The sequence below is a fragment of the Salarias fasciatus genome, chromosome 9 (assembly GCF_902148845.1).
Source record: "Salarias fasciatus chromosome 9, fSalaFa1.1, whole genome shotgun sequence".
Classification (NCBI taxonomy): Eukaryota; Metazoa; Chordata; class Actinopteri; order Blenniiformes; family Blenniidae; genus Salarias; species Salarias fasciatus.
Window position 1 is genome coordinate 5,747,689 of NC_043753.1, and position 141,476 is coordinate 5,889,164.

The window sequence follows — 141,476 nt, forward strand, 5'->3', positions numbered from 1 at the left end:
TTTCAGGAAGACGGAGTCATATCATCCAGTTAAACTCTTTACTCAACTTGTAGCAGTGGCACATACAGGCATCACGTAGCATTGTAGAAAAACAACCACTCTTCTTCAGCACTTCTTCTACCAGTCTATCTTACATTCTCTTCTAGCGCCACTCACTGGCCATATCTGGTAGTGTCACACTATTACTGTTACTGCATGAGTCTGTAAACACAACACTAGTCTTTTGTTGTCCCACATGAGAACTCACATAGGTGAGAGGCCGTTCTCTTGTGAATCATGTGGCAGAAGTTACGGTGAACGGCGTACTTTGGTGGCCCACATGAAAATTCACACAGGTGAGAAGCCGTATGCTTGTGAAACATGTGGGAAAAGTTTCATTAAATGGAGTTTTTTGTTAGCCCACATACGAATTCACACAGGTGAGAAGCCATTTTCTTGTGAAACGTGGGAGAAGTTTCACTGAACGGTCTCATTTATTGCGCCATATGAGAACTCACACTGGTGAGAGGCTGTATTCTTGTGAAACGTGGGAAAAGTTTCACTAAACGGTGTCATTTATTGGGCCATATGAGAAGTCACACAGGTGAAAAACCGTATGCTTGTGGAAAATGTGGGAAAAAATGTACTCTTCATGGATGTGTGCTGAGGCACATGAAAACTCACAAATAGATGAACATGGACCTTGTTTCCACTGCTCGGCTCGTGGCGGTAGGGACTGAATTGTCATGCTATTCCGCTGAAGTTGAGGATGGTACCTTGTTGGAGCTATTTATTAATCTTTGTATATTTTCTGAAAATTTCTTAATTCGTTATTGTTTTTATTATTGCATATAGTGTTTCTGTTGCTTAGCTGTTTATTTTGGGGTAAATGTCACATTTTCTGTTGGGCTTATTTTTGTAGATTTACTTACTGCCACGGGCACCTGGACTTTATTTAGGGAGGTTGCAGGCACAGGACCAGCATGCACATGACTTGTTTTTTTTTTGTTTTTTTTTTCCTAACATCGGCACTATTTGGTAGGTCAGGACGTTCTTCAGCAAAGGATCAAAATCACAGCTGTGAGCGTCCCTCAGCTTGGCTGCACAGGCCAGCACTTTATACACAAAACTACATTCAGAGACAACTGAACTGCATTGTCAAATACATTGCACACAGCAACATATCTTGGAAAATTGACCATTGTTTCTCTTGTAGTCTGTGTACTCTCTCTTTATACATGAAATGTATGTCGATATAAGAAATTTATGTCTATCCGATTTCTGTCTTTCTCTCCCCTCACCCCAACCTGAATAGCAGAAAGCTTCTGCAAGTTTCTTCCTTTTAAAATTGAGTTTTTCCTTTTCGCAGTCACTTATGCTTACTCAGGTGGATCTGTTGGGCTTTCTCTGTAAAAGTGTGTAGAAATTACTATATTGTAATTGGCACTTTATAAATCCCAGCTGCTGTGGGCAAATGCAGGGTACACCCTGGACAGTTCGCCAGTTGTCGCAGGGCTGACATATATAGACAAACAACCATTCACTCACACATTCATACCTAGGGGCAATTTAGGGTGATCAATTAACCTACCGTGCATGTTTTTGGACCGTGGGAGGAAGCCGAAGTACCCGGAGGGAACCCACGCACACACGGGGAGAACATGCAAACTCCACACAGAAAGGCCCCGAGTCCCGGCCGGTATTGGAACCCAGGACCTTCTTGCTGTGAGGCAAGAGCGCTAACCACCGCGCCACCGTGCGGCCCAGGCACTTTATAAATAAAGCTGAATTAAACATTCTGTCCATGATTAAATTAATCTTTAACAGATTTTTTTTTTAATAAACAAATTGATTTTTTTTCTTTCATGTGTTTCCTTGACTGTGTTGATGGATAAAAACCCTGTATATTCTTCTGGGATGCATTTAATTCTTCTGAAAAGACCCTATCTTAAGTAAATTCTTGCTGGTAATCTGTAGATGCACGTTTACAGTCCAGATGTCTTCTCTAGTGGCGGACTGGCCCCAATGAGGAAAATATAAATGAGTAAGATTGTATTATAAAGTCGGAGTATAACGACCAGGAGATGGCGGTAGTGCAACCATTGGGATGCAAGCTGCCTTTAAACACCACAGAAGAAGAAGACAAGCTGAGCAGCTCTCTGCTGTGTTGTTGTGTCTCTCAGAGGAAACATTTCGTCTCCTGCAGCAACAATGACTTCAGTTCAGGCTTTCAGAGAGTTTATCAACGAGCGACTAACTGCTGCTGCTGGAGAAATATTCACCGTGTTTGAACAAACTATCGTCCAGTTCGAGGAGGAGATTAATCGACAACGCAGACTTTTGGAAACCAGCTTGAAACCTCAAACCAGCTTCAAGAGAGCAGGTATGAAAAAGTGAATGAACTCGTGGATGTGGCTGGTGGAGGATCGATATATTTCCTCTGAAGCTGCAGACAGAAACGAGGCTGCAGTTCTTGTTCAATGTGAAACAACAGGAGTGATTTTAAAGCAGAAAGCTTCAGCTTTAACCAGCATCTGAATCACGAGCCTGAAGTTAGCTACCACAGTGGAGTTCCGTGTGCGCAGGGGTTTGTGGGTAGGGTGAAAGGTCAAGGTACATAAACACTGGGGCAAGATGGCGTCGTGTGATGAGTTCTCTCTTTTTTTTTTTTTTTTTTTTTTTATTAGCAAAAAACAGTATACAGAGTATACAAATTAAACATAACAGTACAGTGAATGCCAGGGGGTGTGTACAGTAAAAATTGTATTATGCAATGTCAAATATGTGAAGTTTTGCACAAATATTAATAGTAGTTAATAGAGTTTTTTAGGGTTGAGACATAAAATAATGTGTCACTGTGAAAATGTTTGAAATTGGGTTTAGTGTTTGAGAATTTACATTTATGAATATAGAATTTAGCTAATAATATTAATAGATTAATAGATTAATCATAAATACAGCGTCTTTATCTTTATGCTCTCTAAACAAGCAGAATACCAGAATACCACAATTTCCCATTTCAAGATGAAGTCCTTCAAAAATATTTCTGTGTATGAAGTTACAGAAGTCCTTCCAGAATGTCTTTGAGTGTGTACATGTCCAAAATAGGTGTTGAACAGTCTCTGGATGAATACAGCAAAAAGCACAGTTCACATCGATATCCCTCTTGTATTTAGTCATGAAGTAATTTACAGGATAATATTTGTGAATAATTTTAAAAGATACTTCTTTCACCTAGTTTGTTAAAAGAAACTTGTTTGGGATGGACCAGACCTTTTTCCATAAAATATTATCAACAAATTGATTCCAGTATGAAACAACATGAGGGATAGATACAAGTTCTTTCTGGAACAACACTCTAATGTTTTTGTTGCAGTTTTTGTTTTGAGAAAAGCAAATTTTTCCAATTTGTGTTTCAATGACTTTGGGGAGGGAAACAGAAAGTGGCGTGGGCAAGATTGAACTTTTGAATAGCATAATAATGCCTGAAGGAATAGCATCAAAAAGAACAGCATACTCTTTAGGTGTGACTGGAAATTGATAAATGTTTAAAAATTCTGTATAAGACATAAGCTGCCCTCTAGTGTTGAAAAGTTGACTTACCAACACAATCTGTTTCTCTGTGTGATGAGTTCTCCTTGTGTAAGAGAGAACGTTTGGTGACGTTTTTGAGAGACTTCACCTCTGGGATAAAAGCTGAACTTGTAGCTTTGACATACAGTCACCCTTTTTCAACATCGAACTCCAATCTGGTCTTTTAGGCATTTAAGGGAAAAGTTAACGGGAAATAGTTTTACATGTATTATCTATTTATCCGTTCTCTGGACTACATATTAGTGTAAAACCACTTTTAATATTCTAATTAAGGCGGAAATAGTGCCAGACAACCAATATTTAATACCTACACCCATTGTTGTGTATGTGAAATGAAAGAAGAGCTTATTTAACAATAATCTTTATGACTACAACACATCCCGATGTGGACCTGGTCCAAAGTGCTCCAGGTGTGGAAAACAAAGTTACATATGCTGAGTTTTTCTATTTTCACAAATCCAAACAAGGTTCCACAAATCAGAAATGGCGTTTTAATGAAAATATATCATCGGTAGAATATTCTAGTACATATTTGAGAAGTCTAAGTACAGTAGTTTTCAGTCTGGACCTGCATTATTAATGTCCATCCCTTATCAAGCAAGTTCGTTTTTAACTGTCATCTCGCCCTGATTTTCTCCATGATGAACACATTTTACCCTGCCTCTCCAGTGCTCTAGACTTGGAGGCCGTCTTCTTTCCATCAGCAGCAGGACTCTCAGGACACATTTAGAGGTCTTGTCAGTCATGTTGTCAGGAATTATACCCAAAATGTAAAGTGCTGGTTCCAGAGGGAACTTGATTCAAAATATCAGTTGAATCTCCTTTTGAATATTCTTCCAAAAATCTTGTTTTTTTTTGGGGCAGTTCCAGAATATATGGGTGTAGTCGCCCACTGCTCCACACTCCCTCCAGCAGAGATCAGTTATATTCCTGTATTTCAATGTAACAAGAGTATTGTAAAAGTAATACATCTTCACTTTCCAATTGAATTCCCTCCATGTTGGGCTATTAATTAGTTTATGTCCCTCTTTAAATGTTTCCTCTCATTCTTCTGTTTTTTATATTTGCTTCCAGTTCCCATTTTTCTTTAATATCCCAGTTGTTATCCTCAGATTCATGTTTTAGACCTTCAGAAATTTTTGATAAAACCCCTTTTGTTGACTTGTCCACTGAGAATGACCAGAACACTTCCTCTAATTTAAATGGTGTCTTTTTATTTCAGAAGAACAAAAAATGTCATTTTCAGCATCATTTTGCAAGGACCACTCTGAAGCAGATGTGCATCTCATATGAGGTGTCATATTATGGAATTCATTACAGACGGAGTTGAAGATGTGTGTAAATATTGTTCAGTTTCAAAAAATGTATAAGAATAGAATATTTAGAGAGTATAAACTTTCTGAATGAAGGCTATTTTATAGAAAAGTGAAGATGATTTGTTGTGTTATGGAGGGTTGATTGTGAAGTAATTGACCGACAGACTACCTCTCTGTGTGTTTATGGTTAAGAAAGGGGCAGGTATAAAGAGATTTTCTTCTTCCTGAGCCTTTTCAAACATGGTAGTGTGTGAAGATGTACTCAAATTTAATTTTGCTTTGTTTTGATCTGAGGCTGTGCACAGTCATGCGCAAAAGAAAGGAACTGGAACTATTTCCAAGTCTGTTGTTTGGGGTAAAACCAATGTAGCTGCCATGATGGAGCCATTCTGCCTGTTGAGGTACAGATCACCTACTCTAAGCTTGTAACCCCATAATACTTGTCTTTGCTTCATGTGTAGCCATCACAAGGTCTGGTTTGAAAATCTTTAAAAGTAATTGCGTCGGCTGCGTGACTCAAGGTCAGTCGTTTCCACCGTTAGCTTGTTGTCGCTGTGCTCCATCGCTGCTTATTCAGCCTCCAGTTTCTCCATTTTACCACAAAGCTGGTTTGCATTTCTTTCAAGTTGAGGTCAGACGGTGAACGTGAACTGTGACAGTGGCTTGGCCATCGTCCAACTTGGCGTCTAGTGATGTTATTGCAGTTTTGAAATCGTAAACGCCGCCATGTTGTCACCAGAGCGGGTGGATCGGTCTTTGTGTCGCTGTCATTTCAAGATTTTGGGTGGAAAGAGCTGATATAAAGATCAACTATGGGCTCAACTTAACAACAACAGAAAAATAGGCATCAAAATAAAGTTCAACACTAAACGTAGCAGAAAACTGAGGGAAGCATGTCTCCTCCATCTGCGACCTTGAGGTCTCCTCCCATTTTTCTTTTTAAGCTGAAACTGTTCAAATAATGTCTTTTATTATGTTTTTTTGTCCCTGCAGAGCTCCCACAGCACCATGACTGTAGAGAGGAGCAGATCTTTCAGCAGGAAACAAACTGCTGTCAAGAGCAGGAAGAACCAGAACTTCCACAGATCGAAGAGGAAGAAGAAGAAGAACCAGAACTTCTACAGTTTAAAGAGCAGCAGGAGGAACCAGAACCTCCACAGATTGAGGAGCTCGAGGAACCCGGTACCAGCCAGAAGGGAGAGCAGCTGATTCTGGAGTTTGAAAATGGTTCCTTTCTGATTCCTCCTGTTGAGGATCAGAGTGACCTGAGTGACCCAGGAGAAGTACCGGACACTGAGCAGTTCCTCTCTCAGGACTCTGAAGTCCACCATGTGAAAGAACAGATTGACTCAGAATCAGAATCAACTAGGAATGCAGAGCAGAACAACGTCAGCACGTTTCATAACAGTGTGGGAAAGTTTCCTGTGTCAGAGAAGCAGGCTGAATGTGAAAAGCTTCTTTGTGAGGAAACACGTGGTGAAGCTGTCCGTAAAAAACTTAAATTAAGTCAGAAGGTTGGAACGGTCACAGAAAAGAAGATAATTTGTGAAACATGTGGGAAAAGTTACGATTTTCAGAGTAAATTTTTGCGCCACATGAGAACTCACACAGGTGAGAAGCCGTATTCTTGTGAGACATGTGGCAAAAGTTACAGTTATCAGAGTAGATTGTTGTGTCACATGAGAACTCACACAGGTGAAAAGCCGTATTCTTGTGAAACTTGCGGGAAAACCTTCGGTCACCGAAGTCATTTGTTTGACCACATAAGAATTCACACAGGTGAGAAGCCATATTCCTGTGAAACTTGTGGCAAAAGCTTCAGTAAACGGAGTAACATGTTGGGTCACATGAGAACTCACACAGGTGAGAAGCTGTGCTCTTGTGAAAAATGTGGCCAAAGTTTCAGTAAACGGAAATACTTGTTACGCCACATGACAACTCACTCCGGTGAGGACCGATATTCTTGTCAACCATGTGGGAGAAGATTTCCTTATTTATGCGCCTCCTGAAAACTCACAAATGGATTGAGCCATTGAAGACTGTGTGTAATCTCATTCAGGACGTCCCTCTTTAGTCCAAAATTACAAAATATTAATTTGAAAGGAAACATTACCTACTTAAATACTGTTGATAGTCTTGTATCCTGTTGCCCTGTTTACATGCTCCAAAACTGTTCCTTATAATCAGATTGAAGACTGCTGACTACAAACTCAAAGTTTAGAACCTGCCAAGTCTCAGACCTGTTGCTCATGTCACAGATACTGTATAATCTGTTTAAACTGGGGCCCGTGTATATGAGGTGTTCAGTTGCACAGTAGGATGTTTATTCACAAAAGCCTTTTTGCATTATGTTCATCTACTTCCCCCTGTTGGGATTTGGGATTCGTGGTCACACAGAAGAACTTTTGCATTTGTCATGATTTAAAACTTTGTGTGGGTCTCCAGGAAAGGCTGCAGGTTCACTGCAGGAGGCCAGCCGCCCTCCCCCTGCGAACAGACTCCCAGAACACAAACAAAGAACCACCACAGCTAGCACCAAGCGGCTAACTAATGATTGCCTTGCTTCACCCAACACCCGGTTTGCGAATTAGCCTTTAATACCAAACTGTAAAGCTGAATCCTCCACCATCAGACCAAAACGTCGCCCATGTAGTTGAACATCTTCCACACGACTTCAGACGAATTACAACACAGATCACATAGACTCGTCTTGACTTGGCTTTCACAGAGTTGCACTAAGAGAGAAAACGGGCCGCTCTCTCACCCCTCCGTTGTCTCACAGACCGCATGTGAGACCATGCTTCTTTGAGTCTTCGACTGCCTGCCATTTTGATCTGTTTTTTCATCCCTCCGTCTTGTCTCACGTACTCCCATCTCTCCCTCTCTCTCTCTCTCTCTCTCGCTCGCTCGCACATATGCATACAGATCCTTTTCATTTGATTTTTTATAATTTGATTGAAAAAAAAAAATGCCCATGTAAACAGGACCTGTGCTTCAGGGATTTTTTTTTTTTGTTTCTGGTCTGTCCTAAAAAATGTGATCTTTCATGAAATGTAAATGAAATGTTATGAATACAATAGGTTTTCGTTCTTCAGTGTTTCTTTTGCAGTTCACATGACTGAGTTGTATTTTATCTTTTCACTCTTTTTGTGCTCCATAAGCAAGACAAGTTTTGGCACAAATCGTACACAGGGCATTTCAAAGTGCTTCACAAATTACAATAAAATCATAGAAACCAAACAAGGCATCAATAAACAAAAGAGCATTTAACAGACAAAAGGCGATTAAAGCGGGAGAATAGATACTTGATCATTTTGAAATGGAGACAATAAAAATGCATTTGAAATAGTGTATTTTGAGCTTTTCTGATATTGATATTTGTCGTTCCTAAACCCCAACAAATATTACCTCTTCTTACCAGACTTGCTTTATGTGTCCACCATAGAAATACACACATTTCTACATGAGCAGAGGAAGAGCTTCACTGCATCACTTAAAAAAATAACTCCTGTGTGAGAATGAAAATGAGTTTAGAAATGATAAAATTCAGTTGACACAGACATAAGGTTTCAGATGTCTTTACGTTTTATTTATGCTGTGGGTTGACGTACAGTATGTCTATGTTCAGAAACGATAGGTAGGGGGCGCTGTGGGTGAGCACATGTGGATGCTGGAAGGAGAAGAAGAGGAAACCGGAAGTGAAGGAGAAGGGGATCCCTGCTGCGGCTGGGGGAACTTTAGGTTAAGAAGTTAACCCCGGTTCTCTGAAACATGAGTGAGGTATCTCACTATGGGACACGCCCCCAGCGCTGTTCCCCAGAAGCAATATTACACTACGCCAGTCCTGACTGGCAGACTGACGTGACGTCGGCTCCGCAGGGAGGGGCCTCCCCCTGCTATAAGAGCCCCGCGTCGACGTCATCTCCTCAGTCATTGTAAGCACACCTCTTCCTCGCTCCAGGCAAGGAGGGTGGTCTGGTGAGATACCTCACTCATGTTTCAGAGAACCGGGGTTAACTTCTTAACCTAAAGTTCTCTTTCAACATTCGTTTCGGTATCTCACTATGGGATATAGAGACTCCCGTATTGCCAGACAAGCTTACCTCGAAGACCAGGCGCATATGTCCAGACGGTCAGGCAGACACAGTGGGTACAGAACCCACGCCTAACACAGCATGAGACACTGATGGCGCAGTAACATCCAGGTTATAGAATCTGGTGAAAGTGTGAGGCGACGCCCAACTGGCAGCCGCACAGATCTCTTCCACAGAAACCCCCCGGAAAAGCGCCCAAGACGCGGCCACACCACGCGTGGAATGCGCGCGCAGCCCCGCAGGGGGTTGCAACCCCCTGCTGTTATAAGCTACGCTAATAGCGTCCACGATCCAGTGAGATAAACGCTGCTTAGTGAGCGGATCTCCCAGATGTGATGCGGCCCATGACACAAACAGCTGCTCGGACTTCCTGAGTCCGGCTGTCCTGTCAACATACGCCCTCAGCGCGCGCACAGGGCAGAGCGCGTTAAGCGTCTCGTGCTCCTGCGTCGCGAAAGGAGGGGGATAAAACGCCGCCAACTCGATAGGGCGATACGAAGTTGCCTGGTTAAAAACCTTAGGCACAAATGCGGGGTTAGGTTTCAATAAAACCTTATTTCCCCCCATGAAAAACTGCATGCAGGCCGGGTTCACCGATAACGCATGGATATCACTCACGCGTTTCGCAGATGCCAGCGCGAGTAATAAAGCCGTTTTCAGGGAGAGCATCCGCAGGTCCACCTGCTGAAGTGGCTCAAAAGGCGGGCGTGACACAGCTTCGAGCACCAAGGATAAATCCCAGGGCGCAGTCAAGCTCCTGGATACCGGGCGAAGCCGCCGCGCTCCCTTCATGAACTGACAGATAAGAGGATGCTGGCCAGCCGTCTTATCCCCAAAACCGACGTGACAAGCCGATATAGCGGCTAAATACACTTTGACGGTGGAGAAGGCCAGACCGTTATCCAGCAGCTCCTGCAGAAACGTCAGGATAGCAGGGACGGGGCTCTGAAAAGCCACCAGACCTGCCCTTACGCACCATTTTTCAAAAGCCTGCCATTTTCCCTCATACGCACGATGTGTGGACGAGGCTCTGGCGCTCTGAATAGTTACGATGACGTTATGCGGGAGCCCACCTGTCAGCAGGTTAAACCTTTCACGGGCCAAGCCCACAGCGCCATGCGCTCCGGGTGAGGATGAAAGATTTCTCCGCGTGCCTGCGTCAAAAGGTCCCTGCGGAGGGGCAGGGGCCAAGGTTGACCGCACAACATCTGAAATATCTCCGACAGCCAGTGTTTCCCTGGCCAGCGCGGAGCTATCAGAATCAGAGCCAGCCCCCTTTGCCGCACCCTGGCGAGCGTAGGAGTGATCAGCTCTAACGGGGGAAACGCGTACAGCAAGACGCGCGGCCACTCGTGTGCCAAAGCGTCCAGACCCAGGGGAGCACTCTGGTCCAACAGGGAGAAATACAGGGGACACTGGGCGTTCTCCCCCGAGGCGAAGAGGTCCACCTCTGCCTGTCCATATTTCTGCCATATCTGGGACACTATTTCGCTGTGGAGTTTCCACTCCCTGTAGCGAGGATTCCCTCTGGAGAGCAGATCCGCCCCCCGGTTCAGGATGCCGGGGACGTGCGTCGCTCTCAGCGATAACAGGTGGGAGCTGCTCCACACGATCAGTCTGTGTGTCAGACTGTGAAGGTGATGCGAGCGCAGTCCCCCTTGTCTGTTGATATATGCCACCACCGTGGTATTGTCCGTTCTGACCAGCACATGCTGCCCTCTCAGGAAAGGCAGAAAGTGTTTCAGTGCCAGAGAGACAGCCAGGAGCTCCAAGCAGTTTATGTGCATCCCGCGCACCTGCGAGCCCCATGTGCCATTCACTATCCTGCCCTCGTGCGTGGCTCCCCAGCCCGACAGAGAGGCATCTGTAGTGATCACTTTCCTCACCAGGACCGTCCCCATGGTAACGCCTACAGTGAGAAAGCCTTTGCGTTTCCATGGGCGCAGCGCCAGAGCGCACGCGGAGGAAACAAGAACGTGACGGCGACCGTGGAGCGCCGGGTTCAGCCTCAGTGACGTCACCCATCTCTGACACGGTCTCATGTACAAGTGGCCAAGTGGAAGAACTACCAGTGCTGATGCCATCAGTCCTAGTAGTCTGAGACACGTCCTGAACCTCAGAAGTGCGCCTCTGCGGAATTGTGCCAGACAAGCCTGAAAGGCTTTCACTCTCTCCGCCGACAGGTGAGCCGTGAACGCAACTGAGTCCAGTGACAGGCCAATGAACGGGATTTTCTGAGTGGGTGTCAAAACACTCTTTTCCCGGTTTATTGTGAAACCCAAGCCAGTGAGATGTGACGTGAGCAGCCTCACGTGCTCCTGGGCCTGGTGTGACGACTGCGCCATGAGAAGCCAGTCGTCGATGTAAGTTGCCACACGCACGCCCCTGTGCCGCAGGGGGGCGATGGCCGCCTCGGTGCATTTGACAAACACCCGCGGGCTTAAGGAAAGCCCGAATGGGAGCACCTGGTATTCGTATGTTACGCCTTGAAAGGCGAACCTGAGATACTTTCTGTGAGGGGGGTAAATAGGGATGTGAAAGTAAGCGTCCTTCAGGTCTATGGATGCAAACCAGTCGCCTGGACGCACGAGGCGGATTAGGACTGCATGCGTCAGCATCCTGAACTTGTACTTTCTCATGTACTTGTTCAGAGAGCGCAGATCCAGAATCGGCCGTAACCCCCCGTCCTTCTTTGGGACCAGAAAATATCTCGAATAGAAACCGTACTGGCTCTGATCCAGCGGCACTATTCCAATAGCTCCTTTGATCAGCAGAGAAGTGATTTCTTCCTGCAGAACACGAGCTTTTTCTCCCCGAGCCAGCGACTGCAATATCCCGTTGAACCGGGGAGGAGCGGACGCGAATTGGAGCCTGTAACCTCTGGTTACGGTCTTTATTACCCAATCTGCTGCTCCACATGCCCGCCACTGCTGGGCTCGGACCGCTAGCGGGCCGAGCGGGGATTCTGTGTGAGCGCCATGCTGGACAGAGGCGGACAGCGGTACAGCAGCTCTGCTTTCCACAGCAGGTGTGCTGGCCTGCTTCCTCATAGATGGAGCAATGGCTCCCTCTAGAGGCCCCCTGTGCGATTGCACAGGTGTGTCCTGTGCCACACATATGATTTTTCATTATTTTGAATGTTTTTGGCTGCGCCCTTGGCCTCAGGCCTGGATGCGCGCTCTGAAACATCTTTAATGAAAAGTTTATTGAAGAACATGAGCACTGGTGTGTGCTTGTGCACTGGTGTGTGCTTGTGGGACTCCGCTGTGGCTCCTCTGAGCTCTCTGCAGGTCCGAGTGTTCTTCTCTTCACTGGGCCGTGAACTGTGAGTGCCTCCATGGCCTCTGCACGCCTCTTCCGTGGGCTGGAACATGCCTCGAACATGTGAGCCAGAACATGACTCGGGAGGGACGACGTTGGCGTCTGGCGGAGCCCGTCTTCCCCCCTCGATGGCTGCGCTCTAGGTGGCGCAGCGCTTCTTTTTGGCCCCCAGAGTGGCAGGAGGGCCAGCTTGGTCCCCTGACGTCACACTGGTGGCAGAAGGCTTTTTCAGCCAAGCACCTTTCAGCTCAGGAGGCTTGTTGGAAACACGGCCTGTCGGCTGAGACTGACGTTTTGGGGTCCGGTAGGCCGACCTGGCCACGGCCTGCGCAAAAGTCTGTCTGGGTGCAGTAGGAGGAGGGGGAGGCATCTTTCTGGAGAGACACAGTTGGAGTGCTTCTCCCTCCTTCTTCTTCTCCTCGCATCGTCTCTGCATGGTGGCCACGGCTGGGCCAAACAGGCCCTTTGGGTCCACCTGCACGTCGAGGAGGTTCGCCTTCTCTTTTTGGGAGAGGCTGGACAGGTTCAGCCACCTGGCTCTCTCCTGGGCAACCATGAGAGCCATGGCTCGTCCCGAAGCCTGAACAGCGCTCCTGTGAAGACGGAGGCAGAGGTCGGTGACCACGCACAGCTCGTCCCACAGGTCTGGCGCAGGTGAGGACGTCATCTCGTCCTGCAATTCAGCCTGGTAGGCTAGAAGCAGGGAAGAAGCATTCAGTGCTCTCACCTTTGTCGCCACCATTTTGTAGCCCTTCTCAGTCAGGGAAGACTGAAAAGATTCGGCCTTGGAAGGCAGGGAGGGTCCCGCTGCCGTCATGGTGGATTTCAGGCTGGGGTGGAGGTGAGATGCCACGAGAGGTTCAACAGGGGGAAGGTGGGAAAAACCTTTCTCCTCCATGTTGTCCCAGTCTAACGCCGACCCTCCCTGGACGGGGTTTTTGGCGGTAAGTGGATTGCTCCACGACCGGGTCGCCTCCTCCAGGCACTCAGGGAAGACTGGCAGCAGTTGTCTGGCCGCGGCTTTGGCTTTCGGGAGCCTTTTTCCCTCATAACGAGACGTGGTGGTCTCGGCGGGGGTTTCAGGCCACGCGATGCCAAGCTTTGCAGCTGCTCTGCGGCAGACGGCGTGCAAATCCATGCAGGCGGCCGGGTTTGGGGACCCGCTGCGCGTGCTGTCTTCCGCCATCGGCTTTGCAGCCGGAGAGGGGTTAAACGGCCCGTCGTCCTCCTCATCTCCATCGGAGCCGAGGCTGACGGGCTCGTCCCCGGACTCGAAGTCCGCCGCCCCGAAGTCGCACTGCTCGGCCATTAGGCTGATAGCGTCGTCATCGGGGTCGGTGAGCGGGGCCACAGCGTCGAGCTGTTCGCCCCAGCTCGTTCCTGCGGGAATGGTGTCCTCGCGGGAACTCAGCGACACCTGTGTCGGGGGGATGGTTACCCCTAACATAGGGTCCACCTCCGACAGGCTAGCCTGGCGAGCTAGCCTGCGTCGGCGAGTCTTCAGCGAAAGACGTGCACAATGCTCACAAGAAGCCGGGAGTGCGAGCGCTTCCTGGGCATGTTGCAGCCCGAGGAAAGCGCTGCAAGCAGCGTGGGTATCTGCGCCCGAAATCTTCTTTCCGCATGTGCAGGTCTTGGTCGGAGGTTTTGTCCCGTCCATGGTGAGGAAGCGGTAAAAAACTCCGACAAGTTAGCTCCGTAGCTAGCGAGTTTTGCAACAAGCTATAGCAGCCGCTGTTTGGGGACAGACCGTCTGCTAATCCCAGATTGCTAATGTGGAGAACAGGTAGCGTTCGGCGACCGAGGTGTGAGCTCGCTCTGCGAACGGTAAAGCTAGCCTGTCTAGCCACAAAACGCATCTGAGAGGTGCTTCTGGGAGCGAGAAGAGGTGAAAGACTGAGGAGATGACGTCGACGCGGGGCTCTTATAGCAGGGGGAGGCCCCTCCCTGCGGAGCCGACGTCACGTCAGTCTGCCAGTCAGGACTGGCGTAGTGTAATATTGCTTCTGGGGAACAGCGCTGGGGGCGTGTCCCATAGTGAGATACCGAAACGAATGTTGAAAGAGAACCGAGAGAGGAGAAAGTAATGGACTTGCTTTGTTGAGCTTAGAGCTCGATCAAAGTTATGAATGGATCCAGAACGTGTCCGGAATGATTCATTTATTCACCCACGACGCTTTCACAAGATCAGAGAGATTGAAGTTGTTGCTCCACACTCTTTGTGTTGCTGAGGACTCTGGATGAGCTGCAGCTGTCTGACACATTTTTTTACTGAGACCTGGGAACACACCGCTACAATAATCCAGCCTGCTGAAAATGAAGGCATGAACAAGCTTTTCTGAATTCTGTCTGGTAAGAAATCCTTTACTTCTTGTGACATTTTTCAGATGGCCATAAGCTGATTTTGTTATTGCCTTAATGTGGTTGTTAAATTTCAGGTCTGAGTTCATAATTGCACTCAGATTTTTGGCTTGTTTTGATGACCAGAGTGACATGGAGTCCAGAAAGGAAAAAAAACAACTTTTTGTTTCCATTCAACACATGCCTGCTGACATACAATGTATGAAACCTTTTCTGGATGTTAATATGTGTGGAGCATGTCTTTAAATTGATGACATCCAGCAATACATGTCATCAATTCCTCAACACAAGAGGTGTATTTGATACAATCCACTAAAACATACAAGCAAGATGTTTTGGCGTTCACCCTGAGCAACATCATCATCAGTTGTAATACTGTAACAGGAGATAAATCAATACACACCAGGATGCCACTGAACATGAATTCACATAAAACATTACATTTCATCCATTCCTCAAATCCAAGTTATTCCGACAGTAAATTTGTCAAAATCAGTATTAAAATCCCCGCTGATGAAAATTGTTGTGAAGTGTTAAATGGGCTGTAAACAGAAACATAAAATTTGAACAAATATCCAGGAATGATTTTTTTTTTTAAATCAACCCAACATTATTTAATAGTTTGACACTGACGTTTATCAGTTGGTGATGATTCCTAAAATTAGTCTCAGCATCTTTCTGGAAAGCCAACAACTGAAAGGAAAAGACCTGCAGTTCCCCCTGTGTCCAGTAGGAGTCAGTATGAAGCTGAATAATGTTTGTGAGCCTCCAAAACATGGAGAGAAGAAGCAGCAGCTCTCTGTTGTGTTGTTGTGTCTCTCAGAGGAAACATTTCATCTCCTGCAGCAACAATGACTTCAGTTCAGGCTTTGAGAGAGTTTATCAATGAGCGACTGACTGCTGCTGCTGGAGAAATATTCACCGTGTTTGAACAAACTATTGTCCAGTTCGAGGAGGAGATTGATCGACAACGCAGACTTTTGGAAATCAGCTTGAAACCGCAAATCAACTTCAACAGAGCAGGTATGAAAAAGTGTGAATGAACACTTGAATGTGACTGGTGGAGAATTGATACACTTCTTCTGAAGCTGCAGACAGAAACGAGGCTGCAGTTCACTCTCTCATGCAGTATCTGTCTTGGCTCACACCCATGGTGGTGCTCTCCCCTCCCCTGCGCCCTCCAGCGGTTCAGCAGGTCCAAGCTAATGATGCATGGGGCATGGATGTCAGCTAACCAGCCAGAACTCGTATCTCATCTCTCGGTCGCCCACACGGACTGTCAGCAGCTTCTTTCCATCCATGCCGACTTCCTCACCGGAGACCGTCATCAGCTTGACGTCGGTGGCAGCCCAGGCTTTAGCGGGGCGGCCTGTCATGCCGGGGAGGAGACCAGGGTGCACTAGCTAGATGATAGACCCAGTGTCTACCAGTGTATGGCTGTGTTGGTCGTCAGTGTAGCAGGGCAGGTACAGCCCCTTGGTATGGCCGCATCGTCCCACCAGCGTGCACTGCCCTTGGTGGGGAAGGGTTGTCTGGACACTTGCGAAACGGATGGCGCGGTCCCCCACCCTTCTTCCTCTTCAAGCCCGCACTCAGCCATTCTGATGTGCGGCCCTGGAGCAGGAGTCCCTGAGAGGCCGGCCGGCCGGGACGTGAGTGCGCGTTCTGCCCACTTGGCTTCTTGCAGTGCCTCACTGAGTGTTCGCGGTGAAGTGAGGCAGACATGAGCCTCTCCGGTGTGAGGCCTCTCAGGAAGGCGTGGAGAGCGAGCTCTGCTTGAACAGCTGTGTCTAAGTGGGGGTAGCCTTGCGGGCGTGTAGCTGCACATCAGCGGCGAACGTTCCCAGTCTCTCCCCGTCTCGGCGGCAGCGACTAATCAGCTGCTCTCGGTTCTCGTCGGCAGATGGTCTCTTGCCAAATCTCCTTTCTAACGCGGTAGTTGGAGCCTGCAGATCCTGCCGCTCAGCCGGGTTGAGATCCAGCAGCACCCGGGCTGCCTCTCCTTCCAGCGCGAGGGCAAGGCTCGTCGCAGTCTGCTCAGGGCTCCAGCCGTTTCGCCGTGCTGCGAGCTCCGCCCGAGCTAGGTACGGGACAAGCTCTCGCTTTCCGTCAGACTTGGGCAGCTTGGCGGGCGTTCTTCGCTCAACGGCGGGTGACTTCCAGCTCTCGGTCGCCAGCGGTTGGAGGTCAGCTGCAGCCGTAGCCCCAGGCTCAGCGGTGGCGTTCCCCACGTCAGCGGGCGTGGCATCTGTTTCTTTACCGTCCGTAGTCCACCGGACCGCCAGGGGGCGGCGGGTCCTTGGTCTGGTGGAGCTGTCAGGGCAAACAGAAGTGTACTCTCCACTGGCCGGCTCTTTCCCTCTTGGGAGCAGGCCCAAGAGGCGGCTCAGGCCCTTCTCGACAGCTCACAGAAGTTCCTCCAGGTCTTCGTTCCTTTGTAGCCACAGGTGTGCCATCCCACTTCTGACACCAGTGTGGCGTCGAGCGGCGACTGGTGGCAAGAGACGAGGCGAACAACTTCTCATGCTTCAACTGAGTTTGTGCACGTTATGAGTTGATCATCCTTTTTTCTTCATAAACAGTGAAACACACCTGCGAAACAAAACAGTGGTTTCCTTTGATAAAACAAGAAAAACACAGAGAAAAAAAGTTCGTCCAAAAAACAATTTTCAACGACTAAAGGTGCTCAGTCAGCAACAATGTAATCACTGAATGTTACTTTTGAAGTTTGATCGTTTTCTGTTTCACAGCTTGAGTCGGAGATTTTTTTTTTTTATAAGCTGAAACTGCATAAGTGATGAAACTAATCTTTATTGCGTACTTTTTTGTCCTTGTAGAGCTCCCACAGCACTGTCTAGAGCATGAAGAACCAGAACCTCTGCAGATCAAAGAGGAAGAACAAAGAGAACTTCTACAGTTTAAAGAGGAGCAGGAGGAACCAGAACCTCTGCAGATCAAAGAGGAAGAAGAAGAAAGAGAACTTCTACAGTTTATAGAGGAGGAGGAAGAACCAGAGCCTTCACAGATTGGGGAACATGAGGAACTCGGTACCAGCCAGACGGGAGAGCAGCTGATTGTGGTGTCTGAAGTCCACCATGTGATAAAACAGACTGACTCAGAGTCAGAATCAACTAGAAATGCAGAGCAGGAAAACATCAGCATGTTTCATAGTGACAGTGTGGAAAAGTTTCCTGTGTCAGAGAAGCAGGCTGAATGTGAAGCGCTTCTTTGTGAGGAAACATGTGATGAACCTGTCTGTAAACAACCTAAATTATATCAGAAAGATGGAACGGGCACTGATAAGAGGAAGATCATTTGTGAGATTTGTGGCAAACGTTTCGTTCAACATTGTGATTTGAAGAGACACATGAGAATTCACACAGGTGAGAAGCCATTTTCATGTGAAGCATGTCCAAAACGGTTCACTCAACGGAGTCACTGGTTGCGCCATTCGAAAGTTCACACAGGTGAGCATCTGATTTCTTGTGAAACATGTGGAAAATATTTCAGTAGAATTAGTCATTTCATGCACCATATGAGAATTCACACAGGTGAGAAGCCACATTCTTGTGAAACATGTGGGAAAGGTTTCAGTCGCCGCAGTAATTTAATGCGCCACATTAGGATTCACACGGGTGAGCCACTGTATCGTTGTGAAGTATGTGGGAAAGGTTTCAGTGAACGGCGTCCGTTTTCTGTCCACATGAATATTCACACAGGTAAGAAGGTGTATTCTTGTGAAACATGTGCGAAAAGTTTCAGTGACGAGAGTAATTTGTTGGCCCACCTGAGCGTTAACTCGTGTGAGAAGCCATTTTCTTGTCTAACATGTGGTAGACGTTTCAAAAAACGGGGTCATTTGGCCGACCACACCAAAACCCACACAGGTGAGAAGCCATTTTCCTGTGAATCATGTGGGAAAAGTTTTGCTAAACGGAGTCATTTGTCACGCCATATGAAACTTCACACAGGTGAGAAACCGTCTTCTTGTGACTCAACTGGGATTCAGGTAACTAGTTCTAAAAACTAAATGGATCTTTTGATGTCAAGTGACTGGAAACAGGTAGAAGTGGAGTGAATTCCCCTCCTTTCCATTCCATCTTGGAAAAAATAAAGCTTTCACCGACCCTGCCCATCTGAGTGTCCCTTCCGGTTTCGTTTTCCTCCTCCTCTCTCTGGCATCTTGAACTCCAAGGGGGATGCGTCCCCCAGAGCTGGCGAGTAGCACTGCTGGCAAAGAGGAGGCCTGACCCACAGGCCATGGACCAGAGGCCAGGCACAACGTCACAGTGCCAGGACTGACCTGGCCATAAGAGGAGCACACAGCCTCAATAATGATGAACTTTCTTCTGTAAGACTTCGCCACAGGCCAAGCCACCAGTTTCCTTCAGCCTTGGAAACAACAAGTGGGATCTTCGCCAGTCCGGCTACAGCACATGGCAAACTGGAGCAGAACCGAGAGAAGCTTCACCAGAGAGTCAGCCTCCGGCATCTCACTGCATGCACGGGCCCAGGATCCACTCCTGGAGCCCACATAAAGGACACTGCACGGCTGAACCGGAGCCATCATCAGAACCACTGCAAGGACGGTTCTCCAATCCTTCAACTTCTTTTTTTTTTTTTTTCTCCTGTGACAAAGCACACAGTGTCATGGAAGACAGCCACGAGGATGGCTCATGGATTACTTTATTTGGCATTCGTGCATACAGATCCTTTTAATTTGATTGTTTAGGATCTGGTTGGGAAAAAAAAGCCCATGTAAACAGGACCTGTGCTTAAAAAAATAACTCCTGTGTGAGAATGGAGATGAGCATAGAAATGATAAAATTCAGTTGACACAAATATAAGGTTTCAGATGTCTTTAAAGGGTTATGCTATTTTTCAGTCACGTCAGGTCTCAGAAGCCCAAAAACATTGGCAAAATGGTTCAGAAGGGAGATTTGACAGATTCCGAAAAGTCAAAAGTAGTGAGATGTCTTGCAGAGGGATGCAGCACTCTTGAAATTGCGACGCTTTTGAGGCATGATCATCGAACAATCAATGTTCAAAAATAGTCAACAGGGTCACAAGAAGCGTGTTGAAAAAACAAGGTGCAAAATAACTGTCCATGAACTGAGAAAAATTCAAGCGAGAAGCTGCCAAGATGCCACTTGCCACCAGTTGTGCCATATTTCAGAGCTACAGCATCACTGGAGTGCCGAAAAGCACCAGGTGTGCAATACTCAGGGACATGGCCGAGGTAAGGAAGGCTGAAAGAAAGAAATAAATATAACACTGATTTTTCTAAGGTTTTCTGGGCTGATGAAATGAGAGTGAGTCTTGATGGGCCAGATGGATGGGCCCGTGGCTGAGAGCTCCACTCCGACTCATCAGACGCCAGCAAGGTGGAGGTGGGGGACCGGTCTGGGCTGGTATCATCACAGAGGAGCTTGTGGGACATTTTCGGGCTGAGGATGGAGCCAAGCTCAACTCCCAGTCCTACTGCCAGTTTCTGGAAGACTCCTTCTTCAAGCAGTGGTACAGGAAGAAGTCGGCATCGTTCAAGAAAAACATGATTTTCATGCAGGACAATGCTCCATCACACGCATCCAGGTACTCCACTGCGTGGCTGGCCAGAAAAGGTCAAAAAGAAGAAAAAAATAATGACATGGCCTCCTTGTTCACCTGATCTGAACCCCATAGAGAACCTATGGTCCCTCATCAGATGTGAGATCTACAGGGAGGGAAACAGTCCAGCTCTCTGACAGTGTCTGGGAGGCTGTGGTTGCTGCTGCGCCTGTGTTGATCATGAACAGATCAAGACACTGACAGAATCTATAGATGGCAGTCTTTTGAGTGTTCTTGCAAAGAAAGGTGGCTATATTGGTCACCGATTTGTTTTTGAATGCCAGAAATGTATATTTGTACATTTTGAGTTGTTATATTGGTTTCCCTGGTGAAAATAAATGAGTGAAATGGGTATATATTTGTTTTTTGCTGAGTTGCCTAATAATTATGCACAGTAATAGTCACCTGCACACACAGATATCCTCCAAAGATACTGAAACTAAAAAAGTCCCACTCCAACTTCCAAAAACATTCAGCTTTGCTATTTATTAGTCTTTTGTATTGCTTGAAAACATAGTTGTTGTTCAATAATAAAATTAATCCTCAAAAATACAACTTGCCTAATAATTCTGCACAGCCTGTACAGTTTAAAGAGTAGCAGGAAGAACCAGAACCTCCACAGATTGGGGAACATGAGGAACTCGGTACCAGCCAGAAGGGAGAGCAGCTTATTGTGAAGATTGAAAGTGATTCCTTCAAGGTTCCTTCTATTGAGGAGTACAGTTCCCTCTGTGAACCAGGAGAAGTACCGGACACTGAGCAGTTCCTCTCTCAGAACTCTGAAGTACGCCATGTGAAAGAACAGATTGACTCAGAATCAGCTAGAAATGCAGAGCAGGAAAAAATTAGCATGTTTCATAATGACGGTGTGGAAAAGTTTCCTGCGTCAGAGAAGCAGGCTGAATGTGAAAAGCTTCTCTGTGAAGAAACATGGTGAAACTGTAAAAAAATGAAATTATGTCAGAAAGATGGAACGGACACTGATAAGAGGAAGATAATTTGACGTGGACAAAATTGTTGGTACCCTTTGTTTAATGAAAGGAAAATTCACAGTGGTCAGAGAAATAACTTGAATCTGATAAAAGTGATAATAAAAAATAATTCTATGGAATTTAACTAATGAAAGTCAGACATTGCTTTTCAACCATGATTCAACAGAATTATTAAAAAAATAAATAAACTCAAGAAACAGGCCTGGACAAAAATGATGGTACTCTTATAAAAAGACTGAAAATGATGTGACCAAAGGGACATGTCAAGCCAAGGTGTGTCCTCTAATTAGCATCACAGGTGTCTACAATCTTGAAATCAGTCAGTGGCTCATATAGAGGGCAACAGGTCTCAACATGGACCAGAGGAAGCAAAGGAAAGAGTTGTCTCAGGAGATTAGAAAGAAAATTATAGACAAGGATTTTAAAGGTCAAGGCTATAGGACCATCTCCAAGCAGTTTGATGTTCCTGTGACGACAGTTGCACATATTCAGAAATTTAAGATTCAACCTTCCTGGATGTGGCCACAGGAGGAAAATTGATGACAAATCAAAGAGACGGATAATACGAATGGTAACAAAAGAGTCCAGAAAAACTAATAAAGAGATTAAAAGTGAACTTCAAGCTCAAGGAACATCAGTGTCAGATGGGACAGATGGTGGACAGATGAGACAAAATGGAAGTTTTTGCCAAGGTCCATCAGCTCTATGTTCACAGAGGGAAAAACGAAGCATATTGAGAACAGAACACTGTCCCTACTGAGAAACAACAGGTGCAGAAGTCTCACTGACAGTTATAGGAATCGTTTGATTGCAGTCATTGCCTCAAAAGGTTGTGCAACTAAATATTAAGTTAAGGGTATTACCACTTTTGTCAGATTCCAGTTGTTTCTCTGACCACTGTGAATTTTTCTTTCATTAAACGAAGGGTACCAACAATTTTGTCCACGTCTGTGGATGCCAGAAACAGAAATAATCCACTAACTCTAAAACCTGACTCACAGTTTTTCCAACCGATGACAGAGATCCTGGAATCCAATACCACCATCAGTAAGCCATGTAAAAAGGGGAAGTTGTCAGAAGATAACTTGACTTAAAGGTTAAAAAGCACACACATAGTTTTAATGGATGCAGACCTGCAGACTTTGCGAGTGTGAGATCTTGTTAAGAGAGTGAAGATAAGGAAATGAAGTGTGCTCTCGTGGTCTTTTGTTGAGATCTTGCTTTGGTGTGACTGTAAAGAGAACGGAGACGACTCCCCTGGAGAGGAGGACAGCCTGCTGAACCAAGTGGTAGCAAGAGGAGATCAAGCTGAAAGGATAATAAAGACTATGCATGAAGGTGGGAGAAGCTGGACTGGAGACCAAGACAGACTGAAGACCACACTGGTTTTAGGATGGACTGGAGGAGCACCCTCTCAGACTCAGATGAGAAAAAGACAACAGACTCGGGTGGAGAGGACAATGGAGGAGCGAGAGAGCAGACAGACTTAGGAGTTTGGTGAAATCATTTCATCTGTTCTTGTAGTTTCATGGCTGAATAAAAGTAACGTTGAACGTTGATCTGCTGTTGTCCAGCTCTCCCAACAGTAAGAATGATAGAAGCAAATTCAGGATAACGAAAAGAAGGCTCACAAAAGAGATGTCTTGTAATTTGCTTCACATTATTAGTTTTTAAAACAGCCTTGGCACCACGCAATGACCCTCCCCTCTGTTCTTTCTTTTTTTTTAATGTAGACTATAAATTGAGTTCAATTTATGTTGACATCCTGAGCAAATGTCATGAAAAATAATTGTGATTACAAAGAAACAAGTTCAGTATCCAAAACTACTTTACAAGTGGAGTTAAAAAAGATCAAGTAAATCCATATAACCTCGTGGGGCTGTCAGTTTTGACAGTGTGTGTCTTTGTTAACTTGTCTGAGCCTGTAAAATGGCGGCTCAACTAATAATAATAATAAATTTTATTCATAGCGCACTTTACACTTGATTATAAGTCTCAGAGTGCTACAGACAAAAGAATGAGATGAAATACAATACATCAGTCAACAACAAAAAAAAAAAAAGATGAAAGATCACTGCCGAGCAGTAGGCTTTTCTAAAAAGATGGGTTTTGAGGTCTTTCTTAAAGGCTTCCACCGTCTGTGGGGCCCTGAGGTGGTCTGCAGGTGGAAGAAGGTGAAGTCGGAGAAGAAGGTTGAATCATCATGGCATCAGACGCGTGGCATCGGGAGAAATGGAATGCAGGTTCTCTCAAATGAGAATAGTAGGCTACATGTCTGCTGATGGAACAACATGGAATTCCACGTTTATACATTTTAAACATTTAAGATGCCTTCACCAAAGCAGAAATCTGAATAAAACTCAGTTCTCAGCTCCTGCTGAAATACACTTTTTAGAGTGCAGTGGGGCTGTCAGTTTTTACAGTGTACTCTGTCAAACAGTGACTTACATTATACAAAAATGAGCATGGGAGCAAGCCAGACTGAAGAAACATGTCGGCAGGTGCTGGCCATGAAAGTGCAGGAAAAACAAAATGGCGGACAGCAGAACCAATTTTTGTCTGCAATGCACATTCTCCATGCTTACGCCATCAGAAACGTCCAACTAGGAAAACTGTTGTTCATCGGTTTTCATTAGTTAACACAACATAAACATAACTTCAGTTATCGCAACTGTGTCACGCCCTGTGCCCCTGTGGCCATACGGGGGCGCTCGGGGTCCGTTTTGTCCTCTGTGCTTGTCCTGCCCGGCCTGTTTCCTTCTCATGCTCTCCTGCCTCATTATCGCCCTAATGTGCCACACCTGTTCCTGCCCTATTTAAGCCTGCTTCCCTCACTTGTTCTTGTCGGTTCCTTGTGCCTGCGTGCTTCTGTTTCCCGTGCTCGTTTCTGTGATCCGCATGTTTCTGGAAATGAAGGAGTTTTTGTTCAACCTGTGCTGCCTGCACGTGGGTCCTTCCACCCTGCACTGTGACAAACTGTCTCAAGAATTTGTAGTCATACTGACTAGAATGTGGAATTTGTCATGACCAATGGGAATAATTATTTTTGACGGTGTAGAGAGGGGCATTTGTTTTAGATTCATTCTTTCCTGATGCAAAGCTTGAAAAGGCTGGGGGAAATTGAGTTTTAAGGGATGTGCCATCAGAATTTTGGAATGATTTCTATGAGCAAAGCACTATGGGAAATGGCTTCGAAGTGCGATTCGTCCATCATGATTTTGGTAAAAATAAGTGGACAAGTGTGAGCAGAATAATCACATTTGGCTTACAGAAAGAGAAGTATCTTGATGTGAAACTTGAACCTCTACTTCTGGAGCAGGCAGTTTTGGGCTCTTTGGGGAGCGATCATGTGGATCGCTTTTTCAAACGTGTCGGAGCCAGTGATCTCTGAATCTTGTTCCGATTTTGACAGTGTTGATCAAGAAGAATTGTTGGAAATCATGGATCTTCACAACTTCTGGAGGCTTCCAACTGCAGATAGTATTGAGTTAGCTCACCTAAAACTGATTCAAGAGCCTGCTTTTGTGACTGAACAGTGGAGCAGCACACTTATGCCTGCATGTGAGATCGGAGTTAAAAGGGACTATTGCTGTTTATGAAGAACTTCAGCCAACACCCCTAAGATCATGAAGATCAGTTAACATACCCCAGCTCCCAGAATGCTCAGGAGAAACAAATTGTCAAGTATGAATGCGCATACCTCCGAGAATCAGACACCCAGCACCGGGTCAGACTTGTTCACAGGAAACAGCATCACTGTCAGCGTCTCCAAGTGGAGGGATTTCAGAGGCGTCCTGCTGTGACAATAATCCAGACTTTCCACATGAAATGAACAAAGTTTTAGAAAGTAATGAGTGGGTGATGGACATAGTCTGACTTAGAATCGTTTCAACAAATACTGCCATTGACGGTCGGTGCCAAGGCTTTGTAGATTTTCCAATTATTTTTATTTATGAAGCAAAAAAGACGCTAAAGCCTTCCTGAGTGTCACAGCTTTAACATTTCATCCACTTTCTTTGTATTTTATAATTACAATTAACTTTTTTTTTTTTTTAAACCTAGTTCTGCATTCACAGGCAATGGCGCCGCTAGGATTAAATTTCATATAAGCTGCACAGATGCACCAACACCACACACACCACCAGATGTGTGGCCCATCAGTCCCTGAGCAGCAGTTCGCATGAACTCGTCGCTGGAACAAGAACAAGAAGATGAACACCACGGCTCCGCTCTAAGTACTGTAGTGTTTGTGGACTGTCACCCGATTCAGCACCCTGGACAGCTGCTATGAACTTGATGTAGGAATTTGATGCATTTGAAACCGTGACCTGGAGGTCATAGAGTGCTGTTTTTTCATTAGCTTACCTGATGGTTTAAAATCGAACACATAGCGGCAGTTCACACTGCAGACCAGCATTTGTTTTCATCAGAACTTTGCAATCGTGATCAGGATTTGTAGAAGACAGACAGATGCTGCTCACCTTAAAATGCTGTTCCTCCAAATAAACGTGTCTGTGCAGAGAGAAAAATATTGTGATCCTAAGTCTCCGCTCTCTACAGATGTTTAAAAGTTAAAAAAAAAATCAAAATAGATTTTTACTCAAGACAAAATGGAGATCCGTAAGGCTTTACGTTCGTTTCTTATCAGAATGAACCATAATCACCACACACAATAGGGGGTAGGCTACGTAGTGTAGAATAATATGGCGCCAAATTCAAAATCACTGAGCGATAGATGACGTAAATGACAAAGATTGGCCTTTATGTTAGGCTTCAATTAATTGGAGTAAAAATAAGTAGACTCAGCATGTTTGTCTTATTGCAAACCAACATCTTTAATATCCCCTCTCCAAAAACAATAAAAAACAAACCCTTTAAAATATCAATTTTTTTAACTCCACCAGAAAATAATTGTATGCACAGTGCAGAGGATTCCAGCTGGTGGCGCCACTGTTCACAGGGGTTATGTTCATTTATATTCACTAAACTGATTCCTTTGTCAGGCCGCACGGTGGCGCAGTGGTTAGCGCTCTTGCCTCACAGCAAGAAGGTCCTGGGTTCAAATACCGGCCGGGGCTCAGGGCCTTTCTGTGTGGAGTTTGCATGTTCTCCCTGTGTGTGCGTGGGTTCCCTCCGGGTACTCCGGCTTCCTCCCACGGTCCAAAAAACATGCATGGTAGGTTAATTGATCACCCTAAATTGCCCCTAGGTATGAATGTGTGAGTGAATGGTTGTTTGTCTATATATGTCAGCCCTGCGACAGACTGGCGAACTGTCCAGGGTGTACCCCGCCTTCGCCCACAGCAGCTGGGATCGGCTCCAGCCACCCGCGACCCCGAAAGGGAAAAAAGCGGCAGAAAAAAAATGAATGATTCCTTTGTTCCTTTGCAGCTTTGTTGCAACGACCACCTGAGGTGAGGTACTCCAGTGATTTCAAGACTTATGTCCATATCAAGCTTCTTTTCAATTTGCTAATTCCGGCATGCTTTTTTCTGAGCAAGACATTAAATGGCTTTACATAGAAGAGAGTGCATGTGCACAGCGAATGACCGGCTCATATAACAGGATCCACTGTCTTCTGATGTTTATATGAGGCGCCGAGAAGATTATCATCAGGGTAAACTAACTCTTACAATCTGATCGGAAAGATAATCTTTTCTGAGTGATTCAGATGTTCTTAGGTATTTATATGAAACTAGAATCTAATAGAAGGATTTTGGACCATATGAATGGGGCTACAGTATCATCTGTTCAAATCGGTAAGATTTTCTTTTAACTGTATATCATGTGAATTTGGACTCGAGCTGGAAGTCCTGAATGAGATCTCTGTCTTTCATGACTTCAGATATTTGTGAGTTTTTTGGTGGAACAGCAATGAAATACGATGAGAGAATCTTCTCCCACATGTTTCACAAGAATACGGCTTCTCACCTGTGTGAGTTCTCATGTGGACACACAATTGAGTCCGTTGACAGAAACTTTTCCCACATGTTTCACAAGAATACGGCTTCTCACCTGTGTGAGTTCTCATGTGGAGTAACATATGACTGCGATTTCTGAAACTCTTTCCACATGCTTTGCAGGAATACGGTTTCTCGCCTGTGTGAATTTTCATGTGGCGCGATACACTACCCTTTTGACTGAAAGCTCTGCCACATGTTTTGCAAGAATAAGGCTTCTCACCTGTGTGAGTTCTCTTGTGAAAAGAAAAGCTCGTGCGCTGAGCGAAACGTTTCCCACAAGTTTCACAAGAATATGGCTTCTCACCTGTGTGGATTCTCATGTGGACCAACAAAGCAGCAAGGCTACATGAAGTTTTCCCACACGTTTCACAAGAATACCGCTTCTCGCCTGTGTGAGTTCTCGTGTGTCTCCTCAGATTACTCAGATGACTGAAACTTTTGCCACATGTTTCACAAATGAACTTATCAGCGACCATTCCAACTTTCTCCCGCAGTTTACATTTCTTATGGGCAGGTTCACCACATGTTTCTTCACAAAGAAGCGTTTCACATTCAGCCTGCTTCTCTGACACAGGAAACTTTTCCACACTGTCACTATGAAATATGCTGATGTTGTTCTGCTCTGCATTTCTAGCTGATTCTGAGTCAATCTGTTTTATCACATGGCGGACTTCAGAGTCCTGAGAGAGGAACCGCTTAGTGTCCGGTACTTCTGGGTCACTCAGGTCACTTTGCTCCTCAACAGGAGGAATCAGAAAGGAACCATTTTCAAACTTCACAATCAGCTGCTCTCCCTTCTGGCTGGTACCGGGTTCCTTGAGCTCCTCAGTCTGTGGAGATTCTGGTTCCTCCTGCTGCTCTTTAAACTGTAGAAGTTCTGGATCTTCTACTTCTTCCTCTTTGATCTGTGGATGTTCTGGATCTTCCTGCTCCAGACGGTGGTTTGCTTCCTGTTTCAAGAGCTGCTCCTCTCTACAGTCATGGCGCTGTGGGAGCTCTGCAGGGGCAATTAAACACAAGTTTAAAAGATTAGTTACATTTCTTCTACAGTTTCAGATATTAAAAAAAGAAAAAAAAACTGGGACTTAAGTTTTGAAACTGAAAACTTTTAAATTGGAGTAAGTAAATTATTTATAAAGTGCTTTTCACAGATAAAACCATTAAAGTGCAGTACAAGGTAATAGACAAACCTTTTACATATCAAACTTTCTCTCATTAGATATTAGGGGTGTTTAAAAAAATCGATTCGGTGATATATCGCGATATGACGTCACGGGATTCTCGCATCGATTCAAAATACATCCATATCGATTTTTAATTATGTATTTACCCGGCAAAAATCCATTGCGGCGTCTTTTTGTGTGCTGCACTTTTACTCCTGGCCACTAGTTGGCAGCACACCACACCAAGAGCTTTGCAGAGCCTCCAGTCCGCCAGAGGAAGAACAGCATCTCGCGAGAGCTCTCCCGGGTGGTTTCTTTACACTACCGTCTCGCGGTAATTGGATCACACAAGAGTCTCCTGTGGCGGAGGAAGTGGGAGACGCTCCGACGAATATTTATAAAGCCGGAATCTGGACGCACTTTGGCTTTTACAACCAGAACGGAGGGACAGATAAGAGCCACGCCATTTGTAAAATGTGCTTTGCAAAAGTCAGATACCGCGGAAACACCACCAACCCACATGCATTTGAGCAGGATGTCCCCATGCAGGACACCCTGAGGGCTCTGGACAGCGGTGTGAGGGACAGGCTGCGTCCCCCCAGGTGTGAGAAGGAGCGTTGCCTCCTCAGCAGGTCCTTCCTCCCTGCTGCTATCAGATTCTACAGCCAGCACTGCTCCAACTAGTCCAAACACACACCACACACTGTTCTAAATGACACTCCTGTGTATTTGTCTTCTCATGTCTCTCACATTTTTCTATAATATTGTACATATGTCTGTCCTATATGTATATTTAAATAATATGTAACTCATATCTGTTATTAATATTATAGTTTACATATGTGTTCTGTCTGAAATGTATATTTAATTTATATTTGATTTATATCTGTTAGTGTGTATCTCTTATTTCTTTATATCTGTCTGAAACTTACATTTAAACTATATTTAAATTATGTCATTTAGTTTGTATCTGTTATTTAATTATATTTATCTTAAATTTATAGTTAATTTTTCTATGTATGGTTGGACCTTGTAAATTCTCATATTTTGCATTTCTTTTCTGTTTTTCTTTTCTCTGTGCTGCTTAACATTGCAATTTCCCCCTGTGAGACAAATAAAGGAATTTCAATTCAATTCAATTCAATGTTTTACACTTTGCACTTTATTTTCTCAAAACATGTTACATTATTGAAGGTGTATGTAGCCTTTATTTTTATTTACTGTTTAAATGAAAAAGTAGCCTGCAACTTGTTTGCTGTTAAATATAGTTGCCTGAGTGCTTCTGTTGCATTTGGGATGAATAAAATGTGTTTCATACAAGTTTTCTCATGAAGTACTACTAGTTTACAAATTTGTTGTTCCTAAAGTATCGCAATAATCGTCATGAACATTGGTATCGGGATATATCGAATCGTGACCCATGAATCGTGATACGAATCGTATTGCCAGATACTAGGCGATACACACCACTATTAGAGATTCAGTTGAAAGCTTCCCTAAATAAGAATCTTCAAGTACTTTTCAAAGGAGTCTGCAGACTGGGCCCCATGGAGTGATAGGGGTGAGTGGTTCCAGAGTCTGGGGGCAACAGCCTGAAAGGATCGGTCCCCCTGGGTTTTAAACCGTGTCTTTAGGTCCTTCGGGAGTTTCTGGTCTGAAGACCGAAGGGTTTTCTGTGAGGAGTAGAGGCACAACAAGCCTAATGTACTGGAGGGCCTCACCATGCAACGCTCAGAAAGTCATAACTAAGATTTTAAAGTCAATCCGAGATAAAATTAGGCTGGGTTGGACAGAGGAACCCAGAGCACTGAGACGGTTTTAAACTGGGGGATCTTATTGTCAGGGGTAATGAGCTCAGCTTCTGATTTGTTTATAGAAAAGTTTTTAGAATTTATCTGTCGGTAGCTTGAAGAAGCCAGTCGTTGATGCATGACACAGATTCCAGGAACACACATAAAACATGAAATTCTGAGTCATTGAAAGAACAATACGCCTGTATGTCATCAGCATAAAAGTAAAAACACACATTTTTAAAACTGTGAATCAACTGACCAAGAGGCATCAAGCATAACAAGAATAAAAGAGGGCTGAGAACAGAACTTAGGGCAACTCCACAAGACAAACCAGGCATCACATATTGGGTGCGTTTACATGCAGTCAATAACCCTTTCTTAACCAGAATATTTGCAATAACCTGGTTGCGCACAGCCATGTAAACACGTCCAAAAACCTGAATATGCTCATATTCTGGTTTTTAAAAACCTGAATATTACCCCTGGGTTACACCTTTTCTAACCTGAATTTCTGGTCATATAAACGCGCATCGGAATATCCCGGTTGAAAGGGACATGAAATACTGCTCTGCGCATGTTCTACCCGCAAGGAATCTCGGTCATTTGAGTCCAGGAACTACTTGTGACACAGTTTAGCTGCTACTAAGTAAATAAAATGTGCCAAAACTATCGTTCAGTTCTTCTCTTTTACTGAAAAAAACGGTGCATCGCATCATTAAACATATTACCAGTCTTGCTGGCTTACTCTTTTTCTAACAACATGCAGAGAGAGCCTGCAGCGCCCTTCTTCTTCTGTGGTGTCTGTGTAAAATAAGGTTGAACATGCAAACAGCACACCTGGTGGCATAAAGTGCAAATGCAGTCATGGCGTCGTCTGTGCTCCGCGGTTTGAATGGGGATATCCCTGATCATGTAAACAGGAGTAACTCTGTCTGTTTAAGCATGTAAACGGGTTATTCCAAATGATTCAGAAACCGGAATATTGACCTTAACCCGAATATTGACTGCATGTAAACGTAGTCATTGTTGATCGCCACATTGAAAGTTCTTCCTTGTAAATACGAGAAGAACCACTGGAGGACACACTCTGAAAACTAGTGTTGTGAAAGATAAACCGATGCGACCGGATATCCGGTTTGACAAGAGAGCGATGCGGCTGCATCGGTATCAGCCTCATCAATCTGCCATGAATCCTTGGATGAATCGATTGTGCAGACATAAGCTGGATATCGCGAGACTGGCAGTCGGTTAACAGTGTGTGTCTTTAAAACAACGCGAGAGCTGCCTCTGCCTCATTTAGTGGCTCCGCAGCCCCGTTAGGGGGAGCTAGTGAGCTGGACAGAGTGTCAGCCTCCAGCAGTGTGAGAAGAAGACTGAGCAGTGTGGCTGCTGTTTGTTTTTCTAGGGTTCATATCAAACAGCGCATCAAAAATATCTGCCTGTAAATACTCGAATATACTTAGTTGATGTTCAGGAAGGAGGTGAAACTGATACTTGTGAGTTTGGCCATTTGTTTTGAAGTTTCAATGCAGATGCTAATTCCGCTAGCATGTTAATGGCGTTTCCATTAATAGTTAGCACTGAGCTAGCGGCTTTGATTTTAAATACTGACTTCTTTTTTTCTAGACAGTGATGTATGTTATGATACATCTTGAGTATATGTTCACTTATATGTATATCTGGTTTGTTTTAGTTTTACAGCCTTCAGGAGTAAGTAATAAATGCTCAGAGCAGCTGAAATCTCCTGCTTTCTTTCTGAAGAACTGTTCTCTACAGGCCAAACTGAATCCAACATTCAGAGGGCTGAACTATTAATGTTCATGAAGCTGAATAGAACTTGAATTTGATGGTTATAAAGTTATTTACATCATTAATTCAGTTATTGAACCTTTGAGGTACTTAATTGTTGCTTACTTTGAGAAAGATAATATATTTTTTATTTAATACTGCAGTAATATTTTTTTTTTATCTGAAATCATTTGAAATGTTATCTCTGTTGTGAGTTTTTTAGTTTAGAATAATTGTACAATAAAAAGTTCTTTTATGAGTAACCTTATTGTCTTCAACATATTTTTATTTTCTCAAAATTATATTTGAAAAATAGGGGTTGTGTTATAATCACAGTCGTACTGTATTCGGGCCAATACTGTACTTACCAGTGCATTACAGCATCCGTAGGGATATATGTGATCTTTTACAAATTTGAAAATACTTTAAAAAAGTTTTTTTTCATATAATTCTTGACTTTAAAAAATAAGATGTCTGTATACATCAACAAGTGCTAGAGTTGTATGTAATTGAATCAAATCGAATCGTCTAGGGGTGTGCCATCTAAGGCACCTCACGATTCGATTCGATTACGATTCAGGGTGCTACGATTCGATTATTCAACGATTATCACGATATTAATGATAAAAACTATTATCATGATTTTTTGTGCATTTTTTTCCCCCTCAGTGCCCACTTCATACTTTGAAACAATGTACAGCTGTTTCTCGGTATACATAAATCTTTTTTTTTTTTTTTTTCCCCTTGTCCTGTTCGGCAGCTGGGGCGTGCAATATTGTATGATTGTAGCCTTTTACTATCCGAACAGATTTTAATGTTAGCTGTACATTGTTTCATACTTTGAAACAATGTACAGCTGTTTCTCGGTATACATAAATCAAAGTAATCAAACAAATTCAAAAAAAGTATTTTTTATTGATGTCAAGTGGTCCATCAGCAACCATGGCATAAACTTTGTGCCTGCAGCTGTGGCCTAAAGAGCCAATACAACAAAAGGCTGCCCCTGTTGACAAAAGATCAGCAGTTACCTCCCTTAAGTGCAAACAATAGCAGATATGTCATATATGCAGATATATGTTCAATTTGAATTTACTACTTGGCGTGCAGCATATCTAGACACCTACATCTAGATATCTATGTCTATATGTCTAGGCGGTAGTAGGACGTCAGCAGGAGCTACGTTAGCTGCAGTGTTGTTGTGTGCGTGTTTTTTCGACTGCCGATGCTAACGCATGTTTCTGATCCCTGCTCTTGGAATAAACATCGTCACGCTGCCAAACGCCTCTGGACTAGGGCTGCACAATATTGGAAAAAACTGACATTGCGATTTTTTGGGGGCTTGCGATATATTGCGATATATATTGCGATATTAAAAAAGCAGGAATTTTCACCAGATGACCTGAATAGCTCTATTTGGGGAGATGTACGTAGCGAAATACGTGGTGTTTCATACCGCTTGTCGAGCATGCGGATCATTTTTTTTCAGTCCCTCTTTAATGATCCAGGGTGTTCAATGGCACCACGTCTTATGCTAGGTAAAAAGTTATTGCATCCGTGATTTGTTGATGTTGTTTGGAGTTCCTACGCCGGCAAAGGCTTCTGTAATTGTTTTTTGAGAAGATAGAGTTTCACCTGGGGTCTTTGGTTTTGCACTGGAAACACAGGGGCTTGTCATGCATTTCAAATGGTCCAACAGGTTTGACGTATTACCTCCTGTTGAGGCAACCACGATGAGGCACTGTTGGCACAGAATGTTTTTTATTCCGTATCGTCTTTTTTTATAGCCGAAATACTTCCAAATTTCACATGTTGACCTTCTTTTGAGGACTAAATCCTTTGTCACTTCCTCCTGCATGTCGCCTGTGTTCAGAGTGTAGCCTGAGAGCGCCCCCGCTTTTATGAAGCAAAACAAGAGTTAAAAATAATAATAACCAAAAAAATATTGCACATCCTGCGATGTGACTATTGCACATGCGCACATTGCGATGGCGATGTTCAAACGATATATTGTGCAGGCCTACTCTGGACTTCTTTCAGGCATATTACAGAGATAAATGTTTTGGTTGTTTTGTTTACCTCTGAACTGAAAGCTTTGTTTACGGCGCCGCGCCATGCGCAGTACGGCTCATTGTTTCCGGGGCGACATGAGGCTACACACGCTGCTTTTTGTTCCAGTGTAGCGTAAAATGGACGAATATCTATTGGATGAATATGTTGTGGACGAGAACTTTGCATGATTTTCTCTTTAGCAAAAGCAGCGTTGGCATTTAGCACTAGCTTTTAATCCAGAAGAAAGAATCTCACTCTGTTACTGTAGCTAAAGAGCTAGCTGTCGCCATATTAACCGGTCCGTCACTACAGATGTCCGGGTGGTGCGCAGGAACAATACTTTGGTTCCGCAAGTGGCGTCCGTGCTCCTGGCGTCTAGTTATTATGAAAAATAATCGGTTTTAAATATTTATGAATCGTAATCGAATCATTATGTGTCGCATCACGATTAATCTAATAATCGATGTATCAGCACACCTCTAGAATCGTCCCTACACTGTATCGAATTGCATCGAATCGTTCTGGTTTTAAATATATCGTTTTTGAATCAGATCGTAACCTGTGTATCTAGATGTGTATCAAATCATCTTTCTTAAAGAGATTTACAACCCTACTGAAAACCCTATCTCAGATTCCAGCCAGTCAATCAGTGTAGAGTGATCAACCAGGTCAAATGCAGAGGACAAGTCCAGTAAGACCAGGGCTAAGGTGCTTTCACACCTACAGCATTTGGTCCGCTTGAAGCGGACTAGCGTCCCCAACTCCTGCAGGTTCGGTTCGTGCGCGCTGGTGTGAAAGCAGACCAGTTAGTTTTGGTCCAGGACAAAGAACCGCACCGAGACCTCCTCGAGAAGGCGGTCTCGGCGCGGTCCGCTGCTGGTGTGAACGTTGACCAGCCTCGGTCCTGTCCGCTCTGTTGTGGAGGAGGCTTTTTGGTCGGCGGAGGCTTCCGTAGCAAGCCGCGCGCCGCATCTCGTCACACATGCTGGCCAATCAGGGTTCACTTCCGCCACCCAAAACACACTATTATGTGAACAGCGCCACCAAGGGGCAGGAGGGTCATAGTGGATAGTTCCTCTGCAAAAACAAGTGGTGTGAATGCGAACCGAACTAGTGGACAGCTGCAACATTTATGAATAATTTATGTCCGAACCGAACCACTCTAGCGGACTAGTAGGTGTGAAAGCACCCTTACGTGAGCTGTTGAGAGACGGTTCAATCTCGCCCCACTGATGTGTTGTTGCAATAGTAATCCTGTTGAAGAAAACATTAACAGCCATTTCATCCTCATGTCTTCTTAAAATACAGTAGCCTACATACTAGTATATTTTAAACAGTACTATACAAAAACCATTGTCAAACAAAAGTGGCTGAAATCACTGTTAAACTACAATATCTAAAAGATAATTTAAAGTATACTTTTATGAACTAAAAAGTGGACAAGGCAACTGGTAAAACTAAAAGTAGGCGAAGTATACCTCTCTTACGCCAAATGTACAGACAGAACATTTGATAAACCAAAAGTGGCGAATTTAATGCCAAGGAGACTTAAAATAGTATATTTAAAAGTATGCTACCAATATATTGATATTAGTATAATTGCTTATTTGTTCATAACAGTAGACTTACTAAAATGATTTTGGAGAAAACGTCTTTATAGTAAGAGAAGTATTTTGACATATAAAGCTTTTCTACCAGAATGAATTCTCATTCTCAAGTAAACTGCTCACTCATACCCCTTTCCCACTGCAACTAGACGGTCGACCCGTGTGTTTCCAACACGGGTCGACTATATTGCTATAAGTCTTTTTCGATTTACTATAATAAAATATGTTTAAAACAAACAAACAAAAAAAGTAAATTGTACGTGTGTTTTGAATGCCTTTCGCGCCTCACGCTGTGGAGTTTATATGCAGTCACGTGACTGTCCGGCTCCATTTGATTGGTCAAATGGAGGCAATTGACTCCTTTTTTTTGGTAGTCTCTCTGCTACAGCAGATAGTGCGATTATTTTGATAGATTCTAAAAGTCGCGAAAACGAGCGACGAGAAGCCCAGTGTAGCGGAGTAACAGAGTTCTGTCTCCAGAACTGTGTTCAAGTAAAAGCATGCTGCATTCAACCTACTCTCACTAATACACTTCATCTTAAGTTATTTTAAATGAATGAAATGCAAATAACTTATCTCAGGAAAAGGTGTCTTTTCAAACTGCTCATCACACTAGTTTAAAACTTTCCTCAACACGCAAATCAGTCATGTTATCTCAGACTGAGAGTAAATAAATCAATTCTTCCGTTTGGAAAAAGCACAAACACAATTTCCTCAATTTCTGATACAGATGCTGTTTAATGCTGAAGGTTTCTGCTTTAAAATCACTCCTGTTGTTTCACTTTGAACAAGAACTGCAGCCTCATTTCTGTCTGCAGCTTCAGAAGAAGTAAATCGATCCTCCACCAGTCACATCCACGTGTTCGTTCACATTTTTTTCATACCTGCTCTCTTGAAGTTGGTTTGAGCTTTCGAGCTCATTTCCAAAAGTTTGCGTTGTCGATCAATCTCCTCCTCGAACTGGACGGTAGTTTGTTCAAACACGGTGAATATTTCTCCAGCAGCAGCAGTTATTCGCTCCCAAAGCCTGAACTGAAGACTGCAGGAGACACAACAACACAGCAGAGAGCCGCTGCTTCTTCTCTCCATGTGTTGGAGGCTCACAATGTTCAGCTTCATACTGACTCCTACTGGACACAGGGGGAACTGCAGGCTTTCTGCTGCAGCTGAAGTCGCTGGAGCTGTCCTGCGTGTTTGTTCAATCTGAAATAGTTCAACATGTAAACCAATATGAAAGCGATCATGTCTGGAATTTTCTGAACCGTTGTAGATTTTCCAGAAAGAGTTTGGAATAATTTGGGGAATCAACAACTGATCACTATCAAAGTTTGAAACAGATACAGGATGTTTGGCAACTTTTATGTCTCTTTTCTCATGAAATTGTTTTCCCTGTTTACAGCACATTGAACACTTTGCAACAATTTTCATCAGCAGGGATGAAACTATCGAAATGTTGATGTTGACCAATTTGCTGTCAGAATAACTTGGATTTGAGGAATGGATTCAATGTGATGTGTTATTATGTTGGTATATATGACTTCTGGTCTGGAAAGCTTTCAACGGTCTGTAGAAGAAATCCATGTCAGATTTACTGGTAGAATGTGAACCATCCAGACCCCCGAGGTCCTCAGGAAGAGCTTTTCTTTCAGTGTTCCCAGAGTCTGAAGCAAACAAGGTGAAGCAGCTTTTACTTCCTACACTCCTCGCCTGAGGAACAAACTTCATGAGCACCTGAGGGCTGCTGACACACTCACTTATTTAAGTCAGAACTGAAAACATCATTTACACAGGATTTATTGCAATCTGATTATAAGGAAGATTTTTGGACTACCGTCTCAACAGTATTTAAATCAGTGACGTTTTCTTTGAACTGGATATCTTGTGATTTTGGACAAAAGCCAAACTTTCTAAATGAGATCTCCCACAGAGTTTTTCATGACTTTGTGAGTTTTCAGGAGCTTCAGAAATGAACGACGATAAGAAAATCTTCTCTCACATGTTTCACAAGAACACGACTTCTCACCTGTGTGAATTCTCATGTGGTCCAACAAGTTATTCTGTTTATTGAAACATTTCCCACGTTTCATTTATTAGGCTTTTACATGGTTCACATGTTCATGAGAAAATTCCACCTTTACAACCATTCATCTTCACCATTCTTTAAATTTGCACTTTACATCCAAACCTATCTTGATAATCCAGAGATGAATCACTGCAAGGCAGTCTGTGAATACAACTAAACTTCCTAGAACAGAAACTAAAACCTGGGTGATCCTTTGTGATATTAAACTGACTATTTAAATAAACTAATTAAAAAGTACATTGGTGTTACCAAATACCTTTTGCTGCAGTCTTAGGGGAGATGTAAATTAAATGGAAGGTAAGTTGGAAATATCTTCTTTGATTAACCTCCAGCCAAAATGGCAACAATATACTGAACAGGACCGAAACATGTGAAAATGATTTGCCTCAAGGCGTCGGCACTGTCTCCAACAGGTACCTGAGTTGGTGTAGTGTCTCTTTTGCACTGGTGTAACAAAAAAATCTAATAAGGCTTTCCCAACAGAACTCCCTCCAGAGCTTGAGGTTTTCCATTGTGTTGTTCATCACTGTTGTTAACTTTCGTTCAGAGCCAAGTACTTTCTCTCATTTCTGTTTATGATCCCTTACTCAAAACAGTGCAATATGCTGTTAAACCCTGAGTTGCCTCTCCTCTAAACCCCACGTCCCAGTTTTTAGGCACAAAATCTGGATCAAACGCACACCATCTCAAAAGTTTTATCACCTCCTTTAAATGATTGAGTTATTTCCTGTTCCACAACTGAAGTGGCAAAGAAACCCAAGGATTTCTCAGATCTATTAATTTAGTCAACCACTTAATGCCTGCTGAACTGGAAACTCCCCTGTCATATCCCCCAATCTCCCTCCCGTGTATTCTGGATGACACCAACATATTATTGGTCTCAGCCGTATAGGAATCTTTTAGGACCCCTTGATGCTCAAACCCAGTCAACCAAGCATGTACGGTTGATGAATCCAGTTTAAGATTTAATCGACTATTAAGATCACCCTCGCAAATTAAGGCTTCTGCTTTTCACAAGAATACAGTTTGTGAGTTCGCCTGTGGACCAACAAGCTACTGTGATGACTGTAACTTTTCCCACACATTTCACAAGAATACGGCTTCTCCCCAGTGTGAATTCTCATGTGGGCCAACACATTGCGCCGCACGCTGAAACCTTTCCCACACATTGGACAGGAATACGGCATGTCACCTGTGTGAATTCTCATGTGGGCCAAAAAGGTACGCCGTTCACTGAAACATTTCCCGCATGTTTCACAAGAGTGAGGCTTCTCGCCCGTGTGAGTTCTCATGTGGACCAGCAAATGGCCCTGCTGACTGAAACATTTTCCACAAGTCTCACAAGAAAACGGCTTCTCACCTGTGTGAGTTCTCAAGTGTCTCTTCAAATTACCCTGATGGCTGAAGCCTTTCCCGCATGTTTCACAAATTAAATTCTTCTTATCATCAGTGAGCCTTAAAACCTTCTGACATAACTGATGATTATAACAGACGATTTCGCCACGCGTTCCCTCACAAAGAAGCCTTTCAAATCCAACCTGACTCTCTGATGGCTCAGCATCCAGTACTTCTTCTGCTTCACTCAGGTAACCTTGTTCCTCAGTAGAAGGAACCTCAAAAGAATCACTTTCAAACTTCACAATAAGCTGCTCTCCCGACTGTGTGCTGAGTTCCTCCTGCTCCTCAATCTGAGGAGGTTCTGGTTCCTCCTGCTCTTCTTTAAACTGTACAAGTTCTGGTTCTTCTTCTTCCTTTTTGATCTGTGGAGGTTCTGATGCTTCCTGCTCTTGACAGCAGTTTGTTTCCAGTTCAAAGTCCTGCTCCTCTCTACAGTCATGGTGCTGTTGGAGCTCTGCAGGGACAAAAGGTACAAAATAAAAGATTAGTTTCATTATTATTTAACAAACTTGGAGTGAAGCAGTACAACTGAAAACTTTCATTCAGATTTAACATTCAGATTTAAAAAAACAGCACACAGTCATGTTATTGCTTGATGAGCTTCTGCTGCTGAATTTTTACTCTTTCGGTGAGCTTTTTCGACATGTTTCTTTCACTCACAGGTTCCCATATGCACACAACATTCTGTGAACTGTTCACCACTGTACAGGGAGGAACAAGGAGACATCCTGCTTTTAAATGTTGTCAGGAAATGCCTCTTCAAAAAACATCAATGTCCACAACAACATGAATCCTGCTTGTGTCTGTGGAGGAATTTGTGGTGGTGGCTTTCTGGATCAAATATTAAAAAAGACAGCAAACCAGAGGCTATTTTAGAAAGGCAGGTACCACATGGTATCTGTCGACCAATCATGGTTCACAATCACTTTTTCACACCTGTTCTATGTAACTGGAACTGAGGTTTCCAGTTGATTTCCAGCAGTCTGCTCAGTCGATCAGTCTCCTCCTCGTACTGGACGATCGTTTGTTGAAACAGGATGAATATTTCCACAGCAGCAGCAGTCAGTCTCTGGGTGGTCAGGTCTCTCACAGAGTCAAGGGAATTCTTTCTTTCACCATCAGGAACAGACGCCTTAACAAGATCCTCCTCTTCTTTAATGTGTGGAGCTTCATGTTCCTCCTGCTCCAGGCTGGAGATCGTCTTCTGCTCACCAGTGTGTTGCTGCTGAGTCTCTGGAGGGAAACAAGACAAAGTCAATGACACCTACAAAAGGGGATTGGAGTGGGAGTTATATAGAACAGATTTGTGCTGTTGGAAAAAATTGCAGCCATAATGGATTCAGCACCAGCAGCCTCTCCAAATCTGAGCCAGTTCCAGACCTCCGACTGAAATTTTCTTCTGTCTTCTCTTTTTGTAGCATACTGGGTTCATCTCAGATTCCTACAGCTGGATGAACTCAAAGCCCCACATTCAAAAAAGAGGAAATTTCTGACTTTCTGTATTTAACCGTGTCAGGCTTCAGGGTCTTTGGCCTTTGACTCATTACTGTTTCTAATTCTGTCAGTCATGAACTTGTTTTTTACCCATCTTACAGATCTCCCCTGTTCCTCCTGCATCATATTGTCCGTTACGTGTGTTGACACGATTATTTCTGAACTCTGAGTCTCCTAATCTGAAAAGCAAACAATGCAACACATTCTATAAAACAAAGAATTAAAAAAAAACTTTTAAGTTTAAATATCACAGCTAAAACGGGGGAACTCCATGACAGACTGCACAGAAGAAATGTTCAGTTTTTTGGGAGATGTGGCTCTTGGTACATTGTGGTGAAGCCATCGTGGGCGACTGTCACGACTCCTCCGAATCACAGTCCTTGTTGTACCTTGAGACTATCCTCAACTGAAGGTCGGCTGTGACACCAGTGTGTTCACCAGATTACTTCAATACATTCCAGTCAAAAGTAACAATACGGAGCTCATCAGGCAGCAGGAAGCCCAGTGGAACGCAGTAAAAGTAGAGTTTTATCTTCAAACTGCACAGTCAAGTAAAACCATGTTGTATTAAAGCTATTTTCACAAAATGGGCAAATCAGTCATGTGAGCTCAGACTGTTTTTTTCTTCATTTTTACAAATCCCAAAACGTTTTCACAAATATGAAATAATAATTAAATAAAAGTGTAATAAGTGAATAAATTGGTCTATCTCTGAAAAATACAGTCAACAGTACAAAAAACGGACACACAGCCGCTCCACATGTCAAACTATTTTTCAGTTAACTTCAAATCGGAAAACCAACCGAAGTTTGGCTTCCGATTTGACAGGTTTCTGCTTTAGAATCTCTCCTTCTGTTTCACTTGGAACAAAAACTGCAGCCTGATGTGTCAGACAGCTTCAGACGAAATATATCGATCCTCCACCAGTCACATTCACGTGTTCATTCACACTTTTTCATACCTGTTCTGTTGAAGCTGCTTTGCGGTTTCAAGCTGGTTTCCAAAAGTCTGCGTTGTCGATCAATCTCCTCCTCGAACTGGACGACAGTTTGTTCAAACACGGTGAATATTTCTCCAGCAGCAGCAGTTAGTCGCTCGTTGATAAACTCTCTCAAAGCCTGAACTGAAGTCATTGTTGCTGCAGGAGATGAAACGTATCATCTGTAATAAAAAAACAAAACACTGCAAATCACATCCCAGCGGTGCCCAGCTTGGCGCGTGTTGATGACGTCGGACTCTCAACATTGGCTGTACCACGTGACTGGTTCTGGAAGCGTGATTTTTTTTTTTATTAAAATAAAATAAAATAAAAAAATAAAATAAAAAATGAATTCTTTACAGGAAATTGTAAATTACATGACTTAAAATCTAAAAAATAAAAATGAAAAAAAAAAAAAACAAAGTTAGGGCTCTCTTTCCAGGTCGTATTTCTCAATCAAATTAAAGTTCCATTGAGTGTTTACTCTTTATTTTTTTAACAGCTTTTGTAAAAAAAAAACAAAAAAACAAAAAAGAAAGTCTTTATGGAAGACTTAAAATCTAGGATTGATCTTCATGTACATGTATTCGGCATGTACATGTATCTCCGAATGAAGTCAAGGAGGCAGAGCAGAAGCAACATTCGTGATGCTGTTATTGGAAATACCATGTTGACTTCATCAGAAGCTTTTCTGCCTGGGACTAAAGTTAATCAATTGATTTTAATTGGTTTATTGTAAATATCTTTATTGTGTTATTGTGTATAGTCACTTGGAGTCAGTTTCTCTCTTTTCGGAAGCAAAGTGTGGCACTGTGGCATCACAGTTCAGCAGACAAAAATCCAAAAGGAAGCCACTGCTGCAACAGTGGAGGTCAAATCAGACCTTGCAGAACAGGGTGAAAAAGTATTTTAAAAATAATCATATGAAAAACGAAGCCTTGATCCAAGCACAGATGGAGAGTCACAGTTCTTAAATAAAAATTAAATATTGTCCCCCATGTTGACGAGCAAAATCATTTCAGCTCAATTTATGTCAGAGCTTCACACACTGAAGCCAGGCTGCCAGATGAATCAACACATGCTTTATGGAGCAGTAGAGCAAATGAAGAACCATGAAGCTCAGGCAGATGTGTGAACGACACAAAGCTTCAGCGCTAAAGTGTGTCTCTCCTATGACTGTTGTTGGACAATCTTGAGTGGAATGAAATACAAACTGATGATAAGAGCTAATATGAGACTGCAAAACATTGTATGTCAGCAGGCAAGTGTTGCAAGTCAGCAAAAAGTATTTTTCCGAGGACTAAAGACTGAAAAGACCAATAATGGCTCAGTCACATGAACGAAACAAGAAACACTGAATAACAAAATCCTTTGGATTCAGATCAACATTTTACTCAGATTCCTTGAAAGTTCATATTTTTGTTGTTACAGACAAGAAGCACTGTCTCAGTGGAGTTTGAATCAGTGATGTTTCCTTTGAGTTGGATACATTCATTGTGATTTTGGACTAAAGCTGGACGTCCTAAATGAGATCTCTCACACAGTCTTTTATTACTTCATCTAATTGTGAGTTTTCAGGTGGTTCAGCAACGATCCATTCTTCCACATTTCTCAAAAGAATGCGGCTTCTCATCTGTGTGAGTTGTCATGTGGTCCAACAAGCATCTCTTTTGGCTGAAACTTTTCCCACATCTTTCACAGGAAAATGGCGTCTCACGTGAGTGAATCCTCATGTGACGCAAAAAGTTATTGTTTTCACTGAAACTTTTCCCACATATTTCACAACAGTGTGGCTTCTGACCTGTGTGGGTTCTCACATGAACCATAAAACTGCCGTGCTGACGGAAACGCTTTCCACACGTTTCACAAGAATACGGCTTCTCACCCGTGTGAGTTCTCATGTGGCGCAACAAATTACTGTGCAGACTGAAACGTTTCCCACAAGTTTCACAGGAATACGCCTTCTCACCTGTGTGAGTTCTCATGTGGACCAACAGATTACAGTTCATACTGAAACTTTTCCCACATGTTTCACAAGAATACGGCTTCTCACCTGTGTGAGTTCTTGTGTGTCTCTTCAGATGACTCTGATGACTGAAACTTTTGCCACATGTTTCACAACTTAACTTCTTATCAGTGACCATTCCAACCTTTTCACATAATTTAGGTTTTTTACAGGCAGATTCACCAGATGTTTCCTCAGAAAGAAGTTTTTCATATTCAGCCTGCTTCTCTGACACAGGAAACCTTTCAATACTGTCACTAGGAAACACGGTGATTTTTTTCAGCTCTGCATTTCTAGTTGATTCTGAGTCAAAATGTTCTCTCACATGGTGGACTTCAGAATCCTGAGAGAGGAACTGTTCAGTGTCCGGTACTTCTTCTGGTTCACTGAGGGAACTTTGCTCCTTAACAGAAGGAACCTTAAAAGAATCACTTTCAAACGTCACAATCAGCTGCTCTCCCTTCTGGCTGGACCCGAGTTCCTCCTGCTCCTCTTTAAACTGTACAAGTCCTGGTTCTTCTTGCTCTTGTTTGATCTGTGGAGGTTGTGGTTGTTCCTGGTCTAAACAGGAGTTTGTTTCCTGTTTAAAGATCTGCTCCTCTCGACCTTCATGGTGCTGTGGGAGCTCTGCAGGGGCAAAAAAGTACAAAAAATGAGTTATAGGATTTCACCAGTTTGAGCTTTAAAACTAAAGAGGGGCTCAAGTGGTAAAACCAAAAACTTTCCAAGATCAAAAACAGCATATATTTTTGCTTCTTCAATCCCTCCAGAATAATTCTCATCATGCGATTGCAGAATTGAATGCATGACCAGCAAACGTTTACATATTTGTGTGGGGTCCACATTTTTTCTAAGAGGTCACAGTTTCACCACATGAGTTACTGAGATTTCCACACAAAACTTGTGAAATATTGACTTTATTGAGCACCTTCAGCTGCTAAACAATTACCTGTTCTGTGAACTTTGATTTGAGGATTCCAGCCGATTTCCAGCAGTCTGTTCAGACGATCAATCTCCTCCTCGTACTGGACGATGGTTTGTTCAAACAGGGTGAATATTTCCACAGCAGCAGCAGTCAGTCTCTGGGTGGTCGAGTCTCTCACAGAGTCGAGGGAATTCTCTCTTTCACCATCAGTGACAGTCACTTCAACCACACCGTCCTCCTCTTTAACGTGTGGAGCTTCACGTTCCTCCTGCTCCAGGCTGGAGATCGTCTTCTGCTCACCAATGTGTTGCTGTGGACTCTCTGGAGGGAAACGAGACAAAGACACTGATGTGAAGATTTGACAGTGACGGGTGGATGAGACAGGACAGGCTACATTTACAATACTAACATTCAGAAGCTAAAAAGTCTGCTCATTTCAAGAAACCTGACTGCAGCTGTGGGGTTTAAAGAATCAATGAGAAAACTCTCTGGCTGCAACATGAGCTTCTCAGAGCTCTGAAATATTAGTAGTACGTTTACAGTCTGATGTGGTTCACAAAGCAGTTTTTCCCAGCAACACTTGAAAGCATCATTATCCTGACAGGTTGACCATAATGTCTGTTATACATGTGTACAGTGAAAGCTGCTGTCATGACAAAAAGCCAACAATCTTAGTTTGGGTCGAATTATGTCCCTGAATCTCCATCTTCCACAATGCTTCTCAAAAGAGCGATGAAGGAGGGAAACAGCTCAGCAGATGGACAATGCTTCATGGAAATAGAGTCTATTGTCACAGAGACAAATGAATCTGAGCCAATTCCAAATGTTTGACTGAAATCTTTATGACCACATCCTCTTTTTGCAGCATGCTGTTCATCCCAGATTCCTAGTTGGGTGAACTCAAAGCCCCAAATTCAAAAAAGAGAAACTTTTTGACTTCCCGTTTGTATTGGAGTTCATGTCAGGTGAAATGCATTCACTATATGAATAATCAGTATGTGCGTGTGAGTGTGCAGCTTCGAACTATGTTCATTTTGCTATCCAGACTGTGTGGGAGTGAATGTCCTGATATGCATTGCTCAAGGGATCCATGGTGAGCTGTATGACTATAGATAGTTTTTCATTTATGTGCATCATAACTCTTAATTCCGAATTCGTCATTCCGTGAGATTAGAGTTTTGGAGTAATTTATGAGTGGGTGCAGAGTTTGTATCACGTGACTGCCCAGCTTTTGGCTGATTGGCCACACGGAGTCAGCTGACTCTTCCTTTTCGAAATCTCTCCGCCAGAGGAAACGCTGAGATTATTTCCGATATATTCCATTCAAAAGTAACGATCACGAGCGGCATGAAGCCCAGTGTAACAGAGTAAGAGTAGTTGTTTCCCCACATTCACGTGTTCATTCACACTGTTTCATACCTGCTCTGTTGAAGCTGCTTTGCGGTTTCAAGCTGGTTTCCAAAAGTCTGCGTTGTCGATCAATCTCCTCCTCGAACTGGACGATAGTTTGTTCAAACACGGTGAATATTTCTCCAGCAGCAGCAGTTAGTCGCTCGCTGATAAACTCTCTCAAAGCCTGAACTGAAGTCATTGTTGCTGCAGGAGATGAAATGTTTCCTCTGAGAGACACAACGACACAGCAGAGAGCTGCTGCTTCTTCTCTCCATGTGTTGGAGGCTCACAAACAATGTTCAGCCTCATACTGACTCCTACTGGACCCGGGGGGAACTGCAGGTTTTCTACTGCACCTGTAATGCAGGAGTTCTCCAGTCATGCCGGAAAGCATTAAATTTATTTTCACTTTTTCCACATTTTGTTAGTTATAGCCTTATTAAAAAGTCGGGTTTTTTTTGTGTGGGTATTATTTTAGTAAAACTATTTGTCATTTCGTATTTAGCATTATCTGTCTGTATCTCAATCTGTCTGTCCAAAATGAGAGTTGTCAAATGTGTAAAAGAATTTGTTCATGTGAACCAGAATCTTCAAAAGTTGTCTGTCTGTAATTAGGTTTTCAACTGTGTAAAAATCCTGCCACTCTGCATTATAAAGTGTACATGTAATAAGAATTCTCAATGATATCCCCATTACAATAATAACCCCATAATTTTTTATTTGATTTTCACAAATGACTTTAATTACAGAAATTCGATTCAGTACCACCATCATGAAATAACTGTATATAAGTAGATGTGTGTTTGTTATCTAGCAAAAACGACCTCGCTTTTCTAGCTATCTACAAAACATCATCTTTCATCAGACCACAGCCTCCAGCTTTTTCAGGTGCAGCTGAACACCTGCAGTTCCCCCTGTGTCCAGTAGGAGTCAGTATGAAGCTGAACATTGTTTGTGAGCCTCCAACACATGGAGAGAAGAAGCAGCAGCTCTCTGCTGTGTTGTTGTGTCTCTCAGAGGAAAGATTTCACCTCCTGCAGCAACAATGACTTCAGTTCAGGCTTTGAGAGAGTTTATCAGCGAGCGACTGACTGCTGCTGCTGGAGAAATATTCACCGTGTTTGAACAAACTATCGTCCAGTTCGAGGAGGAGATTGATCGACAACGCAGACTTTTGGAAACCAGCTTCAACACAACAGGTATGTGAAAGTGTGAATGAAGACGTGAATGTGTCTGGTGGAGGATCGATACATTTTGAAGCTGCAGACAGAAATGAGGCTGCGCTTAGTGTTCAAAGTGAAAAAAACTGGAGTAATTTTAAAGCAGAAACCTTCATTAAACAGCATCTGTATCAGAAACAGAGGAGATGGTGTTTGTGCTGTTTGCAAAACGGAGGAAGTGATTAAATGAAGTGACTTTCTCTTCTTTTTTTCACTAATAATACTGATTTATGTGTTGTTGAGGAGAAATTCATACTGGAATAATAAGGAGTGTGAAAATGCATCTATTCCTTGACAAAGTAATCCGTTCCACTGGGTTTCATGCCGCTCGTTACCGTTTTTTAACCTTTTTACTGGAATATGTCAATATGTCATGCCTCTGGTGGAGAGACTTCCGGAAAAGGAAGAGTCGATTGACTCCGCGTGACCAATCAAATGCAGCCTGACAGTCACGTGACTACATGCAAACGCTCCCCAGCTGTTAGAATCTTGCAAGCTTGTGCATCACCAGCAGGGGATTTGACTTCAGCTTTCTTTTCACTCTTTATGTGAAGAGAACAAACAGGATAGAAGTGAGAGAAGTACTGGAAATTGTATTTGAGAAAGGTAATATAAATAAATATAAACACTCTGAAAAGAGAAGTCCCAATATTTACAATTGTATGAGCATTTTAAAGAAAAGAACAGGAGAAAGCAATATACACAGTGCTGCCAACAGGCAGGTGAGGGGTCACGGATGTTTCCTGTGTGCTTCCTGACTCTGGACAGCTACAGGTCTTGTATGGAGGGCAGGTTGGCTCCCATTATTCTCTCTGCAGACCTGATTGTTCCTGTGCAGCCTGTGCCTGTCCTCTTTGGTGGTTGATCCAAACCAGGCAGTGATGGCGCTGCACAGAACAGACTCGAGGATGGCAGTGTAGAAAGTTGTCAGTGGCTCCTGCAGCAGGTAGAACTCCCTGAGCTGTCGCAGGAAGTCTCCTAAAATCCACTGTCATCTCCACAGTCTTGAGTGGGTTCAGCTCCAGGTGGTTGTGACTACACCAGAGGACTAGTGTAGGCAGGGGCTCTAAGGGGGGCGGCCTCTTGTAGTTGGTGATGTGCTGCTTGCTGATGATATTCTGATGTTGAGACGAGAAGCATTCAAGATCTGCTCGCTCACTCTTAATCTACTCGATATACACACTGATATCTGGAGGAAAGATTTCAGTCAAACGTCTGGAACGGGCTCAGATTTATTTGTCTGTCTGATAATACCCTATATTTACTTGGGGCACTGGCCATCTGCTGAGTTGTTGCTCACTTCTGTCTCTTCACTGTGGACTCTTCTGAGAAACACTGGGGAAGATGGCGATTCAGAGACATCATTTAACCTAGACTAAGATTGTTGGCTTTTTACCATGACAGCATCTTTCACTGTACACATTTAAAACAGACATCATGGTCAATCTGTCAGAATAATGATGCGTTCAAGTGTTGCTGGGAAAAAAATATGTCTGAGCCACAACAAACCAGAAGCTTCCCACCAACGTTTCAGAGCTCAGAGAAGCTCATGTTGCATCCAGACAGTTTTCTCATTTATTCTTTCAACCGCACAGCGACTGTCAGTTTTCTTGAAATGAGCAGACTTTTCAGTTTTTAAATGTTTCTATTTTAATTGTGGCCTGCCCTGTCTCATCCACCCATCTCTGCAAAATCTTCACCTCAGTGACTTTGTCTTGTTTCCCACCAGAGAGTCCACAGCAACACATTGGTGAGCAGAAGACGATCTCCAGCCTGGAGCAGGAGGAACGTGAAGCTCCACACATTAAAGAGGAGGACGGTGTGGTTGAAGTGACTGTCACTGATGGTGAAAGAGAGAATTCCCTCGACTCTGTGAGAGACTCGACCACCCAGAGACTGACTGCTGCTGCTGTGGAAATATTCACCCTGTTTGAACAAACCATCGTCCAGTACGAGGAGGAGATTGATCATCTGAACACACTGCTGGAAATCGGCTGGAGTCGTCAAATCAAATTACACAGAACAGGTATAGAAAAGTGTGAATGAACACATGAATGTGGCTGGTGGAGGATCTGCATCTTTATGGCTGAGATTGGTTTATCCACCTCAGACACTAGACGTATTTGTGTTGTTGTAGACTATGATGTTTTTTTGTTTGTTTGTTTTTTTAAAAAAAAGCATTTCCAGGGAACATTTAAAAACAGGACGTCTCATTTTTCCTCCATCTCAGGTAGCGTGGTGAACAGTTAACAAAATGTTGAGTGAATATACCCCCAAGAAAAAATTCATCCCCAAAAGTCATCAATAGAATGAGTGGACGCAATTTTTTTTAAATATGAATGAAAGTTTTCAGTTTGTCCATTGGAATCTCTTGTTTTAGTTGATATTTTTCCAATATTTTTATTGATTTTTGTGGATGTTCACACAAATGATGATTTGAAAAACAAAACTAAAGGCATAAAAACAATTTGACAAGAAAACTTGTTAACAGTTCACATTTCAGATCTGATCTGGATCAGAGCTGTATTTGGCCGATGCCAAAAAGGTTCTGAATGAATGGTTTTAGCTTAAAAAAATGTAAAAATGTCACACTTAGGACCATCAAAATATTAAAGAAAATCATAGATAAAAAAAGACTTTTTTTTCATGAATGGCTAGATATTATGTCAAAAAAAGTAAATCCAACTTTAGACACTGCAGTGACAGCCTATAATAACACAGATGGTCAATTTGTAGTGTTACGAATGGGAAACAGAGACAGAAGTGCAAATTAGAGAGTGTGGATTACAATACAGCACAATTCTTTCTATTTCAGCACCATGGACAGTGCCATGAATACATCCATCCATCCATCCATCCATCTTCAGCCGCTTATCCGGGGCCGGGTCGCGGGGGCAGCAGTCTCAGCAGGGATGCCCAGACTTCCCTGTCCCCAGACACTTCCTCCAGCTCTTCCGGGAGGATCCCAAGGCGTTCCCAGGCCAGCCGAGAGACATAGTCTCTCCAGCGTGTCCTGGGTCTTCCCCGGGGTCTCCTCCCGGTGGGACACGCCCGGAAAACCTCCCCAGGGAGGCGTCCAGGAGGCATCCTGAACAGATGCCCGAGCCACCTCAGCTGGCCCCTCTCGATGTGGAGGAGAAGCGGCTCTACTCTGAGCTCCTCCCTGGTGACTGAGCTCCTCACCCTATCTCTAAGGGAGCGCCCAGCCACCCTACGGAGGAAGCTCATTTCGGCCGCTTGTATCCGGGATCTTGTCCTTTCGGTCATGACCCAAAGCTCATGACCATAGGTGAGGGTGGGAACGTAGATTGACCGGTAAATCGAGAGCTTCGCCTTTCGGCTCAGCTCCTTCTTCACCACGACGGACCGATACAACGACTGCATCACGGCAGCCGCTGCACCGATCCGCCTGTCAATCTCACGCTCCATCCGTCCCCCACTCGTGAACAAGACCCCAAGATACTTAAACTCCTCCACCTGGGCTAGGGTCTCTCTACCTACCTGGAGAGGGCAAGCCACCTTGTTCCGGTCGAGGACCATGGCCTCGGATTTGGAGGTGCTGATCCTCATTCCTGTCGCTTCACACTCGGCTGCGAACCGCCCCAGTGCATGCTGTAGGTCCTGGTTCGATGAAGCCAACAGGACAACATCATCTGCAAAAAGCAGAGATGAAATCCTGTGGTCCCCGAACCGGACCCCCTCCGGCCCCTGGCTGCACCTAGAAATTCTGTCCATAAAAATGATGAACAGAACCGGTGACAAAGGGCAGCCCTGCCGGAGTCCAACATGCACCGGGAACAGGTCCGACTTACTGCCGGCAATGCGGACCAGACTCCTACTCCGGTCATACAAAGAACGGACGGCCCTTAACAGGGGGCCCCGGACTCCGTATTCCCGGAGCACCCCCCACAAGACACCACGAGGGACACGGTCGAATGCCTTCTCCAAGTCCACAAAACACATGTGGACTGGTTGGGCAAACTCCCATGAACCCTCGAGCACCCTATGGAGGGTATAGAGCTGGTCCACTGTTCCACGACCAGGACGAAAACCGCATTGTTCCTCCTGAATCCGAGGTTCGACTATCGGTCGGATCCTCCTCTCCAGTACCCTGGAATAGACTTTCCCGGGGAGGCTGAGGAGTGTGATCCCCCTATAGTTGGAGCACACCCTCCGGTCCCCCTTTTTAAACAGGGGGACCACCACCCCGGTCTGCCAATCCAGAGGCACTGTCCCCGACTGCCACGCGATGTTGCAGAGACGTGTCAACCAAGACAGTCCCTGCACATCCAGAGACTTGAGGTACTCAGGGCGAATCTCATCCACCCCCGGTGCCTTGCCACCGAGAAGCTTACCAACCACCTCGGTGACTTCAGCTTGGGTGATGGACGAGTCCACCTCTGAGACCTCAGCCTCTGCTTCCTCCACGGAAGACGTGGCGACGGGATTGAGGAGGTCCTCGAAGTATTCCTTCCACCGTCCTGTGATATCCCCAGTTGAGGTCAGCAACTCCCCACCTCCACTGTAAACAGTGTTGGCGGAGACCTGCTTTCCCCTCCTGAGGCGCCGGACGGTTTGCCAGAATTTCTTCGAGGCTGACCGATAGTCCTCCTCCATGGCCTCCCCGAACTCCTCCCAGACCCGAGTTTTTGCCTCCACAACCGCTCGGGCTGCAGTTCGCTTGGCCTGCCGGTACCCGTCAGCTGCTTCGGGAGTCCCATGAGCCAGCAAGGCTCGATAGGACTCCTTCTTCAGCTTGACGGCAGCCCTCACCTCTGGTGTCCACCACCGGGTTCGGGGGTTGCCACCACGACAGGCACCAGAGACCTTACGACCACAGCTCCGGGCAGCTGCTTCGACAATGGAGGTGGAGAACATGGTCCACTCGGACTCAATGTCTCCAACCTCCCTCGGGACATGAGAGAAGCTCTCCCGGAGGTGGGAGTTGAAAACCATGCTGACAGAGGGTTCCACCAGACGTTCCCAACAGACCCTCACAACACGTTTGGGTCTGCCAAGTCTGTCCGGTTTTCTCCTCCGCCAGCGAATCCAACTCACCACCAGGTGGTGATCGGTCGACAGCTCTGCTCCTCTCTTCGCCCGAGTGTCCAAAACACGCGGCCGAAGGTCAGATGACACGATAACAAAGTCGATCATCGACCTCCGCCCTAGGGTGTCCTGGTGCCAAGTGCACTTATGGACACCCCTGTGCTCGAACATGGTGTTCGTTATGGACAAACTGTGACTAGCACAGAAGTCCAATAACAGAACACCACTCGGGTTCAGATCAGAGAGGCCATGCGATCCAATCACCCCCTTCCAGGTCTCACTGTCGCTGCCCACGTGGGCGTTGAAGTCCCCCAGTAGAACAATGGAGTCCCCAGTCGGAGCACTGTCTAGCACCCCTCCCAGGGACTCCAAGAAGGCCGGGTACTCTGCACTGCTGTTTGGCCCATAAGCCGAAACAACAGTGAGGCACCTATCCCCGACCCGAAGGCGCAAGGATACGACCCTCTCGTTCACTGGGGTGAACTCCAACACATGGCGGCTGAGCTGCGGGGCTATAAGCAAACCCACACCAGCCCGCCGCCTCTCACCGCGGGCAACGCCAGAGAAGTGGAGAGTCCAGCCCTTCTCGAGAGGTTGGATTCCAGAGCCCAGGCTATGTGTGGAGGTGAGCCCGACTATATCTAGCCGGTATCTCTCAACCTCTCTTACAAGCTCGGGCTCCTTCCCCCCCAACGAGGTGACATTCCATGTCCCTAGAGCTAGTCTCTGTGTCTGAGGATCGGGTCGCCGGGCACCCTGCCGTCGGCTGCCACCCAATCCACATTGCACATTGCCATGAATACATTATTCATGATAATCAGGCTGATTGTTTCCATGTTCCTCATAAATATTGTCAGGTGTGCAGCATGTTAGCGCAGTCATTTCTTTAAAGGAGGCAACTCCACCGTCCTTTCACTCTCCCAGAAGGTGTTTCTACCACAGATTGTGCACTGCTCAGCCTGTCGTTGCACATGTGCTGGTCTGGGGTCAGTCTGGTTTCATGAGCCAGTCCAGCATGAGGTACACTGGGTCACCAATAATGTCTAATGTCACAGCAAGAGATGGCCCTTTTGTTTTGGACTAAGTTACAGTGTCCATCACTGAAAATATCCCAAAAATATGACTGCTTCAGTACTCTGGCAGCATGCATACTGCCTGGAAATCCAACACACACGTCTCAAAAATACTTTCCCATCTGCAGCTGCTTGTTGAAAAACTGAATGCCATCCTTTGTGATTGTAGTAGTCCCTGGGATGTTCTTCTGGTGATATTATTGGGATATGGTGGCTAACTGTAGCACCCACACACTGCAGCGCTCTCCAGCCATTTAAACACAAGTGTCCATTTGTAATAATTTCAAGGCACCTGGAGGTCCCCTCCCATTTTTTTAAAATGCTGGAACTGTAGAAGTAATGTAATAATTTATCTTTGGCTTTTTTGTCCTTGCAGAGCTCCCACGGCACCATGACTGTAGAGAAGAGCAGCTCTTCGAACAGGAAACAAGCTACTGTCTGGAGCAGGAAGCACCAGAACCTCCACAGTTCAAACAGGAACCAGAAGAACCTCCAGAGATTAAAGAGGAACCAGACGAACCAGAACTTCTACAGTTTAAAGAGGAGCAGGAGGAACCAGAAACTCCACAGATTGAGGAACCTGGTACCAGCCAGAAGGGAGAGCACCATGTGAAAGAACGTTTTGACACAGAATCAAGTAGAAATGCAGAGCTGGAAAATATCAGCATGTTTCATCGTGACAGTGTGGAAAAGTTTCCTGAGTCAGAGAAGCAGGCTGAATGTGAAAAACTTCCTTGTGAGGAAACATGTGATGAACCTCTCTGTAAAGAACCTAAAATATGTCATAAGGTTGGAAAGGTTACGGATAACAGCAAGATAATTTGTGAAACATGTGGCAAAAGTTTTAGCAATCATCGGAATTTGTTGCGCCACATGAGAATTCACACAGGTGAGAAGCCGTATTCATGTGAAATATGTGGGAAATGTTTCAGCCAAAAAATTCATTTTTTGGTCCACACGAGAACTCACACAGGCGAGAAGCCGCATTCTTGTGAGACATGCGGGAAAAGTTTTAGTAAACAGGGTCATTTGTTGATCCACATGAGAATTCACACAGGCGAGAAGCCACATTCTTGTGAAACATGTGGCAAAAGTTTCACCCAACACATTAGTTTGTTGCGCCATATAAGAATTCACACGTGTGAGAAACCATATTCTTGTGAAGCATGTGGGAGAAGTTTCAGTCAACAGAGTCATTTGTTGGTCCACATGAGAACTCACACAGGTGAGAAGCCGTATTCTTGTGAAACCTGTGGGAGAAGATTCTCTCATCGTAGTACATTGTCACACCACCTGAAAACTCACAGATAGATGAAGTCATGGACGACTGTGGGAGATGTCATCAGTCAGCCCAGCTTTTTTGAAGTATTATTTTTATTAAACATTCATTCATTCATTTTCTGAGCCGCTTGTCCTTTTTTGGGGTCGCGGGGGGCTGAAGCCAATCCCAGCTTCATTTCACTTCTTCAGCTTTTATCAAACATAAAAAAGACAAACATACATAACATAACCTTCCTTTACAATGTCACATAATAAGTATGACAGTTTGACAAAAAAAAGAATGGCTGACATAACACCGTGTACAGTTCCCCGCAGTAAGAGAGGTAACTTGTTATAGGTAGCCATCACAAAAACATCATCCTTTCATTGTAATCGGGCTGTTAAAGCCTCCATTCCATGCACCTCCCTCACTTTGTCGCCACTGATTCATCCATGTTATTGTCACCATGCTGAGTTATCTATAAATTTAAAACCCACCTGAGGAGTGTTAAACAACCTTGTTTTCATATTCCAATCAAACTCCTTCCACATGTTACTATTATGACCCTGATGATATCCAATGCACATTATTTCCCATTTTGTTTCAATGTCTGACTTGCAGGAAGCCTCATGTTTATGCCAAGATTTAATTTATTGTGTATTAATTAATTCAAATTGAATTTAAGATCTTAAAACGAATTTCTTTTGCTTTGGGGGAGACGGGAGATATGAATCAATTTGAGGCATGTTCCTTAAAATATTTTCTTTTTAATGGAGATAAGAGCATTGTTTAGTAAGATTTGTCCTTCAGAATATTGTTACATTTCTTTTCCAGAAACTGACATCCTTGAATTATTCGAGATGGTTCCCTGATTATACATGAATAATAAGTTAAAGCTCTTCTCACCAGCTGAATTGTTGTCCAAGGAGCAGTTTTAATGACTTTCTTAAAATTACTTTCGGAACATACCACATTAAATATGTGGGTAAAATTATTATATGTTCAAGGATTCCCATCATTGTCAATGTGGGGCAATGTTGCTGTATTAAAAAAAGATTTCTTCTTAAAAAAAGAAGAATTTTAGAAAATAACTGATGAATAATGAACCACGCTTCCTGGGCCGGTCACGTGGGACGGCCAGTTCTTGAGAGTCATATATTACGTCATCAGCAAGCGCCTGATGCACGCTCTTCAGAGTTTAATGGAGTTTAATATTTCATCTCCTGCAGCAACAATGACTTCAGTTCAGGCTTTGAGAGAGTTTATCAGCGAGCGACTAACTGCTGCTGCTGGAGAAATATTCACCGTGTTTGAACAAACTATCGTCCAGTTCGAGGAGGAGATTGATCGACAACGCAGACTTTTGGAAACCAGCTTGAAACCTCAAAGCAGCTCCAACAAAGCAGGTATGAAAAAGTGTGAATGAACACGTGAATGTGGCTGGTGGAGGATCGATATATTTCTTTTGAAGCTGCAAACAGAAATAAGGCTGCAGTTCTAGTTCAAATTGAAACAACAGGAGTGATTCTGACGCTGAAACGGGCGCAGTGTTTCGTGCTCTTGCCTCACAGCAAGAACGTCCTGGGGTCAAATCCCAGGATGTTTCTGTGTGGAGTTTGCATGTTCTCCACGTGCATGCATGGGTTCCATCCGGGTGCCCTGAGACAGACGAGCGATGGAGGACAGGAGCAAGTCCTTTTTTTCCGTGGACTGCGCGGTCGATGCATTCAGCCTCTGGTGGGGGAGACTCCGTCGGTCTCCGTCTTGCTTCCGTTGAGCATTGCTCCCTAGTGCTCCAGCATCTGTGTGGATTGATTAATAAAAACACTGCTCTGGGCTTCAGTAATAATCTTTTCCCTTGTAACGGACAACATACAGACCAGAAGTTCATTCTGTATAGTTCTTGAAGTTCTCTTGAATACAGCAGGCATTGCTGACCTCTCCTCCAGCCACCTTGGTTGTTTATTATCGTTAACGGGAGAAACTTCGGGTGTGGTGTCATCCTCGGCCACTTTCCTGTTGCTGGACTTTCTTTCTTTTTTTGCTATTCAATTTTTTATTTAAAAGAAAAGGACATAGATTATACATGTTGCTCACAATTTTGTGTTTGTGTCACCAATCTTTAACTCTAATGACAAAAGACTTCGTTCAATGAAAAACAAAATTTGAAATTAAACAGCATTCTGCTGCTAATCTAACACCTAAACTGTCGATAGACTATTTCAGCACCATGGACAGTGCCATGAATATATCACTAAACCGCGTCCTGCTGAGAATCTTGCATCTCAAATTGGGGTGTCATCGTTTACAGTTTTATTTCTACACGTGCAACCGGGACTTCTAACCGACGTGTAAAGCTGCGTTCAAACCGCCAAATGATTTCCTCGTTTTTGCGTCCAAATATAATTGAAAACAATGGGGAATGTGTTCAACCGGCTGCGAAACTCCATCCATTTTGTTGGGGTGTTTCGATAACAGCCGGCCTCTCCTGGATCCCCTGCTGCTGTTGTAAACCAGCTTTTCCCGACACAGCCTGCACCCAGCAGTATTTGCTGTTTGTTAGATAAGCTTCCACACAGTGCTCTGCTTGTTGTCAGCTGCCATCATGTCCCAGAGTCAACTTGAATGCAGCACTGGCTGTGACTGCTCTTTTTTTTTTTTTTTTCATCAATGTAACATTGCACCACATGTTTCTATTATGTATGCAGATAACTGCTCTAGAGAGAACACTTAATGTTATTATCTGAAGCTTTCAGGTAACAAAAACAGCTCTCAAAAACATTATATTTTGGAGAAAAAAGAACGAGGAGGAGAAGGATGAGGGAAACGACACACGGTTATTGATTTTTCTAAACGGTTATGATTTGTTATCTGTGTAACCATTTACATGTGTAGTCGTTGACGCCCCTAATCTCATCTGCTGATAGGCTATTTCAGCACCATGGACAGCGCCATGGATTTGACCAATAAGTTGCTCGAACCTGGGTGAGATGGAGGTGGGGTTTGAAATAAAGGATTGAAGGTCACTGGCATTCAGCCATGATGGATGCCTTGCAGTCTGAATGGCCTGTATGATAAAGTCACATAATGACAATCAATGAAAATGTCCCTCTCTGTGGATAACAAAGTGAGGTTTGAGGGTCCGGCCTCGTGTCCTGTCTCATCCAACCATCACTATAAAATCTTCACATCCATCACATCAGTGACTTTTTCTTGTTTCCCTCCAGAGACTCAGCAGCAACACATTGTTGAGCAGAAGACGATCTCCAGTCTGAAGCAGGAGGAACATGAAGCTCCACACATTAAATCAGAAGAGGATCTTGTTGAGTTGTCTGTTACCGATGGTGAAAGAGAGAATTCTCTTCACTCTGTGAGAGACTTGACCACCCAGAGACTAACTGCTGCTGCCACAGAAATACTCACTGTGTTTCAACAAATGATCGTCCAGTACGAGGAGGAAATTGATCGTCAGCGCAGACTGCTGGAACTCAACTGGAATCCTCAAATCCAGTTACACAGAACAGGTATGGAATAGTGTGAATGAAAACATGAATGTGACTGGTGGAGGATCTCTATCTTTATGGCTGAATTTATCCACTACGGACACCAGAAGGGTTTGTGTCGTTTATGTTATTAATATATTTAATCACCTTTATTCAGCAGACTGCTAACTCCAAATACACTCACTCTTGTTCTCCACTTTCTACTCCAGCTCAAGCACACAGTGCCTCCTCTCTTGTAGACATTCAGTCACAGCAACAACAAAACATTCCACTTTAGAAAACAAAAGGGATCCACAATATATCAGCTGTCATATCAGAATAGGCTGAGATAAGTTTTTTAATTAAAAAAAATGGTGTCACTCTGATAATTAAGAGTGAGCTGATATGAATATCATTGTGGTATTAATGATTCACAGCAGATGTTTCCTCTCATCTCTAATGCAGTTGGAGAACGAGTAGTTGGTCAAGAACTTTTGTCGTGGCCCAGATTTTGTGAGAGACTGTAGGAACAAGTGCTTCCTTTAGGCCTTCTTCTTCCTGGCGTTTCCTCCCCAAGTGAGATCCTCTGAGAGATGAACACCAATGCGGATGTCTCAGTTTGACTCCTCAGTTTTTAGCTTTACCGTTCCGTTTCATTACCTCGACAGCTGGCCAGCCCCTGATTGGCCAGGGCGGGACGTCACTCGACCAGTGTTTCCTAATCCTCAAGGCCAGCCGTCCAACGTTTTTTAGACGTTTCCCTCTTTCAACACAGTGGCCCTCATTTATGAAACGATCATACGGCGGCATACAGGCGCACGGCCATATGAAACTCGGGATCGGTATTCATCAATATGATCTTGATCGTACAGAAATATGAAATCTCATGATAGGTCTGACATCATGTACACAAGTTTGACTCCGTGTGGATTTGCGGTGCCGCACAGCAAAACCTGGCGGAGCGTGAAAACAATTATAAAGCACATCTCAAACATGACATAAAGCACAAGCAGCCACATACTCAGTACAGATTTAAAAATAAAAGAATAAAGAAAAAATAATGCCCTGACAAAATATCTAATAAAATATCCCCTTGCAAAGGACTTTCAATCACCCTGCTAATCCACTCTGCCAAAGAGTAAGAGGGCTGTAGGTGCACAAAGACGCTTCAGATGCTCAGACCTAGTGGGGGAAATGCTGTTGTCTAGCCCCGAAAAGTGTGTGACTTTATTTTGGCCTATGCAGTTTTACACAATATTGCATTGGCCAATCGAGTGTCTTTTGATGCGCCGGCTCCACGAGAGGACCCGATGTGGGAACCAGCAGAGGCTCCACTGGGAGTAGGAAGGAGGAGACAGGACCTGATGAACCACTTGTGAAATGTGACCATGAACCCACCTGCAACATGTGCTCCAGTATCTCAATTTCCAATTCCGTCTTCTTCATCTGGAGGTCCAGATACTGCTGTTCTTTAAGGGATTTCTCTATTTTGTTAAGTAAGTGGATTTTGTACATTTCTTTGACTGGTAACTGGGAATACATAGAGGACATTAAATTATCCAGCTGCACATGAATTGAATGAAATGAGTCTCTGGTGTTTACTGAACATCATCTCACAGTGTTGATCTGTGATGTGGAAGTTGAGGGACCATCCTGCTGCTGACCAGCCACAATCTGTTAAAAAGGATGACAATGTTGAATATTTCAGTGTCGGCTAAATGTACAAGCTCTATGTTCCACAGGAGTATTCAGAATTTTAATGGGAAGAGAACAATCAGTAACGTACCTCTATATGACTTTCTGAATCCTCTGTGAAGGCAGCAGACACGCGTCATCCTCCTCATCCTAGATAAATTACATCTTTCAGTATATTTGCGTATATTTTTCCAAACTAGCATTTGGCAAAAATATTCTGAGTATTTCCTCCTGACAGTTTCAGGTTGGTTGTAGCATGAAGGGACTCCAGCAGGCAGATAGAACCTTCCCAATCTGGGCCAAAAGAAGACAAGGACATGAAAGACAAAATCAATATTTGTATCAATAACATTTTTAAAATATTATACTCAAATAATAGATAATAATATTAGATTAAATAGGAATAATTGTTTAACATAACATGATATAAATTTGTGACATAAAACAACTGCACAGTCCATCAGCCGCTACTTTACAATGTAAAACATGCTTAAAATGATGTCCCTCAATGAGATTATGCCGAGGTCTTACCTGTTTAAACAAAGTTGTTATATTTCATCTTTAGTTGCTGCCATGTGCGCTTTATCCCCGCGGGATCACACCTAAATGTAGTACCTTAATTGGTGACCATTCAAACAGTTTCCCTGTAATAATATTTAATATTTCACAATATTCTGATATAAAGGACTACATTTAAACTTACGCATTGACACGGGCAGCGATTTTCGGGATGCCGAGCAGTGCGCTGCTCACACGGAGCGTCGAAGCGGCGCAAAGCGCACCGCTGCTGCTCAGCTGCTAATTGCTAACGCGGCGCCATTTTTAAAAATTTTTTTTTTTTTTTTCCTGTCCGTTGCCCGGTCACTGCAGAATTTAGTGCGGGCGGGGCGCCCGGACTGGAAAGGTCTGGCGGAAACCCTGGCTTCGCATTTTGGTTCACCTCATTCTTCACCACGAAGGACCGATACAATGACCGCATCAGTGCAGACGCTCCACCGATCCGCCTGTCAATAATGGTGTGTGAATGTGTGTATGAATGGGTGAATGTGATAATGCAGTGTGAAGCGCTTTGGTCTCTGCTAATGCAGATGAAAAAGCGCTATATAAGTCTAGTCCATTTACCATTTATCCTTCCCCCTTTAATAAGCCCCTGGCTGTACCGAGAAATTCTGTCCATAAAAATTATGAACAGAACCGGTAACAAAATGATGGGGATCGTGGGTGTCACCAGGAAGCTGTTCATTTGCCATGACTGCTGTGTGTGCACGCGCACAGCAAGGGGGGGTAAGCCCTTCCTCCCACCCTCAAGGTGGGGGAACGCATTTGAAATTCGAGCCAAGCTTCAAAGCCCACCTCTGAGAGGAGGTGATGAACTCTGATTGGTCAGGTCTCACAGAAACTGCCCAGCGCCGCGGTTCCTCCTCCCCTCACATGCATGAGTTCTCTCCGGGCCTTCAAAGAGGAAGGTTCTCCAGAGAGTTCTCGCCCGACCTCCAAGGAGGCAAGAAGGGACCTTCCCTGGTCTTTCTGAATCCAGGGTTTGAGTCTCAGTCCAATCCTCCTGTCCAGATTTCGCCTAGCTACTGCTATAACTAGCGAACTGCCCTCTGGAAGGGCTGTCAAGAATGCACGGCGGATATAACTCACTGATGAACACGTTTATTTTTCACATCTGCGAACAGGAAACACATGCAGCCACACCACATAGCCTGCTCCCCATTATTCCTGCACTATTAAATTGAGAAATGAACTCCCTTACTCTCTCTAATAGTCACTGTTGATTTCGCAGGTTGTAAACCTGAAACACAAGCATATATTCTGACATCAGTCATGAAATATTATGCCTATTAAAGGGCAACTTCGGTTTTTTGACACCTGGACCTTATTTATAGGTGTGTGCATGCTCATATACTCACTCAGACAAACATCGTGCAGCTCGGAGTCCTTCAGAAGTTATTTAGATCCAACTGATTTAGCCGCACTTAGCGGGGGCCACGGCAATGGCGCTTTAGCGCGGGACATAATCTCTGCAAAATCGCTCATTTCTGCTATATTTTTTCATCCATCGCCAGTGTTATCATAAAGTCAGCTCATCTACCATCTTCAGGTGGGTCAGCTGACAGTTTTCGCTAACTTAGCCACAATTAGCTCGGATGGGACCATTGCAGCTCCTCTCCCCAGCAGAGAAGCTCTTTGAGTCAGCCTGACTGTCATGGGGCCCGGGCATCTGACTCGCAGGGAGGCTGCATAAAGTCGGCTCGTCTACCGTCTTCAGATGGGTCAGATGGCCAGGGGCAGCCGGCGTGTGTGTCCGGTCGCCTGCCTGCGGAGCCGGGCCTGGAGGCTAGGCCGCTGGGTCGGGGGAACCGTCCAGCGGCGGCGCTGGGCGCCGTGCAGCTGGACGCTGAGGCGTGAGGCGTGTGATCCCCTATAGTTGGAACACACCCTCTGGTCCCCCTTTTTAAAAAGGGTAACCGATCACCACCCTGGTCTGCCAATCCAGAGCATTGTCCTAGGCCGCCACACAATGTTGCAGAGACGTGTCAGCTAAGACAGTCCCTGCATATACAGAGATTTAACGTACTCAGGGCGAATCTCGTCGACCCCCAGTGCCTGGCCACCAAGGAGCTTACCATCCACCTTGGTGCCTTCAGCTTGGGTGATGAGTGAGTCCACGTCTGAGACCTCAGTCTCTCCTTCCTGCTCGGAAGACATGGCAACAGGACTGAGGAGGTCCTTGAAGTATTCTTTCCGCCATCTGATAATATCTCCAGTTGAGGTCAGCAGCTCCCCTCCTCCACTGGTAAGAGTGTTGGTGGGGACCTGTTTTCTCCTCCTGAGGCGCCGGACAGTTTGCCAGAATTTCTTTGAAGCTGATCTCCAGTACTCGGTTTCCTCCTCCACCAGCTCCTCTCTTCACCCGTGTGAAGCCGTGTCACTCTGGAGCTGCCTTGCTTGTGGTTGCACTGAAGATGGGGGGGTGGTTGATGGAACTCTTGCTACTTTTTCCCCTCATTGGACTGAACAATAAAGTAGTGAACATGAATGTTTTTTGAAGAGGCTTTTCCTGAGGATATTTAAAGGCAGGACGTCTCATCCCTCCATCTCAGGTAGGGTGGTGAACAGTTGACAGAATGTTGTGTGAATATGAGAGAAGCTGAGTGAATATAGCACCTAGAAAAGGTTTGAGAAAAGTGATCTTTCAACCCTAGAGGTGGTCAACAAGCAAAAATGTAATGATGATATGCTATTTTTGTAATTTGGAAGTTTTCAATTTCACTTTTTGCACCCCTCCTCTCCCCCTTTTTTAAGCTTAATCTGTAGAAGTAATGTAACTCATCTTTTTTCTTGTACTTTTTTGTCCCTGCAGAGCTCCCGCAGCACCATGACTGCAGAGAGGAGCAGCTCCATAAACAGGAAACAAACTGTCTAGAGCAGGAAGAAACAGAATCTCCACCGATAAAAGATGAAGAAGAAGAACCAGAACTTGTACAGTTGAAAGAGGAGCAGGAGGAACCAGAACCTCCACAGATCAAAGATGAAGAAGAAGAACCAGAACTTCTACAGTTTAAAGAGGAGCAGGAGGAACCAGAACCTCCACAGATCAAAGATGAGGAAGAAGAACCAGAACTTCTACAGTTTAAAGAGGAGCAGGAGGAACTAGACCCTCCTCAGATTGAGGAGCAGGAGGAACTCGGCACACAGTCGGGAGAGCAGCTTATTGTGAAGTTTGAAAGTGATTCTTTTAAGGTTCCTTCTATTGAGGAGCAAGGTTACCTGAGTGAAGCAGAAGAAGTACTGGACGCTGAGCCATCAGAGAGTCAGGTTGGATTTGAAAGGCTTCTTTGTGAGAGAACTCGTGGTGAACCTGTCTGTTCTAATCATCAGTTACGTCAGAAGGTTTTAAGTCTCACTGATGACATGAAGAATTTAATTTGTGAAACGTGGGAAAGGCTTCAGCCATCAGGCTAATTTGAAGAAACACATGATAATTCACACAGGGGAGAAGCCGTTTTCTTGTGAGACATGTGGAAAATGTTTCAGTCAAAAGGTCCATTTGTTGGCCCACAGGAGAACTCACACAGGCGAGAAGCCGTATTCTTGTGAAACATGTGGAAAATGTTTCAGTGAAAAGAGTGTTTTGTTGGTTCACATGCGAATTCACACAGGTGAGAAGCCTTACTCTTGTATAACATGTGTGAAAAGTTTCAACCAACAGAGTCATTTGTTGCTCCACATGAGACGTCACACAGGTGAGAAGCCGTATTCTTGTAAAACATGTGGGAAAAGTTTCAATGATCAGAGTCAAATGTTACGCCATGTGAGAATTCACACAGGCGAGAAGCCGTATGTTTGTGAAAGATGTGGGAAAAGTTTCCGTCTACAGACTGGTATGATACGCCACATGAGAATTCACACAGGCGAGAAGCCGTATTCTTGTGAAACGTGTGGGAAAAGTTTCCGTGTGCAGAGTCATATGATACGCCACATGAGAACTCACACAGGCGAGAAGCCGTATTCTTGTGAAACGTGTGGGAGAGGATTTAGTGATCGTACTTCATGGCTGCGCCACCTGAAAACTCACAAATGAAGTCCTGAAAAATTCAGTGGGAGCTCTCTTTCATGAAGTCCAGCTTTCTTCCAAAATGACAAGATAGCCAGTTTAGAGGAAACACTACTGATTTAAACACTGTTGAGACAAAGCCCCGTTTACATGACTCTGAAAGTCCTCCTTATGATCAGACTGTGAGGTCAAACTGAGTGTAGATTTCTAACATAAACACCTAAGTGTATCTGATTCATTCAGATTGGATTAAACTTCCGATGTGATTGTAAGAGGTAGTCTGCACTGATTGATAATAGACTTGATGCCTCATATAACCAGCTGACAACATTAAATCGTATGAAACAAGCAGGTGATTCATTCTGGTCTAGGGCTGTCGCAATTATTACAATAATCGTCAATCGCGATGATTTTTCATATTCGCGATTACCATGAATTATTTATTTTGTCCACAAAGTTGCATAAAACTCAGAATCTGACGTCATGGTGGAGCGCCATGCGGCAGCAGCAGCAGCCACAGCAGCAGCCGCAGCCGCATGCAGCGTCGCAGCCTGACTCACCCTGCCGTTTCCCTCTCGTCTTGGCTGGACGGTTAGCGAGGCTAGGCTAATAACATTGAGTCACATAATGATGTGCTCCCTGGAACCGGAAGCAGAAATTAGGAAAGTCAAACCAAAACAAACGGGAAAAACTGGACACTGGTTGAGAAAAGAGCTTTTAATAGAAACCCTGATACAACAAAAACTTCTTGAGAGGGGAGGTGGTTGCTCAAACAGCTCCATGATAGACGACGAGCAGATTGGCTGCTGCCAGCGAATCACGAAGCTGTTTGAAACAGATGAAGATACAACAGCTGGTGCTGAAGACTGCTGACTACAAAGCCAGAGATCAAAACCTGCAAAGTGGGAAAGAGACGTTTTGCTTATGTTACAGATACTGTATAATCTGTTTAAACTGGGCTCCATGTGTTCGAGGACTGATCCTGGGTCACTTTATTTAGCATTTGTGTATAAAGATCTGTTCAGTTTGATTGTTTTCAACTGAACTAAAAATGCCCCTGGAAACAGGACCTGTGTTTCAGGAGATTTATTGTTTCGGGTCTGTCACAAAAAATGTGAACTTATAAGAACTGGAAATAAAATAATATGAATCCACATAACGGAGTCGTAACTTAACTTCACTCTTTCTTTGCTACATGGGCAATACAGGTCGACTTGTTTGGCACCATTTGTACACAGGGCGATTCAAAGTGCTTCACAAGGACAAGAAACAAATTAAAATCACAGAAACCAAAATAGACATACATTGAATAGACAATGGGCAATTAAAACAGGAAAAAAAGTTGACTAATTTAAAATGAAGCCAATAAAAATGCATTTCAAATTCTGTATTTTGAGCTTTTCCCATGTTGTTTGTCAGAACAAAACACCCATTATTTATTCCCTCTCGTCGGAGAACTCAACACGTCATGCTCGAAACTTCAAGCTATAAATGTTTACATATTTGCACTTGTAGAGGTTGTAATTATTCATTGTGGATTTATTGATGGCTTGGGTAGTTGAGATGATGATGTATTGTCGTGTTGTCATGGTTCATTGCATGAGGGTTGGTATCTTGCAAAACTGGACCAAATACACATTGAGCAATACTCACTGGCTATCCTATATAAAGGCTCAAAAAAACACACCATTGTTAGTCCAGTGAACGGCATCATGCCACATCTGTCACCTGAGCAGCACCTCCAGGCACTGGGCACAAGAGACTTAAGCGGACCTGGAGGCCCAAGGTGTGGACGTCCCACCCTGGCCTGCCACTTCTCCAGATATGAATCCGACTGAACGTTTGAGGGAGCATCTCGGTGTTCAGGTGAGCAGTTGGGTTCCCCAGAAAACAAATAGGCAGCTGATCCAGGCACTACAGCAAGAGTGGAACAGGATTCCACAGGACACCAACTGAGGCCTGGTCCTGCACCAAGGATCACCGCCTGCATCAAAGCAAACGGAGGCCATACCCGGTATTGACTGTTAAGACCTTATGTTTGGCAGATGCCATTTTCTCTAAAGTTTCAGTTTTGACATTATTCTTGAAACTTCAGATTTTTATTTCTGTATGCCAACATCCTAAACAAATGATTCCTGTGAATAATTCCACTGTAGGGTTTCAAATAAAAATAATGTTGTAAAATATGTTCTCAAAGTTTTCAGTGACTATGAGTGTCCATTTCTACATGAGCAGAGGAAGAGCTTCACTGCATCACTTCAAAAATTAATCCAAGATTATTTTCATTGTTTAATTTTCAAAATGAGTCAATCCTGTGGAAATAATGTTTTCAGTCCTGAGTGTGTCAGCAGCCCTCAGGTGTTCAGGAAGTTTGTTCCTCAGGTGAGGAGTGTTGGAATCAAAGCTGCTTCACCTTGTTTGCTTCAGACTCTGGGAACACTTAGTAAAGCTCTTCCTGAGGCCCTCAGGGGTCTGGATGGTTCACATTCTACCAGCAACTCTGACATGGATTTCTTCTACAAACCATCCAAAGCTTTACAGACCAGCAGTCAGACTTTGAAGTCAATCCTTTGACTCACATGCAGCCAGTGCAGAGATTGAAGTTGGTGCTCCACCCTCTTTGTGTTGCTGAGGACTCTGGATGCAGCATTCTGGATGAGCTGCTCCTGTCTCACATTTTTTTACTGAGACCTGTAAACACACAGCTACAATAATCCAGCCTGCTGAAAATGAATGCATGAATAAGCTTTTCTGAATTCTGTTTGGTAAGAAATCCTTTAATTCTTGTGATATTTTTCAGATGGTCATAATCTGATTTTGTGATTGACTTTATGTGTTTTTTTAATTTCAGGTCTGAGTCCATAATTACACCCAGATTTTTGACTTGTTTTGATGTCCTGAGTGACATGGAGTCAAGAAAGGAAAACGGTTAGTTTTTGTTTTCATTGCATGCCTGCTGACATACAATGTCAGCAGGCAACTTTAAGAACTGATTACATTCTTCAACGTATGTCATCCATTCCTCAAAACAAAAGGTTTATTTGACACAATTCACTGAAACATACAAGATGTTTTGGTGTTCATCTAAACACCTTGATCTGTTGTAATACTGAAACAGGAAACAGTTCCAATGAATGCACACCAGGATGTCACTGAACATGACTTCACATAACACATTACATTTCATCCATTCCTCAAATCCAAGTTATTCTTATAATAAATTGGTCAAAATCAGCATTAATACAGCTTCATCCCTGCTGATGAAAACTGTTACCAAGAAAATCAGAGACACAATAAATTTGAAAAAAAAAAATGCAGGATTTTATTTTTTTTTTTTTATCATTCTTAGTTTGAATAACCCTGACATTCTTCAGAAGTTTCAAGCTTTAACTTGAGTCGGTGCTAATGATTCCCAAAATTACTCTGGGCATGTTTCTGGAAAATCTACAACTGATCAGAAAATCCAGACATTATCTTTCTTTCAAAAAAATTCTTTTCATGTTGATGTCTCACAGATTATGATCATTAAGCATTAAGTTGATAGTTCAATAAAACAACTCGTCAATTGAAAATCGAGTTCCCACTCCCTCCAGTGCAGCTGAAAGCCTGCAGTTCCCCCTGTGTCCAGTAGGAGTCAGTATGAAGCTGAACATTGTTTGTGAGCCTCCAACACATGGAGAGAAGAAGCAGCAGCTCTCTGCTGTGTTGTTGTGTCTCAGAGGAAAGATTTCACCTCCTGCAGCAACAATGACTTCAGTTCAGGCTTTGAGAGAGTTTATTAACGAGCGACTAACTGCTGCTGCTGGAGAAATATTCACCGTGTTTGAACAAACTATCGTCCAGTTCGAGGAGGAGATTGATCGACAACGTAGACTTTTGGAAATCAGCTTGAAACCGCAAACCAACTTCAACAGAGCAGGTATGAAAAAGTGTGAATGAACACGTGAATGTGGCTGGTGGAGGATCGATATATTTCTTTGGAACCTTCGGACAGAAACGAGGCTGCAGTTCATGTTCACAATGAAATAACAGGAGTGATTTTAGAGCAGAAACCTTTGGCATTAAACTGCATCTGTATCAGAAACAGAGGAAACGGTGTTTGTGCTGTTTGCAAACGGAATAATTGGTTTATTTACACTCAGTCGCAGCAAATATGACTGATTTTTGCGTTGTTGAGGAAAAATGCATACTAGCATGATGAGGAATTTGAAAAGACATCTATTCCTATGATAAGTTACTATCATAGGAGTAAGTACAAGATAAAACACGACTTTTCCTCCATTACACTGGATTTCTTGTCGCTCGTTATTGTTACTGTTATGTGGAATATATCAAGATAATCTTACTTTTTTTTTCGCGCCGAGAGACTTCCGGGAAAGGAAGAGTCAGCTGACTCCGTGTGACCAATCAAGTGATGCCCGATAGTCACGTGACTGCACACAAATTTCGCGGCTGTGAGAAGAGAAGCAGTCAAGAGAGACACGCGTTTTGTTTTTGTTCTTGTGTATTGTTCTCTTCGAGAGGTTGTATTAATTAAAATTAAAAAAAAAAGAGGCACGCGCGAGGCTGAAGTTCTCTGGTTTTCTGGTTCACATTCCGAGTCAGCATTTCAGGGGAAAATAATTTTACATGTACAGGGGCTATTTTTCCCGTTCTCTGTACTACCTATTATTTAAACAATTAAAACCACATTTAACATTTAAATTAAAGTCGAAGTGTTGCCAGACAACCAATATTGAATATGTACACCTTTATTATATTTTTGGAAATGAAAGAAAAGATGGTGTAGTTAAAGTTTGAAACTATAGAGATATTTTTGGTGAAAATTATTTGAGCACCTGTAAAAGTACAATTTGTAGTTTTGTATATTTTATTTCAAGTTTTGAGCATTTCTAAAAGCTAAATTTTTAGCTGTGTGTCATGAGTTGTGTACTTGTAGTTTTTTTCTCTTCACAAAAACAACACAGAAATTACACATTCACAAATCCTTAACACAGTTGTACAAATCTTATTTTACAAGTCAGAGATTACAAAACTTACACTCACATTTTTTCAAGTGTTGCAGTAAATTTGGTGAAAAACATGTTTGTGCTCCTGTATCAATGTGCAGTTTTCCCCTAACATTCACAGATTCTTTTTCCCTCAATCACAAGTCACACATGGCAGAGCTGCTCTGACATATTTGGTGAAAAGCTTTCAGTCAGTTGCGAAAAAAGGCGGTGCTTAACTGGAATCAACAGACTCCACAGCCAGTCAGAGAGGAGCTTTTGTCCCTCAGCCAATCAGAAGGAAGTGGCTTTGGTCAGCTGACAAATAAAAGGTGGCAGATCTTTTTGTTGGAATATTATTATATATTTAAACTATATTTAAAGATAAGTTGTGGCATTAGCTTAGTTTTGATAACATTTCTAGCAAAATATGTAGACTTTAATATTATCCATTCCCAGTAATGTTTCAGAGCTCAGAGAAGCTAATGTTGCATCCAGACAGTTTTCTCATGTATTCATTAAATCCCACAGCTACTGTCAGTTTTCTTGGAGTTTTTGTATTTTAAATACTGTATAGCCTGTCCTGTCTCTTCCACCCATCACTGTAAAATCTTCACATCCATCACATCAGTGACTTTGTCTTGTTTCCCACCAGAGACTCAGCAGCAACACATTGGTGAGCAGAAGACAATCTCCAGTCTGAAGCAGGAGGAACGTGAAGCTCCACACATTAAAGCAGAAGAGGATCTTGTTGAGGTGTCTGTTATCGATGGTGAAAGAGAGAATTCCCTCGACTCTGTGAGGGACTTGACCACCCAGAGACTAACTGCAGCTGCTGTGGAAATATTCACCCTGTTTCAACAAACGATCGTCCAGTACGAGGAGGAGATTGATCGTCAGCGCAGACTGCTGGAAATCAACTGGAGTCCTCAAATCAAGTTATACAGAACAGGTATGGAAAAGTGTGAATGAACACATGATTGTGACTGGTGGAGGATCTCCGTCATAGTGGCTGCATTTGGTTTATCCACCACAGACACAAGCAGGATTTCTGTCTGTTACGTTTTTAATATCTTTAATTACTTTTATTCAGCAGACTGGTAACCAAGGTTATTATCGTTAACTAAAACGAACTAAAAAACGAAAACTAAAATTGAAAAAACATTTTCGTTAACGAAAACTAAATAAAAACTAAAATGCAAACAAAAAACGATAACTAACTAAAACTGTATTGTGAGTTTACAAACTAACAAACTAACTGAAATTATAGACAAAATGCCCTTCGTTTTCGTTTTTCTGAATGTGTTTGTGCATCAGCCTTTCGGGTTTAATTATTGGTTTAATTATGACTGTCCAATTACGAGTTGGAACCATACAATGCTGATTGGTTCTAAGGATCCTCCAGTATACCTTTAATCCTTTTCCCCGTCTAGTTTTACGACAGTCGACAGTCACGTACAGCACCATGTGCGCCGCCTGACGTAAACAGTTTATATGCTGCACAGTGATCTATCTGCAATGGGCTGCAGCCTCCTGCTACGATGGCTACAAAGGCGAAAGTTGGGAGAAAGCGTCACAGTCCGGTATGGGGTGCATTCCAATATGACAGCGCGAAAGACAGAAGCAAATGCTTAATAGTTGAGACGGGCGGCAAAATATGTGGAGCCCTTCTCAAGGGAAGAAATCCAACAAACCTGAAAGTCCACCTGAGAAGCGTCCATAAAAAGGCATGCAGTGAATACCTTGAAAGGACGGCCACTCTGAGCACCGTAGACGAACAAACAAATGCCACTACCTCGCCAGTTAGCATGAGGACAGATCCTAGTTCTGTGGATCATTGAATGGTTGATTATCCATCAGTAATTGAATATATATATATATATATATATATATATATATATATATATATATATATATATATATATGTATATTAGAGTTGGGCGGTATCCAAATTTTGATACCGTCATGACTAATTAAAAAATTATAACTCAAGGCTCAGACAGCATCACCAAACTGTTGGCTTGTCCCTGCACCGTTCAGAAACTGAAAACCAACCACTAATAATGAAAGAACAACAACATAATGTGCAAAATATTAAAGCAACACTAAGGAACTTTCAGTTTTCGTTGATTTTGGCGGCGCCAGTGGACAAAAGCGGTAGTGTTTTGCCTGAAGGAATACTACAGTTCCCATGAGGACTAGCGCGTGACTTCGTAAAATGCTGCTCCTGGTGGCATGCTGTCGAACTGAACTTGCCTTCATTTGTTTCCAGTGGCTGTGTGAAGGATGGATAGCGATGAGGTAATGAATCTAATGGTTAAAAAATGTTATATCATGATGTGACGCATGCCTTAAAGCATTTGGAGTTTTTTAGTGTGCAGGGTTCCTACCACCCTCCTCACAGCTGCTTAGTCCAAGTGAAAGCAATACTGACGCCCTCAGGCCGTGACAGAGGGATCATTCAACTAGTTGTAAGTCGATGTATCATCACAAAAGATATTAAAATGTTTTATTAAGGTTGAAAAGTTCCTTAGTGTCGGTTTAACAACTTTTATTCGCAACAGCTTATAAAGTGCAAATACAACAAACAATTAACATAACCATCCAGAACAGTTTTTGCGCAGAATGCGCAGCACACACATCAATTACATTAAAATCACAACCTGAACAACTTTTAATAACAAAAAATAGCAGCTTCTAAAAAATCTTTAAATACAACAGTCAAACAGTTAAACTAACCTGACCATCCAGAACAGTTATTGTGCAGAATGCACCGTGCACACATCAATTAAATTCAATCACCTTCGCATTGCACAATTTACAAATTGCCTCATCAATATACCGCTCTCCCTTCTCGTCAGCTTGGAACCCGAAATACTGCCAGTCCGCTGCAGCCCTGTTCTTCTTTGGGATCAGGTCACTCGGTTCGTGACTCGCCATCTTTCTCCCCCTCTCTCACTCTCTCTCTCTCTCTGTCTCTCTCTCTGTCTCTTGCTCTCTCTCGCGCTCACACTGTCACGTGATGACGTCATGTTCATAAACTTAATCAAAAGTCTCCAAAATTAAACTACTGTGGAAGTAAAACTGAAAGTTCAACCACATGTAAGTGCTGCTGGATAAAGAATAATTTTTAGGCATTGAATAAATTATATTTTATATTTAATCCTTATCTTCTATATAAGTGTATTGCATTTTTTTCAATGACAGTATTGAAACTGATACCGTTGCTTTTGAAAGACACCGCAGGTATACCTTATTACTGCCCAACCCTAGTGTGTGTGTGTGTGTGTGTGTGTGTGTGTGTGTGTGTGTGTGTGTGTGTGTATATATATGGTATTATTTGTTGAGTTTTTATTACACAATACCTACCCTGACCTCCTTTTTTCAAGTCCTCCACGTGAAAAATATGAAAAAAAAAACCTAATAAAAACTAACGCTAAATGTTTTTTCAAAAATAAAAACTAATAAAAACTAGAAAACTCGCATTAAAAACTAACTAAAACTAACTAAATTAGGGGAAAAAAGCCAAAACTAACTAAATTGGGGGAAAAAAAGTCAAAACTAACTAAAACTAATGAAAATGAAAAATCCGAAACTATTATAACCTTGTTGGTAAATCGGAATACACTCAGTCTTGTTCTCCACTTTGCATTGCAACTCAAGCACACAGCGCCTCCTCTGGTATTGAATTTTACTCACAGCAACAACACAACATTACACTTTAGAAAACAACAGGGATGCACAATATATCGGCCATCATGAGTCCTTTCAGTTTTTTAAAAATGGTATCACTCTGATTATTAAAAGTGAGCTGAAATGAATATCATTGTGGTCTAATGATCTGCAGCAGGTCTTTCCTCTCATCTCTTGTGCAGCTGGAGAACCACACATGTCAGAACTCAGCCCACTCTCTCTAGTAGAAGTTGGTAGACAGCTTCTGTGGTGGTGAGAATCGTACTCGCACACACTCGATTTGATGCCTCAGTTTCTGTTTTATTATTTAAGCAGCCGGACAGCCACTGATTGGCCAGGCCAGACATCACCAGATGAGTTAGGAGAGTTACTCATAAGATCATCATAGGAGTAACTCACGCCATTTTAAAAATGAAATTGGAACAAGAATGATTGGAAATGGATGCACAGAAATCAGTACTGTGCAGAAACAACCAGGTGCAGCCACTTCTTTGTCTGGTGGCTGATGGGAGGATTCAGTTCCAGCTGGACAGAGAGGGCGCTGGCCTGGGGCGGGTAGCCGCCTATGTGGGCCGCTTCTCCTGGGTATGCTCATGACCCTCTGCCCGAGTGGGTGGGTTAAGCTCTTGGGCTTTTGTGCCCTGGGGCCTCGGCTCTGATCACCCTGGGTGTCCGGTGCTCAGCGAGGTTGGTGCCTGCTGGTCTTAGTCTCCTGGGGCGTGGGGGTCACACCCCGTGGCTGCTGGGGGTCCCGACTGGGACATTCCTCTGAACCAGGACCGGTGAACGGACATCTTCCTGGGGTGGTGGCTTAGATCTGGGCTCTGGGATTGACGTCAGTTGTCTGGGCCCTGAGAACCTTTCTGGCCTGCTTCTGGTTTTGTCAGAGGTCTGTTGTGGAAATTCTATTAATAAATGCACCAAGGATGAGTTCCTTATGATTCCTTTAATTCCAGTTGCAACAGGAGAGAATCACCACGGTCCTCAGTCAGGGTGAGTTCTGAAGTTCTGAGATACAGACTGATATTTATACCCTGTCCTGAACCCCTGGGGCCAGGGGCAGACATGTTAATGTCATTAACATGTCTTAGAGGCTGCCTTCAGTCAAGAAGGGACACATATTTAACATATGAAGTGACAAAGGAACAACTCCAACCACCCAACCAGTCCCGGCGGCATGGGCGGGCATTAGGGGGCCGTGCCCGCCCACGGAGTCGGGTGTGCCCGCCCTGGACTGACAGCAAAGGTTTCAGTTTTATTTTTTTACAGAAATTGTATTCTCCAAAATGGAGTCATACTATAATCTAAGACTAGATTGTTGTTACACACCTGCGCCACTAGATGGAGCCAAAGTAGCAGTGACCAGGAAGCCAATGGAGCATCACAGTGATCTGATAAAAAATGGAGGAAGGTGACCATCTGGAATTAAGGGGCTCAAATACTAAACAAGTGAGCAAACAACAGAGGCGAAGTTTTGATGCCAACTTTAAACTGATGGTTCAACGCAGCAGAGTCAACACACCTGCCAAGCGGCCAAGATGTATTAGACTGAATTTCTAATGCTCATGAAGTTGAACATAACTTGATTTTGATGGTTATAAAGTTATTTAATTCATTACTGCAGTTACTGAACCTTTGAGGCTACCTATTTGTTGCTTATTCACTGAGCCATAGCCTCAGATTTTAAGAAAGAGAATGTAGTTTTTTATTTAACACTGCAGTAGTATTTCTTGATCTTAAATCACATGAAATGTTATCTGTGTTGTGAGTTTTCCAAGAATAACCTTACAATGAAAAGTTGTTTAATGAGTAGCCTTATTGTCTTCAACATATTTTTATTTTCACAAAATGATATTTGAAAAATAGGGGTTGTCTTATAATCACAGTCGTCTTATATTCCCATATAGTAAGAGAGAAATATTTAGACAACATAAAGGCAAACTTGATTTGTTACATTTTTATGTCACTATGTTTTTGCTTATTTTTAGAGAGGGAAAAATCTATTAAAATCGTAACTCGAGTGTTGTTGAAAAAATCGAGGATTTGCTTTCTTATCACCTCAGCTCCCATTGCTGTTCTTCATCTTTTAAGTGTTACAAATAAACATAGCACTACACTAATGGTTTCTGTTTGTTGTTTTACACACACACACACACACACACACACACACACACACACACACACACACACACACACACACATATACATACATACATATATATATATATATATATATATATATATATATATACATGCATGTATGGATGGATGGGTGAACTGCCTGTTTTTAGTGAGAAAAGGATATCAAAACTGTAGGAGTGCCCACAGAGCCACTGTTCAGCCTGAGGCAGATAGGTTCCACAAAATTATGCCCCCCTTGAAAAAATGTAATGCCCCCCCTCTAATTTGTTTCTGCAGCCGGGTCTGCACCCAACGCACTTCGACCCCCCTGTGGCTGCCGATGCATCTTAGAAGAGTAGCATACAAACCATAGATACCTTTTGGAGATTATGCCCGGTCACGGGGAGACACATCTGTGTAGCATATAACAGGACAAACGGGAATGACATCCCCTCCTTCCCGGCTACAGTTGTGTGAGGATCCCAGGGGGCCGTCTGCTGGGGAAGTTTACTTAAAGTTGATAACCATCACATGCATCAAATACATAAAAATTTCCATCACAGGTCATATTTGCATGATCACAGTCACATTTGCATGATCACGCTGATCTTTCATCACTCTTCATATTCTGCATGTGGACCCGAAAGGGAAGAAGGAGCTGCCAGTGTCATTTGCATGCAAGAAGAAGTCAATACTTATATAGTCGTACCTCTTCACATCTTTAAACACAGCCATCACTAAATACAGAATTACAAAACAATCCTCCTGCCATCGACAAACTGTACTTTTGAGTTAGGCTAACTTTGACAAGTGTGTAGTCTTTGTGAGACCAGCGTGAAACTGTAAATCTCCTCTTACATTATAAATGATTTAACTGTCAAACATTTCTAAATGTTACCCAGTAATGAGCAAATCATATAATATCGAAATCGTTTTAACAGGGTTCAGACACTTTTTCACCTATGATTTTCAATGAGTTTTCCATGACTTCATCACTTTTTACCAAATTTCCATGACCAAAGCACAGCTTCAGGATTCATTGAAATTTATTTTTATCCCAGTATTCAAACATAACGTCGTGAGGAAGGCTCCTCAGAGATACTGTGCTTCTCGTCTGATGTCTCCGCCATCATCTCCACAGCTGTCTTTCTTTCCTTGGCAAGCATCTCTTCTGGCTGCTTGGAGCTGTCTTTAACACACAGAATGTCTCTACTTTGCAAGGAAGCAAAAAGAAAGAAAACTTCCCGATTGTGAGACAACCACTCTATCAACCAAACCAAAGTCACCACCTTTAAAGATTAACCTGTAGAAATAATGAAACTCATCTTTTATCTTGTACTTTTTGTGCCTGCAGAGCTCCCACAGTACCATGACTGTAGAGAAGAGCAGCTCCGTAAACAGGAAACAAACTGCTGTCAAGAGCAGGAAGAACCTGGACATCCACAGATCAAACGGGAAGAAGAAGAACCAGAACCTCTAAAGATCAAAGAGGAGGAAGAAGAAGAACCAGAATTTCCACAGTTTAAAGAGGAGGAGGAGGAATGTGGTACCAGCCAGAGGGGAGAGCAGCATATTGTGAAGTTTGAAAGTGATTCTTTTAAAATTTCTTCTATTGATGAGCAAACTTACCAGAGTAAACCTGAAGAAGTACCGGACGCTGAGCAGTTCCTCTCTCAGGACTCTGAAGTCCACCGGGTGAAAGAACAGATTGATGCAGAATCAACTAGAAATGCAGAACAGAACGTCATCAGCATATTTCACAGTGACAGTGTGGAAACATTTCCTGTGTCAGAGAAGCAGGCTGAATGTGAAGAAACATGTGGTGAAACTGTCTGTAAAAACCACAAATTATGTCATAAGGTTGAAACGGTCACTGATAAGATGGTAATTTGTGAAATGCATGGCAACAGTTTGACCCGTCATGATAATTTGAAGATACACATGAGACTTCACACAGGAGAGAAGCCGTATTCTTGTGAAACATGTGGGAAATGTTTCAATAAACACAGTAATTTGTCGGTCCACATGAGAAGTCACACAGGTGAGAAGCCTTATTCGTGTGAAACGTGTTTGAAAAGTTTCAGTCACAAGTCTTATTTGTCGATCCACATGAGAATTCACACAGGTGCGAAGCCTTATTCTTGTAAAACATGTGGGAAATGTTTCAGTGTACACAGTAATTTGTTGGTCCACATGAGAACTCACACAGGTGAGAAGCCTTATTCTTGCAGAACATGTCGGAAAAGATTCAGAGGACAGACGAGTTTGCTACACCACTTGAGAACTCACACAGGTGATAAACCATATTCATGTGAAACATGTAGAAAATGTTTTGGTCAAAAGTCCCATTTGTTGGCCCACAGGAGGACTCACACAGGTGAGAAGCCGCATTCTTGTGAAACATGTAGGAAGAGATTCAGAAGACGGAGTCATTTGTTGCACCATATGAGAACTCACACAGGAGAGAAGCCGTATTCCTGTGAAACGTGTCAGAAAAGTTTCAGTCAAAAGAGTGTTTTGTTGCGCCACATGAGAACTCACACAGGTGAGAAGCCGCATTCTTGTGAAACATGTAGGAAGAGATTCAGAAGACGGAGTCATTTGTTGCGCCATATGAGAACTCACACAGGAGAGAAGCCGTATTCCTGTGAAACATGTCAGAAAAGTTTCAGTCAAAACAGTGTTTTGTTGCGCCACATTAGAACTCACACAAGTGAGAAGCCGTATTCTTGTGAAACATGTGAGAAAAGTTTCAGTCAAAACAGTAGTTTGTTGCAACACGTGAGAATTCACACAGCCGAGAAACAATATTTTTGTAAAACGTGTGAGAAAAGTTTCAATCAACACAGTGATTTGTTGCTCCACAAGAAAACTCACAAACGTGAGAAGCCGTATTCTTGTCAAACATGTGGGAAAAGTTTCAGGCAACCGTGTGATTTGTTGCGCCATATGAGAACTCACACAGGTGAGAAGCCGTATTCTTGTGAAACGTGTGGGAAAAGTTTCAGTCAACGGAGTCATATGATACGCCACAAGAGAACTCACACAGGTGAGAAGCCGTATTCTTGTGAAACGTGTCAGAAAAGTTTCAGTCAAAAGAGTGTTTTGTTGCGCCACATGAGAACTCACACATGTGGGAGAAGATTTTCTCATCGTAATTCACTGCTGCACCACCTGAAATCTCACAAACAGATGAAGTCATGAAAGACTGTGAGAGATCTCATTCAGGAAGTCCAGCTTTAGTCCAAATTTGCAAGATATCTATTTTGAAAGAAACGTTACTGATGTAATCCCGGCTGAGGCAGTAGCCCTGTTTACAAGGATTCAATAATCCAACTATGACATCAATTAGATTGTAAACATCTCGTGTAAGCACCTAAGTCTATCAGATTCACTCAGATTGGATTAAATTTCAGATCAAATTGTAGGAGTTTGTGTGCTCTGATTAATAATGTACTTGATGCCTCGTGTAAACAGCTGAAGACAGTGGACCGAGTTATGCCAGCAGTCCTGGTCGTGCGCTCTCTTGTACATAGTCATGTAATGATAATCGGACTGACCACCTACACCCATGTAAACAGGACCTGTGCTTCAGGAGGTTTTTTTTTTTTGTTTCTATTCTGTCACAAAAATTATGAACTTTCAAGAATGGAAATAAAACAGGATGAGTCCACATGATTATTTAACTTTTCATTCTTTTGTGCTCCATAGGTCATTCGTACACAGGGCAATTTAGAGTGCTTCACAAGTACAAAGAAACATAAAATTACTTTGAATTCATGGAAACTGTCAGTGCCGTCCAACACCACTGACCCCAATGCATGGAGGTGCAACCTGGAACGCGCACCAAGGCTGAGATGACACCATGAATGTCCAGACAGTTCCAGTCGTACCTGAAATTTCATTTATTTTCGCAGTCAACTCCACTGCCTCTCCAAAACTGTTTGCTCCATCTCATACACCCTTACATGTTTGACGGACCTGACTTAAAGCACTTCCAACGGAAGTGTTAGTGCCACTCACAGTCACAAAATATCACATAAAATGAATGACCAAATTTAAAAAAATGGCTGTGACAGAATCCAAAAAAGGCCCATAAATAACAGAAAAAGGCAAATCAAAAAGAATTGAGATTTAAAACGAAGCCAATAAAAATGCATTTGAAATAGTATATTTTGGGCTTTTCTCATATTGATATTTGTCGTTCCAGAACACCCTCAAATATTCCGTCCTCTGATCAGAAAACTCAGCACGTCATGCTGTTCTAGATCCTGGATACAAACAACAGACTCACTGTATGTGTCCACCATAGAAATAAATACACTTCTGCATGAGCAGAGGAAGAGCTTCACTGCATCACTTCAAAAATTAATCCAAGATTATTTTCAAGGAGGAATTTTCAAAATCAGTAAAACCTGTGAAAATAATGTTTTCAGTCCTGATTGTGTCAGCAGTCCTCGGGTGCTCAGGAAGTTTGTTCCTCAGGTGAGAAGTGTAGGAACTAAAAGCTGCTTCACCTCGTTTGCTTCAGATCAAATCCATCCATCCATCCATCCATCCATTTTCTACCGCATATTTGAGGCCGGGTCACGGGGGCAGCAGTCTCAGCAGGGATACCCAGACTTCCCTGTCCCCAGACACTTCCTCCAGCTCCTCTGGGAGGATCCCAAGGCATTCCCAGGCCAGCCGAGAGACATAGTCTCTCCAGCGTGTCCTGGGTCTTCCCCGGGGTCTCCTCCCAGTGGGACATGCCCGGAACACCTCCCTCGGGAGGCGTCCAGGAGGCATCCTAAACAGATGTCCGAGCCACCTCAGCTGGTTCCTCTCGATGTGGAGGAGTAGCGGCTCTACTCCGAGCTCCTCCCTGGTGACTGAGCTCCTCACCCTATCTCTAAGGGAGCGCCCAGCCACCCTACGGAGGAAGCTCATTTCGGCCGCTTGTATCCGGGATCTTGTCCTTTCGGTCATGACCCAAAGGTCATGACCATAGGTGAGGGTGGGAACGTAGATTGACCGGTAAATCGAGAGCTTCGCCTTTCGGCTCAGCTCCTTCTTCACCACGACGGACCGATACAACGACTGCATCACTGCAGCCGCTGCACCGATCCGCCTGTCAATCTCACGCTCCATCCGTCCCCCACTCATGAATAAGACCCCAAGATACTTGAACTCCTCCACTTGGGCTAGGGTCTCTCCACCAACCTGGAGGGGGCAAGCCACCTTCGTCCGGTCGAGGACCATGGCCTCGAATTTGGAGGTGCTGATCCTCATCCCTGCCGCTTCACACTCGGCTGCGAACCGCCCCAGTGCATGCTGTAGGTCCGGGTTCGATGAAGCCAACAGGACAACATCATCTGCAAAAAGCAGAGATGAAATCCTGTGGTTCCCGAACCGGACCCCCTCCGGCCCCTGGCTGCACCTAGAAATTCTGTCCATGAAGATTATGAACAGAACTGGTGACAAAGGGCAGCCCTGCCAGAGTCCAACATGCACCGGGAACAGGTCCGACTTACTGCCGGCAATGCGGACCAGACTCCTACTCCGGTCATACAAAGACCGGAAGGCCCTTAACAAGGGGCCCCGGACTCCGTATTCCCGGAGCACCCCCCACAAGACACCACGAGGGACACGGTCGAATGCCTTCTCCAAATCCACGAAGCACATGTGGACTGGTTGGGCAAACTCCCACGAACCCTCAAGCACCCTATGGAGGGTATAGAGCTTGTCCACTGTTCCACGACCAGGACGAAAACCGCATTGTTCCTCCTGGATCCGAGGTTCGACTATCGGTCGGATCCTCCTCTCCAGTACCCTGGAATAGACTTTCCCGGGGAGGCTGAGGAGTGTAATCCCCCTATAGTTGGAGCACACCCTCCGGTCCCTCTTTTTAAACAGGGGGACCACCACCCCGGTCTGCCAATCCAAAGGTACCGTGCCCGACTGCCACGCGATGTTGCAGAGACGTGTCAACCAAGACAGTCCCTGCACATCCAGAGACTTAAGGTACTCAGGCTGAATCTCGTCCACCCCCGGTGCCTTGCCACCGAGGAGCTTGCCAACCACCTCAGTGACTTCAGCTTGGGTGATGGACGAGTCCACCTCTGAGGCCTCAGCCTCTGCTTCCTCCACGGAAGACGTGGCGACGGGATTGAGGAGGTCCTCAAAGTATTCCTTCCACCGTCCAACAATAACCCCAGTTGAGGTCAGCAGCTCCCCACCTCCACTGTAAACAGTGTTGGCGGAGACATGCTTTCCCCTCCTGAGGCGCCGGACGGTTTGCCAGAATTTCTTCGAGGCCGACCGATAGTCCTCCTCCATGGCCTCCCCGAACTCCTCCCAGACCCGAGTTTTTGCCTCCACAACCACTCGGGCTGCAGTTCGCTTGGCCTGCCGGTACCCGTCAGCTGCTTCGGGAGTCCCATGAGCCAGCAAGGCTCGATAGGACTCCTTCTTCAGCTTGACGGCAGCCCTTACTTCCGGTGTCCACCACCGGGTTCGGGGGTTGCCGCCACGACAGGCACCGGAGACCTTACGACCACAGCTCCGAGCAGCTGCTTCGACAATGGAGGTGGAGAACATGGTCCACTCGGACTCAATGTCCCCAGCCTCCCTCGGGACATGAGAGAAGCTCTCCTGGAGGTGGGAGTTGAAAGCCATGCTGACAGAGGGTTCCGCCAGATGTTCCCAGCAGACCCTCACAACACGTTTGGGTCTGCCAAGTCTGTCCGGTTTCCTCCTCCGCCAGCGAATCCAACTCACCACCAGGTGGTGATCGGTCGACAGCTCTGCCCCTCTCTTCACCCGAGTGTCCAAAACACGCAGCCGGAGGTCAGATGACACGACAACAAAGTCGATCATCGACCTCCGACCTAGGGTGTCCTGGTGCCAAGTGCACTTATGGACACCCCTGTGCTCGAACATGGTGTTCGTTATGGACAAACTGTGACTAGCACAGAAGTCCAATAACAGAACACCAGTCGGGTTCAGATCGGGGAGGCCGTGCGATCCAATCACCCCCTTCCAGGTCTCACTGTCGCTGCCCACGTGGGCGTTGAAGTCCCCCAGTAGAACAATGGAGTCCCCAGTCGGAGCACTGTCCAGCACCCCTCCCAGGGACTCCAAGAAGGCCGGGTACTCTGCACTGCTGTTCGGCCCGTAAGCTGAGACAACAGTAAGGCACCTATCCCCGACCCGAAGGCGCAGGGATGCAACCCTCTCGTTCACTGGGGTGAACTCCAACACATGGCGGCTGAGCTGTGGGGCTATAAGCAAACCCACACCAGCCCGCCGCCTCTCACCGCGGGCAACGCCAGAGAAGTGGAGAGTCCAGCCCTTCTCGAGAGGTTGTTTTCCAGAGCCCAGGCTATGTGTGGAGGTGAGCCCGACTATATCTAGCCGGTACCTCTCAACCTCCCTCACAAGCTTGGGCTCCTTCCCCGCCAACGAGGTGACATTCCATGTCCCTAGAGCCAGTCTCTGTGTCCGGGGATCGGGTCGCCGGGCACCCTGCCGTCGGCTGCCACCCAATCCACACTGCACCCGGCCCGTACGGTTCCCTCGGTGGGTGGTGAGGCCACCGGAGGTCAGGCCCACGTCGTCCATTCGGGCTGAGCCCGGCCGGGCCCCGTGGGCAAAGACCCGGCCACCAGGCGCTCGCTTACGAGCCCCAACCCCAGGCCTGGCTCCAGGGTGGGGCCCTGGCTGCGCCATACCGGGCGACGTAACGACCTTTGTTGTCTCTCTTCTCATAAGGGCTGTTGAACTGCTCTCAATCTGGCCCGTCACCCAGGACCTGTTTGCCATGGGAGACCCTACTAGGGGGCATAAAGCGCCCCGGCAACATAGCTCCTGGGATCATGTGGGCTCTCAAACTCCCCCACCACGTTAAGGTGGCAGTTCTAGGGGGAGTCAGATCAAATCAAGGTCATTAAAAAAACAAAATTCTTGAATGATCAGATCAAATCATTCAAGAATTTTGTTTTTTTAATGACCTTTACATAATTTATAAATTTTAAACTTTGACAGTGATCGGTTGGTAATTATATCTGGTATCTTTCTGGAAAATCTACACCTGATCAGAAATTCTAGAAATTATCTTTCATTCAAAACATTTAATTACACGTTGATGCCTCACAGATTCTGAACATTAAGTTGATCGTTGTAAAAAAACAAACAAACAAAAACAGGTCCATCAAAAAAGAAACACCTAAAATTATATGAAAATCATAGAAACCAAACAACATCAATAAATAGCACAGTATTTAAAGGGATACTTCAACATTTTGGCAAATTGGCCCATTTAGCACAATTCCTTAGTCATTTCGGCCTGAATATAAGACGACTCCGATTATAACACGACCCCTATTTTTCAAAGATCATTTTGTGAAAAAAAAACGCTTAAGACAATAAGGTCACTCATAAAACAACTTTTTATTATACAATTATTATAAACTCAAAAACTCACAACTGAGATAACATTTCACGTGATATAAAATAAAAAAATATTACTACAGTATTGAATAAAAAATATATTCTCTCTCAAAATAATAAACAATAAGCAACAAATAAGAAGCCTCAAGGGGTCAAAACTGCATAAATGATGTAAATAACTGTCCAGTGCCTTTAGCTGAATCCCAGCTCTGGTGGTGGGCATTCCGTCTATGCATTTCTCAGAGACGTTTTCACTCACCCTTCTATCAGTCTCTCTGAAGCGTCGCTCTTGGGACCACGGAAAGCTTTTCTCATAGTGTTAGCATCTGTAGGCGTTTTTTCTGTGCTCTCCAATAAGAACGAGGCGCTCTGCTACACCATATCTCCTGGCGGCTTGGCAGTTGTTTGATGACTCTGCTGCGTTGATCACCATCAGTTTAAAGTTGGTATCATAACTTCGCCTCTGTTGTTTGCTCAGTTGTCCAGCGTTCGAGCCCCTTTGTTCCAGATGATCCGCCATTTTTCATCAGATCGTTTGATCTCATTTCATCGCTCCACTCGCTCTCTGGTCAGTGATACTTTGGCTCCATCTAGCGGCGCGGATGCGTATTGACATCTACCGTAAGTCCGCGATGATAACACGACCCCACTTTTAAGGAAGCAATTTCTGGAAAAAAACATTGTCTTATATTCGGGCCAATACGGTACTTCCTTTTTTTCTGAGGGCGAGCTCTTGTTTATTCAGAGGTGAGTCGGGAAAGGTTTTCGGGACGGACACAATGGAAGTGAAGGGTGTTTTTGGTTCCCTTCGTCAAACTCATCAAATACAACATCCAACAACCCCAAAACAATTTGGTGGACACGTTGTAATCCGCACATTCGCCACGCTGTGAAATATTAATGCAAAATTTCGAGACTGAGTTGCTTATGCGAAGATTGCTAAGACGGAAGTACTCACTAAGTATAGCGTCTGGGCGTAGTGATTTCAAAAGAAAAAGTAGTTCCCAGTATGTGCTTCAGTGTCGTAACGCTACAGTATTATTTGTTGGTGTTCCACAGCGGTGGTGAAACAACAGGAGTGATTTTAAAGCAGAAACCTTCAGCAACAGCAGCTGAATCAGAAACAGAGGAAACGGTGTTTGTGCTGTTTGTAAACGGGAGAAGGGATTTATTTACACTCAGTCTGAGATGATATGACTGATGACTGAAAAAAAAATTCTTACCAGCATGCCGACTGATTTGAAAAGACATTTATTCCTGTTCTAAGTTGTTTATGGGTGTTTCATCCTCTTACAATGAATAAATATTTTCAATACAACATGCTTTTTATTGAGTACAATTCTGGAGATCATGTACTTTTACTCCGTTACAGTGGGCTTCATTCCGCTCGTTATCGTTAATTTTGACTGGAATAGATCCAAATAATTGCACTACTTTCCTCTGGAGGGACTTCCGGAAAAGGAAGTGTCAGCGGACACCGTGTGACCAATCAAATAAAGTCTGAGAGTCACGTGACTATATACAACCTCTCCACGGCTGCATGAGGCATGTTAAAGATCTACACGCGCGCAATCTCACTCTGTTATGTCCGCCAATAAGGTCACTGCAGAGGGGGCGATTCAAAATGGTGGACAGCGTGGTTGGGTGTTGAGGAGCTCCGATACTATAAGATGTACTACAATAAAAAAGACAATTAGACCAAAGATTATTACTGCTGTTTGGATGTGAAGGTAAGGAGGATCGAAGTACGAGGAGAAAAGAAAGCGTCTGAAAATAAGTTTCTTGTAGGAAAATTTGAAAAGCACCTGCTAGCTTCCAGTTTAAAAGTTAGCTTAAGTTAGATCAACATGGCGAAAAGAGGAGCTTAAAGCAAGGAACTGACTGCTTTATTTGAACAAGAGCAAAGCGTTGAAGAAATGTCTGATTTTTAACAACAATGCCTGAAACACCGTCAAAGAGCTCGGACCTGAAAAGACAAAGCTTTAAAATGTGTTGATGCTAAAGGCACTTCAAATGAAGGCATCCTGAAAGCAGAGATGGAATTAGCAAACCGCTTCACCACTCTTGAACAAAAACTGTCCAGGAACACCGATGACATTACAGAATTTAATTAAGAACAGAACCAAAGAACAAAATTATTCAAATTATTTCTTGAAGGACCAAATAAAAATAAAGGTGGATGAGGATATTGCAAATGAGTTCAATGATTTCTTTATAAATGTTGGACCCACCCTTGCGAATGAAATAGTGGAACCTACAAATATACAAGGACTGGGTGTAAACAATATAGAAGGTAATATTAGTTCATTTTTTTCTCAGTGATGTTGAGGAAAACGAAATTATCAAAATAGTAGGACAATTCAAAAGTAAGAGGTCAACAGACAGTTCTAACTTAGATATGGTTTTGATCAAAGATATAATACATTATCGCATCATTTGTAATCAGTCCTTTCTCACCGGCATCTTCCCTGCAAAAATGAAAACCACAAAAGTGATACCCATATTTAAAAATGGCGATCAACACCAGTTCACTAACTTCAGACCAATTGCATTATTGTCTCAATTCTCAAAAATTTTAGAAAAATTGTATGTCAGTAGGTTAGATAATTTCCTTAACAAGTACAACCTTATAAGTGATTTTCAGTTTGGATTCAGGACCTCAAGATCAACATCAATGGCTATAATGGAACTGGTGGAGGATATTTCAGAAGCAATAGACAAAAAAGAGTACACTGTTGGAGTTTTCATTGACCTTAGTAAAGCATTTGACACCATAGACCACAATTTGCTCTTGTCCAAATTGAATAGATACGGAATTAGGGGTGTGGCTCATGATTGGCTAAAAAACTATCTCACCAATAGGGAGCAATATGTTCAATTCAATAATTTCGATTCTGGGAAAAAAATTATAACTCATGGCGTTCCACAGGGCTCTGTCTTGGGTCCCAAATTATTTAACATATATATAAATGATATAGGCTTCGCCCTTAAAAAAATGCATAGTATTTTATTTGCAGATGACACCAGCATCTACTGCTCTGGGAAGAATCTTGAAAACATCCTCAAATAATCTGTCCTCTGATCAGAAAACTCAACACGTGCTTTTCTGGATACCTTCACGAACAGACTCGCTTTATGTTTTCACCATAGAAATAAATACATTTCTACATGAGCAGAGGAAGAGCTTCACTAATCCCAGATTAATTTCCAGGAGAAATTTTCAAAATCAGTAAATCCTGTGTAAAAAATGTGTCAGTCCTGGGTGTGTCAGCAGCCCTCAGGTGTTCAGGAAGTTTGTTCCTCAGGTGAGGAGTGTAGGAATCAAAGCTGCTTCGCCTTGTTTGCTTCAAACTCTGGGAACACTTAGTAAAGCTCTTCCAGTAAATCCACCAGTAAATCTGACATGGATTTCTTCTACAGACCGTTGAGAGCTTTCCAGACCAGAAGTCAGATTCTGAAGTCAATCCTTTGACTCACATGCAGCCAGTGCAGAGATTGAAGTTGGTGCTTCGCCCTCTTTGTGTTGCTGAGGATTCTGGTTGCAGCATTCTGGATGAGCTGCTCCTGTCTCACACATTTTTTACTGAGACCTGTAAACACACCGCCACAATAATCCAGCCTGCTGAAAATGAATGCATGAAGAAGCTTTTCTGAATCCTGTCCGGTAAGAAATCCTTTAATTCTTATGATATTTTTCAGATGGCCATAAGCTGATTTTTTTATTGCCTTAATGTGGTTTTGGAATTTCAGGTCTGAGTTCAGAATTACAGTCAAATTTTAGACTTGTTTTGATGACCAGAGTGACATGGAGACTTTATGGATTATTTTAAGTGTGGATCATGTCTTTAAACTGAATACATTCATTAACGTATGTCATCCATTCCTCTAAAGAAAAGGTTTATTTGATACAAGCAAGATGTTTGGTGTTCCATTCAACTCAATGTTATTTATAAAGGACTTTAAATCAGCCATTGTTGCAACAAAAGTGCTGAAAATAAATAGACAAAAAGAGGTGTGCAAGCAATTCCTCAAATAGAAATACAGTAAAACAACAAAAACAATGAAATGGCAACAATACAACAGGAGCAGAGTCTCAAAGGGTTAACAGCCAGAGAGTCAAAATGTGTCTCCTCTGAGCTTAACATGAAAGAGCTAATGAATTTCCAGATTTTTAAACCCCTCCGAAGTGAACAAAACAGTGTTCTTTCAGTATTTCCCTCCTTATCAGACGGCTGAGGAGCCAAGGACAGCTGGACAGAGAACATTCCAGTGAGAAAACATCACTACAACCGAGTGAGAGAATGGAGATGAAGGTGCATCAGCTGCATTGTTTGATAGAAAAATATGAGCATACTATACTTGTGGGGTTTTTTTTGTCTCCCTTGAGTGTTTGTTCTGTTATAAAGTCCTGTACAGGTGCTTGCTGCTCTGGTTCATAACTCCAATTGTCATTGCCAGCCATACTACACCAACCCGCGGGGGGGGGGGGGGGGGGGGGGGGGGGAAGCTCTACAGCAGAGTGAAGTCCAGACACACACACACACACACACACACACACACACAGGGGTGATGAGACTCAGATCTTAGGGAGAAAATGGGTTTTTCCGAGACGATGATGACGTGTGGTGATTCTCTGTTCTTCCACACCTGAATCATCTGTGCACAAAGGCGCCGCTGATCCAGCGTATTTTTGGTCGATTTGGATGATTTATGATGTCAAGTTAAAACCATCTCTCCAAAATTTACTAAAATTGTTAAATTTGTGGCAATGTTAATATTTTTCTGAGACTTGTTATGGAATCTTGAGTGGAGCAGAAGGTTAGAAACTCACCCAAACTTTAGAAAATTAAATGATTCCGTCTCCAGGTCAGACTCTCTCAGCTGCTCCAAGTCCACCTGCACAGGCATCCACTTGGACCAGGAGTTTCCTGCTGAAATCGTGACTTTTGAGCACAGTTGATAAACAAAGGCATCTTTTCAGATGCAGCTTGACATTCTGCTGACCAGGTCACCAGGTTCTTCTGGTCTTTCCCCATCCTGGTGCTTCATGCAAGCCAGAGGGCATCACCTTGAACTGGGACAGTCCGGCTGGTGTCTGGAGTGCAGTGCAGGGTCGGCCTGACTCTTCCAATGGAGCTTACCACATCAGTATATGATAGATATGTATGTATATGAGTGTAAAGAAAGAAAAAGTATATATTTATTCTGAAAATTGTTTCCATTTCTTCATTTGCATTACTTATTTACTGGTGCAGTGTGCAGGTGTTTCTACACGTGTTCTGTTGTAAAACAAGTTATTGTGGGGCAAAAAAATCTCAAGTAACAGCTGAAACAAACATCAACAGCTCGAACATCTTCCATGTCTTAAACTGCTGAAATCAAATACATTTGGGAAACATTTTTGCCATTTGAGCATATCAGTAACTTTAGCAGTGAAAGTGATTTCAGCTATTTATTCCTGGCGTATCAGACACAGGCAGAGATAATGATGTTGGCACGTCGTTAGAGGAGCTGTTGAGTGCAGTGTGGGCTGATAATAGCTAACTGATCGTGTCTGTTCAGTAATCATTGATGAACCATACAGCAGGACAGACTCTTCGTTCAAGCTCAACGGTGAAACCTGAACGTCGTGAAATCACCCTGAAAAGGTCGGAATGTGGAGCACTCCCACCACAGGTCAGCACCTCTCGACTTTCTGCCAAAATCTGTCATCTGAATAACAGGTTAAGACTTCTTTTTTTCCTCTCTCTCTCTTCTTAATCATTATCTCGGTTCAGAGTCCACTGCAGTGACCTAGTTAAGTTATACACAAAAACATTTTCAAGTTCAGGTTGGTTTTAGGTTATTTTTTAAGTCTTTTGAATGGTTTTTCACCGTTTCCATCTGCTGCTTTTAGTTATTTAAGCATTTTTTTTTTTCATTTCATTTCATTTATTCTTTCTCCATGGTAGTACATGAAAGCAACAATTAAAAGTAGTTACATTTGGCAAAGTGCACATACATACCATGACAAGAAAAGGGGCAGGGTGGAGACCCAGTCTTTTTTATTCCTACCCCTTTCTTTTTAGAAAATCAGTTAATTTCTCTTAGATGACCTCAAGCATTCTAAACAAAGCATAAGTGACTACTAAAATAAATAAAAACATACTTGCATACATTCAAAAACATATGGACTTGCTTGCACATTTTATTCCTTTTCATATCGGACAAATGTCTCTTCTTTACATTTGCATTTAGATTGATTAATGTTTGAACAGCATTTTAATGCCCTATCTAATAAATTCCACTTTGTGACACCAATCATTGAGACACACATTTCTTTGAGAGTTGTCCTTACACCTCTAGGTTTAAAGTCCAAGTTTCTTCTACTTGTTTCACTGTTTAATGTAAAAAATATTTGCAACTGATGAGGTAACAGATAGTGCTTTGCCTTATACATGACCATTAATGTTTGTAAATCAACTAAATCCTTTAATTTTAATAATCCTGACTTCAGAAACAGTTTTGTGGTGTGCTCTCTTGGAGCTACTTTATTAATTATTCTGATGAAGCATTACAGCATTTGTACCTGTTTTTGATGGTTTTATTGAAACTATTCTGGAGTTAAGAGGTTTTAGCTACTTTCACTGTGTGAACAATCTTTGCAGACTTTAGTGATTTTAGCAGATTTTGTCATTTTAAAGCTTTTAAGCTTTAACAGTTTTGCTGCTTTGGCCATTTTTGTTTCTTTTTAACCCTCTTTGATGCTTCATCTATTTTTTTCCCATTTTATCCACTTTCACCTTTAGTTTTATTAGCTGCTTTAGCATTGTTTTTACTTTTTTATGAGATTCACCTGTTTCAGCCTTTCTCCTAGTTTTCCCCATTTGTGCAGTTTTACCCTTTTGAAAATCCACCTGATCAATTTCAGCAGTTTTAGTAACTTCATCTCTAATTCTTGCCATTTCCTTGTTAGCTTACCTGAACTTTCTGCTCTGTTTTGATTCCAGATGGCGGCCTGTCGGCGCCCACCACGGCTCCACCGCCCGCTAGTGGAATCCGAGTGGAAGCCGCCGACATCGCCGTGGTCGTTGTCTACTTCGTCCTTGTCATGGCGGTTGGAATCTGGGTAAATAAAATGTCATAATTTTCCACCATTTGAATTGTTGACTGTCATTTTAGCAACTTTGTTGGTGTCATGTTTGCCAACTCATCTAATTAAGGTTTTCCTGTTTAACCAAAGCATTTTCACATCCACTGTTGGTTTGAGTTAGTTTTTGGTTCAAGTTGTTTTAAGATATCTTTACTAATTCTAACACTCTTTAGCTGATTTAGGCATTCTTGTTTTCAATCTTGACAGGCGTCCGTGGTGGGGAATCGCAGCACGGTTGGAGGCTACTTTTTGGCAGGCCGTTCCATGACATGGTGGCCTGTAAGTATCACATTGAATCTCTTGGATAGTTTTATAAAGCATCATAGTAGTTTTGGCAATTTCAGCCATACCAGCCTTTATTTATTTAATCACTGAAGCAGTTTTATCAATTAGAGCAGTTGTTATCTTGATTATTTTATTGCTCTTTTTTTCTTCAACTTTTTGCCACTTTTAATGTCTTGGTTGTTTAAGCCAATTTATTAATTTTAGATTTCTTGCTCATGTGTCTATTTGACACATTTTAGTTTCGCCATTTATGTATTTTGGCCATTTTAACATTTAGATTCTCTAGCCATTTTGCCAATTTTAGCTTTAGGAGTGTCAGTCATTTTAGATTTTAACACTTTTAGTCAAGTCATTTTTACCTATTTTAAATGCTTCAGCCATTTCAAGCCTTTCGGCCATTTTTTTTTCAGCGTATTTGAGTTATTTTAGCTGTTTTCCAGAATTTCAGTCTCTGACTTATTGATTTAATCAGAGAGAATAAAGCGCCAGATTTTCACCACAGCCTTCAGCACTTTAGCTATCAGTGGGAGAAAACTACAACGGATTGTTTTTCTGTCCAGATCGGAGCCTCTCTCATGTCCAGTAACGTTGGCAGCGGACTGTTCATCGGATTGGCGGGAACGGGATCAGCGGGCGGGATCGCCGTGGGCGGCTTCGAATGGAACGTGAGAATGATCTGAATCAGTCTGGCTCGGCGCCACGGCTCTGGATAACGGTGTTTTTTGCTGTTGTTTTATTCCCCTCTGTGTTTGTGAAGGCCTCCTGGGTCCTGGTGGCTCTGGGATGGCTCTTCGTCCCGGTGTACATCTCTTCTGGAGTCCTCACTCTTCCGGAATACTTAGAGAAGCGTTTTGGAGGACGGAGGATCCGCCTGTGCATGTCCGTCCTGTCCATTGTCCTCTACATCTTCACCAGAATCTCTGTCAGTCCAACACACAGGGTTCATCGTTTTCTCTTTTTGCCAGACTCAGGAAAGATGCTAACGTGCGTGTATGTGTGTGTTTTCCAGGCTGATATGTTTTCCGGGGCACTGTTCATTCAGTTTTCCTTGGGCTGGGACCTCTACCTGTCGGCGGGAATTCTCCTGGTGGTCACAGCTCTTTACACCATCGCAGGTGAACTAAACTACTTGAAGCTGTTTTTACCCATTTAAACCATTGTTGTTCTGGTTTTTTTTTTTTTTTTTTAGTGTTTTGTTTTTGTTTTTCAGATGCTTGTTTAGTACAGTCTATGGGCTATATACACAGCTCCATTACTTCCTGAAGTTCAGATAGCGCCTTTATTTCCTGTGTTTCATGATAAGATGAACTGATTAATCCAGGTGCGTCTGACCTCAGTAAATGGCCAGACACACCTGGATTAATCAGTTCATCCTATCATGAAAGACTGGAAATAAAGGTGCTATCTGAACTTCAGGAAGTAATGGAGCTGTGTATACAGCCCAATGAAGCTCATCTTGCAATTGTGACATGTTTTTTTTTTTTTTTTAATCTTTTATTATTTCCTTTCTTTATTTGTTTGGGTAATTTGACTGATTTATTTTCAAATATGATAACAATACACTTATTCATTTACTGCTTCAGCTGGAGAAAACTAAACAAGTAATCTATCTCAGCAGTTTTTTTTTTTTTTTTTGTAATTTACCCATTTAAAGGGCCTGTATCATGCTGTTTTAGCTCGTCCAAACCCTATTATAGGCATTAACATGGTAATAGTTTATTTTTGGGGCTAAGGAAAAGTCATGTTGTGTTAAATAAAAGATTTTCTGGGGCTAATTCTGAAACCGGGAAGAGAAAATGCTCTGTTTCACTGAAAATCCCGCCTCTCCCCCTGTGGACTTTGACTGACAGCATACTTCAACCAATCAGCGCTTCAAAACAAATACGTCATGCGTTAACGTCTCTACGGGTTAGCTTTAGCCCTTTAGCTTTAGCTTCTCTACACGCAAAGACACGCAAAAAACATCTTTTCCTGTTAGAAACTCACCAAGTGCAGACCCTTCAGACTCTTGCTCCTGCTTGATTGTTGCTTTCAGACGATGGTTAAGTTAATCGGAGATACAAAAAGCGGCAATGCAGATTGCCGAGGGCCCCCCGGGGGGGTCTCCTCAGTGGAAAATGTGAATCAACTGCCTGCTGGTCAGAGAAGAGTGGGGTGTTGTCTGCGCGGGGGTGGGGTGGGAGAAGAGTTTGGGGGGGAGGAGTTTAACTTTTGTGATGTACTTAGGTTTGGAGAGTTTCAAACGAGCTGTTTTCTACCCGAAGGGAGGGGCTGCTGTAGAGAGCAGCAGACTGAAAGAGATTACTCAGACATGCATGGATGAAGGCAAATAACATTTTGGGGGTGGTTTAAAAGGAAATCAACTTTGTGGCATGATTAAAACCTTAAAAAAGTGGATTTTGCATGATATAGCTCCTTTAAGCTATTTTAATTTTACTAATACTATGTCAGTTCGATTTACTTAATTTAAATGGTTATATTTTGTTTTAGGTTAACATTTTTACAAGTGTTTCAACATTTGTATCAAATTCTCTCTCTTTTAGCCGTTCAGCCATTTAAGCAGCATGACTTTTTGACAACAAACTACCGGTATAATTGAATTTAACTGATATTTTTTCCAAGTTCAACTCAAAAGTTCTGATAAAATTTGAGCAAAAATTCACACAGGATCTTCGATCTGATGACTTTCTGTGTGTTTTCAGGTGGTTTGGCAGCAGTGATGTACACCGACGCGCTCCAGACGGTGATCATGGTTGGCGGCGCCTTTGCCCTCATGTTCATGGGTCGGATGCACGCTCGATACTCTTTTTGTATTTTTTGCAGTGTTTTTATCGAGTTGCTCAGCTATTAACATATCCATGCAGCATTCTCCGAGGTGGGCTGGTACGACGGCCTCGTGGAGCGCTACATGTCCGCCGTTCCCTCAGTGACGGTGGCAAACACCACCTGCCACCTGCCCCGTTCGGACGCGTTCCACATGTTCCGGGACGCCGTGTCCGGGGATCTCCCCTGGCCCGGTCTGGTGTTCGGACTCACCGTTCTGGCTACGTGGGTGTGGTGCATGGACCAAGTGAGATGTTTTGCTCATCTCAGCCGTTTTTGCACTTTTAACTTGAATTCGCTTGAGAACAGAAGCTATCCACACTTGTCTGCGCAGGTAATCGTGCAGCGGTCCCTGTCCGCCAAGTCCCTGTCACACGCTAAAGGAGGCAGCGTTATGGGGGGCTACCTAAAAATCCTGCCCATGTTCTTCATCGTGATGCCAGGCATGATCAGTCGAGCCCTGTTTCCAGGTCGGTCTGAATCGTCTGCTGCTCCTGACTTCACCCACGTGCCTCTGACCTGCTCTCTTTGTCCGGCGGTGTGCAGACGAGGTGGCGTGCGTGGACCCCGCCGTGTGCCAGGATGTGTGCGGGGTGCCAGTCGGCTGCTCCAACATCGCGTACCCGAAACTTGTGACTGCACTCATGCCGGCGGGTGAGTCGGCCTGTTTTAGCTGTTAGCAGTGTTTAGCTATTACCTGATAGATTGGCTGAATGGAAACGACCGAAAGGCTCATTGAAGCCGCTGTTCTTCGCAGGTCTCCGAGGTTTGATGTTGGCGGTGATACTCGCCGCTCTGATGTCCTCTCTGACCTCCATCTTCAACAGCAGCTCCACCCTGTTCACCCTGGACCTCTACCACAAGGCCCGGCCTCAGGCTTCAGAGATGGAGCTCATGATTGTTGGAAGGTGCAAAAAAAAATAAACCAGCTCCTCTCTGCTCGTCATAATGGGCTACACTGAAACAGGGGTGAAAGAGCTAAAACTGACAAACAGAATTTAAGCTTCTCAATTCACTGCAACAGCTTCAAACGGAGTTGCAGAACTACCGTCCTGAAACATGCAGGATGGCGGCCCTCGAGGACCGGAGGTCGACACCTGTGCCTCGGAAAGTTTAAACTGATAAAGTGGCTAAATCTGGTAAAATATATAAATCTGCTCAAAAAGTTAAAATATGGGTGAATGAAGTAAACTAACTAAAACAGCTAATAACTCAAATGATTAAACCAGCTTAAATAAGGCTAAAATACTTTAAATGCTTAAAAAAGCTAAAACACAAATCAAATAGATAAAAGGGCTTAAACAGCTTAGATATGGATAAAAAAGTAAATTGAATAAAAGAAAATGATAAAATATGGAAAACTGTAAACAAAATAGGTTAAAAAAATCCCTCTAAAATAACTAAATGAACGAAGGAATAGTTAAAATAGTAAAAATAGCTCAACCAGCTGAAAATGAAATCGCTGAAATAGCTAAAATTCATCTTAACTGGCTAAAAGATCTGATACTGAAATGGCCTCAAGAGATAAACTTCCGGTGAAATAGCTGAGCTGTCCCCTGCTGTGTGTGTGTTTCATGTCAGGGTGTTCATCCTGGTCTTGGTGTGTCTCAGTCTGCTGTGGATCCCGGTGGTTCAGTTAGCTAACAGCGGTCAGCTCTTCGACTACGTCCAGTCTGTCACCAGCTTCCTGGCCCCGCCCATCACTGCTGTCTTCCTACTGGCTATCTTCTGGCAGCGCGCGAATGAGCAGGTGCGTTGAGCTAATCCTCGTCATGTTGATCGGAAATAAACAGGTGTAGAAAGCTGTGAAATCTGGTAAAATCCCTCACCTGAATCAAACCCTGTAAAAGGTATTCAGGTGAAACTATGGAAAAGGACAGCCAGAGGCAGAAATGCGGCATGTTTCTGTTGTAGCTGACTGTGGAAGAAGACGTTGACCTGTGTTCTGGTGCTTCCAGGGGGCGTTCTGGGGTCTGATGACTGGCCTTGTGGTTGGGATAGTCCGCATGGTGCTGGAGTTCTCATACAGCGCTCCATCCTGCGGGGAGCCCGACCACCGTCCCGACATCCTTCGCCAAGTCCACTACCTCTACTTCGCCCTCATCCTGTTCGGTCTGACCTGCCTCGTCATCGTCGTCGTGAGCTTAGCCACCAAGGCCATGTCCCAGGAAGACGTAAGGAATTTAGAGCTAGCCTTCTACAGGCCAGCTGAACAAAATTTTTATTTCTATTTTTAATTTGTGTCTTTTTCTAAATTGGCCTAAGCGATAAGCTCTTTGCTTTGGGTTTCAGCTCCACAGGTTGACCTGGTGGACCAGGCACAGCCGTGAAGCTTCAGATCTTCCGTCCTCCAGTCCGACGGTTCCAGAGGAGGCTGCTCCTGATCCGGACATCCCAAGGGCCCCCGTCTGGAAGAAGGTGCTCCTCAGGCTGTGCGGCCTTGGTGGTGCTGCACCCGTGCAGACGTCAGTGTCCAGCAGTGAGCTGATGAGCCTGTGGGAGGTGCCAATCTGGAGGAGCGTGTGCAATGCTAACGCGATCCTGCTGCTGGTTGTGAATGTGTTTCTGTGGGGCTACTTTGCCTGACCGCTTCGACTTTTGTTGTTTGTTTCTGCACCTTGTGCCTGAAATCACTGAGTCTTACAAAAGTGGGCTTGAATCTGAATGTAAGTTGTGAACTGTCTCTGTTTCTCATTGTTTGGATGCGATACTTTTATTTTAAATGAGAATGGACCCCAGAACGAATAGTCTCTACTCTGTACAGACTAATGGGGATCCTTAAATAAATAGCTGGCACTTTGAATGGTTTTCAGAAATCATATTTTAGCCTCAAATGCTCTAATGAAAATGAGCTCAATCAAAAAAAGAAAGACTATTCAGTCGTTTCAGGGTTGGGGTTGGATGAGGTGTTTTTACTTCTTGGTATTATATAAATAGTTAGCAATGTTCCATACTGGCACTTCTCTTTATAATTGCACTATACAGTGTTTTAAGTTTATTTCCTATACCTCAAGTTTGAATATTTGTACTTTAAATATTAAAATTGTTTGTTCATCACTGTACCTTTTTTCAAACTAAATTTGAAATAAACAACTTCTTTTGAGAATCATTTGTAAATTTCAAAGAGTTATTTTTCTTCTACTCATATCGTCTTAGATTCATATCTTTGAAGTCCTCTCTTGTGAAAGGGATCAGCCCACCAATGTTGCAAAAGCTTCAAGTTGATGATTGTTTTTGAATATTTCCCCCAGTTTTCACCACGACCACAATCCACTGTTTATCGAAGGACTACTCTTGGCACAGGAGGCCAAACAATGCAAGAAAGCCACTTCTGAATGCTTGAGAGGCAGCAAATAGAATACAAATCCCAGAGGGAAATTCTTTAAATCAAGTGATGCAGGGCACCCCATCTGTCCATTGGGAGAAGGGGGTGATGGGGAATTGAACCTGCAACTTTTCAATTGAGAGATGACCTCCCTCCCAGCCGAGTTGCAGTTGCACCAAATAGTGGATATTTCAGCGTACCGGTATTTTACCCCAGGAGGCATGGTAAAACAGTGAAAACATAAAATAAAAATGTTTTTGGGTGGCCCTGTTAAGATATAAAAAATGTAATGAAATGTGAACTCTTTCACATAATTTAAGTGTTTAGGTTGAGTTTTAACAGTGCTCATGTGCCTCCTTCACTGGTCTGGACCAACTTTGGCCCCTGGATTGCCTGTCAGTCCTGCTGTAGATCTCTGTGTGGACCAGCAGGGGGCGACGTGTGCTGATATTCACCTTTCACTGCTGTTACACTGATGGGGAAAAATATCCCACAGAACAGATGAACGCCGCGGATGCTATTGTTTATCTTTCCCTGCTTTCAATAAAGTCCCTTTCATAAAATTTTGAATATTTAAATTAAGGATTATACTAGACAAGAAGAGAGATGCATTGTTCCAAGTCCGTTTCATGAGCCAAAAAGACAGTGGGTCAAAAAATACAGCAGTTGTTCTTTATATGAAGTCAGGATATATTTTATATTGATGATAACAGCAAAAACACAAGATAAAATTCATAGTATCTGAGAAAATTCATAGTAAGAAAACATGCAAATGGTTTTGTAATTGACCACAAAATGCAGTAATAATTTTGGCATAACAAAATCCAATGCATAACAATAATAATAATAATAATAATAATAATAATAATAATAATAATAATAATAATAATAATAATAATAATAATGTCATCATCATCAAAGGGTCAGTGGTTTTATTGTGAAGGGTCGCCATCCGCTCGGCTTCCGGTTCCTTCACGTCTCTAACTTGTCGGAGCTCGGATCTCCTGCCGCTCAGACCGGACGGAGCTCCGCTCCCGCACACAGCTCGCCGCTGCCCCGTCACTCTGCTCCCCGCCCCACGGCGCCTCTCCAGCGGACAGCCAGCGGACATCAGGCCGGCGGACAGCACCGCAGGTCCGGAGGATGAACCCTCAGTGCGCCCGCTGCGGGAAGATCGTCTACCCGACGGAGAAAGTCAGCTGCCTGGACAAGGTGGGACCAGAGCTCCATCACTCAGCCGGAGCCTGGAAGTTCAGAGAGGGAACTCTGCAGCCAGACAGCAGGTGTGAGGGAGGCGGAGGGGACAGGGGACAGGGGACAGGGAACTCCAGGAGGAGACAGGGAACTCTAGGAACTCAGATCCAGTTTCTGAGTAATACTGTTGAGGGGAATTATTTAGTTTTTTCAGTGTGAGTCTGTGAAAGGTTAATTTACACCAAGTTTTTGGATTGTGGAGAGATGATTTTGATCCTTTTTTCTGTCTGTGGGGGATTGGTTTAGATCCAGTTTTTGGACTGTAGAGGGCTGGTTCAGATCCAGTTTTTGGACCATGGAGGGATGATTCAGATCCAGTTTTTGGACTTTGCAGGGCTGGTTTAGATCCAGTTTTTAAACCATGAAGAGATGGCTTAGATCCAGTATTTGGACTGTGGAAGGTTGGTTTAGATCTAGTTTTTGGGCTGTGGGTGTTGGTGAAAGGTGTGTAACAGATTAGGGAGTTGTTTGCTTGTTGACGCCTCGCTCACAGTCTCTTTCATAACGGCAATAGATGATTAATTCATCTTCAGCTGAGCGGATCGTCCACTGTCCGTCTGCTGTGACCAGAGCAGAGCGATGGGGGGAGTGAGGGTCAAGGAAGAAACAGATGAAGAAATAATGTTCAAAGAGACAGGAGTGAGGGAAAGAGGATCAAGAAGGAGACAGGAAGAAGGGAATAGAGAAAGTGGCAACAAGAGCCAGTCTTGTGACCTTGTCTGACCTCTTTCGGTGACGTTTCAGCCAGATGAACTGAGTTGAGGTGTGTTGATCTTCCTGCTGCTTTTCCTCTGGACACCACTACGAACAATCCGGAGCATTCCATTCTCACACATTTCCATAAAAAAATCAAAAACAGCATTGTTGCTCCAAAACATACTAATTTTCTGAAAATAAGACAAAAATAACATCCTAAATATTGGGTTGCATGTAAAAAAATAAGGTTACATTAATGAAGCGTCACAGGTAGAATTTAGGTGATATTTTAACTGTTGTGGACATTTGAAATTTTTTTCATGGATTTTCCCTCTTTAGACATTTTATGTATATTATCTGTTTTAGCCTCTTTAGGTGTTTATCTGTTTATAGTCGCTGTTCATTTGTTTAAGACAGATTTAGCTATAATAGCAATTTTTCCCCTTTTCCATTTATTTTGTTTTCACTTTTATTTATTTTTCTTTTCTTTGTTTTTCCTTTCCCCATTTTTTCGTTTCCTCAATGCTACGGCTGACTTATGGGTTTCACCTTATTTCGCAGTTTTGAACCTGTGGATTGGACCATTTTGGAAAATGAAAGACTTTATTTACATTTTGTGAAAGCTTCATGGAAGACCTGAAGAGCGCCATGTGGTTTCAGAGCCTCTGCATCCCAACAGTAACAGAGAAGTGTTTTCTCCTCTGCATACCTGTAGAACATCTGTGGACACTTCAGTCTCTGGATTACAGCTGAAACCAGTTTATGCAACACTGCTGAAGACTGTCCAACTCCGACTCCTCTCAGCGCGGCCGCCGTGGCGGTATGACAGGAGAAAAGCGAGCCGCACGTGAACGCCGCACCTGAGCCGAGACCGCGGCGACACGGCGGGGTCGAGTTTCACAGGTGGCCAAGGTTACCGCCATGCTGCAGGCCGCTCGCCACATGTCACGAACAGGGCTCTGTGTTCGGCCGGACGTGATGTTTTATCAGTCCTGTGAAAGTGTGTGTGGACTGTATGTGAGGAGAAACAGGACCTGCACTTCCTGTTGTTGGCCACTAGACCACTGTTTTTAATTTTTAAACTAGTTTCAGAAAGTATTTTTAACTAGTTTCTCAGCTGTTTTTCTGCTAGTTTCAGAGCTGGTGATAAACTAGTTCCACACGTCATCATAAACTGGTTCACATCTGATTAGAGGTGAATATTCTGATATTCGTCATTAACTTCCTGGAGCTCGAACTTTGCTGTTCAGACCTATGAACCAGTAAATAGACTGATCCCACTCGGTGAGATTATTGCTGATGCTAACGCTCAGGAAGTCGGCGGTGCGACCGTGACTGCCAGACTTTCTGCGGACCGTGTGTGTTCATGTGTGTGTGTGTGTGTTGTGTTTGCAGAACTGGCACAAAGGATGTTTCCACTGCGAAGTTTGCAAGATGACGCTGAACATGAAGAACTACAAAGGCTACGAGAAGAAACCTTACTGCAGCGCGTGAGTCTTTTCCAATCCAGTTTAATCCAGTTTACTTCGCATTCACAACACTTCTCTGCCATAATTACAGATGATGAAAACAAACACGTTTTTCTGGAGGTTTTTTTTTTTAATGACTTTTACTTTATAACATATAAGTGCGAACAAACTTTAATTAAATTTAATTGAATGAATTATTATCATTTGGCTTGAACTGATTTTGGACTGGCTGTTTTCAGTTCTTATTTCTATGTGGCGTTTCATGGACTGCTTCTGAACTAAACTGTGTTGATTGTTGACTTTTGTTCTGTTTTGTTTGCCACTTTATAGGCAGTTTAAAGGAGAGCCATAAACTAATGTTTGATGTTTACTTTGGACTAGTATCCCACCTTGTTTGGGACCCGAACAGGAAGTTGCTGCTTCTAGTTTGGTTCCTCTCCAGATTTCAGAGACCGGCTTTCACACTGCTTCAGACAATAAACCACCCTGGCTGTGAGGTGTTTGAGTATCTGCCGTGTTTCTTGAGTTCTTCTGCTTCCTCTGGCTCCTGATTGGAGTTGTTTGCGTGTCTTGGTGCCTCGCTGCTCGTGGAGTGTTGGGCGCCGCTGTGAAATGATCTGCTAGTGGAGGTTTTTTATAGCAGCGGTGGTTTTGGCGTTGGGGCGGTTTCGGTGGTTTTGGGCTTTGGACTCTGTGCTTGTTGTGATCTGCACAGCTGCACAAGCCTGCAGGTTGGTAGTTTCTGGGAAAGCTGTGGCGTTGACCTTTGACATTGCAGCATCGGGTTCATGTTCGTGGCCTCATGCAGTTTGTTCCTGTTGCTGTTTCAATGCAGCAGAAACATGAAAAGATTTTCATGAAGTTTGTTGTTTCAGAAAAAAGTACATTTTCTAGAACTTCACTGTGAAAGCAGGAATGGGCGTTTGGTCCCTGGTGTTTTGATCGTTCTGTTGTTGGGGTCGCAGTGTGATCTTGTGTTTAATGAGTCAGTGTGGATTTCAGAAGAGCCTCAGTGGGAGGGTTTGGCTTTTGGACCCAGGTGTTACATGTAGCGCGCTGTGCAGAAACCCAGCGTCTTGTTGTGTGAGGCTGCATCTCCACCGGAGAGCAGCTCTGCTTTCACTGTCCTGTTACAACAATCAAAATCATATTTACTGTATGTGTATAGAAAGTTGCAGGATCTGAAGCTTTTGGGAGCTTCTAACTTTAGGCTGAGTTTGTGAGTTGGTGTACAATAAGAATATTTTCCTCCACAGCGTCGTGACTCCCAGTCCATGTTCTCTTGGACTTGATGGTTTCCGAGTCAACAGTCACTTGCAATAACAATCCAACCACTAGCCCCAACTGGTGGCCTGGCTTCCTAACTATATTGTTTTCTGCATTCCTGCTACTTTCGTGGACACGGACATCGTTTTCTCTGAAAACTTAATGATGATTCTCCTCAGGTTTTTTTTCCAGACTATTGCTGAGTGTTGGTTTGAATGTGAAACAGCAGCTCAAAGCGAAGGAGCGAGCCGGTCCTCCTGCAGAGGTACTTGTGTTTAATGAAGTTTCCCTTTATGTAAATGAGTAACAATCAGAGCTGATTATGTAACGTTGGCACCAGCACGAAGACACTCCAGTGGAAAGGAGGTCACTGCCTCACCGTGCTCCCCTCCATCGGTGGACCACATGCAGCCCGGCGGGCACGCTGTCCTGGTGTTTACATGACGTTTACATGTCACATACATGCCGGAGGATTCTTCTTTCTAACTGGTTCAGATGGGCGCGATAAAGACGGGGGGGCTTATGTAACTCAGCTTCCCACATAACCCAGATTACTCCTGTCTCGTTGTGCTGCTCATGTCAGAGGAGGGAGGAGAGCAGGAGGAGCCGCTCGCAGCGCCAGACGACAGGAGTCGTATGCAAACGTGACTGAAATGTGGAACATCACAACATCTCTTACACTCTCTGGCCGTGACCCACAGCACAGTTTTACTTTACGGCAGTCTCTAATGTCAGTTCAGTCATATTACATGTAAATTAGTGCTCGAGTTTAACTTCCTGCTTAAAGGAAAGTACCGTGTTTGCTTAAATAGTTAATGCAAATAGAAAGTGTGGAGTGAGTTGGTGGTGCAGCTTGAGCTGCAACTGTCACGTTTCAGATGTTTGTCTTTGAGATTCAGGAAAGTTTTGCGTTTAAAGGACGTCCGTCTACACGGCAGTGGCGAAACCACTGAAAACTGTGTTTCCTGTAGGGTCAGTAGTGGGCGCTGTTTGTTTTTGGAATGAAACTGCACACAAACACAAACACGAAGAAAGCAAACATCAACAATGGCGGCTGCACGGACGTTCGTTCATGGACTGGGAGTCATGACACTCTGGAGGCCACATTTGTTGTTATTGTCCATCTATCGTCTACACGCAGACTGGGCCTGAGCATTTCCACAAGGTTCTGGTTTTCCTGTTTGATTAAGTCAGAGGATTGTGAAAAAGTTCTACCTTGGAAAACGTAATGAGTTACTAAAATAGAGCAGTTCTAAGTTACTTTATAACCAGAGAGACAACAGACTGTGTGTGTGTGTGTGTGTGTGTGTGTGTGAGAGAGAGAGTGAATGGGATGAATGTGACTGTGAGAAAAAGAGAAACGTGGAGCGAAACGAAGCGGCTGAAAGATAGAAAGTTATGTAACGGTGCGTCTGATCTGTGACGGTGCTGAAGGGAGGATGAGGAGGACGAGGGGGTCGAGAGCAGGATAGAAGAGGTTTTTTTGTGTTGTGTTGTTTTGCAATGTTGTTTAACTGGATTCAGACTTCTGTCAGACTAATTTTAGCATCGTTTTGGACTTGTTTTCATAAAGGTTCTATTGGAGTGTGTGCAGGACAGTTTGGGACAAAACATAGTGATTTGGACTGTTTTTACATGTGAGGGAAGGAAGGACTCAGAACGCCGGACAGAGCAGGTTGTGAGAAGCAGATTTTTATTGAATGAAACGGAACAAGAGCAATGCAGGGAATCAACATAAAAAGGAAAAAACTGCCATCAGACACAGAACTGAAGCACCATTTTTATAACACACAGCCATGGGAGAGACTGTCACCTGCAGCGTCGACAGTCTCCGAGGACAGACTGACTGTGGACAGACTGTCCCTGGAGCCTGTGGACAAGACTTCAGCAGAATGTGAACCTGACTTGTTCGATCTGTGAGCTCCGAGCCCAGACTGGACGAGTTATGAACATCCATCACTTTTTGTCCACTTCCAGTTTGGTTTAAAACTGTGTTGAACTGGTCATTCTCATCACAAGTCAAGCATTAAAACCTCCTTATTGAGCTCTGAACCCTGTTGAGGTACAGGTGAAATGCAGGAGGGATTCGGCTTGCTTTTCGTTGAACTGGGAAAAAGACGAGATCAGCAGTTTGGATTTGAGTTGAGGGCAGATTCAGGAGGCAGGAGCAGGAAACTGTCCACCGGTGAAACAAAAGAAAGATTTAAATGGATAAAAGGAGGCGAGGAGCTGGTTCTCTCAGAGAGACGTGAAGTGTGAAATACGGGAACAGTCCCAGTGATTACCGAGCAGATTAGACTTCGTTCTGACTCATCTGTGAGATTATTTAGGGTAATTATATAATAGAGTGATCTTCTTTCCAAGTGAGGAGGCAGGACTACTGCAGAGCTGTGAGCAAATTAAAGACATTAATAGTACATTTTCATCTAGATCTATAAGTCTGTGAGGCGCATTGAGATGAAATCAGTGGAATCTGAGCTGTGGATCACTTTCTTTTTCTTGACTTAAATACTCATCAACTCCCTTCGATAGGCGTCCTCTTTTCCTCTGTCTTTTGTGAACCAACATTAGTTGAGTATTGAACTGGTTTTGGTTTTATATTGTACCAGTTTTGAGATATTTTGTTTCATTGTTGGTTCGTTGGTTGTCTCGATCAGGGTTTTCTCAAATTTTGAACCGTTACACACATTCCGAGCTGCCATTGAGCTACTTACATTTGTTATTATCAACTTGTTTTTGTTTGATTCTGTCCGGAGTGAACTCGCTTCATTGATCCCTGACAGAAAGCCAACAGACGAGCTCTGTAGTTTCCTCGAGTATTTGCATTGCGCCATGCAAATGAGCAGTCCTTCGGTCAGCTGTCAGCAAACTGTGACCGCTGAGAGAAAACACACTTCCTGTTTCTGGATTTCACATTTGTCTGTTTCCACTGAACTGTCAGCCCGAACCCGGCGTGTCCCGAGCCCACACGGAGGCTTCATCAACACCTAAGCAGGGGGATGGAGAGAGGCCAGCTACACACACACACACACACACACACACACACACACACACACACACACACACACACACACACACACACACACACACACACACTTGGCTGAATGGTGGGACTCTGACCCGCGTCGTCTCCTTCCTGTCAGCATGTTGTTGTGTTGTGTGGTTGTTGTTTACTACAGATTTCTACTTACCGTCATGTGGATCTAACAGAAGCCTTGCTGAACTCCTCGGACGACGATCAGACGAAATATCGTCTCCGTCATCAAACGACTGATCTTACAGGAGATGTTTTCGGTCATTACCTCGCTCTCACAGTTGTGATTCCCAGTGGTTGTTTTCACCAGCCAAATGTTTGCTTTGGTGTTTAACAACTAATCAGAACAATAAGAGTCAGCTTCTTTACCCGAGGAGGATTTTATGTCAATCAGGGAGTTGTCGTTAAGCTTCAATCTGAAGGCCAATAAGTCTCAATCTAGTTTATTCAGTATCACACAGGTCATTTGAAGGAGGAGATAAAAGATGTATAAGAGTTAAGATTACTGTCTGTAAGTTTTAATATGGAGAAGAAAAAGGAGAACATGAGTCAAAGTATTCATCATGTTTCAGTCCACAGGAGACAAACATCAGTCCCAATAAATACAGCAGATTGTCAGAGTCTAATCCACAATGTTTTAAGTACAAATGCAAAATTTCTGTATTTCAGAAAAGTTTTACCTTTTCACGGCTATATTCTGAAAATGATATCCATTTAAGGAGCCCATATTAAGTCAAATTAAGTATTATTGAGGTTGTTTAAGTACAATAACCAAGTAGTTTGAGAGACATCATATTGGAAAACTACATTGTTTGGCTTAATATTGCATTTTTCTATTTTCTTCACCGCTGAAAAAAACCTGGATTTGTGTTCTCTTCGTCTTTCAAACCATCGGACACACCGAGTGCAGTGCCTTTGACTTTCTTCCTGAATCAATGGTTCGCCATGTGGGAGGCAAAGGGGCGGGGCCTGTCCATATTGGCAGATGGGAATTGGCTGTGGGGTCCTCTCTTCATACACCTCAGAAGGCCAGTGAACAAAGATTGAACACAAAAAAATGTAGAACTGATAGAACTGTTTTTGGGGAAAAAGGCACCTTTGTTTTTATTTGTTTTACACCTGGAGCATTACCTTCTCTATAAGTAACTAAATCAATCGGCCATGGCTGAAAAAAAGACCCATGTGGTCTGGAAAATATGTATATGACCATTTGAAGCTCAAACATTTTGAGACCTTGTGTTTTTCCAGTTTCCATGTAATCAGAGTGTCAAAAAATTCAAAAAGTTCCCCTTTGTGAATTGTTTCCTCAAACCGTCCCGTCATGGCACGTCCAAAACTAAACGAAAGTTTTACATTTTCTCTTGAAAATGTTGCGTCAACAGGGCCTTCATCGGGAGCAGGCGAAGGCCAATTAGAGTCAAGATGGCGATCTTGCTCAGTAATATTAACATATTTGTCAGCCGTCTTTAATGAGGGGACTTTAATAGCCATTTTACTATTCAGCAAAGGTCAACAACACTTTTAATCAGGGATGCGAGAGTCACCAACAAGGTGCAATCAGAAGAAACAGGCAAATGAGAGCAGAGATAGTCAACAGCAAAGTTCAATCAGGGTTTGGCAAAGGTTCAAAATTCAAGATGGCCGTCAGCTGGTTTCATTCAGGAGGAGACAAAGGTCAGGAAGAGCCATGATAGTCGTCTGTCAGTTTAAGAGGCAGACAAAGGCCAGGGAGAGCCACGGTAGTTGAATGCCGCTTTCTGCACAGAGCCGTTTAAATAACTTTCAATCAGGGATATAAAAGCTCAATGAGGCAAGTCAGACAAGTCAGTCGGTGCAAACACAGGCCAAAAGGAGTCAAGATCGTCATTTGAAGCCAAAGCAGCAGAATAAAGTAGGGAATGTTTTAATCTGAACTCAACAGGGAGAAAAAACTTTTGTGTCGTGAAGGTCTGAAGCCTGAATGATGCAGCAGCACAAAACATTGCGTTACATGCCTCACAGAGACGGCCAAAAGCAGCTGCAGCTCATAGAAATGACTCGCTCAGAGGATTTCACCCAGCAAACATGAGGTAGCTGCTTTCTTTCTTGTTTCCTCGGTGGACCTCCCACTGACCGGCTGTGTGTGTCTGAATGCTCGCTGAGATCTGAGTGCGTCAGTGCTGCTGGAGCGACACAGCATCACACACAATGGGGATCTAAATCTGTATCCACCACACACACACACACACACACACACACACACACACACACACACACACACACACACACATGCACACGCATGCACGCAGCTGTATTGTAAAACTGGTGTTTTAACAAAGGCAATAAGAGAAAGGCAGGATGTGTCTGAGGGTATTACTGGAAACAGTTTAAAGGAATGGGTGTGCGCGCATGTGTGCGTGCATGTGTTTGTTCTCTGGAGGTTAAATTTAGTGCATGTCGTAGATGTGTGTTTTTTAGGCAGTGTGTAACTGTACGAAACGGTGAAACCTGTCACATTCCCACCTGCTTTCAGCTGTTTCTCTCACTGTAATTTCTTTTTTGATGTTTCACTTCATTTCTGTTTTCGCATTCCGTCTCTGTGGTCAGTCAGAAATCACAGCTGTTTCACTCTTGTCAGCGCCGACGAAAGTCTACTTTTGAGCTCATACTTAGTTTGATTCCAGTTCACATTTACTTTAACCGATCAGATCCAAACACTGCACCAGCTGGCAGTGCTTCATGTTTCCATGACGACTGTGTATAGAGAGGGCCATGCTCGAATGATGACTCGGTATAAAATGAGTCATGTTTTCATGACGACTGAGTATAAAAAGTGACGCGTCTCCATGGCGACTGAGTAAGAAGAGTGTTGCGTCTCCATGGTGACTGAGTAAGAAGGCTGTTGTGTCTGCGATCCACTCAAAACTCTACGTTGAAGCCTCGCAATGATACTGACCTGACATGCCTCTTTAGTTTTAACAGTTTCAAGGTCACTCCTGACCGGTATATGTGTTCGTCAGTGTTTGAGGTTGTGCGCTCGGTTCTTAAAAAAAAACCAAAACATGGTGAGACCAGAGTGGACCGGCCTGTTTGTCCCCTGCAGGCGTCAGCTGGCTGTTAAAGACTCCACACAGACCCACGTATTGTCCCGAGCTGCCTGTCCAGCCAGAGCAGAGTTAGTTACCTTCCTCTTCTGTGTGTGTGTGTGTGTGTGTGTGTGTGTGTGTGTGTGTGTGTGTGTGTGTGTGTGTGTGTGTGTGTGTGTGTGTGTGTGTGTGTGTGTGTGTGTGTGTGTGTGTGTGTGTGTGTGTGTGTGTGTGTGTGTGTGTGTGTGTGTGTGTGTGTGTGTGTGTGTGTGTAAAAAATATCCCACAGAGCCGCTCTTTGTCTCAAAGGATTGGGTTGCACCCAACAAACAAAGCCTTCATGGTTGCCGTTAGCAACGGGAACAGGTGAAGGGAAACTTTAGGGCCGAAGTTTGTGTGTTCGTGAAAGACTAAAACTGACAGTAGTAGGAAAAAAAAAAACAAGCACAGGCTGACGTTTGGAGGATAAACAACACTTCTCTCTCATGTCGACCCAAAAATCAGCTGTTGTAGTGAGAAGGTTTCAAAATGTTCATCTTTTTTAAACAAATAAAGCGTCTGAGAGAGCGAGTGGCTGCAGCTGTGATTTACAGTTAGAGAGCAGAAAATTCAGAAATAGAAATGCTTGCAGTTTATCTATTTTAGTTTTTTCGGTTGTTGCCATGGGAACGTGGCTTCTGCATCATGTAGATGAAAGTGTGTGTGCAGCAGTGTGGAGCATCCAGGGATCAGCGCAGACTGAAGTGTGCTGCGAGAGATGGAAAATGAGAAATAAAAGCTACAAGTGGGGCAGCCTGTAGTGCCTCTTCTTGCCTGCAGGTGGTGGAGTGAGTTGTTCCACCTCTTTTCCTGCATTTAGTCCAAGAACAGAACTGTGACAGCAGTAAGAACCACAAATTCAACGAGAAACTCACAACTGCCACCCAGTGCTCCATGATATAAATCTGAGATATTGAACTGTTTCCTCACTTTAAGGTTTTGTATTTGTTACTCATGTTACTTGCAAATGAATAAACTCAGGTTTCTCTTTTCTTGCAGCAGTTTTCATAATGTTTGTTGTCACAACGTAATGTTTTCCCAGAGATTTTCCAATCGAATAAAAGGTGAAGACATTCAGTATGCAGCAGAGAAATCCACTGCAGAACAAGTTAGCCACTGGCCTGTAATACCACTCTGCACCAGTAGGTGGCGCAGAGTCGCCCCACATCTCAGAAGAAGATTCTGACAGCAAAGTAGAAATTCAGCCACAGTGATTCACTGCTGCCACCCTGTGTACAGGAGAGGCATTACATCTTCATACATACCGTACCTTTAAGGGTTGCAGGGATTCAAATTTGAACAGTGTTGGCAAAGTTATTGTGGAAAAGTAATCATATTTACTAGTTAGTTCCTCAAAAAAATAACGTAGTTACAGTGTTTTAAAAGAGTAACTAGCTACGAGGCAAAGTAGGGGTGTGACAAGATCTCATGCCATTTAATCGTGACAATATTTCTCATTTAAATGAAAATAAAGTGAAAATGAGGCACAAGATGAAAGCCTATCAGACTGTGAGATATCCAAACTTCCATTTGTGACCTGTGTGAGACAACAATGCACCTTATATGTATTCTGTAGAAGTCGGAATCAGAAGATATTATCGCCGAATATGTCCTCACTGCTTTTACATAGTTTGTGTGGCAGCATTTTGGGTTTCCACTGGAAATAATGAACAGCAACTGAGTGACAGGCAAGAAACAGACAATATGTGAGTAAATAGTACTGTACACCGTGGCTAACACGAGCACTATGTAGTGACAGAGGATGACTGTTTAGCGTTGTTTGCAGTTTAAAAAAAGAAATATTTCATTTGTTGAATGAAGTTCAAGCTCATGCTTATGCCGTGCATGGGTACGAATTATAAAACATTTCTTTAAATTAAAGTGGAAATAGTGTCTATCTGTCCTCTGATCGTGGTCCCAGTATCGTGTTTCGTCTCATTTCATGAGCTGAGTGTATCGTCACACCCCTCAGGCGAAGTAACTACTGTGTGGCGTTACTTTAAAAGAGAACGTGTTTAAATATGCCAGAGAATTTGGATCTTCTCTTAATGGAACAGTAAGATGCATGTTCAATTATTGATCAAATTGAATGTATGATTAATGAAATGAATGGACACTTGACAGAAACACTATACAGCAATAATGTAAATTATTCAAATGATGCTGTGTGATAAAATGAAAGGAGACACCAATCAAATTTCATTTTTAACTGAAGATGTCTGTACTTTATTAAAAAGGCTGCCATTGAATGACCAGTGCTCTATGGCTGTATCTCTGTCACATCATGCGAAGCACTTTGCACTGATAGGTTCCTTCTTTGTACATAAACTTGATGCTTGTGGGCTCAGCTGGACTCCGGCAAAGGAAAAATCAAGCTGAGAGCGGTGAATTATTGTAACGGGACGCCTCCTCATGTCGTTGTAACACTGGGAAAAGCAATTGGATCGATTACGTGTTACTAAAAATTGCAACGTTTGTTTTACCATCGTTACTCCCATCACTGAATTTAACAGTTTTTTGGTCGTCTGTGGAGTTGAGACCCGAGAACAGGACTGTTTATGAGAGGCTGATATTGTGTTGTATTTTGGAGTGTACTGTAGTGTAATGCATTGTAGTGTGTGTGCAGTGCGTAGTGAGGTGTAGTGTATTGTTGTTTAGTGGAGTGTGCGTCGATCTGACAGATTGGAACCACAGTGGAGGATTCATGAGGACGGTGAAGCATCTCTCGCTGTGTGAGTGAATCATCACCACCGGCAGCACAGTTTGACCACTTCACCCAGCTGTCCTTCATCTCCTCCTGCTCCTCCTCTTCCTCCACCTCCGCCCCCTCCTCCTCCTTCTCCTCTCTCCTCCTGCCTCTCTCTACATTTCTGTGGTCATTTTTAGAAATTGTAGCTCTTTAATGCTCGATAACGTTCACCTCCCTGGAATCACTGTAAAGTTCACCATGGTGAGCTGAAGCTGAGGATTTCACTTTGGAACATGACTCCTCTCTAAAGATTCACTTGTTGAAATCATTTGAAATGTTTGATATGCTTTCACTTCAGATTATTTTCTCCTTAAAGATCTCAGATGTCATGTTTTGGTGTTGTGTTCTCACTTCGTCTTGCAGTGTTGGTTACAGTCGCAGCGTTCGCAGCATTAGCGGCGTTAAAATCGCAAATATGATTCATCTCCTTTGATCCACGACGTGAAAATGCAAAACTTCCTATAAATTTTGGGGGTTCGTGGTTGTAAAAGTTCCACATTGGGAGCTGTTCTGAAAAAGTTGCATTTTCAGTGGCTCCGAGCACCGTTGTCATGGAAACAGACCCCCAAAAGCCCAGCTGAAGTTTTACGTTTTCACGCTGAAGTCCCTGCTGTGTCAGCGGTCGGGTCTGGAGGTCAGAATGACTGAGTCTCCACGCAGGACGGCTCGGGAAGTGAAGAGGAGCTCAGCTGATCACTAAACACTCATCTTTCTTTGAAAACTGTCCCTGGAAGTGCTGCAGAGCTTCATATTTATGGGATAATAAAGAGGGGTGTGCGGGTTTTTCCCTCCGCCCTCCTCCTGCCCTTCATGCTGTGTGTTCCTGAGACCGATGTCGGGCTCGGACCCTCACGGCCAAAAGTGTAAGAGACCAAAAGGTCGAGTCCGATAAGGAGAGTAATGGCAGGGTGCAGCTTTTCGAATGTGGGGACCTTTCAATGGGTCATTGTTTCTGCTGATGCCATCGCCCCGCCGGCTCATTAACTCATTAGCGAGGAAGGCCTCTGACATTTCTCAGCCTTTTGTCTTTAAACTGCGCCGAACATTTATTTCTAAAAGTGGCTCGGTGCTCTTTCAGACTTTCACTTTCCAGAGCGGGAGGGTAAACTTTTCTCAGACTGTCTTTCGTGTGTTTACTTCATGATCTCAGATGAATAAACCAGCTGCAAACACAAAAACATTTTGATAGCGACACTGAAGCTTTCAGGTCTTCTGTTCAGCTGTTTGAAACCATCTTGTGTTTCGGCTGGATAATCGAGACGCTCTGACTGTGTCTCTGTCTTCTCAGACATTACCCCAAGACGTCGTTCACCATCGTGGCCGACACGCCGGAGAACCTGAGACTGCGACAGCAGAGCGAGCTGCAGAGCCAGGTAAACGCACGTTATTCCCCCTCCATCGTCCCGCTCCGGCTTGTTTTCACTCCTCCGCTTCATCCTCGCTCCGTAACTCATCCCCCATGAAATATTCAGCAACGATGAAATAATAATGCATGTAAATGAAGCGGAGCTGCTCGGGATGAGAGAAAATGACGACGGGGTGGCAGGTGAAGGCTGGAACGTTCGTCTCACGGACGTGGACGTGTCGGCTCAGGTCAGAGTTCAGCCACACTTCCTGACTTCAGACTTGAAGCAGCTCCTGGACGCTGTTCTTACTGTCCGTCTACTGAGCATGTGCAGAACTGTTTACTGTGGCCTTGGTGCTCGTGCACTGCAGCAGTTTCAGAAAATTTGCTTTTTCAGTGGCTCTAAGCACCATTGTCGTGTAAACAGACACAAAATGCAAGAACATTTTTCATGTCACTTAAAACCCATGAAATAACGCAATAACGAAAGTTTAGCATTTTCTCTTCAAATCTAAAGCATCAGAGCAGAAGCAAACGTTGACACGAGTCCCAAAGAAGTCAAACTGAACCTGCAGAGTCAATGTGACAGGAAGCAGGATGAAGGGGAGGCTCGCTGAAGTGCATCAAATTCAGGAAAGAAGAGATTCGATATTTGAATTTTAAAAACGAGAAACGGGAGAAAAAGGAAAGGAGGCGACAGAGACGAGCAGAGAGGAATCTGTGAGAGTGGACACAAACATGGAACTCATGGTAAACAGCATGCTTCGCTCTGCAGGCTGCTGAGTGGACATCTGCCACACACACACACACACACACACACACACACACACTCACAGGACATATGGCAGTGTGAAGTTGAGCTGTTGGTTTTCTCCGTCGTGTTTCATAATAAACCTTCAAATCACAAAAAGCATTTACTTGAACAATAATATTAAAACAAAATGTTGTTAAAGTTTTCTAATCAGAATGAATCGAAAAGAGGGTGAACCCTGATCCTAATAATAAATCCTCATAAATAAAAGAAAATAAAATGAAAGTTGGGATTTAAAAGCTTTCTGTGATTCTGGGAAAATCAAGAATAAAACACAACTACAAAATAAAAATCCAGATCATAGAGCATCTTCCTCCCACTAACATCCAGATTATAGAGCATCTCCCATTAACGGATCTAAATCCAGATCATAGAGCATCTTCCACTAACGGATGTAAGTTCAGCTGGAGTTAATGAGTAAAATCATTTTCAGGCTTTAACTTTTTCAGCCTTGATACAGAAAACAGGAAGTGTCACCATTAGTTTTTATTCATAATGAATGAGTGTGGATGTGACCTCAGATTACAGATCTCTGCTAATTAAATGAGCGCATACCAACACAGAGGGCTGTGACTGTCATTTCAGTGACTGCATGACAATTATAAAAGCTATTGAGCGATTCATTATCCATTTCATAAAAACAATTGACTTTAATATGCTCGACCAACACTTTGGACAGTTTTCTCTTTCCTCCTCTTGATATCGCTCAAACAGCTGTGATCTGTTTGACATCTTTTCCTCATTTCTGTAAACTTTCTGAAAATTCCCTCGCATCCATCCATCAGATGCTCCCTGGGGTGCAAACGGCTTTATTTTCTGCAGACTTCATGATCGATTGAGGCAGAAATTCCTCGTTGACAGTTTGATGTGAGGCTTTCCTAACCGGAGCGTGGCTTTGTCCTTCTCTCTTTGGGACGTGGAGCTCGGTTTGGGAGGTTCCTTCCTCCGACTCCTTCCGTGACGGAGCGACAGATTTCTTTGCTTTTCTCGTGTCTTGTTCACGTGTCTCCTCCTCCTCCTCCTCCTCTTCTTCCTCCTCCTCCTCCTCCTCTCATCTGTTCTGTGGAAACATCCCAGCCTCTTCCCATCAGACGGAGCGCTGCTCCTCCAGGAGGCCGGTGATCACAGACAATGTAGTGTGGGAAACCCCCCGTATGTTCGCCTCTGACCTAGTTGTGAAGTGATCATGTGACCTGCTGATGTTTGGCAGTCTCCATCTCACATTCAGAGTGGCTGTCGACACCACTACATGTCAAAAAACACATTTCTCCTGTTCTTTATGCTCGTGACACACATGTGAGGGACAGGATGTTTCTTACAAAGGGACTGAGAAGATCAGATCATCCTCCTCTAACGTCCAGATTATAGAACATCTTCCTCCTCTAACGTCCAGATTATAGAGCATGTTCCCCCCACTGATATCCATATTGATATCCATATGCTATAAATTGTCCACCATCTTAAACTGTAGCTTTGAAACTTAAAGCGATACGTCAACATTTTGGCAAATTGGCCCATTTAGTACAATTCCTTAGTCATTTCGAACAGCATACTTGCTTTTTTTGTGAGGACGAGCTGTTGTTTATCCAGAGGTGAGTCGGGGAAGGTTTTCGGGACGGACACAATGGAGGTGAACGGTATTTTTGTTTCCCCTCGTCAAACTCATCAAATACACAATCCAACAACCCCAAAACACTTTGGTGGACACGTTATAATCCGCACATTCACTACGCTGTGAAATATTAATGCAAAATTACAAGACTGAGTTGTTTATGCGAAGATTGCTAAGACGGAACTACTTACTAAACATGGCGTCTGGGCGTAGTGATTTCAAAAGAAAAAGTAGTTCCCAGTATTTGCTTCAGTGTCGTAACGCTACAATATTATTTGTTGGTGTTCCACAGCGTAGTGAATGTGTGGATTATAATGTCTCCACCAAAGTGTTTTGGGGTTGTTGGATTGTGTATTTGATGAGTTTGACGAGGGAAAGCAAAAATACCATCCACTTCCATTGTGTCCGTCCCGAAAACCTTCCCCAACTCGCCTCTGAATAAACAACAGCTCGCCCTCACAAAAAAAGCAAGTATGCTGTTCCAAATGACTAAGGAATTGCGCTAAATGGGCCAATTTGCCAAAATGTTGAAGTATCGCTTTAATAAATTCAACTAAAATGTTGTTTTTCATGAATATGAAAAGTGCTATAGAAATAAATAAATAAATGAAAACATTCAAACTGACCACAGATGAGAAAAATGCATCAGTGAGGTAACGTCCTGAAAACGATCTCCATTTACACAGCAACGGCAGGAAGACTGAAAACGATGCAGTTTGCATGTTTGGACACAAGCTGGAGAAAGCTGACGAGCAAGAGAATTAAACAATTTCATCTTTGGGTAGACAGAGCTTTTTTTTTTCTAGTTTTTTTGTTTGTGTGTGTTTGATTATGTGTGTGTGACCTGCATTTCACCCACAGTCAGCTGGGAAAGCGTCCAGCTGCAGACCTGTGTGTGCGTGCACTGTGCTGCCCCCTGGAGGCAGCCACGTGGCCCTGCAGCCTCAGAATAAATTAGGCCGTCCCTCGCAGATTGGATCCAAATCATCTGCTCTGATTCGAGCTGATTCGTCCCGCCGGTGTACAAACATCAGACGATCACCAACACACCTCTTCTCCGCCGTCGGCTCGGATCCATCAGTCGCCTGAAACTCCCCCTCAGAGCGGCTCTAAGTGTGTGTGTGTGTGCGTGTGTGCATCCGTGTGTGTCTTAATATAAAGCACATTTAATCCTCATTCATCAGTGCTCAGCCGCCTGCTGAGCTAACATGACACGCTAATCAGCACACACACACATCCAGGAACAGAAGTAGAATAAACCACTTTAAAGTAAATCCGGGCCTCGCCTCTGCAGGGTTGTTTCTCTCGCTCGTCCACGTTTCCTTCCAGTTTGTACTTGCTGTGTTCCAGACCTCGCCCTCGCTGGGGCCTGTCGTCCCTCAGCGCTGTGGACGGTCTCACACGATGGTGGTCAACAGGTTGGATTCCCGGCGGGTCCGAGGCGTCTCTAATGGAGCCGTCTCGTCTCCGTGTCCTCGTCCTGCAGGTGAAGTACAAGAAGGACTTCGAGGAGAGCAAAGGTCGAGGCTTCAGCATCGTGTCCGACACGCCCGAGATGCAGCGGCTGAGGAAGACGCAGGAGCAGATCAGTAACGTACGCTCCATATCTGTCTGTCTGTGTGTGTGTGCGTGCGTGTGTGTGTTGTTGGGTGCATTTTGGTCAGTGAGCTGTGTTTCTTTAAAGTAACACTAAGGAACTTTCAGTTTCCGTTGATTTTGGCGGCGCCAGTGGACAAAAGCGGTAGTGTTTTGCCTGAAGGAATACTACAGTTCCCATGAGGACTAGTGCGTGACGTCGTAAAATGCTGCTCCCGGTGGCATGCTGTCAGACTGAACTCGCCTACATTTGTTTCCAGTGGCTGTGTGAAGGACGGATAGCGACGAGGTAATGAATCTAATGGTGGCTAAACAATATTATATCATAATGTGACGCATGCCGTGTGCTGGGTTCCTACCACCCTCCTCACAGTTTCTTAGTCCAAGTGAAAGCAATACTGACGCCCTCAGCCCGTGACAGAGGGGTCATTCAACCCGTTGTAAGTCGATGTGTCATCACAAAAGATATTAAAATGTTTTATTAAGGTTGAAAAGTTCCTTAGTGTCGCTTTAACACACACACGAACAAACACACACAAAGACAAATAAACACACACACGGTGAAGTCCTGGACCATCTGAAGACAGTCTCCTCCTCCTCCTCCTCCTCCTTCTTCTTCTTCAGGGTAAGTGAACCAAACTTTTTCTGGATATAATCTCAAGTTGCTTCAAAGTCTGATTTTCATTGTGGAAACATGCAGAAGAGAATTCATTTCCTTTCTTTCCTATAATTTCCGGTTTTAAAGCTGTTCAGCATTTAAAATTCCACATAATAAGCACATAGTTACTGAATTAAATCTGTGCTGCTCATTGTGCTGTGTTTTAGTTTTATTGGCACATTTTATGTCTTTGTCTTTGTTGTCTTTGATCATTAAATATGTACATGATTTATTTTGTATTGGCAGCGTTATTTAATCACATTGAAAGTTTTTTTATGGCAGCATTGATTTTTGTTGCCTGAACTTCTCTTTGAAAAGCTCCAAAGTGCACTAACAAAGCCTTTATGTGTGAGTGAATGTGTGTGTGCGAGTGTGTGTTCATCCAGATGTTCCACATGTGTCCCGACGATCCAGAGACCCTCAGCAGACGATGCCGAGGTGAAGTGCAGCTTTATTTCCTGACAATATTCCAGTGAAGTGAGTGAAAACTGATCTGCCGAGTCTTTATCCGTCTGTTTTTTCTTCATCTCCTTCGTGCCACTTCCTGTCTGTCGTCTCATTTTCTCCTGTTTACCTGACCGAGTGATTTCATTATTCCACTGTGTTAATGCAGCCTCCTGCTTTAATTAACACACACTCTCACACACACACACACACACACACACACTCACACACACACTCTGCCTCCCATTCACACGGTGTGACATTCAACAGCCCACACAGTTTTATTTTATTGCTCAGCTCTTTTCAAGGTTGACCTGTTGAGGAGGAGGAAGAGGAGGAGGAACACCAGGCGGGGGAGGAAGAGAGGGAGGACTGAGCGGGTATAAATTACTGTCATGGGATCCTGTCAGTTTGTGATCTGTAGTAAAGAGTCTTCGGCGCCGTCTGAGAGTCTGAAGACGGGAGAGTCTGGTCCTCTGGTCCTCGTCAGGACCAGAAGGTCAGAGGGAGGACTCAGAGGAGAACAGAGACAGACAGAATGAGGTCCGCTGGGTTTCTTTCACCATGTCCAGAATCTGTGCCGCCTGGTTGAGCTGTGAGAGGCGGTTAGTGTTTCTGTGGAGGTGTTTTTCCCCGAGAGGCCCGCCGGCTGTGGCTGAGGCAGGACTCGTCTGGCAGGACTCCTCTGGCAGCCCCCGCCTGGTATTCAGGCCACTCAGAGGTCTTCAAAGACCTGATTAATCCCTCAGACCCGTCCTCCTCTTCACCTCCTTCATCAATGAAGCTCACACAGTCAGAGAGCCTGTTGGACGAATGACGGATTGAAAAAAAAAAAAGGTGTGAAGAGGATGAAAAGATGTTGACTGACCATAGTTTTAGAATGATAGTTTAAGAATGTTTGATAGTTTAGGTTGGGTGACAGTTTTTGAATCTGTGACAGTTTTGGAATGTGGTGACCACTGATCCAGTCTGCTGGTCGTCATGGCAACTGATGCATCTGGCCCTCAGTCTGTGTGAATCGTCCTGTCGGGGGAGAGTGAATGGTTGATGAAGCCTGAGAGGAAATGTCAGATCACTGTCTTCCCCGGTGAAGGCCTTTGCTTGAAATGATCAGATGATTGTAATTCACATGTTGTGGAATGTTTCATTGTTTCTTTGGAACCTGATTGAAACAAATAACTGTTGGAAATACATGCCCTATCATATACTGATCAATGGTCAGGTAACTTATGTGTCTTCTGCAGTTATCCTGTCTTTGCTGTGTTTGAGCCTCAGTTAGGCCCCGTTTACACGACAATGTTTCAAGTGAAAAAACTTTTTGTTTTTTATATTTTGTTCAACAGAAGCTTCGTGTTTTGGAAGTTTTGTTCAAAAAGTTGCGTTTTCAGTGGCTACGAACACCATTGCCGTGGAAACCGACACCCAAAAAGCAATAGAAGATTTGAGTTTCCACTTGTAGACTAGTAAATGAGCCCTAAACAGTCAGTTAGCTATCAGTCCTGGCAGCTTGGTAATGAAACTCTGTAATTGGTCCTGATTGTCACTGAGATCAACAGCACCCGAATGAACCTCCCACAACTCTCTCTTGTCTTTAAAGTTTCTTGTCAGACAACAAACCTTTATTCTTGGTCATTATTGGAGCCTGACTGAAGCAGTGAAATCATGATCTTAGTATTTGTTTCTCTGCTTCATCCTGGAAGATTCGAATGGGCAAATCTGTATCTTGAACAGATTGAATTTATCATCTGACCTTTGACCTGTATTCGTTTGTTCTACTGCCTCCATGTGGCCGAATCCTTTTCTGCAAGTTTTTATGTGAAGTTCTGTCGAGAAGTGATGTGTTAATGTTGCATTCCTTCCAGTGTACGACACTGACACACACACAAACACACACATGCGCTGAGAGCTGGCACTGTGATCGAAATGAAGGGCACGGTGCTGATAAGGTCTGGAGTAGAGGGCTAAATGTAGAAGTTGAACGTGATAAGAGGGCACAGAGTCTGATGAGACGCTCACAGGACTGGAAGACTGGCTTCAGCGCCACACAGGTTCACATGCAGGGTTTGTTGGTTAGAAACCGGACCGTGACAGGTTGACGAAGACGTCGGAGAAACCAGCAAGTCTCCGCGAGTTTTAAAGTGGACAGGTAGAACCGGAAGAGGTAGAAATACAGAACAACCCGGGAGGAACTGAATCATACATACAGAAAGGCATTAAAAAGAAGAAAAAAAACAAAACCGAGGACATGGAGAAGGAGCTGCTGGTTGGAGGTGAGTACGAAGGAGGCGAGGGTCTGATGGAGGAAGGACGAGCAGGACTCCAGAGATTCCTCACATTGTTCTGAACTCGCTGCTCGACGAGGCCAACAAGGTGACCTTGATTGTTGGTCGTTGACCTTGGCAAGTGAGAGGTGTGTCAGATTGTTAGCTCACTGTGGCAGACTTCAGCTAACGATGGGATTTCTGCCTTTTTTCCGTGAATAACACTTTTCTTCAAGGCCCTGAAAACAATTTTCCCAAATGATAGAAGAGAGAGTTGGTTTATTTCCTGTAACACCTTTTCTTTTTTTAAGGCTGTCAGGTGTGTTGATGGTCACAAATCATGCCATTTTTATTTTCTTCAGAGGTGACAGATGTTGAAGATGAGAAGGCTCCAGAAGCTCTGGAGTCTGATGGAAAGATGGAGAAAGTCGTGACTGTGGAGCGAGAAGAGGAAGAGTCGGTCCAGGAGACGACGGTAACGTCAATGACGACCGTTCACACGACCGTTCACACGTCTGCAGGAGAAGAGGAAGGAAATGGCCAAATGAGAGAAGGGCAGGATGAAAATGGAAAGAAACAAGAGGAGGAGAAAATGGAGCTCGACGGTGCTGAAGCAGAGATGGATGGAGGCGATGAAGAGGAAGATGCGGAGGAGGACGAGGAGACGAAGGCAAAGAAGTTGTTGGGAGTGTGGGAGTCCGAGGTGAGGCACGCTCACTGTGAAGGTCAGCAGGTGTCAAAAGCCGAAGGACATGGTGCTTATTTGTTTTAATCAGGTTACAACAAATTCCAGGTAAAGAAAAAAAACAGGTAAATACCAGGTTTCTGTCATTTTATTATTTGACTTCATTGAAAATTCCTTTTCCAAACTTTCCCATCAACGCTTCAAGACGGCATTCTGGAGCTGTTCTCTCTCACGAAGCCCTCCGAGGGGCAGATTTACCCCCTCTGACCCTGGCGTGGGGCATCGCCTGGCACTGCGGAGGCTCAGAAAGGATTAGCGCCGCTAATAACGAGACTGAGGCGCGATCGCCCTTTGATAGTGGGATTATTACGGACGGGATTGGGGAAGGGATTAACGGAGCATGAATCAGGGAAATTTACTCGTCGGTGATGACCGGTTAAAGAGAAAGATGTCGGCTCTCGCGCAGTTTAATGGCCATCCAGGTGTTGAATATTATTCAGGAGTATGTGATTGGTGAAAGTTTCTGTGTGTGTGTGTTTCCAGGCCTCGGGGGACGCCAGGCCTCCTCTGCCCGACCCCACCTTCAACAGGAGATGCAGCCTCCTCGTCAGTGATGTGAGTTCAAGAGCAGGTTTTTCAGTATGTTAAGAACCTGTTTGGACTGGTCTCTCCCTGCTTTTGATAGTTACTGACTGGTTTTGGAACAGTTGAAACTAGTTTTAGTTCTGGTTTTAGTTATGGGATGTTGTGGTATGTAAGGATACTTTTTAAACTGGTTGGGAACATTTCATACTAGTTTTGTCATACTTTGAGTTTTGGCATAACTTCAGACTGGTTTTAAACTAGTTGTGGCAGCTTTTGGGCATTTTTTTGAATTAGTTTTGCTAGTTATGTTTTGGAGGAGCTTTGTACTAGTTGGTTCATCTTTTCAATGAGTTTCAGACTAGTTCTCGATTATCTTCAACTGTTTTGTGTTTTGAGATGGTTGTTTTTATACTTTCTAACTAGCTTTGGATTAGTTTTTTTTTTGACAGAGTCCCAACAGAAGGTGAGTTTTTCCATGTGATTTATTATTTGTGCTAGTTGTGGACTGGTTTTCAAGTTTTAACTATTTTGAATGCATTTGACACTGATGATTGAAACTTTTTGTGAACTTCTGTCAATGTTTATCCTAGTTCAAGACTCCCTTAGCCTGGGTTCACACAGAGTTTTAAACTGGTTCTCAACTTATTTGAAATCAGTTTTATACTGAATTTGAATCAGTGTCACAATGGAGATGAATTTCACTCGTTCTTGACTGTGTTGCTCGACTGTATTGAACTGGTTTTAGTTGGGGTTAGAGGTGGTTTTAAATTGATTTAAAATATTTTTTTCTTATATGTTTAGGAACATTTTTGAATATTGGACAAAGTTTTTAAAAGGGTTTTAAGCCTGACTTTATAGACTGTTTCAAACTGACCTCAGTCTGGTTTAGACAAGATTTTTAAGATTTTATTCAAAGATGCTTTAGATTGGTTTCAAACCATTTTTCTTTTAGGTTTCAGACAAATTCTAAACTGGTTTTAAGGTTGGTCTTGATCAGGTTTCAGGTTCTAACTTGAATTCATCCCGCTGTAAACTGGTTTTAGCCACGATTAACCTGATTAAAGAAAGGTTGTTGAAAGCTTTTTAGCATGTTTTCACCCGAGACTTTAGTCCTGTTTCAAACAGCTTCTTCACCTGGATTTTGTGTTGCCTGAAACTTTTTTTTTTTTTTTAAGAATGTGTTGAACTGATTTCAGATGTGAAGTCCATAGATTTGAAGTGGTTGTGGTCTCCATGGTAACAGCATCCTGTTCTGGCTTCACGTAGTAGATGAAGAGCTGAATGAGGCTGATGAGGGTGAAGCCCGACAGCGTTGACCTCTCAGCTGGAGGTCAGGAGTCGCGTTGGATGCTGCTCATGCTGCGGAGCGCTCCGGAGCGAAGACGGCTCCGTAAAGTGGGTTGATTTCCAGCGTCAGCTGATGAATCACTGCAGCTGCTGCCAAGTTTGACTCACTCCGGAGAGTCGGCGTCTCAGCCTCCCACGTCGCTTCAGCTGCTCCCGGCCTCATTCACGGAGAGAAGCGCTCTCCCGGAGCCTCGTGCGGTTACCCATGGCAACGCCGCGCGCGGCATCCGAGGGGGCGGGCAACAGCCGGCACGTCTCACATGTTGGAGCGGGTGTAACGTCCAGAGGCGCTTTTCTGCTCAGCTCAGAGCAGCGGGACTCATCCGAGACTGAGTGGATAAATAAAGAGACTCGGCTTGTTGAAGACACTTCAGCACACACCAGCAATGTTTCCAGATATCACTATCCAGTAGCTTCTGACTAGTTTGGAGACAGTTCAAGCTGGTTTGGAACTGGTTTTAGTTAGGGGTATGTATATTTTTTGACTAGTTAAGGACATATTTGAAACCGCTTGGTGTGATTATCTCTTTTTTTGTCTTATTTCAACTGATTTTTTGAGAAGCTTTAAACTGAGTTTGGACATTTTCAAGGAGCCGGGTTGCAACTAGTTATGGCTGGTTTTGGGTATCTTTGAAACTAGTTTTGGGCTTCTTTTTAGACTAGTTTCCTGATCTGTTGAACAGCATTTGGAGTAGCGTTGAACTGATTTTGGGACAGTCATCCACTGGTTTTCTCATGCTTTGGATTTTATCAGGTTCTTTCTATCTAGCTTTGGATTCTTTTATTTGTTTTTGGGAGACAGATCAGACACGTTTTAAGCTTGTTTTGAACAGTTTGTGTGCAAATTGTGGAGCCTTTTTGAGTAATTTTTGGGTGTGAATATTTGACTCTTTCTGGACCAGTGAAACTTTTTTTCTGACAAAAGATTTCAGGTAGTTTTTTTCATAACTCAGCAGGTTTTTGGTCACTATTTTGTGCTGTTTTTGCTATATTTTAACCAGCATTGGACTAGTCATGGACAGATATTTTTTAAAGAGCCGCATGTTCCTGGACGAAGGATGAAAGTCTGGTAGCTGAACGTCGGCCGGTTCTCCCTGCAGGTCAGATATAAGGAGGACTTTGAGAAGATGAAGGGTCAGAGTCTGTTTGTTCCTGGAGCCGAACTCATCCACGCCAAGAACATCAGCGCCGTGATATCTGAGGTCTGCAGGCGCACACACACACACACACACACACACACGCACACACACACACACCCTCACCCTCCTCTCATGCTGATGCTTCCTGACTCTCACAGTCGAAGTACAAGGAGGAAGGGAAGAAGGAGGCGTCGCTCTCGCTGTACTCCGTCCTGCCCGACACTCCGGAGACGCTGCGAGCCCGAGAGGCCTCGGAGCTGCAGAGCGAAGTACGAACACCCGAGTACCCGAGTACCCGTTACTGTAATCTCATTACTTCTCAGAGAAACACAGGATGACTGTTCGAAGATGATGGATTTTCATCATATTGCCTTGCACTGATAGCGCTCATGAGCGCGCTAATAACCTCGGTTACAAAGCGTCTTCCTCCGCTAACATCCAGATTACAGAGCATCTTAATCACTGATGTAGCTTCATTAAAGTTCCCCAGCGCCTCTAATGATTCCATTTCATGGCCTTCAGAGTCTGTGAGACTGAGCGGTAAGTGAAGATGTTTGTGTTTCAGATTAAATACAAAGGGAATGTGAAGACGGAGATCTCGTCCTCTCTGTACTCTCTGCTGCCCGAAACCACCGAAACACAGTTCGTCAAAGAACTCAGCGACCTACTGAGCGAGGTAGCACCACCGGCGGGATGAAGGGGGGAATTCCAAACACATAAACACAAAACATGTCAATACTCTGCGATCGCTTTGTCTTCAGAATAAATACAAGGAGGAGGGGAAGCGGGAGATGAGCAGCAGTTTGTACTCCCAGCTCCCAGAGACCAGCGAGATGCAGCTGGCCAGGACGCTGCAGGAGTTCCAGAGCGAGGTCCGTCCGTCCGTCCGTCCGTCCGTCCTGACTTTCAGCGGGTTTCATCACTCCGCTCACACAAACACCGACCCCTCCTTCAAACGTTCACCACGCTGATTCTCAAAGTCATTGTTATTCAGAGCCGCCTTTCCAAATCTACACGATGGAGAATCAGGAATAGATACGACCCAAACGCAGCGTGGTAACAGTCTGTGAAGTACTCAAACTAGTATGTTTTTTTTAATCCTGTTTTCCACATTTTAACCTTCCAGATTTTTATTTGACTCTTTTTATCAAGTGATAACACACACACACACACACACACACACACACGGTAGGAAACTGACATTTCCCTCTCTCTCTGAGTTTCTGGTTGATGTACATGTTAATGTTTAATATTGTTTGATATTTTGATGTTTTATACTGTGTTGAGCAGCACTATTAGGAATTTCCCTCTAGGATTAATGAAGTATTTTCTATTCTATTCCATTCTATTCTATTCTCAGAAAAAGTACAAAGAGGAAGGGAAGAGAAAAGCCTCCATTTCTCTGTACTCTCAGCTTCCAGAAACTCCAGAGATACAACATGCAATGGAGGTGACCCAGCTGCAGAGTGAGGTACGCACGCACGCACACACACAAACACGTGTACAGTACGCACAGATCAGAGATGGCGCTGTTCAGACTTGTTTTTGTCCTCCAGGTGAATTACCGTCCCAGGAAGATGGTGAAAGGAGCTCCTCTGTCTCTGTACTCTCAACTTCCCGACACGGCAGAGATCCAGTTCGCCCGAGAGATGACGGAGCTACAGAGCGAGGTGCCACTGCACACCCATCCACTGCACTCCCATCCACTGCACTCCCATCCACTGCACTCCCATCCACTGCACACCCATCCACTGCACTCAGTAACAGATCCACTGGACACTACACTTTATTTTATTGACTCTTTTTATTTTTTTATGCATTTGTTTTTCAGTTCATCCAGTATTATATTTTATCCATGAGATTGTTTAATTCTATTATGTTGTTCATTATCAACTTTTTAGTTTCTTTTTATTTCAGTTTATTTATTCGTACTTGTCTTTTTCAATATTTATTATTAATCTATGTTCTTCTCTGTTAAAGTACTGGTTACCAGTGCTAACTGAAGTTAAACTAGTGTTATCCACTATCAAGTTGTGTTAAACATATGCCGGTCGTAACCAGTGTAGTTATTTTAGCAAACAATAACCAGTAAAACCAGTGCTAACCCGTATTTAATCTCCTTCCTCAGAGTAAATATAAAGAAGGCGGGCGGAGGAGCCTCTCTCAGAGTTTCTACTCTCAGCTTCCAGAGACGGCCGACACTCAGTTTGCTAAATCTGTGGCGGAGCTGCAGAGCGAGGTGAGACCGCCTCTCCGTCTCACAGCCAGTTTTTGATTTATTTATTTATAAATAACAGAACTGCGATAATCAAAGTTTCAAATTCAGGTTGATTTACTCGTCTCAGTAGTTTCAGCATAATATCCATGTTCTTCTGTTCTCCTCACATCTGGACAACATCAGTGTGTTTTCGTCATCATTTCCAGAGTCCGTCACTGCATGAAGACTTTGTGTTTGTTTTCCAGATGCGGTACAAAGAGTCGGGTAAGAAAGGCGTGAACTCGTGTTTGTACTCTCTCCTCCCGGAAACTTTGGAGACGGCTCACGCCAGAGAAGTGTCCGAGCTGCTCAGTGAGGTACGAGGACCATTCACAAACATTTAGAGTCACAAAGAAACAGTCAGGAAGACTTGAAACGTTCAGAAATATTCAGGAACATTTAGGAAGACTCAGAAAATCTCGGAAATATTCAAAAACACCAGCATTTCAAAATATTCACAGCCTCTCATTCAGAAACCTTCTGGAAGATTTAAGAGGACTCGGAAAACCTCAACATTAGTTTGTTTAGTGGATTTTTCTTTGGTCCTGATGTTTGCAGGTGAAATACAAAGAGGACGGGAAGAAGGAGATGAACGTGAACCTTTACTCTCTGCTGCCGGAAACCATCCACACCCAACACGCCCGGCAGGCGTCGGAGCTGCAGAGCGAGGTCGGCGAGCCGCCGCGTCCTGCTTCCGTCTGGCTCGCCGCTCCGACCCTCTGACTGAAGCTCTGGCTCTGCCCCGCAGCTCAAATACAAAGAAGGTCTGAAGGAGAAGATCCAGACCAGCCTGTACCACCAGCTCCCCGAGACCACCGAGACGCAGCTGGCCAAGCAGCTGTCCGAGCTGCAGAGCGAGGTACCCCACGTAACCTAGAGTAACGAATTGTAATATAATGTGTTTCTGTTCGGTGTGCAAGAGAAGAGGATGTAACTGCTGTTTGTTTGGTTCACTTTTTTCATTTATTTATGCAGAAAAACACGGAGCTGTTATTACTGAGCCCACGAGGGGACTTCTCAGTAGGATGCAGAGCAGCTCGAAAACTTCTATTCATCATTAAAAGCTGTTGTTCTGTTTCGCTGTAGACAAAGTATAAGGAGGCAGGAAAGAAGGAGGTGAGCAGCTGCTTGTACTCTCAGCTTCCGGAAACGCTGCAGACTCAACACGCCAAAGAGACGACCGAGCTGCTCAGCGAGGTGAAGCCGTCTGTTCATCCGCTTCCTGTCGTGTTCGAACACGTTGACCGGACCTCAGGTTCAAATGTCTCCTCCGTTTCTCCAGGTCAAGTATAAGGAGGACGGGAAGAAGGAGCTGTCCAGCTCGCTGTACTCCACCATGCCCCAGACCTCCGAAACCAGCTTCGCCCGGGAGATGAGTGACATGCAGAGCGAGGTACTGGAGACCGGCAGAGACAGGAAGTCCCACCCAGAACGAGCATCCAGATTATAGAGCATCTTCCTCCCAATAAATGATGTAACTTCACCTGAATTTACTGTATTTAAGTAGAGACAATCTGTCACCTGCATGGTGTTCTGTGCTCAGGTTAAATACAAAGAGAGCGGGATGAAGAGTCTCTCTCAGTCAGCCTACAGCCAGCTGAAGGAAACCTCCGAGATGCAGTTTGCTAAAAACGTGGCCGAGCTGCAGAGCGAGGTGAGGACGACCACACAATCTCCGTCTCTCATGAGGTCTTTAATGGATCATCTCTGTGACGATTTTATGTTAAACTGATTCCAGATGAAGTACAAAAAGGGGAAGAAGGACGTTTCCGGCTCCCTGTACTCCACTCTGCCTCAGACTCTGGAGACGCTGCACGCCAAAGAGGCGTCCGACCTGCAGAGTGAGGTACGCACATGCAGAAATGAACTGCACCTTCACTCAGAGATACATAAGTTCACATGGAATCTGATGTGATCTAGAACCTGCAGCCTTGTCGAACAATCTCCAATCGAAAAGGATTTTATCTGAAATGCATCACATTCATTTTAATTTGATTAACATGTAGCGTAACAAAATATTGCATAGCATAACGTATCGTGATGCACATTTTGTAAGGTATTCTAATGTATCACAATGGTGTTGAAACAAAAGTAGGGGTCTGAGTGTTGAACCCTGTGGAACACCATGTGGAAACAGTGTGTTCAGCCTCTCCTGACACACAGATCTGCTGCCATCCTTGACTGTTGTTCTGTTTTGTGCTCAGCTGAAGTACCGAGCTGCCCTGAAGAAAGAACTGTCCTCCAGTCTGTTCCACCAGCTGCCAGAGACCCCCGAGACCGCCCACGCTAGAGAAGTCTCCGAGCTTCTCAGCGAGGTGAAAAAAAAATACCAGAAATCAGATCCGTGAAGTCATTACACACTTTAAGAAAAAACCGCAGATTCAATTCAGACAACCTTCTTTTTGCAGCTGAAGTACAAAGAGGACGGGAAGAAGGAGATGAGCATCAACCTGTACTCTGTGCTTCCAGAAACCATCGAAACACAACACGCCAAGGAGGCCTCCAAGCTGCAGAGCGAGGTCTTCAAACCGGGGACCTCTCCTCTCCCATCTCTTATTGTATACTTGGTTTTCGCTGGTTTTAGACCAGATTTTTGATATTTCTAGACCAGTTTATCATAGATTTTTAACTGGTTTGGAACATATGTTGGACTACAGTTTTGTGAATAGTTTGGACTCGATCTGAACATACTTTAAGCAAGTGTTTTGTACTGGTTTTGCAGTGATTTTACACTGTTTTTTGGACTCATTTGTACTGTACCTGTACATATTTTGAACTAGATTTGAACATACTTAGAGGACTGTTTTGGACACAGGTTGGATTTGTGTTTTGAAACGGCTGCAAAAGGTTTATAAACTCTTCCTCCTCCTCCTCCTCCTCGTCCTTCAGGTGAAATACAAAGAAGACATGAAGCAGAAGCTTCACAGCAGTTTGTACCACCAGCTGCCGGAGACCACCGAGACACAGCTGGCCAAACAGCTGTCCGAGCTGCAGAGCGAGGTACCAGCATGGCCCGGACACGTCTGGAGGGGTCACCGTGTTTCAGGTCCCCCATAATCAAACCTCCTGGTGGTCCTGAAGTCACCTGCATACATGAACCCATTGAGTCCAACAGTCAGAATTAACACGGTTTGGCCAGCAGGCTGGTAGAAAATCACTGAGTAGGTTAGGTAGCATTAGATTCATTGAACCAAATACAACATGTGACCAGTACATCCATGAGTGAAGCTGTTAGTTTAGACATATACAACATTCTAGTGTTCATTCATGGAGTGCATGAACTGGAATTAACATAGTTTAGCCATGTACAGTGTCGTCACAGTAATTTATGAACTGCATTAGTATTGTTTAACCAGTTATGGCTTTTCTACAGTCAATCAGTGAGTAGATCAGTTAGCATAAGCACAGTTTAGCTAAATACAACATGCATTCCGTGGTCTAATTAGCATAATTCATCCAGAAACAAATGCTCACAGTAATTAGGTGAGTTAACCAGGTCAGAAACAGCATATGCACGTAATTAAAACCATCCTTCAGTGTGATGCAGTGAGATTATGAGCAGATTGCAGATTTCCGTTTCAGGCTGACGCTCTGGCTTTGTTTGGACTGTCCGCTCTTTGGCCTGTTTGAAAACTGATTGTGTCTGAATCTACAGACGAAGTACCGCGAGGCGGGCAAGAAGGAGGTGAGCAGCAACCTGTACTCCCTGCTGCCTCACACTCTGGAAACGCTCCACGCCAAGGAGGCTGCAGAACTGCGGAGCCAGGTAAGAGCCACCTCAGAGGGTCTGGGAGGGACTCGGAGGGTCTTAAAGGATCTGTGACAGCTGAACTCTGACTGCAGATGAAGTACCAGGAAGCAGGGAGGAAGGAGCTGTCCAGCTCGCTGTACTCCGCCATGCCCGACACCTCAGAAACCAGCTTCGCCCGGGAGATGAGCAACATGCAGAGCGAGGTACAGACAGCCTGGACGGCATTTTTAATGCTGAGGGAAGCGAACTATACAAGATATAGAAATATTTTATTTAACCACATTTTAATATTTTAGGTTTAAGTTACACTGGCTGCCTTGTAAAATGCTTCTGTGTCCGTGAGTACAATGTTAAAGTATTTATTGAATGTCTCGGTGTTTGTCCTCCACTCCTCAGAATAAGTACAGGGAGGATGGGAAGAAAAGCCTCAGTCACAGTTTCTACTCTCAGCTGCCTCAGACGTCAGACACGGAGTTTGTGAAGAGTGTTTCTGAGCTTCAGAGCGAGGTGAGATTACTTGAAAATGAGCTTCTGCTCTCTGAACGAGTTGATTTTTTTGAGGATGAAGCTTAATACTCTGCTGCGATGTGAGTGACGATGTCAATTTGTGGCCTTTGGTTTGTGTTCAGATGAAGTACAAAGAAGCAGGAAAGAAAGGCGTGAGCAGCTCTCTGTACGCCACGCTGCCTCAGACTCTGGAGACGCAGCACGCTCAGGAAGCGTCCGACCTGCAGAGCCAGGTAGCCGACTGACGTCACCACCTAGTGGCACGGAGTGGGATTACAGGCTGTGGTTAGCCGGTTAGCTTCACTTCTCTTAGCTGTTTTTGGGAAAAGTTGGTTGATGTTCTTGATGATGGTATAGTAAATGTATTACAATCCAGATGTATGACCTGTGGTTATCCGCTCTGACTGCTGCTCCAGCTGAAGTACAAGCAGAAGAGCGATGCGTCCAGCCTTTACCACCTGATGCCGCAGACCAGCGACTCGGAGTTCGTGCGGCAGCAGACGGAGATGCTCAGCGAGGTGAGAAAACGCTTCCTCAGTGTTGGATCGCGATGCTGAGAGTTTCCCCTTCCTGCCGTTAACTGTGGTCTTCATCATCAAGGTGAAATACAAGGAAGAAGGGAAGAAGGAGATGAGCGTGAACCTGTACTCCCTGGTCCCGGACACGCTGGACAGCCGGCACGCCAAGGAGCTGACGCAGATGCAGAGCGAGGTGGGCGGAGTCAGGACTCCAGCGATGCACAATTTATTCCCACATCAACATATTTATGACTGTGACGGAACTTTTCACTCTTTCAGACTAAATACAAAGAGGCCAGTAAGAAGCAGACGGCGGCGTCGCTCTACCATAAGCTGCCTGAAACTCTGGAGACGCAGCACGCTAAAGAAGCTTCTCAGCTGCAGAGCCAGGTCAGTTCAACACATCAGGCTTTGTGTGACGTAACCGACCACCTGGTGAAGTTCTTCATAATGTCCCGTGTTAAAGCTGATGTCACTGCAGTGTTAGCGTTAAACGTGAGCTCTGTGTGTCGAATGAGGGTGTTCGATAATCTGTTAGGTAAATGATAGGGAACAAGTCCCTCGGAAAAGTAACAAGTCACACTGCAAAGTAAACTCTCTACAATGTTTTTAAAAATCTTTTGTTGATAATCTGCACATAGTTTTTGAAAGCAGCCCTGGCACTTCAACTGCCATTCTTTTAAGAACTGGTGTTGGTGATAAACTTTGCAATTTGTCAGGACGTGAGTCAATAATACAATTTCACTTTGAAAGTGACGCAAAATTAAATAAATTCAGTAAAGTTGTACCTGTTCTTTGAAAATAGGTGCTTTTTTTATGTGTTTGGGTGCTTTAAGTGAGTAGGGTGGCCCCCATAAAGACAGAATGAACCTGTGAAACTCTTCATGCGAGTGTGGTTGAAAGCCAAGCCTAAGATATGTTCCCCGATCACGCAGGTTTTGTATAAAGAGGCTGTGAAGAAGGAGCTGCAGTGTCCGGTTTACCACCAGCTCCCAGACACTCTGGAAACGCAGTTCGCTCGGGAAGTCGGCGACATGCAGAGTCAGGTAACGGCAAAGCTGGAGGAGGAGGAGGAGGAGGAAGGTGCATCAGGTTTCACACACAATACGACAGGAAGACATAAAAATCTGAATATTGAAGCATGCACCACCTGATGGTTAGCTTGTTAGCTTTTCTGTGAAACGTTCTGATTGTTTTTTATTTGAAGTCTTAACCTATCGTCCTTTTCATGACTGTATTTGTTCCTGATGGTGTTTTTGTGTTTCTGCCTGTAGAACAAGTACAAGGAGGACGGCATGAAGAGGCTCTCTCAGAGTTTTTACTCTCAGCTGCCTCAAACCTCCGAGACCGAGTTCGCTAAAAACGTGTCTGAGCTGCAGAGCGAGGTGAGAATCTTATTAGTTCAGACATTTTCTCAATTTTGATTACAAATATTTCTTCTTATATTTGTATAATGGACTTTTATTCACTCTTTCAAAACCATGAAAAGATTTTCAATGTATATAATTTTAAATAATAATGATCACAATAACATTTCAGGTTAGCCGATGTGAAAATTATCATGTTTTAGAATGTTTTTGTTTGACTTCTTAGATGATTCTTCTTATTTTTTCTTTACATTTATTTACTTATTGATGAACACACAAAATCTTCATCGCTGTGCATGTTTGCTCATATTTCCTTTGTTTGCGTTTGTTGTTTGTCCCTCTGACGCTCAGATAAAGTACAAGAAGTCGGGCAGGCAGGACGCCGGCAGCAGTTTGTATTCGGTGATGCCTGAAACCTTGGAAACTCAACACGCCAAAGAAGTGTCTGAGATCCAGAGCCAGGTGACACACGCTGCTAATGCTAATGCTAATGCTAGCGCCGATTCTACTGTAGATACAGTACTAATGCACTGAGGCCATTTCCAGTTGCTACAGTGTTATTACTGCAGTCTTACTGTTGCTGTTGCTGCAGTCATGATGTCCGGATGTTACCGTCCTCTACAGGTGAAGTACAAAGAGGGGGTGCAGAAGGAGATGAAGTCCTCCCTGTTCTCCGTTCTCCCTAAGACGCCTCAGACCGAGCTCGCCAAGGAGGTGACGCAGCTGCAGAGCCAGGTGACCCAGAGCAACCTCCTCCACCTGGGGGGAGGAGCAGCACCTCCTCCCAGGGGGCATTTCATCACAACACCGATCACTCTGTTATTCATTCATTACGCTAATAGGACTTCATTTGTTTTGTGTTGGTTTTTCTCTCTGTCTGTGTGTGTGTGTGTGTGTGTGTGTGTGTGTGTGTGTGTGTGTGTGTGTGTGTGTGTGTGTGTGTGTGTGTGTGTGTGTGTGTGTGTGTGTGTGTGTGTGTGTGTGTGTGTGTGTGTGTGTGTGTGTGTGTGTGTGTGTGTGTGTGTGTGTGTGTGTGTGTTGATACAGGTCCAGTATAAGGAGGCCCCCTCCTCCTCCTCCTCCTCCCTCTATCACCTCCTCCCTCAGACGACTGAGACGCTCTTCGCCAAGCACATGTCGGAGATCCAGAGTGAGGTCAGCGTCGTACCGCCTCCTCGCTCTCCTCCGACCTCCTCCAGTCACTCACTGTGTGTGTGTGTTTGTGTGTGTGTGTGTCCTCCTCAGACTCAGTACAGGAAGGAAAAAGAGGATCTGTCCTGCTCTCTGTACGCTGTGCTTCCTGAAACTCTGGAAACTCAGTTTGTTAAAGAGATGGCGGAGACACACAGCCAGGTGAGAAACTCCAGACTGAAGCATAAACCGACCAATCACAGGAGGGGACTGCCGCAGAGGCTCCGCCCCCTGGATACAACAGCAGTGAACCACAGTATAAACTTAAAAAAACGTTAAAGTGTGTTAAATTTCAAAGAAATTCTACAATGTGTTGTAGAATTTGGAAATATTTATTTATTCTTGGATTCATTAAAATTTGTCTAAATCTAAACAAAATGTAAATGCATACAACAAAATAACGAAAGTAGAATTTCTGAGAATTTTATAATTTGTGATGATTGCAGATTTAATGACACGAGGGATGTAATGATTAACCTGGTTACACGGCGGTCGCATTGTGAATAGGATCACATTCCACTGACAGAGTAAAAAAAATCCATAATCTCAGGATAGTTCAGTAGTTTCTCTGAACTGTGACAACAATCTCCCGTTGAGTCCGTCGGCTCCGGGGTCGAACAGGCCGAGGCGCTGGCGGCTCATTGGACGAGCGCTGATAAACAAGGACAGTTATAGTCGTGGGAAGTGGTCTGCAGGGGAGATAAGGTGGGGGAGGTGGAGGCGCAGCTGGACCACGGCGAGCTGAACTGAGTCTCCGCTTCTTCTTCCAGGTGAAGTACAAGCAGGACGGGAAGCAGCAGGCGGCGGCGTCTCTTTACTCCAAACTGCCGCAGACTCTGGAGACGCAACACGCCAAAGAAGTGATGGAGCTGCAGAGCGAGGTGAGCGTTGTCCTACCGCTCACACGGCGCTGGAGGATGTTTTTAAATGAATTCTGTTCTCTGATAAATGATTTTTATCAACACCTGGAAGAAATCCTCTTTGTAAAAATATTTTCTCGGAGGAGCTTCACCTGCGATGTTTTTCCATCCGACAGAAAAAGTACACGGGCGAAGGGAGGAAGGAGATGAAGACGTCTCTCTACTCTCAGCTGCCTGAAACTGCAGAAACGCAGTTTGCCAGAGAAATGACAGAGTTACAGAGTGAGGTACTGACAACACACTACTTTACTTCATGATGCCGCGGTGTGATCATTAATAACAGGAACTTTCAGTAACTGTTTATATGGAGAATGACAGCAGGTGGAGTGTCTGGCTGCGCCGTTTCTCACTTCATTTCGTGTGTTTTCATGTGCAGAACAGATATAAAGAAAGTGGCAAGAAGAGCCAGACAGTGAGTGTCTACTCTCAGCTCGCTCAGACCAACGAGATCCAGCTCGCCAAAGCTCTGTCCGACATCCAGAGTGAGGTGAGTTAAACCTCGGCGTGGAGCTTCACTTCCTGCCCCGCGGCCGCGGCGTCGGATAACGTGACAATCTGCCCGTCTGTTGTTTTTCAGACCAAATACAAAGAAGCGGGGAAGAAGGAGGCGTCCAGCTCGCTGTACTCCAAGCTCCCCGAGACCATGGACACTCAGCACGCCAAGCAAGTGTCGCAGCTGCAGAGTGAGGTACGGACCCACGCCTCCCAATCACTTCTCTCCTCCCCATCTTAAGAATAGAAGACATGGCTGCCTTAAATCACTTCAGTTTCAGTCAGAATGAAACAAGCTGAGAGGATTCAGGCTGTGCTGACATTTCAAGTGAAAACGGGATTTTATTGCAAAAACAACAAACAAAAACATCTTGTGGTCTGACATTTTGTAAATGCTGCCGTGTAAATGCGAAACTTTTCTGATACAAAAACAAAACGGCATGTTTTCACTTGAAATGTTGCCGTGTAAGCAGGACCTCGGTGTTCGTAGCTGCTGTGTCTATTTTAGGTGTATTAGCATTGCGTTAGCGTTAGCATGCTCCGCACTGAGCCAACCTCACAGGCTTGTCCCGCCGTCCGCAGGTGAAGTACAGACAGGACGGCGTGAAGGAGGCCAGCAGCTCGCTGTATCACCGCCTTCCCGAAACCAGCGAGACGCAGCGAGCGAAGGAGCAGCGAGACGCCTGCAGCGAGGTCAAGTACAGAGAGGACGGCAAGAAGGAGGCGGAGAAGGCCCTCTACTCCGCCCTGCCGCAGACCGCCGACACTCTGTTCTCCAGGCACGTGTCGGAGATCCAGAGCGAGGTGAGGTCCCTGAACGCACCACGCAAGCTTCTTCTTCTTCTTCTTCTTCGCCGTCGTGTCGTTGACGTGATTTATTTTTTGTTTGTTTCCAGACTCAATACAGGAAGGACAAAGAGGATCTGTCCTGCTCTTTGTACGCTCTGCTTCCTGAAACTCTGGAAACTCAGTTTGTTAAAGAGATGGCGGAGACGCACAGCCAGGTGAGCCCTGAAGAAACAACAGACCAATCACAGGAGGGGAAGGCCTCACAGGCTCCGCCCCCTCATGACAGCAGATATGAACCAAAAGGGTAAAGGTGCCAAAAAAGTGCTTCAAAAAAGGGAATTTTACTAAATAGCAGACTTTCTGCAGATTGAATATTAATGACAATTGAAGAACTTTAGCAATTTTTTTTAAATTAGATTAAATTTGAGAATCTATGAAGAATTCTCCAAAATGTGTTAAACTGTTTGTTGTATCAAAGAATGAAGTGAAGACAGTGAGCGCTTCCTTACCTGTGTGTGCACAGACTGAGGGAACCAGGTTTGATCCCCAGTTCAGGGTGAGACTCGGTTTTATTCTGCAGGTCAAATACAAGCAGGACGGACTGAAGCAGGCCGGCAATCCACTGTACCACAGCCTGCCTCAGACTCTGGAAACGGAACACGTGAAGGAGGTCACCGAGCTGCAGAGCCAGGTCTCGCTCACACACACACACACACACACACACACACACACACACACACACACACACACACACACACACACACACACACACACACACGACTATAGAGCATCTTCCTCCCACTGACTGACATAACTTCTTGTATTTTCAGAACAAGTACAAGCAGGGTATGAAGGATTCGCTGTCCTCCAGTCTTTACGCTCAGCTGCCGCAGACGGCCGAGACGCAGCTCGCCGCTCAGGTGTCGGAGATGCAGAGCGAGGTGAGCGTGGGCTGGTGTGTGTGTGTGTGTGTGCGTGTGTGATGACGGATCGCCCCCCTTCGTCCCGGTCTGAGGGTGACGGTCTGATTCCTGCTTCCAGAGTAAATACAGAGAGGACGGCCTGAGGGGCCTGGCACACAGCTTCTACTCGCAGCTTCCGGAGACGGCCGAGACGCAGCTCGCCAAGAGTGTGTCGGAGCTGCAGAGCGAGGTGAGGACGCTCCGAGGCGCGCGGCGCTCGGTCCGGGTCACACAGCTCACCCTGCTCACCCCGCTCACGCCCCCGTTCTCCTCAGGCCAAGTACAAGGAGGCCAGCAGGAAGGAGGCCAGCAGCTGTCTGTACCATCAGCTGCCACAGACCCTGGAGACGCAGCACGCTAAAGAGGCTGCAGAGCTGCAGAGCCAGGTACACACACAGAGGCTGGGACACACACACACAGAGACACACACACTCACACACACACGTTCTGTTTTGTGTCTCCAGGTGAAGTACCAGGAGGGGAAGAAGGAGCTGAGCTCCTCTCTGTACTCCCAGCTGCCTCAGACCGAGGAGATCAGGTTCGCTCAGGCCGTGTCCGAGCTGCAGAGCCAGGTGAGTGGGCGGGGCTCCCCGGGGGAGGCGGGGCCCGGAGGGAGGGGTGGAGCCCGTGGTGACGGCGCGCTTGTGTTGCAGACTAAATACAAGCAGAAAGGCCGGCAGGACGCCAGCGACAGCCTCTTCCACCACATGGCGGAGACCAGAGAGACGGAGTTCCTGAAGCAGATCTCTGAGATCCAGAGCCAGGTGAGCGGCAGGGGGCGGGGCCTAACTGTAACCCCGCCTCCAGAGACAAAGACTGACACACAATAAAAGTTAAAAACAGAAAAAACATGACAGAACTTTGTCAAATAATTATATTGAAAAGTTTGTTTGTTTGATTTTTACAAAATTTGATTTAAACTTCTGATTATTTTGCCTTTGATACACAGAATAGCATCTCAGAATAATCTAATATTTCTGATGATCAAAGTGTGTGTGTGTGTTTCTGTCGTCAGATGAAGTACAGGAAGGACAAAGAGGATCTGTCCTGCTCTTTGTACGCTGTGCTTCCTGAAACTCTGGAAACTCAGTTTGTTAAAGAGATGGCGGAGACGCACAGCCAGGTGAGGAACTCCACAACCACCACTAATCATCAGTTATTGATGATTCCTCCACTGGTTGGTCAGTTAGTAGCTATAGTTTGATCATGTTTTATAATGTTGCTGGTATTAGATTTAACTGTGCTCCAGTGGGACGAAGATGCTCTTTAATCTTTAATGAAAACTTTGTGTGAAATTGTACTTTTCATCAGACCTGAAAACTCTGAGATGTTGGAACTGAAATCCGCCTTGTTGTCTTTGTTTTGCAGAGTAAATACAAGGAAGCGGGGAAGAAGGAGCTGGTCAAGTCTTTGTACTCTGTGCTGCCCGAGACCAAAGAAAGTCAACATGCTAAAGAGCAGACGGCGCTCTGCAGCGAGGTTCAGTCTGCTGTCGCTGCCTTGTGTGTCGTTCTCAGTGATGTTATGATGTGATTGTTGTCATGCTGTTGTGATGCTATTGCATTGTTTTCGTCTTGTCATCATTTTGTCCTTCATGTTGTCGTTCTTGATGTTTTTCTCTTCTTGCTGCTGTCTTGTTGTGGTGTTGTCGTCTTGTTCTCATGTTGTTGTTGTTGCCTTCTTGTTGTGTTGTTGTCAGAAAGCGTACAGGGAGGAGGGGAAGAAGGAGGCGGGCAGCAGTTTGTACTCTCTGATGCCTCAAACCATCGAGACGGCCTTCGCCAAAGAGCTGAGCCGCACGCAGAGCGACGTGAGTCATCACACACACACACACACACACACACACACACACACAGAAACAGTTCATGAACCCTCCACACACTGATCAGAATCAGAGTGATTTTTCCGTGTCAGCAGATCCCGAGGGGCAAAACTCAAAGCATGGAGGTGGAGTGGGGCAGCGTGGGGGTGGAGTGGGGCAGCGTGGGGGTGGAGTGGGGCAGCGTGGGGGTAGTGGGGCAGCATGGGGGTGGAGTGGGGCAGTGTGAGGGTAGTGGGGCAGCGTGGGGGTAACGTGGCCCACGGGGTCGAAGCCTTTCTGGTTGGACGTCTGCTGACCGAGCATTGCGACGCTAACTGGAGCGTGTCACGTTAGCCCACCTGGCTACACAAACACAATGATAGCACCCCCCCCCCCCCCCCCCCCCCCCCTTATCTGTAGCCAATCAGGAAGCAGATCCCAAAGACCACTCTACTGACTAATGCTAAAGCTACATTAGCACTGGACTTCACAATGAACCTTACAAAGTAACGAGGTTCAATTCATCTGGAGTCATTAATGCACACATTAAAACACTCCACGAAGATATTTGAAAATCTACTCGTTTCCAAGAGAAACTGTAAAATTAAAGTTTTTCAAAACTTTTAATGTCTCAGAGCAGCAGCAACAGCTCTGTTCTGGACTTCACACATTTCCACTGTTGGAAGCAGCTCATCTCCTCTTTTTTTTTTTTAAATCTGTTTGTCCACCATGTGAAGGACTGACTGCATGTATCGATCAGATCAACATATCGATCAGAGCTTCTTCTCCTCCCTGCAGAAGATGTACAAGGAGAAGTACAACCGAGAGAAGGGGAAGGCCGACTACACCAACATGAAGACGCTGCCTGAGGTGGAGCACGCCATGGAGGTCAACAGGAACCAGAGCGAGGCGAGGACACACACGGAAATATACACACACAACGACACATGCCATCCACACGCACACACACTCACAGTGAGTCCATGTTCTTCCAGGTCAGTTACAGGAAAGACAAAGATGAACTTCATCACTACAACGCCGAACCGGACAGGCCGGACATGGTGAATGCTGCCAAGGCAGCCAGACTGGCCAGTGAGGTGTGTGTGTGTGTGTGTGTGTGTCTTAGCATTGCATCCATCTCTGGTTGCCATGACAACTCTCCCTGAGTGAAAAGTGATAAATTATAGAAAACCTGCTGTTAACACTGAAGTATTATTATGTAAGACTGTACAACGTGTGTGTGTGTGTTTGTGTGTGTGTGCGTGCGTGCGTGCTCCAGGTTCTCTATAAGAGTAAGCAGCAGGTCCACAGCGACGAGTCTCTGCTGTCCAGGACGGACATCCAGCACGCCAAAGATGTCTCAAAGATAAACAGCCAGGTAATACACACTACACATACAACACACAAACACGCACACACACACACACACTGATCTCTGTGCGCTGCCGCCCCCTGCAGGTGAAGTACAAGGAGAAGTTTGAGCGGCAGCTGAAGGGGCAGAAGCCTCGGTACAACCCTCTGGAGTGTGTCTCCTTCAGACACACTCAGGCTGCTGGAGCTCTGGCCAGTCAGGTCAGTCGCCTCGTCCACTCGCCTCACGTCGGCTCTGCAGCCTCTCACTCCTCTGTGGCTTCCTTAGAGCTGATCTCATGCTTTTTGTCTAAAAGAGCATCGTATCGATGTAACCAGTGGAAACCAGAGTTTCACTCTGATTAACTTTTCTGACAAATAGTTACTTCACAAGTTACTGCAGAATAAAGTAACAAAGTTACTTTCCAAAGTTACTTTAATATTCAGAAAGTTGTGATATTTCAGTGTGTTGTATCGACCTGTCATATCTGTGTGGGTGGGTCAGATTCTCTAATTACAAAGTTGGAGGAAGATGCTCTATAATCTGGATGTTGAAGCTTGTGTTCCATGAACAGAGCTGCTCCTCACCTGATCACAGAGCATCAGATGCAACTCGATAACGTCAGTAGCTGTTAGAAAGTGAAGGTGACTGCTGTGTTGGCACAGTGAAGCTGATGACAGTGACTGCAGCTCCAGCTGCTCTCAGAGTTAGTGTTGGATTAAAAAGGCAGTTTGGACTCAGCAGAACTCCAAACAGAAAATGAAATGTTTTTGTTCCGGCCTGAGCGTTTCAGTGTGCGATCCGCTGTGACACACCGCGAACAGCTCGCTGTGTTGTGTGGGCGTTGCCATGGCAACTTTTCTCAGGCTAATGGAGGGGGATTGTGGGATGAAAGCGGGAGAAGTTGAAGAGGTTGCACACACAATGTGAGTCCTCCTCGCTGCATTCACAGGCCTCTCACACTCAGCGTACTCACTGCAGATGTCAAATCCGAAACCCGATTCCAGCCTAATCTTTGAAACTTGACGTTTGACGTTTGAATCTCGTGAGCAACAGTCGTCAGAATCTAAAACTCGTGTACAATCACAGTCTCAAAGCAACATGTATATATTGGTTTGTGCACAGTTCTACAGATTCATGTGTGCATCTGCTGAAACTGAGCCTGTAAAGGGTCTAAAACCAGTCAAACATTCATTCAGAGACCACAAGAAATGCTCTGCCAAGTTCTCGTCAGGCCCCGTTTGCACGTTTTGCACCAGAAACTTTCGTAGTATTTTGTTTAGACGACAGCTGAGCTCACTCTGACAGGTCTGTGCATGCTGTTAAAGGCTGATGCACACTATTACAGCTCGGATTCATGCTCTTTACAGGTCTGTGCACGCTCCTGTAGGTTTGTGCACGTGCAGTCGCGGTCCTCCGTGAGCGTGTGCTCCGCTGCCCACGCAGCCCTCATGAAAGAGCCTCACCACTTCACGGCGTTACGTAACGTGCTGTGCTGAGGACGGCAGCCGGTTCAGAAAAGCCTCTCAGCGCCACGGCGGAGATCTGTGCTGCTGCTCAGCAGGAGAGCTTCAAACGTTCAGTGTGACGTCTTCAAGATTCAGCGTCACGCTCTGCAGACGGAGGCTGAGAACCTCCATCATGTGACCGACAGATCTCTGACAGCTCGTCTTGACGTTCATCTTATTCATCTACTTTATTTCGATTAGGACTTAAGCAGGTGATAATCCCACCGTAGGACGACCGTGCAAACCACTGCCGAGCCAGCCAGCCAATCAATCATAATATGCATTTACTTTAATGCGATTATAATTTAATCTGATCTGTAATTCTTCTTCTTCCTCCTCCTGCAGGTGAAGTATAAAACCAACCAGAATCAGAAGGTTGAGGGTTCTTCAGATTTACCAAACCTGCTGCAACTGGAACACGTCCTGAACGCTACCAAACTGCAGAGCAACGTAAATAATACACCACAGGACAGTAAACTGCAGTGTTTTGTCGCTGATATACTGTGTGTGTGTGTGTGTGTGTTTTATCAGGTTGAATACAAGAAGAAGTACGAGCAGAATAAAGCTCATTACCACATCGCCCTGGACACAGCTGAACAGCTCCACCACAAGGAGAACGCTGTGCTGCACAGCCAGGTCCCACACACACACACACACACACACACACACACGCTCAGTCTTGTATTTCTATCCTTGTGGGGACCGTCCATTGACTCCCATTCATGTCTAGCCCCTAACCCTGACCCTTATCCTAACCCTAACCCACACCACAACAAAGCCTAACCCTAAAGAAATGTTTTTGCACTTTTACTTTTTTCAGTAACAACAACATGGTCAAGAAAACACTGTTTCTCCTACTTAGGACCGGAAAAAGGTCCCCACAAGGCACGTCGTTCCACGTTTTGCTATCCTTGTGTGGACATTTGGCCCCAACAAGGATAGAAATACGAGAACACACACACA

The 141,476-nt window shown here is 44.2% G+C and overlaps 7 protein-coding genes across 10 annotated transcripts in view; 5 read left to right on the forward strand and 2 right to left on the reverse strand.

The window, feature by feature from the left end:
- Positions 1-27,097: 27,097 nt before the first annotated feature.
- LOC115394682 (oocyte zinc finger protein XlCOF6.1-like) lies at positions 27,098-37,666 on the reverse strand. Its single transcript, XM_030100040.1, has 2 exons — positions 37,651-37,666; positions 27,098-28,224 (listed from the first exon to the last, which is right to left on the reverse strand). The coding sequence occupies exons 1-2, from the start codon at positions 37,664-37,666 to the stop codon at positions 27,098-27,100; spliced, it is 1,143 nt and encodes a 380-aa protein (XP_029955900.1).
- A 26-nt stretch (positions 37,667-37,692) lies between these two features.
- Positions 37,693-41,847, reverse strand: LOC115394683 (zinc finger and SCAN domain-containing protein 21-like). Its single transcript, XM_030100041.1, has 4 exons — positions 41,839-41,847; positions 41,564-41,720; positions 40,045-40,341; positions 37,693-39,562 (listed from the first exon to the last, which is right to left on the reverse strand). Exons 1-4 carry the CDS (start codon positions 41,845-41,847, stop codon positions 38,706-38,708), a joined length of 1,320 nt encoding a protein of 439 aa, XP_029955901.1. The 3' UTR covers positions 37,693-38,705.
- A 5,100-nt stretch (positions 41,848-46,947) lies between these two features.
- Positions 46,948-54,634, forward strand: LOC115393935 (zinc finger protein 570-like). Of its 2 annotated transcripts, none has more exons than XM_030099045.1 (3): positions 46,948-47,102; positions 48,853-49,149; positions 53,622-54,634. In XM_030099045.1, the coding sequence occupies exons 1-3, from the start codon at positions 46,949-46,951 to the stop codon at positions 54,554-54,556; spliced, it is 1,386 nt and encodes a 461-aa protein (XP_029954905.1). In that variant the 5' UTR covers position 46,948; the 3' UTR covers positions 54,557-54,634. The 2 variants fall into 2 exon arrangements, with proteins under 2 accessions (XP_029954905.1, XP_029954906.1); XM_030099046.1 differs by lacking the exon at positions 53,622-54,634 and adding an exon at positions 49,939-50,002.
- An 8,703-nt stretch (positions 54,635-63,337) lies between these two features.
- On the forward strand, positions 63,338-65,297 carry LOC115393967 (gastrula zinc finger protein XlCGF57.1-like). The gene has a single exon (XM_030099090.1). It carries the CDS (start codon positions 63,669-63,671, stop codon positions 64,272-64,274), a length of 606 nt encoding a protein of 201 aa, XP_029954950.1. The 5' UTR covers positions 63,338-63,668; the 3' UTR covers positions 64,275-65,297.
- A 662-nt stretch (positions 65,298-65,959) lies between these two features.
- LOC115394684 (zinc finger protein 436-like) lies at positions 65,960-78,617 on the forward strand. Its single transcript, XM_030100042.1, has 6 exons — positions 65,960-66,033; positions 67,841-67,905; positions 68,059-68,166; positions 69,891-70,187; positions 76,404-77,174; positions 77,259-78,617. The coding sequence occupies exons 1-6, from the start codon at positions 65,960-65,962 to the stop codon at positions 78,251-78,253; spliced, it is 2,310 nt and encodes a 769-aa protein (XP_029955902.1). The 3' UTR covers positions 78,254-78,617.
- Positions 78,618-90,554: 11,937 nt separating this feature from the next.
- Positions 90,555-96,305, forward strand: slc5a9 (solute carrier family 5 member 9). Its single transcript, XM_030099057.1, has 13 exons — positions 90,555-90,587; positions 90,819-90,890; positions 91,457-91,561; positions 91,654-91,818; positions 91,906-92,011; positions 93,599-93,679; positions 93,761-93,966; positions 94,054-94,189; positions 94,266-94,373; positions 94,477-94,627; positions 95,301-95,469; positions 95,678-95,893; positions 96,012-96,305. The coding sequence occupies exons 1-13, from the start codon at positions 90,570-90,572 to the stop codon at positions 96,303-96,305; spliced, it is 1,827 nt and encodes a 608-aa protein (XP_029954917.1). The 5' UTR covers positions 90,555-90,569.
- A 1,733-nt stretch (positions 96,306-98,038) lies between these two features.
- Positions 98,039-141,476, forward strand: part of LOC115393911 (LIM zinc-binding domain-containing Nebulette-like) — a 49,105-nt gene continuing 5,667 nt past the window's right edge. Inside the window, exons 1-41 of one of the 3 annotated variants that reach the window (XM_030099015.1) lie at positions 126,365-126,553; positions 126,639-126,749; positions 126,900-127,010; positions 127,095-127,202; positions 127,561-127,671; positions 127,765-127,875; positions 128,246-128,356; positions 129,012-129,122; positions 129,200-129,310; positions 129,504-129,614; positions 129,737-129,847; positions 130,031-130,132; positions 130,215-130,325; positions 130,412-130,522; positions 131,068-131,178; positions 131,407-131,517; positions 131,851-131,961; positions 132,124-132,234; positions 132,547-132,654; positions 132,745-132,852; positions 133,461-133,571; positions 133,727-133,837; positions 133,987-134,097; positions 134,188-134,298; positions 134,685-134,906; positions 134,999-135,106; positions 135,472-135,582; positions 135,722-135,832; positions 135,933-136,043; positions 136,129-136,239; positions 136,318-136,425; positions 136,507-136,617; positions 136,869-136,976; positions 137,222-137,332; positions 137,553-137,663; positions 138,453-138,563; positions 138,650-138,751; positions 138,934-139,032; positions 139,113-139,226; positions 140,859-140,963; positions 141,045-141,149. In XM_030099015.1, coding sequence (XP_029954875.1) covers positions 126,693-126,749; positions 126,900-127,010; positions 127,095-127,202; positions 127,561-127,671; positions 127,765-127,875; positions 128,246-128,356; positions 129,012-129,122; positions 129,200-129,310; positions 129,504-129,614; positions 129,737-129,847; positions 130,031-130,132; positions 130,215-130,325; positions 130,412-130,522; positions 131,068-131,178; positions 131,407-131,517; positions 131,851-131,961; positions 132,124-132,234; positions 132,547-132,654; positions 132,745-132,852; positions 133,461-133,571; positions 133,727-133,837; positions 133,987-134,097; positions 134,188-134,298; positions 134,685-134,906; positions 134,999-135,106; positions 135,472-135,582; positions 135,722-135,832; positions 135,933-136,043; positions 136,129-136,239; positions 136,318-136,425; positions 136,507-136,617; positions 136,869-136,976; positions 137,222-137,332; positions 137,553-137,663; positions 138,453-138,563; positions 138,650-138,751; positions 138,934-139,032; positions 139,113-139,226; positions 140,859-140,963; positions 141,045-141,149 — 4,440 coding nt within the window. In that variant the 5' untranslated portion in view covers positions 126,365-126,553; positions 126,639-126,692. Of the gene's footprint in view, positions 98,257-100,389; positions 100,485-111,904; positions 111,990-115,870; positions 115,979-126,364; positions 126,554-126,638; positions 126,750-126,899; positions 127,011-127,094; positions 127,203-127,560; positions 127,672-127,764; positions 127,876-128,218; positions 128,357-129,011; positions 129,123-129,199; positions 129,311-129,503; positions 129,615-129,736; positions 129,848-130,030; positions 130,133-130,214; positions 130,326-130,411; positions 130,523-131,067; positions 131,179-131,406; positions 131,518-131,850; positions 131,962-132,123; positions 132,235-132,546; positions 132,655-132,744; positions 132,853-133,460; positions 133,572-133,726; positions 133,838-133,986; positions 134,098-134,187; positions 134,299-134,684; positions 134,907-134,998; positions 135,107-135,471; positions 135,583-135,721; positions 135,833-135,932; positions 136,044-136,128; positions 136,240-136,317; positions 136,426-136,506; positions 136,618-136,868; positions 136,977-137,221; positions 137,333-137,552; positions 137,664-138,452; positions 138,564-138,649; positions 138,752-138,933; positions 139,033-139,112; positions 139,227-140,858; positions 140,964-141,044; positions 141,150-141,476 lie in introns of those variants that run through there. The other 2 variants (XM_030099016.1, XM_030099017.1) reach the window with 2 other exon arrangements.

Excerpts from the sequence above, each read along its gene's own strand:
- LOC115394683 (XM_030100041.1), bottom strand. Across the intron at positions 40,342-41,563 it reads AAGCAGCTTCAACAGAACAG|AGACTCAGCAGCAACACACT; the intron begins GTATGAAAAAGT and ends GTTTCCCTCCAG. Across the intron at positions 39,563-40,044 it reads GTTCCAGTTACATAGAACAG|AGCTCCAACAGCACCATGAC; the intron begins GTGTGAAAAAGT and ends TTGTCCCTGCAG.
- LOC115393935 (XM_030099045.1), top strand. The coding sequence starts at position 46,949 with ATGACTTCAGTTCAGGCTTTGAGAGAGTTTATCAGCGAGCGACTGACT. Across the intron at positions 47,103-48,852 it reads AACCAGCTTCAACACAACAG|AGAGTCCACAGCAACACATT; the intron begins GTATGTGAAAGT and ends GTTTCCCACCAG. Across the intron at positions 49,150-53,621 it reads AATCAAATTACACAGAACAG|AGCTCCCACGGCACCATGAC; the intron begins GTATAGAAAAGT and ends TTGTCCTTGCAG.
- LOC115393967 (XM_030099090.1), top strand. The coding sequence starts at position 63,669 with ATGATAATTCACACAGGGGAGAAGCCGTTTTCTTGTGAGACATGTGGA.
- LOC115394684 (XM_030100042.1), top strand. The coding sequence starts at position 65,960 with ATGCCACATCTGTCACCTGAGCAGCACCTCCAGGCACTGGGCACAAGA. Across the intron at positions 66,034-67,840 it reads AGCGGACCTGGAGGCCCAAG|TGCAGCTGAAAGCCTGCAGT; the intron begins GTGTGGACGTCC and ends CACTCCCTCCAG. Across the intron at positions 67,906-68,058 it reads TATGAAGCTGAACATTGTTT|TATTCACCGTGTTTGAACAA; the intron begins GTGAGCCTCCAA and ends CTGCTGGAGAAA.
- slc5a9 (XM_030099057.1), top strand. Across the intron at positions 90,891-91,456 it reads GTTCCATGACATGGTGGCCT|ATCGGAGCCTCTCTCATGTC; the intron begins GTAAGTATCACA and ends TTTTCTGTCCAG. Across the intron at positions 93,967-94,053 it reads GGGTGTGGTGCATGGACCAA|GTAATCGTGCAGCGGTCCCT; the intron begins GTGAGATGTTTT and ends TTGTCTGCGCAG.